At 41.6% G+C, this 119,916-nt stretch overlaps 5 protein-coding genes across 6 annotated transcripts; 2 read left to right on the top strand and 3 right to left on the bottom strand.

The window, feature by feature from the left end:
* Positions 1–12,642: 12,642 nt before the first annotated feature.
* B3GALT5 (beta-1,3-galactosyltransferase 5) lies at positions 12,643–15,644 on the bottom strand. The gene is made up of 2 exons (XM_008497206.2): positions 15,507–15,644; positions 12,643–15,069 (listed from the first exon to the last, which is right to left on the bottom strand). Exons 1-2 carry the CDS (start codon positions 15,597–15,599, stop codon positions 14,113–14,115), a joined length of 1,050 nt encoding a protein of 349 aa, XP_008495428.2. The 5' UTR covers positions 15,600–15,644; the 3' UTR covers positions 12,643–14,112.
* A 33,931-nt stretch (positions 15,645–49,575) lies between these two features.
* On the bottom strand, positions 49,576–78,783 carry LOC103531561 (SH3 domain-binding glutamic acid-rich-like protein). Its single transcript, XM_030469549.1, has 6 exons — positions 78,619–78,783; positions 71,663–71,848; positions 64,082–64,162; positions 56,461–56,574; positions 51,947–51,976; positions 49,576–49,689 (listed from the first exon to the last, which is right to left on the bottom strand). Exons 1-6 carry the CDS (start codon positions 78,661–78,663, stop codon positions 49,618–49,620), a joined length of 528 nt encoding a protein of 175 aa, XP_030325409.1. The 5' UTR covers positions 78,664–78,783; the 3' UTR covers positions 49,576–49,617.
* Positions 78,784–81,463: 2,680 nt separating this feature from the next.
* LCA5L (lebercilin LCA5 like) lies at positions 81,464–98,529 on the top strand. The gene is given in 8 exon segments (XM_030455706.1): positions 81,464–81,614; positions 84,138–84,247; positions 87,248–87,757; positions 89,257–89,394; positions 92,078–92,171; positions 95,666–95,775; positions 96,055–96,187; positions 97,859–98,529. Coding segments are annotated over 8 exon segments (1,917 nt in total).
* A 1,500-nt stretch (positions 98,530–100,029) lies between these two features.
* GET1 (guided entry of tail-anchored proteins factor 1) lies at positions 100,030–108,022 on the bottom strand. Of its 2 annotated transcripts, none has more exons than XM_030469545.1 (5): positions 107,799–108,022; positions 105,582–105,747; positions 104,110–104,177; positions 103,135–103,249; positions 100,030–101,686 (listed from the first exon to the last, which is right to left on the bottom strand). In XM_030469545.1, exons 1-5 carry the CDS (start codon positions 107,886–107,888, stop codon positions 101,613–101,615), a joined length of 513 nt encoding a protein of 170 aa, XP_030325405.1. In that variant the 5' UTR covers positions 107,889–108,022; the 3' UTR covers positions 100,030–101,612. The 2 variants fall into 2 exon arrangements, with proteins under 2 accessions (XP_030325405.1, XP_030325406.1); XM_030469546.1 differs by lacking the exon at positions 107,799–108,022 and adding an exon at positions 107,565–107,667 and having other exon boundaries at positions 101,590–101,686.
* A 421-nt stretch (positions 108,023–108,443) lies between these two features.
* HMGN1 (high mobility group nucleosome binding domain 1) lies at positions 108,444–115,822 on the top strand. Its single transcript, XM_030469548.1, has 6 exons — positions 108,444–108,623; positions 109,055–109,087; positions 109,196–109,225; positions 109,306–109,356; positions 112,321–112,452; positions 114,944–115,822. Exons 1-6 carry the CDS (start codon positions 108,609–108,611, stop codon positions 114,989–114,991), a joined length of 309 nt encoding a protein of 102 aa, XP_030325408.1. The 5' UTR covers positions 108,444–108,608; the 3' UTR covers positions 114,992–115,822.
* The last annotated feature ends 4,094 nt before the right edge of the window (positions 115,823–119,916 follow it).

Genomic DNA, 119,916 nt, shown 5'->3' with positions numbered 1-119,916 from the left:
CCTGCGCCATGGGCAGGGTGGGGGAGCCCAGGGGGGATGCCAAGGGAGGGTAAGGCCTCTCTAAGGGCCCTAGCAAAAAGGGTCCTTACTGTGAAGTCCAAATTTGTAAGGTTTCACTGAATTGGTTTTGACATCTCTCCATGAAAATTACAGGCTCTACGTGATGGTTGTTTTTTTGTTTTTTGTTTTTGTTTTTTTTTTTAATTTTTATATTCCTTTCATCCTTTCAGTTTTTGTGATGCATCAAGAAAGCTTTTAGTGAAACATTTAGATCTGAAATATTTTGTGATGGTTTGCTCAATTAACACCGTTTTCATCATACCTTTTTCTGCCACACTGATAGCTGTGTGTGTTCACCAAAGCTTCCATGCTGCCTTATGAGAGATCCTCATTCAGTGGCTACAGCCGTCATCTTCCCCTTAGAGCTGAACTGCGTCCTTCACATTGTGCCATTATTGATAAGTGAGTTGAACTGACAGGTCACATCAGGAGGTTTTTATGATGAGCCTATCTGCCAGGAAGCTTAAGTCATAAGGAAGGGACATATGACTTTCCTGAGCTATGTTCCCTACTGAGCACAGTAACACTCTTAGCAAGAAGAAATTAATGGCACACTGTCTCCAAGTGAAAAGGTTCAAGTCAACAACAGGAAAAGAAAGAGCCTGTGTGGAGAATTTTGATCAATTTCCATAACTGAATTTCAAAAATTGTGCTTTATCAGAAAAATATCACCCTGACTCATTAAAGAAAAAAACCTAAAAGATATGAAACCTGCAGGAAGTTTTTTGAACAGTTATAATTTTTTTCCTTTTGCTTCCTTGCTTTTCCAAACATATCTATTTTTTTTTTAAGTCTAAGATCTCGCACTCTTGTTCAACCAACAGCCTTACTTTCATAACACTATTCTTGAAATAAATTTTATGTAGTCTGATTTCCATCCAAAAAAAAACTAGAGGAAGAAAAGTGGAAACATCTACTAAGCAGATTCCGTCTCTGGTTGTCTAAGCAGGAAAGGTACAGAAAGTTAAAACCAATTTCCAACTTGATTTAATAACAATAACTCTGCATAGAAATGCTCTGCGAAGAATAACAGCTGCTTTTAAAACTCCTATATAACTGTGATTTGGCACTACCAAGAAGAGATTGGGTCTGCCACCTTTGTAACTCCTCTTCAGGTAAATTTAAGCTGTTATTAGATCACTCCATACGCTCCTCTCTTCCCAACTGAAGCAGCAGTCCTGCTACTGGACTATCTCTAACTTCGCTATGTCTTACTTGAACTGATTTCCAGGTGTGACCTGAATTTGTCTGAATTTGCTGGCAACAATTCACTGAAAGTAACCTAATATATGGTTTGCCCTGTTTGCCGCGAGAGAACATTTTTGGTTTGTTTTTAGCCTGGTGTCCATTTCACCCAAGCCTCTCCCTCAAGTGGCAGTACCACTGCAGCCTATACCTCCAGGCTGTTGAAACCTGATGTGCAGAGCTTTGTGCTTCTTCACACTGGATTTTATTATGTTTCTGCTGTCCCAGTCCTCAGGCTTAGCAAGGTCTCTTTGGATGTCATCTTGCTGCACTTGTGCTACAGCTGTCGCTATAACACCAGCTAATCAAATGCTCACCAGCTATCTCTTTGCCACATTGAAGTCTGTCACGTTCTGAAGATTAGCTGTGTCCTTAAAGATCCACGCACCACTGCTGGCCCCCATTGCAGGCATGTCATTCCCATCCCCTAGATGTAGAGAGGACTGGTGTAAGGAGGTGTACCTGCCCATGGCTGGGGGATTGTAGCTAGATGATCTTAAAGGTCCCTTCCAACCCTGAAAATTTCCTAATTCTATAAGCCTACAGCTGGAACTGGGTGTGCTGTGTGTTCAGCTCTGGATTTGACCCCAGTGGAAGTCAATCAGGAAAGCACCTGTCACTTCTACCCACACACTTGCTGGCATGTTTTCATCAGCTGAAAACCTCCTGGGTGAATCTGGTCTACAGTGACTGGAGTCAAATATCCTTTGTTTTCCCTGGGGCTGCTTAGGCAACCAATAGGTGTATTAATATTTTATTAATTATTTCTCACTGCCCTTGTAAGTTCCTTCTGTACTTTGACTTTGCTAATGAACTGTGATATCATGATGAATATAGCCATTGGCTCTGGTTAGGATGGTGCGTGGGACAGGACATTACACATCATGCTAAAGTGTCCTAATCACCAACCATTAAGAACATTGTGCACATACAAGATTATCCATGCTCTTGAGTGTTCAAAAGATCAGGTCCTAAGTCTGCCAGTCTGATGCAAATGGAAAATCATTTTGTGAATCATCAGCCTGCGTACCAGGCAGATTCCTACCTCCCACTCCACTCCAGTTTCTCTAGACACTTCTTTCCAATTCTTCCTTTTTTCTTCAGCCTCTGAGTAGGAGGATTTTCTTTTTTTCCCGTTTCCATATAATTTCTTCTGTATGGTGCATAGATTCTCTAAAGTGCTGGAGAAATTCAACATTTTTTGTTCTGGCATGTTTTCATCTGAAACATATGTCTACAGAGCTTGCTGTACAAAACCATGCAAGAAGCTTCCAGTGAAATGGGCTTCCTAAGAGTCATTTAGTGAAGACTTCTGTAATCTTCATGGTGGCCATAAGTGTAGTTTTGGTTTTTTTTTTCCTCACAGGAGAATTGGACAAATTGTTATGATGGAAGCGTTTAGACATCTTCATTTGCAAATTACTTCTAGTGAGAAAAAAGTGCTGCAGGGGCGGTCACCAGTCCCTACACTTCCATGCTGTATGCTAGCTTATTTAGTTGACTCAAAGAAAGTATAATCAGAGGATGTGGGCATTAAGATATCAGAGAAGAGGCACTTAAAAATACAGCATTAAAGGGACCAGATGGGATCCACCCAAGGGTAATGAAGGAGCTGGCAGAAGAGCTTGCCAAGCCTCTCTCTATCATCTACCAACAGTCCTGGCTCACTGGGGACATCCCAGATGATTGGAAGTTGGCGAATGTCACGCCAATCCACAAAAAGGGACGGAAAGAAGACCCAGGAAACTACAGGCCCGTCAGCCTGACCTCAGTGCCTGGCAGGGTTATGGAACAGATCATCCTCAGTGCAATCACACAGTACCCGCAGGATGGGCAAGGGATCAGACCCAGCCAGCACGGGTTTAGGAAGGGCAGGTCCTGCCTGACCAACCTGATCTCCTTTTATGATCAGGTGACCTGACTGGTGGACGAGGGGAAGGCTGTGGATGTGGTCTACCTGGACTTCAGTAAGGCCTTTGACACTGTCTCCCACAGCATCCTCCTGAAAAAACTATCAGCCCGTGGCTTGGACAGGAGCACCCTGTGCTGGGTTAAGAACTGGCTGGAGGGCCAGGCCCAGAGAGTGGTGCTGAATGGGGCTGCATCCAGTTGGCAGCCAGTCACTAGTGGTGTCCCCCAGGGATCAGTGTTGGGCCCAGTTCTGTTTAATATCTGTATTGATGATTTAGATGAGGGGATTGAGTCCATCATCAGCAAATTCGCAGATGACACTAAGCTGGGGGAGTGTGGATCAGCTGGAAGGCAGGAGGGCTCTGCAGAGGGACCTGGACAGACTGGAGAGTTGGGCTGATTCCAATGGGATGAGGTTTAACACGGCCAAGTGCCGGGTCCTGCACTTTGGCCACAACAACCCCATGCAGCGCTACAGGCTGGGGACAGAGTGGCTGGAGAGCAGCCAGGCAGAAAGGGACCTGGGAGTCTGGATTGACAGGAAGCTGAACATGAGCCAGCAGTGTGTCCAGGTGGCCAAGAAGGCCAATGGCATCCTGGCATGTATCCGGAACAGCATCGCCAGCAGGTCCAAGGAAGTGATTCTGCCCCTATACTCAGCCCTGGTGAGGCCACACCTCGAGTACTGTGTCCAGTTCTGGGCCCCCCAGTTCAGGAAGGATATCGAGGTCCTGGAGTGGGTCCAAAGGAGGGCAACCAGGCTGGTGAAGGGACTTGAGCACAGACCCTATGAGGAGAGGCTGAGAGAGCTGGGGGTGTTCAGCCTGGAGAAGAGGAGGCTCAGGGGAGACCTCATCGCTGTCTACAACTACCTGAAAGGAGGTTGTAACCGGGTGGACGTTGGTCTCTTTTGCCAGACGACTTTCAACAAGACAAGAGGGCATGGACTTAAGTTGTGCCAGGGGAAGTTTAGGTTGGATATTAGAAAGAATTTCTTTACGGAGAGAGTGATCAAGCATTGGAATGGGCTGCCCAGGGAAGTAGTGGATTCTCCATCCCTGGAGATATTTAAAAAGAGACTGGATGTGGCACTCAGTGCCATGGTCTAGCAACCGCAACGGTGGTTCAAGGGTTGGACTTGAAGATCTCTGAGGTCCCTTCCAACCCAGCCAATTCTATGATTCTATGATTCTATGAAAGCTGATTCGAAGTTAGAGCTAGAAATAGGAATAGAATTCTTCATTTCCCCATAAAAACTGGCTTAGAGAAGGGTTTGAATATTACAGACTTTGAGAAATAGCTCCCTATTAAAAATAAATATAATTTTCTCTCATGAAGAACAAGAGAAGTGAAACACCTAGAGAAGGCTAACGCATGAGACAAGCTGACCTAGAGATGGAATTAGCTGCCTCAATCTTGACACCTACAGGATGCTTCTCTCTAGGAGTCAGACAGGCCAAAGAGATGCTAAACTTTCCCAGCTCCACCTCTATTAGTTTTTCTCTTTCTTTTCCCTTACACCTTTCAGCTACTGTTTGTCAGAATATTTGGTGCTCTAAAAAGTATGTCTCTCATTCAAAACTTTTAATTAGTGCTAACTATAGAACTCATGTGAGATACACGGATTCCTTTCCTCACAAGCTTTAGCTTTTAAAATCTTTTCATTAACCTGTTAATACTACTGAAGATGCATCACAGTTTTAAGCTTTGATTCACATTTCCCCTTTATCAGGACCCAAATGCACCAGAGGAAAAGCTCTATAAATAAGAAGGCTATGCCATTTCCTCTGATACCTATGGGATGCATTTTTCCCCATCTTTCTTCCACTTTGCAAGGTATGAGAACTTGGGAGGAAGCTGGGGTCCTTGCTGTCTACTGCATATATATTAATGTGAAAAAATCAAGATAGTCCAAATGTCCCTCTTGCACAAACAATAGTGTATGTTGGTCACTATAATTTAAAAGAAACTTCAGTTTGTAAAAAAAAGGTTTCCTGAGTGAACAAAAATAATTACTGGACATATATATTAATTATCTGAAAGATCCCAATGATACAAACTGGGTCTGTGGGGGCACTTCCAGAGGAGCTGCAGTCCTTATGAATGCCAGTAACAATACACAGGATGCAGGACCACTTTCTCAGCCTGCTCGTAGCCAGGTAAGACACAGGAATCTATACTAAACTAAGAAAATCAAGGAATTTCTCTGTAGTCAGTAAAGATATAAAAGTACAAGTAGATGATGCTTCACCTGTCCTGATAGGAGGGTCTAAGGCAGGCAAGTTATGTCACCCTTTGGTTAGCTTGCCTCATTATTTTGATTACAGAGTAGCTGTAACCCAGAAAGGCTGGGTTAGATTGAACTCTTTTAGGTTGAAAAAGTTAACTGAGACCAGTTCCACCGACAAAATCAAATTGATCTGAGGAATCCTGTGTTATCTCCTTCCTAAGGAAGGCAGGTCGTCTTTGTCTTGACCTAAAGATTCATGAAGTGGTGCTACCATGAACTGAGGCCTGGGTAAATCTTCAAAAATCTCATAACAACAATATTGCTCATGTCATTTTTTTTTGTTCAGAGTTTTTTCTGCAGTGTTCTCTTACTGGTTATGATAAAGCCCTAACTCTGTGAAGAGCTGCTGCGGGCCCTCAATGAGGAAAGCTTTGGATATAATCTTCTTCCAGACTTTCACACACAGGAGGCCTCAGGATTAAACACTTCATTTGCACGAGTGTCCTTGCATTTTTTATTTGGTGTTAATAAATCTGCACAATTGGAATGTAGTTCACCAGTACTTACCTGACATCACCATTCTGAAGAGCATGCCATGTCTGCCCTTGGGCAGGTGCATTCTCCCTCTCCAGCACTGAAATCTGTGATGAGTTGTAGCTGGTAAAATGAAAATGTCATAATTCAAGCAACAGAGATGAAAACGTTCATCATGGAGTCCAGACAACAAAGTAAGAAAATTTGTCACAGAATGAAAGAAGATGGAGCTTTGATGCTGCTAGGAGGAACATACATCTAATATGGAAATTTTTAGTGCTCTCTAGTACATCAGTTACCCTGGCAACATTTTCTGTAGCTTTAGAAATGTTTTGTCTTTAGTCCAGTTAGCTTTATTCCTCTGATTACCATTCAGTTTATTCTAAGGAACTTTTCAGTGTATAATAACATTCCAAGAAAATGTAAACATCATTCTCTACACTCATTATAATCACATTTTTCATTATTGCTTAGGGTTGTGATTTTAGCCTCCCTTGTGAGCTTTACATGTGCAGCCAGATTCTTTAAGGAGTTCAGGAAAAGTGCAAATCTATCCAGGGGTCCTTTGAAGCTGGTGTGTTCAACACCTATCAGCCAGGACATGGTAAACCCAGCCCTAGGCAGAGGAGGAAGAGTGCACAAGCAGCGACAAGCCCATGGAAGCACTATGCCCAGGGCTCCAAGGAAGTCCCCCAGAACTTCCCTTTTAATGCCAGAAAACCTCCATGGGAGTATGAAATTATCCCCCTTCTCTTTCTTTTCTGGTGATTTTCCAAGATTGCCCGCTATGAGAAATGTTAATACTTACACCTCTGAAAATAGAACATTAATGAAGTGACCTGCAGGTGTAATATAAACTGACCCTGCAATGATAAGAGAGCAGATTATCACCAGAAAAGTAAGCATTATACGGGAAGAGCTGTCTTTTTTGCATTATGATGAAATACATCCTTATGACTGACATCCTACTGCTCCCTTTGGGCATGCAGTTAAGATCACCAAGTAGAAGTGGAAGGGGTTTTTTTCTTAGAAATAAATGTCATTTATGCAGTGTATCTGTGGTACTGAATCTGTGACTGAAAGCTGCCCTTTTGCAGTAAGAGAACAAAAGTCTCTGGCAGGGATTGTTTCGTATACCCAATTTCTCTTTATGTGGAAGAGTAATGGAAGTGTTCCTGATCACTGCTGTGTTTTAGCTTTTTCTTATAGAGAAGCAGTAAATTTCACCTTTATATTCAGCCATTTCCTTTGTGCTACTTGTATGCAAAACAAGATTCCCTGAAAGTTTAAGGAGCTGGTGAGTACTGAAAGATCCCAGGAATATAGTGCAGTATGCTTATAAAGTTTACAGTCCTCTCTTCTCCCTATCCCATGCAGTACTTTCTTTACCAAAGCTGGAGAAGGCAACACTTCTCAGCTTCAATGGCCTCCAGCAGCAAATCTCCTGCCACTTTAGTTACACCTGCCAAGGCATGCAGGGTTTGGCCTCAGCATAGGATCCCCAAAATGGACCCTGGAGCATCAAGTGAGCACAGAGGTACATCACAGACCCTCACCCTGAACTCTCCCCACCAGCAAGAAGAGCTGCTACTCTGCCACCTCCTCACCCCTGGCAGTACTCACACACTCAGCAGTTCACTCCCACTCCTGCCTCAAGGCTCAGCTCACTCCTCTTTGTAATTCCCTCGTTGAACCTTTACTAGCAGAAGAACATGTAAAAGCTGCGGGTCCTTTTATGTACTGGAGTGAAACATTTACTTACAACTGCTGTTCCAGCAATAACAATTAAATTAAACATGAAGTGAATAGAGCTGCCTGGAAGATCTACAAGCTGGAGGTGTAAATCACACCACATAACTAATTTATGACATTCTACGCCTACATCTGTACACTGACAGCTTTTAAGTGTAAGGGTGGCTGTGATTTCAAAGTGCTTTCGGTGACGGAATAATTTAAAAGAAAACTACTTATGTGGGCCTCTATACTTGCATCCAAAGTCATAAACTAAATAAGATCCTGTTAGGTCAGTAGCTGAAGACAAGGGATGTTGTGTATGTGGTTCAGCTGGAAAGATGCTAAGAAGACGGTTAGAAATACTTTTTACCCAAAAAAAACCCAGTGCATTTTTGGACGCTGGAAATGTAAGGCAACAATGTTATTTCTCATCCACTGAAATTGTCCAATTACATCTTTCAGTGAACATATATTTGAGTGCACTTTTCAGAAGAGTAGGCTTAAAACCACTGTATTACTAGGCTTTGGAAAAAACCTTTATTTGCTCAGCCAGAACATGTGCAAATTTAAGTCTGTTTTTCCAGGCTGTACTTCCTACATACTGAATACATCTAAGTCCTGTGACCCAGATGTTTTTCTCTATCCAGTGTGATAATATTTGTAGATCCTTCTGGAAATCCATTGGTAGAATGAACTAATAAATATAACACCAGCTGCAAACAAGGAAAATAAGCCAGAAAGGTAAGAGAGGAAAAAAGATAAAACAAATGATAAAGGTACTAAGGGAGGCCTTTTCTAGTTACAGATTTTAGTTCTTAACTGCTTGTGTCTGGCAAAAAATCTGATGACCTTCAGTTATTTCACATTTCTCTTTCAAGTGATAGGAAAGAAGGGTTGTGCTTCCAAGTCCCAAGGAGAGTGCCAGTCAGCCACAGTCAAACAGTGATGACTATTATGACAGAGACAAAACCATTTCATATTGGATCTTGATCTTCCAAAAGGCATCAGCTGTGGTAAAAATTGCTTTTTATCAATTCCTTTGCTATGGTTTTAATAATCTTGCACTTGACAGTCTTGTTACTTGGAAAAAATGTTCTGAATTCAGACTGCAGCCTGGTGGGTTTTCTTAACATGCCTTTGAGTTGTACAATGTGTAGACCTTGAATGACAAGAGTGGCTAATGTGGCAGGATTGCATGCTTAAAAATTGGGAAAGTGCTTCCATTCATCATCTCTTTCTCTTATGAGAATTACATGTTTGCCTGAGGAAGAAGAGCCAACCAGCCATTTTAGGATGTACATACTAAGGGTGGAAAATTGATCAGCATGAGATTCTGCAAGGCTGTAAAATGCATCCTGTACAACAACCTGAGGCAGTGCTACAGGCTTGGGGAAGAGTGTCTGGAAAGCTGCTCAGAGGAAAAGGACCTGGGGGTGCTGGTCAACAGCCAGCTGAGTATGAACCAGGAGTGTGCCCAGGTGACCAAGAAGACTGATGGCATCCTGGAGTGTCTAGTGTGGCCAGCAGGACTGGGAAGTGATTGTCCCCTTTGTGTGTACTTTGCAATCATGAGGCTGCACTTTTAAGATTGCATTCAGTATCACCACAAAAAGGATGTTTAGGTGTGTACAGAAGGGCAACAAAGCTGGTGAAGGTTCTGGAGAACCAGTCCTGTGAGGGGCATCTGAGGGAACCAGGGGTGTTTAACCTGGAGAAAAGGAGGCTGAGGGGTGTAGTGAAATGAGGCAACCAGGTGCCACTAATTGCCAGGGAGTGAGCATGAGCTTGTGTTAAGCCCACCTGTGCCTGATTAAGATGGGCCCCCACTGCGCATGAGCAGGATTAGGGGGCCAATTAAAGGCCTTTTTTTGCATGAAACCTTTATTTGCTCAGCCTTTTTTTATTGGCCCCCCTTATTTCACTACAGAGGGGAGACCCTCTTGCTCTACAATTGCCTGAAGAAAAGTTGTAGCGAGGTGGAGGTTGGTGTTTTTTCCCTAGTAAGAAGCAATTGGACAAGAAGAAAAGGCCTCAAGCTATTCCAGGGAAGGTTTAGATTGGATATTAGGAAAAATTCTTTGACTGAAAGGGCTATCAAGTACAGGAACAGGCTGCCCAAGGAAGTCATTAAGTCACCATCCCTGGAGGCACATAAAAGACATGTAATTCTGGTGCTTTGGGACATGGTTTAGTGGTGGACTTGGCAGTGCTGGGTTTGAGGTTGGACCAAATAATCTTAAAAGTCTTTTCCAACCTAAGTGATTCTATGGTTCTATTAATTTTAACTGGAAAAAGAGCAAGGCTTCTCACTTGACTACATCCCAAAATGTTAATATATTCACAAAGAAAAAGATAAGAGAACACATAAAATTGTGGTAACAAAATAATTTACTAAAATACCATACATTGAATAGTTAGCTCAACATTCTCATGTTTTATGCAAATGATGTACACATTGCCACACATTTTATATTAACATTATACAGTCACCTGCAACAATCCAAGATGAGCAGCATTCCTGTCAGATTCATTACAGCTAGCCCTTGGGTTCTGTTCACCTTTTAAGTAAGGCAAATGTTACATTATAAAAATCTACTCTGCATTCTCAAAATTGCCTAAAAGGGTTTAACCTCTTTAGTAATACTGAATCAGATGAGATGCATGACCAAATCCTTCATGGACATTTTTGAAAATCCTCACTTCAACTAAGAATGTGTTAGTTGATGAGTTAGAAATGTTTTCATTTTTCTGTATTCAAAAACTAATCTTGTGTTGGAAGAAATAGAGTATGCTGAAATGCACAATTCTAAGCAACTCTAAGACACTGCCAGCTCTGCTGGTTTTTACACTTTTTCTTACTAAATGAGAAGCAATGTAGTAACTTTTCAGAGCTACTCATTAAAGGTTTTTAAGTGATAAGCTGCCCAAGAAAGCATATTAGGATAGTGCACTATTTTTTCCAGATAAACTACCCAAAATTGTCTAAATTATTTTATTAGCTGACACAAAATTTAAAGAATAAGTATATGTATACTGCAGTATTATGTTTACAGTTCCACCTATATTTCTGATATTTTTTGTGATGGTCTTTCATAGGATACTGCATATAATTTGGCAAAAGGCCACTAATTCTGTCTTGATTATGTTAAAAGTCATGATCTGAGGCCTAAGTTGAAAAAGCTAATTTCATTTAGCTGATACATATAAAATGACTAGCACAGAGTATTTTTTTAAATAAATGAATTGACCTTACATGCAGTCATCTACTTAAGTCCCCTTTTTACAGCAGGATAACCTTTTATTTTATTTACTTATTGTATTATTGTTCAAAGCAGCCTCCTAAGTGGAGAGAATTATGAAATTAATTCCTAATTTATGTGGGTGCAAAGAAAATGTGTCGAGGACACTAATGTGTAGCAACCTAGAGCATTCATCTGGGACTCTAATTTGGAAAAAGGAGAGAATGGGCTATCTGAGTCTGTAACACTTCAACGTGTACTCATGTGCTTCTCCTCAGGGATTTAGAAGTCATAGGACAAATGCTTAGGATTGGCAGGCTCTTTGATGCTTAATGACATTGGAATGGACTGCCCAGGGAAGTGATGGAGTCACAGTTTTTGGAGGTGTTTAAGGAAAGGCTGGATGTGGCTCTTAGTGCCCTGGTCTAGCCAGTGTGGTGTGGTTAGGTCATAGGCTGGACTTGATGATCTCAGAGGTATTTTTCAGCCTCAATAATTCTGTGATTCTGTGACATATGTTCAGAGGGGACAAAATATTTCCAACACAGTAATAAAGAGAGATAACTTGCATGGGTCACTTGAAATTACAAATAGACTCCCAGGGAAAGGTATCCAGAACAAAATTGCTTCTTAACACACAAACTTAGCCTAACAGGAGACCAGCAGCTACACCATCACAGGAGGCAGACACCACCATACTTCTTGGATCTCAACATCTAGTGGAGGTAAACAAATCAACATATTCATAAAGAGACTGGTATTCTGCTGAGACACAGGCTCCCTGGCACTGCATGGTTGGACTGGTTCTGCCAGATGGGATAAGGTTGGTAACAGGCACAGAGGTGGAAGTGAGACCCACAGGGGACTGCAGAATTATTTCTATGAGAACAAGGAGAGGTCAGAATGAACATTAGGCTGCACTGTGCTGTCCCAGCTCACAGACCCTCTATGCCACAAAAAGAGGGAACTAAGAGAAGCCAGGAAGCATTCCTTTATGCTCAACATTTTTTCAATAAATTAAAGCAATTTACCCAAACTTGTTCCTTGGGTAAAGTGACAGTAAATGGCAAAAGACATTTCTGCAGGTTACATGAAAAGAATAGTGATTAAAATACTGTTGCTAGACTTTATCATCTCACCAACCACACCTACTGAAGGCAACAGAAAAAGCAGATGTGCTACAGCAGTGCTTTGAGTCGAAGGGCAGAGATACAGCTGCAAAACGGGGATGTGAGGTGAAGAGATTCTCTTCAAAGTGGAGCTGGGGTTCCCACTCCCCAGCACAGGTACATTAGAGGGAAAGGTTCATCTGGTCCCGGACCATCTGGATATGGATAGCCATATCCCTGCAAACGCCATATACACATCTGTTTTCTGAATAGAAAACTTAAAATAAAGATTATTCTTCTACCAAACCAATAAATATTCTTTCATCATCAGTTGTCAAAAATAAGTACATGAGCTCAGGTTACTCAACAACAGAGGAAAATAAATAATATACTATTACCCTTATTAAATGCTTTTCAGGACGAGGGATATTCCTTCTGAAAATATTTACCCTGATTTTTTGACACAGTCAAGTAAGAAGAGACATTTTGATAGTCCTCAGAAACTTCAATAAAAATAAAATAAAAAGAAAAATAAATAACCCCAAAGTGATTAAATATATTTCCTTACCTTTCTTCCACCTTTTTTATCACATTCAGTATACAGCCCCATCCCCAAGGACCTGCCTTGCTATTCCCACATAGTATCTGGCCATGGTTCCCCTCAATTGGCCTTATCCTGAACCCACCTGTCATCACCAGGGCCTGGCTATCACTGGCTTGACCTCACACCTGCCTATCAACATAATAATGCCTTATCACTCTTGGCTGGACCTGGACACTATCTGTGGGTCTGTCCTCCTTCCTCACGTGGGTATGTGAGGCTGAGCCCCGCTGGATGTTGGATCCCCTCAGCTCGTGGCTCAGCTTTCCCTAGGGAGCAGCTACACCTTTTCTTCTCTCTGGAAAAAAACCTTTTGTACATAGTACAGGCATTCAATACTTCTTTGCTTGTAAAACTGACCTTTTATCTGACTAGAATAAATCAAGTAGGAGTATTGAATAAGGCGTGATTTTATGAACCTTCTCCCTTCCCATATCCCAAGTGTATTTTTCACAGCATCTACTGTAAAGACTCAATTCCATATCTCTGACACTTACAAATAATCTCAGGGATTTCATGAGTCTTTGATTGGCAATGAAATAAGAAATGAGGCTCCTAGCCTGAGTTTTCCCACTGGGTCTTGTTAAAAAAAAAAGCCACTGACTTCTCCCTTGCACAGGTAATAGCTCCTTGCAGGGAAAAATGTCTAAATCAGATGTACCGTTTATCTGGGTAAGTTTAGCTTAGGCTTTGCAAACCATTTACAGTGGCTTTCTAGCAACCAGAGTGAGACATAAATGTAAAAGATGTCTCTGGAGTCTATTTTAATAAAAAAACCAGGACACTCTCCACTGAGCATGGATCTGGCCCTAGCACAAAATATTTTCAGCAGGAGGCACAAATAGCGAGACAGATGCTGTAACATTACACATCCACCAGATGACCTGCGGTACCTAAGGGTGTTCCAAGAGTGCTGTATGGGCAGATTCCTCCGTATCTACAAAAAAATTGGTCTAGACTGAAGGAGGGATCTGTGCCAGTACGCAGTTCTTCCCACATGGAGGTGGCTGCTAGGGCAGGGCTGTGCTTCCCTATGCCAGGAGAGGAAGGTCCTGACAGCTACAAACACCTTTTCTGAAATGCCTGCACAGATGGATGCAAATGCAGTGATCTATCAAGGAGGACCAGAAAGAGGGTGCAAATTTTCTTTCCTGAACAGAAGTACTTTGACTTTTAGTTTGGCACTGCAGTCCTGTAGCAGTTTGGAGAGCAAGTCCTACATCTTTCAGAAAAGAATACTCGTAACTTTTGTAGAGAAGGGAGGCAAACAGGTGGGAGGGAGCTGGAGAGAAAGAGATTTGCATGGTTTTGGGCAGAAATGAAGATTAAAATAAGCATTAAAAACTATTTAACATGATGGATTTAGAGTTAATTGGGAATTTTGCTAGAGTTAAGAGCAACCCTGTAAATGTGGAGCATTTCAGTTTGTTAATTTGAGCAGGGAAGGTGCTAGAGCACTTCTCCCTGATTTTCTGTCACTAAGTGATTCCAGTAGTTCAGCTGCTCAGATGGTTCTACTTCATGGCACATCACGATTTTCTTAATGCGAGCAAGAGGGAACCTAATTCTTTCTGGAAAAAAGGTCTGCTCTGAATGAAGCTCCTCCAGCTGAATTTTTAATTTGGCAAGGCACAGTCCTATGAATACATCCTCCAGTTTAATGAATGGAACACTCTCTGAAACATTATAAATCTGACTAGCAACATCAGTGGATAAAACATAGCCAGTCCCAGAACAAAAAGGAGGGTAGGTCTTTCCTGGATACTCTTCTCTACTCACGTACCACTTACTCTCTCTTTTCCGTATGGGGTTCTCCCGTAGTTTTAAAAAGCCTGTGAATAACCTAGTGGTCCTCTTTTTCCTCAGAAGCAGCTCAGTGAGGTAAAAAACATTAACAAACACATCCGTGTCAGTTTTCATTATAAAACTGGACTGGTAACAAAATCTGTGAATCCATTCAATTCCCATCATGGTCTTCAAAGTCAAATTGTAGTATGTGTCTGTAAAATTCTTTTGAATAATGTCTTTGTACTTTTGGCTTTCAGCAGCAATCTCAGCCTGCTGGCTGATGTCCTCAGTGCTTCCCAGGAGGAAATATGTCACCAGGCGCTTGCCGGCAACTGTCCTCTCCTTCCCCCAGGTTTGCCTGATGGCCATCCTGGCATCAACGTGGTGGTGTGAGGATGCCACAAGCACAACAAGGAAAGGAGGGTTGATGTGGCAGTCTATATCCGGGAGCTGCGAGAAGTTTCCTCCAATTCTCCTAAAAGTCTCATTGGAGAATATGTAATCTTGGCTGTTTCCACAGAATATACAAGATTCGGTCAAATTGTGGTAAAAAACACAGAAGCTAGCAAAGGTGAGCCCTAGAAGGCAAAGAAAGAGCTTGAATTTTCTGAAATCCATCTGAAAGAAAAAAAGAAGGAACAGCACATTAATATATACACACACATATATATATATATGGTTCCTTTCAGCGCTGCATGCCAAAATCCCTGCATAGGGATTTTAAGCCAGGTCATCTCTAATTGAAAGCTACTTATTTTGGACAAATCACCCACAAAGATTTTTGTTAGTATTATTCCTGTTGGATGTTCTGCTGTCAGGCAAGTTCACACTTGTGCTTACTTGAATCTGCCCCCCGAGCCAGTATATCCTCAGAAATTCACACAAGCCTGTCCACTGATACCAGGTTACCCTTGGCTGATGCTTCAGCCTTCCTCCCCATTTTCAGCATCTTAAAAACTATGATTTAGACCCACCAGGGTTCTCAAAAGCCAGAGAGTGGAAAAGCAGCAGATTTGTGCCCATGCCAGAAAAACAGCAATAGGTTTTTTAAATACCAGGTTTCTCCATTTGCTTGAACAGTGCTTGTGTCCCAAAGCCAGCAAGTGCTGTACAACTGGTAGACTCAGCCAGGTTCCTCCCATCTTCATCTTTTTTGTGTCCTGTAGTAAGCCTTGCACTGACTGCTCTTGATATTTTTGCTGCCCTGAGTCACATATTTGATGTTGGGTCAGCTGCTCAGAAAAAAAGATAAAAGAAAAAAGAAAAAACAGTGGGTCAGATTATTTGGAGGTTTCACATTCTGCAGAGTGTAGGTAACTCACTGGGGTACCCCCCTCTCCTTTTTAGGTGAAAGAAATCCAAGCAATAAGAACCATGTTAATTTGTTCAGTTTTGTAGCAGATTGATGTGCTGACCATCTGGTTACAAATCTAGAATAAATTTTAAGAGAGAGAGAAAAAAACTATCAAACCAAACCCAAAAAGGTCACAGTGCCAAAAGAAGTCACATATCTGCATATATTAACCTGAAGAGAAGAGTATAATGCTTCAGTTACTCATTCCATTAACCCGTAAGCCCCTCAGCTACTATTTTAGAGCACTAGGACATGGATATTTTCACAAGGGGGAAGGACGTTATTTCTGCTTCCCTCATTCTTAACAAAGGATTGAATCTGGCTTCCCATCTAAAAATACAGCAAACCAAGTCTGCAATCCCAAGAGCTGTAGATTTCATGGCAATTCTCTCTCTGCCTTCCTCCCAACAATGTTCTGCCTTGACTCCCCTAAACCACAGTAGTGCTCTCCTTTTGCTCAAATTTCCCTTTCTGAGCAATGAAAAGGTTCTGCATTGAAGGATTAAGTTCTTTTTAAAGGTCAAACGTGTTCCTGGGACCAAATCCACCTCATTTTACCTACAAGGATAGTAGCATTAACCTCAGTTGGTGTTCTCAAATCATGAAACAAGTAGAACTGAAGTCCTGGCTTACTGAAATTCCTGCCACAGTGAAATACATTTTTGCAAAGATTCCCTGAAGTATTGCTTGAAAATATTTCAGAGTTCATATTCCCTCTGCCACTTATATTTAAATTAACTTTATCTTTAAATAGAGTATTTCTCAGGTCTGCTTTTTTTGGATGTATAGCTCATGGTAGTCTTGAGATACTCTTTAAAATTGCTTTAATTGAATACATACATAAAATTGTGTGAGAATACATATATGCATACATATATATACATACAATTTCCATAAAAATCTACTCTGCAACTTTTCTCGTGTTCTTCAGTGGCCTGGGAGAAAGCACACAAATAATCTGAAAATAGAGTTTTCAGGAAAGGATGATGACCTGAGATTAACAACAGAGCTGCAGAAGAGGTTTCTCCTGTCAACAGCTCTCCCAAGATCACCCAGTTCCAACCCCCCTGCATGGGCAGGGACACCTCCCACCAGACCAAGTTGTTCACGGTTCCATCCAACCTGGCCTTGAACACTGCCAGGGAGGGGGCAGCCACGGCTTCCCCAGGCAACCTGTGCCAATGTCTCACCACCTCCATACTAAAAAAATACTTCCCAATATCCAAACTGAATTACCTCTTATCCTATCACTTCATGCCCTCATAAAAAGTCCCTCCTGTAGGGACTTCCCTGTAGGCCCTGTTCAGGTACTGAAGTCTGCTTATAAGGTCTCCCTGGAGCCTTCTCTTCTCCAGGCTGAAAAACCCCAAATCTCTCAGCCACAGGAGAGCTGCTCCAGCCCTCTGATCATCTTCATGTCCCTCCTCTGGACTTGCTCCAACAGCCCCATATCCTTCTTGTCTTGGGGACTCCAGAACTCAACATAGTACTCCAAGTGGGGTCTCATGAGCACAAAGTGGAAGGGGAGATTCACCTCTTTGGCCACTTCTTTTGTGCAGCCCAGGATGCAGTTTGTTGCATGCACACATTGCCAGCTCATGTTGAGGTTTTCATCAACCAACAACACTGAGCCTTATTTTCTTAGGGCTTTTCTCAATCCATTCTCTACCCAACCTCTAATTGTGCTTGGGATTGCCCTGACCCATGGCCTTGCACTTGGCTTTGTTGAACTTCATGAGGTTGGCATGGGCCCACCTCTCAAGTCTGTCAAGGTCCCTCTGGATGACATCCCTTCCCTCCAGCGTGTCAGCCACACCACACACCTTGGGGTCATCTGCAAACTTGATGAGAGTACACTCAATTCCTCTGTCCTCGTCAACAACAGAAATGCTAATCACATTTTTTAACTTATTTAGTTCTTATTTGTTTCTGGGTTTGGACTCTGGTAACAGATCTAAAAAGAATCAGAAAAGTCCCTGTTCTGGAGTGCTGGGAGAGCAGCCTCCTGACATGTTCTGGGATGTATTTACTATAACTGCTCATCCAGAGCCAAACTGTCTTTCTTTTTCAGTCCACGTATGAAGCATCATACCTTAAACAGATATATAAAAACATACACACACGCCTGGGCAATGCAAATGTTTGTAAATTTATGTAAAATGTAAAATGAGTTTTATAAATTTTGCAAATTGCAGATGTATCATTTCACAGCAGATCCCTGCCTATCACCAGTGGGTAGCCAGTGGCCTTGATAAGAGCTGCCTACTTCCCAGAGCAGTCTCATTTGCTTCTGATTGTGTCTGAGCTGGAAAATACTAGCTTTTGCCATTGCTTTAATCCCCAAAAGCAAATCTGGGTTTATCTGGAACTGGTAGGAATAGTGTTCTCTTTTTCTCACTGTGATCCCCAGCCCTTCAGAACTATGGAAGCCCTCGGACCATGTGCAGTGGTCTCTCAGCCTCCTTGGCCACTTGGGACCTTGATCCGTCTTCTGTTTCAAACCCACTCTCTCCCTCTTTCACTGTCCATTACTCTTTCCCCTGTACAGCACCAGTTGCCCAAACTCCCCTCTCCAGGTAAACTCAGCAAACACTTGGGAGTTCACACTGGTGTCTCATCTGACAGCCCTACCTTTCATTTTTCCCCCTTGGCACTCAAGAAAGAAATAGTTGCCCTGGATGCCTTGAGGCCATAAGGAGCCTCAATCTGCAGCAGGGAGCCACAGGTGGCTCTTGGAAAAGATACATTTGCACAGGTACAGGCTTGGTGTCCCAAGCTTGGCAACACCTTACAAAGCTGGCATTTACTAAAGGAGCACCAAGGGAAAGGCTGACAGAGAGATGACCAGCTTCCTCTCACTGAGACCAGTTTTATTTTAAAGCCATCTATTTCATTCTTATTTTCAGGTGAATAGGGAAAATTTTGAAAGTTAAAACCATTTTATATTAACACAGACAGGTTGGTTCCTTGGAATTAAATCACCCTGATATCGTCTCCTTGTGCCCGGGATGCTGAACTGCCATCCCCCTCACCCCACAAAACCAAATTTAGATTCCTGGCTGAAGCAAATGCTCTGTCTCCCCTGAGAGGACTGCCATACGTGAAGAACACATGGAGAAAAAAAGGCTTCTGTTAGGTTTCAACAGGAGAGCATTGCTGTGACTGCGTTTAGCAAAGCAGTCACCATGACACCTGAAGTAACTTGCTCTACAGCAGAGAAAGGAACACGGGCTATGTGTGATGAGGCCTGTGGTTTCTAAATTAGCTGTCACTTTATTTTTCCTCCTTTGCCTGCATCTGACAAAAAAAATACAGCCTGTGTTTCAACACTCCAGTCTTCATGTATCTCCACGGAACAGTACTGGAGATGTTAATGTGAAGGGAATAATAAGTCTGCAGAAGGTGGTCCAGAAAGAAATAGAGACTCACTAGCAATCAATCTCTTATCTATAAATAATTTTGAAGAGCATCCAATATTTTTTCATCAAAACAAATCTTTCCAGTTTTATAGAAAATCCTTTTACGTGATGTTATGCTTGATTTTCCTCTCCGATCTGAGTCAGAAATTGCAGTTTGTAATTACTTCAAAGCTTTTTCCACCTCCAGTTGTTTCAAATGCAAAATGCTTTATGTAGGGTATTGACAATAAAATTACCTGCTTCGTGTCCTAGAGAGGGGTTGTTTTAAACTGCCTGGTATGGTGTCTCATGGCTCTGCCCAGATCCAAACAAGGTTTGCACAGAAGTCTGGGCCCTAAGCAAGGTGGGCTACAGGAGCCTGCAGCCTGGTGCTCCTCTCACACACACCTGAAACGAACACGGCAAGACAACGGGAAGGCAATCAGGGTCAGTGATCCAAATCCGTGCAAAAGCAGCCCTTTCCTTGGAAAGTACCTGGGGTAAGCAGATTAGCTCTAGGGTCTCTCTATTCACACCATTGACCCTTGTGCAACTCCCCAGTGTTGCACAGTGACAGGACCATGGTAACTCCTGTGATGAAGCTTAGTTATCCCATCAAAATTAATCTGACACCTCTTTTAGGTCTCTTAATGAGTATAATTATCTAAATGGCACCAAGAGATCAAGACTATATGACATGTAGATCAAGAAAAGCAATCTGGCCCAAGGCAGGGAGAGGTAAGTAGGCCTAGAGTCCCCCTGAGAAATAGATTCAAAATATCACTTTAAAGAAATAAAGTTTTCTTAATTTTTCTGGGGCAAAGTCACAGTCATGCCACTGAGTCCAGTGGAGGATCAGTGCTGGCTTTGCATGGAGATCGCCCACAGGAGCCAGGGAATGACCCCAACTTCAAATGACTGAAGTGCTTTTGATTATCTGCAGGAGTCCTGGCTTTGTAAACAGAGACACCAGGGCTGTGCCAAGGCAGACCCAAAAGCAGAGACATGATTTAAGTGCAGAAACAGGAATTAGAACCTTCAGAAATGGCACAATAAGTCAGCAGTGATATTCCTATTTTCCTTTCCTAATGATGGAAAGTAACGTGCTCTGGTGTAAGTACCATCAGTATCTGCTAACTTTTGATTTTCCACAGAATAAAGTAATCTCTAAATTGTTTTCTCAGAAACTCAGCAGGACACGAAGGGGAACTAAACATGCATACATAATAAGAAAATGTCAAGTGCAGCTAAAAACATTTACTTTTTCCTAAAAGCAAGTGTTTCAGGACTGCCAGACCTTGCCAAGAACAGCAGCACCCACTCAGGTCCCACACAGGACTACCAGAAAGGGTGGTGGTGAACCTGTGCTTGACATAAAGGGTTGCAGAGGGACAGACTACCCTGCCCTGTCCCCTGGGAGCACTGGCTGCCTCCTCACACCCCGTGCCCTGGGTGGCAGCATCCCACGGAGCATCTCGAGCTGGAGGTGAAGTTTCCAACCCAAAGCACTGCACATGAGCAGCCACCAAGGCTGAATGTCCCTTTCCTGGCACTTTAAAATGCCACTTTTCAGAGGTAAGCTTTTACTGCGACATCTATTAAAGCTGTTCTTACCCAAACCAAATGTCAAGACTGGCAGACAAGCAGGTCTTGAAGAATGTACAGGGCAAGGAAAAAGCTTTTTCTGCCAGTCCTGCTGAAAGACTGACAGAAAACCGAAAACCTTTTCCTTCTGCTACCTCTCATCCTCTTCTATCAGGATTGTCTCTCCTTGTCAGTCTGTCAGTGAAACAAAGCAAGAAATTGTTCCTCTGCTTCATGTATGCCAGTTTCTATCATTTAAGCACCGAGTTGCTAGGCACTTTATTTACAGCAAACTCCTCTTCCTTCTTTTTTTTTCCTTTTTTTTTTTTTTTTTTTTCTTTTTTTGTTTTTTCTTTCTTTTATTGCAATGCTGCTTGGGAGAGGGGGAGGGTTAGCTTTTCCAGCTCCTCCTCAGGTACCTCCACACTAACCCTGGGCTGATATAATGGGGTGTGCATAGGCAGAGGGGATCTGAGGGATGGGTGCTTTTGATGCTTAAAATACATCTCTGGCTCTCCAGAAAGGCCACAGTGCTTTATGGCCAAGGAACTGGCTCTGAAGAGCAGGTGAGCCATTTGTCCATGATCACAGACCCAAGGCAGAAGTCCTCATCTCCAAACCCTAAATGAAAATTAGACAACAGGTATGAAAGGAGCATTGTTTGATCTTGAAAATCCTACCATGCTGCCTGGCTTATGCTCTGTCATTATATTAGTAATACCCATTTAGCTGATTGAGTATGTAACTTTGACAGCAGACTGAATCTTCTTTGTAGAAGGTTGGACTGGATCTATATCCAGATATCTATATCACTTTGGAATTCAATATGGAAAGAAAAAAATTTGAAAAAAAAAAAAAAGACGAAGAGTAGAACTGAGTAAAGTCTTGAATTTGATAGTTCTAGGGGAAAAATTATATTAGAGTGATGTGTTAAACTCTAGATTAATATTAATCCTAATAAAATTACATACATATATACATTGTGCAGATGCATACAAATATATGCATATAACTGTATTGTTTTTAGCAGCATGACCAACACAGCCTAAACAATGGTACAGTTATAATAAACAAAGAAACTTTTTTCCCAGCAATCAAAGAAAAAACATGACGGAAAAAAAAATTAAAATACACAAATATTGGTTAAAATACTGGTTAAAACTCAGTAACTAAGTAAGAGTCCCTGAAAGTTTCACCTCCATGCCTCTGATCTCCTCTCATTGTACTATGGGAGGTACAGTTCCAAGGATGCCATATGTAACTCTTTAACCTTATTTCTTCAGAGGAAAATTTCCACCATTTCCTTCTCCAAATCATGCTTCTGTATGCACTTTCTCTACCACAGTGCAAGCATAAGCGTATATACATAAACTTAACACATTTCAGAGGATAGGAGGAGTTTTCCATGCAACATTCACCCATTAAAAAGTGTATCTTTACTATTACAAGAGAAAGAAAAAACAGCCACGGATATCATCCACTTGAAAAGATCATCTTTCCAGTTCAGATACAAAAAGTCAGCTCAGGTGTAGAGATTTCCATTAATAAAATAGTTGCCTCTGAGCACTAAAATGTTCTGCCTCTCAGAATTCCCAGACAACTAATGCCTAAAGGAGAACAAAGACCACAGCAAGAATATTCTCGGAGTTGGAAGGTATTTGTGGCACAGGAATCCTCTGAATTAGAGGCTGCATCTTCCTCTTTATTTAAAAAATCATCAAGAGCCATTAGCTCTCGATGCAGGTTGATCCCATCCATCCATCCATGACAACTCATTCATTCGGAAAAGCCCAAGAACATTCTCAGAACAAAATGCAGTTTTTCTCTCAAAACCAGCAAGAAATTTGGCAGGAAATGGAATTGCACCCATAATGTCACGAGAAAGAAGTGCTGCATCTGAAGAGTCTGAAAGAAATGTACTTCCAGGGACTTTAGCCAAGTTAGGAAAGCTTACTTCTATTTTAAAATATGATTTTTATTTTCTAAGCTGCCTGCAAAATTCTCTTGTTGAATGCTGGCCCTAAAAATCCCACCAAAATGTCAATTGGAATATTTAGTAAGGCCAGGTTCCTCTTCCAGGAAGGAAAAAGTTGTTGCAGTGGAAATTGCAATATGGGCCAGAGGTCCGTATTAGGCAGAGGTCAGATAATCAATACAGAGAAACTGTGTAGGACAGCTATTGCAGTCCAGCCCCCATTGCAGGTGTTTTTTCACCTTTTTTAGGAGCAACTTCAGAAAGTTTTGACTTAACCCACTTTCACAGGTGATCCAAACACAGCTGGCAGGCAACCAGCAAAGAGGCCTCCTCTTTCTGACAGGCAGAGAAAACAGAAGTGCCCCTAGGGCACTCCCTCCTTGTTCTCCCAGCAGGACCTTCTTGGTAGTCATTTCTTCCACATATTCAGCTTAAAAGTTCTCTCTTTCTGTCTCTGTCTTTCCTCCACTCCCTGTATACCAAACAGCCCTTTCTGGGTTTCACTTCAGTGCTATTAGATTCACTTCTTATAGCGTTCCTTCTATTCCTACAATATCCCCATCTGCCATTTATAACTGATGCTCACAAGCACATTTAACTTTTTTTTAAGGATTGCCCCATGAATCAGCAATTTCACCATATTTACTGTTTTACCTGCTACATTTACTGTTTTACCTGCTGTATTCCAAACTCCAGATCTCACCAAGTACAAGCAGCTGTCCACAATGAGCTGAATTAGAGCGACCTTACCTCATACAAACCTATGTCACTCATTGTGCTGAACAGCAACAAAATCCAGCTCACAGACAACCTCTTCATAAACAAACAAAGCTATGAGGAAAAATTCTTCTTTAAAATCAAAAAAGTCAATGATAGGACTCTAAAAGCCTGGTTCTCTGAGCTATAGAAGCAAAAAGTTCTTCAAAAACAGTATGTATCTGTCTGTGTTTCTTGTACACTTATTTACAACTAGTGCTGCATGGGTTTTTTTTCATCTTAATGAAAAAGAAAAATAAACCTGAAAATGGTATTTGAGACATGATGGGGTCTTGCTCTTCTGCCTCAGAAGCAGTATCAAGACACATAAAGTAAGAAGTAAAAGAGCACTGCAGAGAAGAGATAGTTATGCAGATTGTTAAGAAAAGTTCAAAACATGGAAGATGGCCAATAAAGACATTCAATGTCACTCAAATCTTTCATAATAGAGTGCTGCAAAGCCATACCAATATCACCACAGGTTGGGGACTTGTCAAAATACTACCTTTTAGACATGGGTTTGTTTATTTTTTTTTTCCTGATTTTAAGCTGAGGCAGCACTTGCACGGACTGGGTGAGCCTGGTGCTTGTGCTGCTCTGTGCCCTTTTGTTTCATGGTGGCTCTTGGCACAGTCATTTTTTAGTGTTCAGAGCTTTATGCTTGACCTATCAACACAACAGCACTACTAAGTCTTTCAATTCACATTTCTATTAAAGAAGTAATCTGGTACTTCTGGAAGATAGCATTCCTGGGCACCATGCAGCTTCCACCCAGGGCAGAGACAGCCCAGGGAAAGGCACCCAGGCTCCCCACACCGCCCCAGCCCTGTGCCAAATGCTCACCATGAGGGATGGTGTCCAGCTCCTCTTTCGATTACCAAGGCAGAGGCAGAAAGCAGAGTAACAGAGACCCGACTGTGAGGCCCTCATGCTGGCAAATCCTTTGTAAAGAACTACTTGGCTTTAAGAGTGCTGATTATACTCAGTAATGATTGCCGGATCAGGCCCAAAGGCGTTTTTTTTTTTTTTTTTTTTTTTTTTTTTTTTTTTTTTTTCTGATATTTTTTTTTATTTATTTACTTACCTGCGTACCTCATCCATCCTCTTTTTAAGCGTTTCATTCAAGGTGTCAGCAAACACGCAGGGCAGCACGGAACACATTGCTCTCTGGTTTTGTCCTGTGTGGTTCACAGTCTGTCAAATGGTTCCCCCTCGTTAAAGCACACACTAAATCCCCTCTATTACCTACTACTATTTCCTTGCCACCAAACCAGTGTGCCCCTCATTCCAATTAGCCTGATGCACCTCATCACCTGCCTTACCAGAGGGGGAGATTTACCCTCCAGAGCCCCCAGCAGAACCCCAGGCTGCCATGGGGCCACTCGGCACAAGCCCGCGACCTCCCCAGACCGGGAGCTCCAGACTTTGATTCCCATCTTGGAAAAAAAGGGGTTGGACCTGCCATCCCTCCTTGTCTGCCTCTCCTAACCCGGCCACCACGGCTGGCACCAGTTTTCAGAAAGTCGGTGACATCGGCTCCAAAGGTGCTTTCCGTGGGCGAACGGGCCGCCCCTCCCAGGGTGATACCTGCAAGTTGGAGCTGGGGGAAGGAACGGGAACCTCCTCAGCTCTCACCTCAGGCTCCTGTAACCCATCCTCCGGCGGCTCTGGCCGTGCTGAGCGGGAGATGCGGCGAGGGGGCGGGATGCCCTTCCCTTACCGGGAGGCTCCGGCTACACTTTGGGAAGTCTCCCCTGCTCCTCCCCACGCAGCCCAGCGGTGCATGATCGCCGGTGTCTCCGCGGCGAGAAGCGGGAGAAGGCAGAGATGCGGCTGCGGTAACCTGAGCTCCCCGACTGTCTTTTCCCCTCTCTCTCTCTCTCTCTCCTCCCTTTCTCTCCCTCCCTTTCCCTGCCTCCCTCCCTCCCTCTCTCTCTCCCGTAGATAGCAGAACAGCAGCACCGCTGCAGCTCCATCGGCGGGGAGGGGAAAGTTAGAACTCTATGCGAATGTTTTTATTTTGCATATTTGGGATGCGAAGGGTGGGGGGGCGAAAGTCGATGGCTCTTCCCAGGGGTGGGAGTGGTGCTCACGGAGCTGGAAATTGTGTCAGAGAAGAGCCAGCCCCTTTCCCAGCGCTGGGAAAGTTCGGCTCCGCGCTCCCAATTAGAGCTGCACTGCCTTGATTTGCACAGCGAGAGAGAAAGACTGCATTGAGTCCTGGGATTTTCCCTGATGAGGAATGACAACCTGGTGAAAAGGGCAAAGGGAAGCAAACAGTATCCCGTGCACCCTCGGGCAGCAGCATCGGCGGGGTGGAAGCACCCCATTTCCAATCCTCACTCTCTGCTCTGTTATTCCATCACCCCTCTTCTAGGATCCCCACGTTGGTTTGACCCTCCACAACTTTAATGTTCAGAAGAGTGCTCCGGCCCCTTTGCTCTAGCGCTGGGCTTCATCTGGGCAGGTTATTCTGTCTCTTTCCAGGGACACTTAAAACACTTCTTGGTGTAAGTGGAGAAGAGCAACATGTTTAAATTTTGTGTATATGCAAACTGTCCCCTAGTCACTGCAGTCAACGATAGAAAGTTTCACATGGCAATTACTGAAGTAAATGGCCTCAGGGAAACACAGTTCTCTCCTAAGGGCTGCAAGCTCAAACAGAAAACAATACTTCCGAACAAATTTTATGGATAAAGCAGTCCATTTAGTAGGCACACATGCGCTAACAATTCAGGGAGTCTGAATTTCTAGCAAGAAATATTTCGTTTGATTTGTCATTGTAATTTTTGAAACAGGTTGTTCTAGCACAGCATAGAAAACAAGAGACAAATCAATCACTGTGGGCTGCTGGCAGCTCTTTTTCTCCTCCCTCTCCCCTCTCCAAGGCTAGAGATGGATAGATGCAGTGAAGGAAACATAAAAAATGTTGTTTGCTTGTTCCACTTTGCAGGAGAAATACAAGTAAGAGAGGTTCAAATACAATTCCAGATTTGCTGCCGAGTGCTCCAAAAACCATGGGGGTGTGTGTATTTTTTTTTGTTCGGTTTTTTGTTGTTCTTATGTTTTTTGTGGGTTTTCTTGAGGCATAAGAAAAAAAAAAAGCCAAACCCCAGTAGAGTTTAAGGAGAAAACATTATCTAAGACATTTAGAATGCCTGTTGGTCCCCCTGCATGCATGACTATGTTTTTTGTGTTCCAAATTCTTCAAAAAAAAAAAGCTTTCCTTTAGATTTGGGAAACTGCTAAGGCTTTCTCTGTCACAGGCTGACCTACAAAGTCCACAAGATAGCAGAAACAACAACAACAACAAAAAAAAACTGCTGCAAGCAAATTTCCTGTCCTCCTCCTGGACATGGGACATTTTCCAATGAAATGGAAAATGCCAACCTGGTCTAGTGGAAAGCACCCCTGTCCATGTCAGGAGGGTTGAAAGTTGATGATTTTTACTGTCCCTTTCAACCCAAACCACTCTATGAGTCTAAGAAAATGGGAAACCAACAGAGAGCTGGGGCTCACACCTGCACCCGCTCAGCTGCTGAGCATCACAGCATCCACCACTCCAGGGCAGTCCTAGCTAAGGACCACACTGAAATGAGGATGGATTGCTGTTTCATATCAAACCTGCTTCCACCCCCTTCAGCTATGCCAGGAAAAGGTGACTGCTCCCAGCTTGCTCGGCGAGTGTCAGCAGTTTGCTTTTCCACAGTTCTTAGCCTGCCCAGCTGCCACTAAAGCAAGAGAGACTGGAGGGCATTCAGTCTCTGGGAGAACTCCACACTGAAAAGGACACATTGCTCATGGAGATTACTCAGGATAAGTTCTGGGAGGGGCAGAAGAGAAAGGAAAACAAACTCTGAAATAGCTAGCATTTCTGCTGGGGTAAAAAAAAAAAATTAAAAATCTACTTCTCAGTACCTCTGATTCAGGATTGGGGTTGATGTGTAAGTCCACCTCTATTCCAGCAAAACATTTAAGCAGAGTAATGTAAACATATGCCTACGTTACATTAGCAGTGAATTTCAGTCAACATATGTCTACATGAAGTCAGGCCACAAAGAGTGAGTCAGGGCCTAAATCGGTGTTGCAGTGAAACTAAAATAATCTAAGCCTTATCTAAATGCACACAGCTTTAACCTGTCACATTAAATGAATATAATATTCTTAAACTATAATCTTTCTGTTCCCTAAGTTAACAAAGGCTAGATCAAATTAAAAAAAAAGAGAGAACATAGATTCTGCTTATCTTGCTGAGAATGAGGTGGGGCTCACAAAGGGGAATATTTGCCTTCAACCAAGGGTAATTTCTGCCTTCCAAACGAGTCACCCCCAAACCCAGCTCCCTCACCTCCCCCATCCATATTGTTCCTTCCTCCTTCTAGCAGAAAACTGACAGCTTGAAGCCCTGATTGCGTTGGTGGCTCTATATTGTCATTTCCCCTGACATGCATTTCCCCTCCTCATGGTGCTTGGACGTGGCCTTGCCAAGTGACAGTTCATATTTCCACAGAAAAGCTTGTTCAGGCATAAGGCAGGCAGAGATAAGGTCAGATTGCCAACACCCATCAAAAGATGTCATTGTTTGGCTTGGGTTTAAGTTTGCTGCATTTTGTTTGCAAGCACTATAAAAAACGTGAATAAGAACTTTGTCCTTGGATTTTTTCTGAATGCGTGTGCTGATAAGACAGGTGTGAGGGAAAGTGGGGGAGCTCTTGCAGCTGAAGAGTGTGATTTACAACCTGCATACTTGGTGCAGGTACAGAATGTTTTAAGGACTTTATTACCTGATAATAGTGGAAGTTCCAAGGCTGTTCACTCTAATGCAAAATTAAATCAAATTTGCATATAGAAATTTTCAAGATATTTCTATACTGATTTTCAGATTTATTTCAATCAAGAGGAGGACTTCTGTTGAAATAATAGCATCTTCCCATCAACAGGCACAGTTCAGGCTGTAAAGGCATTAGTAGCAGTGAAGATTATTATGAGCAAAACAGTAACCATCAAAACCTACCTCTAGTGTAGCAAAATGGTTTCTACCCTCAGATTTACAGCATTATAATTCTACTGATGCAAAACCATATCTTTGGCAGGCAGTGCCATTGGTAAACTAGACACCCCAGATACCTCAGGACGTGTGAAGCTTTATCTGTATGACAGACCCCTGCTAAGGGAAAGGTGGCAATAGTGTGCAATTGTAAAAAAACATGTAAAGTTCTACAATTACCTGTGCAAGCAAGGCTTAAATACCTCTCAGCATCAGCAGCTGATGAATAATAACAAGTGATGGCCAGTGTTGTGTACTGGTACAGACAGCCCCTGTACCAGTCAATGCTCCTGGGGATGTTTTGCACCCTTCTTTAATGCCCTGGAGCACAGAAGGGTTTTTCCTGCTGACCTGCACCCACCCTGTGTCCTATATTTCCTGCCTTACCCTGCCCAAACTTACCCCACCCCACCCCACCCCACCCCACCCCATCCCACCCTACCCTACTCTACCCTACCCTACCCTACCCTACCCTACCCTACCCTACCCTACCCTACCCTACCCTACCCTACCCTACCCTACCCTACCCACTTGTCTGTTGTGCTTAACTAAATCAGCAATTGACTGAAGTCATGTGTAGATGAACTTTGTGGCATTTTTTCAATCTAGACACTCTGGTCTAACCACTTCCTAAAGAGCAAAAGAAGCTGAATTTACTTCTCTTTATATCTCATTTCCAGTTGCTTCTGCAGAGGCTCTGGTGGGTACAGCTGCTCCTGGGTGCAGTCTTGCGTGGTGGCACATGGAGAAGGTTGGGACAGTGACAGGGATGGGGTCAGGGTGGCAGGAGACTTTTTTCACCCTCGGCAGGGTTGGGTTCAGCTCTACAGAAGCAACAGCACTACAGGTCTGATGCACACCACTGGAAATCAAAAGTATTAGCTTCATTTCAGTGGAAGTTCACAGAAAACAAGACTCCCACGCACACTTAATGTGATGATGAGTGTTATTCAGTTGCTTCATCTTCTTTTGTACAGCAGCTTGAACCTAATTGGTGAACCTGAGTTGTAGCACACCAAGTCCTAACATGAAGCCAGTTATGAAAATATTGGAGACCAAACACACACAAACCTAACAAATGATTTCCCATTTGGAAGGAAAAATCTTAAGCTGCTCATAGTTATTCACACCCTAACTTTGCATTTATGAATAAAGCTAATCAGGAAAAGGACATTAAAAAGTCAGTTAATGGAACTGCTTGAATACACTGATTGGGCTTTAAAAGCTTCTTTAATTGATCTTCACAAAGGATATGGTGTTCTTAATATTAGTTTTGTTTATGCATGCCTAATAGCAGCTTCTACACAGCATTCTTGTATTAGGTAAATAAAATTTCATTCAGAGGTACAAAGTGTTCTGATTTTCTTTCATGTACTTCACTGCTGATTTTTTGCTAGCTAAGCCAAACTCTTACAGCCTAATTATTTCTGCTTAGGACTACAAATAGGCTTTGCAAAGTGAGAAGAACAACTTCAGTGAGTCCAGGAATGCCTCCACTCCCTACTGAAGCTGTGAATTTATTCCCTAACTAATCACAGCACCTCTAACTCAATTCAAAACCTGAGATGTACAGACAGCAAGTTTTCATTTCAGCCTATATTAAATCTACCATCTACCCTCAAGCTGTTTTTTTTTTTTATCATTCTGGTCACTATTATTCCCCATGCTAATTACTAGCAGAGCCTGAAGCAATCCGTCTGCTGAGGAAAGCTGGCTCAGCACCTTATGGTGCTGTGTCCTAGGGCTGGGAGCAGAAATGTGCCCAGAGCAACCTGTTCCAGCTTTGCTTCTTCCTCAGACAGCTGACCCTGTGGGCAGGATGGATGGTGTTTGTGCCTGGCTGGGGGCACAACTGGGACCAACCCACAGCCCCGTTTGTATCTGGCACCCAGAAACACATCTGTGCCTGGGTTACAGACACCCCTCTGCAGCCTGTGTTTCCTTGGGGGAACACAGATCTGCAGCAGGTATCACCCTCTCACCTGCACGCGGTGAGGTTTGGCTAAATGCGAGCTTATATTTCAGAGAGGAATCCCACCTTGACTTTGGGACTGTGATGGACACAAAACCTCTTTGCTTCTACTGATATGATTCCCAAATAGCTAACCATTCACACTGTAGGGTGTTTTGCCTTATTTCTTCCTATGTTTTTTTGCTGTCCTGCCAAGGGAATTGTCTCGTCCCTCTGCCAGCAGATGCAGACTTCCATCGAGATGCCTTTTTAGTTTCTTCTGAATAAGGTGCCCCAAAATTTCCCTGTAGCCATCTTAAATTGTTAGCAGATGAAGACAAGAGCCTTGCATCTTCTGCACTGACACAGCAGAGGGGGAGGTCTTGTTCAATGATCCAGATGATAGGATTGAGTACTTTGGCAGTGAGCGGGTGGGAGTGTTGGTCTGCTCAGGGGTAGGAAGGCTCTGAGAGGGGCCTGAACAGGCTGGATCAGGGGGCAAAGGCCAATAATATGAGTCTTATCAAGGCCAAGTGCCAGGTTCTGAACTTTGATCACAACAACAACATGCAATGCTGCAGGCCTGGGGAGGAGTGGCTGCAAAGCTGCCAAGCAGCTAAGGACCTGGGGGTGCTGGTTGATAACCAGTTGAATATGAGCCAGCAGTGTGCCCAGGTGGCCAAGAAAGTCAACAGCATCCTGGCTTGCATCATGAATAGTGTGGCCAGCAGAAGGAAAGTGATCCTGCCCCTGTATTCAGCACTGGTGAGGCTGCACCTCAAGTACTGTGTTCAGTTCTGGGCCCCTCACTACAAAAATGACATTGAGTTGCTGGAGCAAGTTCAGAGAAGGGCACCCAGGCTGGTGAAGACTCTGGAGAACAAGTCCTTTGAGGAGAGGCTGAGGAATTGTGAATCTTAAGTTTGGAGAAGGGGAGGTTGAGAGGAGACCTCATTGCTCTCTACAACTACCTGAAAAGAGGTTGTTGGGAGGTGGTTGTTGGCCTCTTCTCTCAAGTAAATAATGATAGGACTAAAAGAAATGGCCTGAAGTTGCACCAGGGAAGGTTTAGACTAGATATTAGGAAGAATTTCTTTACTGAGGGAGTAGTTAGGTGTTGTAATGGGATGCACAGGGAGTCACCATCCCTAGAGATATTTAAAATCATGTAGATGAGGCACTTCAGGACATGCTCTAGTGGTCATGGTGATACAGATACTGATAAATATATTATTTATTTGATTGGGGTGGGGAGATTTATGGTTGAACATTGTGATTTTAGAGGTTTTTACCAACCATGACAAACCTGAGATCCTGGATGCTCACCATGATGCAGAGACTTGGAGCACTGGAGTTTTCCTTGCTGCTGCTGTGAGGACTCTAGCTGTAACCTCCATCAACACAGTGCTGCATTTGTCTGCTAGGCTCTTTCCAACTTGTCCAGGTTTCTTCCTGAAGATGGTGAAGCTGTTTTACTATCACAAGCATGAGGTGAGCCCTGACTCCACGTTGCTCTCAGCCCTCCCTGCCCTTCAAGGATGAATCCATCACTGACAGCTGATGTGCTATGGGTTTTGGCTACCAGAATTCTACATCCTTGCTGGCCTCACAGCTGGCTGGGGCTCAAAGGTTTGGCCTACAAAGATGACCTACATAGAGCAGCCAGCTCCCTCCTCTGTCCCCCCCTTACAAGGCTGAGATCTGAGCTGATTACATCCCCCATTTGCCAGGCTTTTTTCCACCCTGTGGGCTCCATTAACTCTTCCCATCACTTCCACTTTCCTTGCTGAGCATGAAACTATATTCTGACAGAGTGTTAATGACAGAAGCTTACCACTGGTGCTCTCAAGTGCCACCAGACCTTCCCACATCTCTCCATCTTGAGGTCGGGCTTCAAGAGGCTTTAGCTTAGCTTGTTTGAATAAATAGTGCAGGTTATAAAATACTGAAGCCCTCAGAAAGGTCCAGCACAGCCTCTCCCTCACTGCCTGTGGCAAAACAGATCCCCTCTGGAAGGAGCCTTTGCCATATCTCTGTGGGGAGAAGCTCAAGGGGCAGGAGCTGGAAACAATGTAGGGTCACCATGTCATTCCTGGGAACCAGCAAGCCCCAGAGCACCCCAGAAATGTCCTCTGTCTCAGCAGGCACCTGGCACTGCCTTAAGACAATGATGATAATTAAATCACATGCTCCAGGGTTTCTGCCTGCAAGAATAAGGAAAGTACATTTTCCAGCCCCTGCCCATTGCACAATTAACTGGAAGTATCAGAGGCTTTTCATTTGTTTGTGTTTTTTTGTCTTGTCCCCCATTTTGAAGAAGAAAGGGAAAAGGAGAAGGCGTAGGAGAAGGAGAAGGAGAAGGAAAAGGAAAAGGAAAAGGAAAAGGAAAAGGAAAAGGAAAAGAGGAATTGTTCATGTTTTCATGCTTTCATGTCCCTTCAGAAAGTGTTTTTTCCCACCTAACCTGGTGGCCTAACCTGGGGGCAGATCTTGCATCTCTTTGCCTCCTGAAGGAACAGCCCCACCCAGACAAGGATGTGATCCCCAGGAAATAATGACTGAAAACCAGTTTAATGTAACTCCCACTCCTTCCCATCCATCCTCATCTGCCTGTGAATGTTTTCTCAGTGCTGATTGATCTGGGAGCTGTTACCTGTTATATAGCTTGAGATGAAGGTTTAGATGGAGTTTGATTGCACTGCCAGGAAATCATTCGTATAGTTACGATCTGACAAATGGATTCCTCTGAGCTGCTGAGTTTAATGTGGGGTTTTTTTAAATTTTATTAGCATTTTCCTGTTCTGGGCTGGTGACAGATCAAAAGCAAAGGGGAAGGTATCCAAAAAACATACTTTTGATCAAAAAAAGGGTTGTCAACCCAGAAGTTTCAGGTCATTTGGTTTTAAACAAAGTCCACGAAATGTAAAAAACAAAGCATTGTATTCTACAGTTTTTGTCTCTTCTCTGCATTTTAAAGAAACACCAGTATGTCTCAGAGGGAAAACAGTTTCCAAGACACTTCCATCATGTCTAGAAATCTTGCAGAATGCTTCTCCCCAGAGCATCAGCAAAGGAGAGATCTGGAGCAGCCAAGTTTGCCACGGAGTGCTCAACCCAGGTGCCACCTGTGCGTGGCCAATGAGGACCAGGGCAAGGGATGGCAATGCGCCACCCATCACATGCCCACAGCAGGGCTGCACCCACCTCAGTGGTACCAGGGCTGGTAGATGCACTACTGGGAGCAGTGGGTGGTCAGTCTTGCAAGAGCAGTCCTCAGCACCAGCCTGGAAGGACAGACGAGCATATCTCATGGGCAATTGCCCACTCTGCCCTGCAAATGTCCTTCTGGGTCCTGCATAGAGCTAGCAAAGGTATAGAATGTTGTTAGACAGTTTGAAGCTCACTGGAACACCAGGTGTGATGTTAAACACTCACACAGATGAAGAATGGGCACCTCAGCACATGGCTTTGACTCCCTCCTGGGGCTGCTTATTGCTGCTGTGATGGAGAGCCTGATTCCACCAGGATACATCAGGCTGCACCTGCCAGCAGAACTTCATCAATGCAAGAGAAACTAAATCCAAGCCAGATTTAATTTTTCAGACTTTTTTTCTGTTTTCCAGCTGCTGCTGCTGAAGGCTGCATCATTACACATGTGTCATGATTGATACAGGCTGTGGCTCTAACGTGGTCCTATGGTTTCCAAAGAAACATCTGGGCCACTATGGCACCAGTAGGAATAGCTTCTATGCTGGTTTTTTCTGGGGCAGAAGGCTCTGAAACCAGCTGAATACAACATGCTAATCTGCTGTCAGGCATGGCATTGGTATAAAATGAGAGGGAAGGAAAACCTGTTGCCATATTACCTTCAAAGAAACTGGAAATTCAAAAAAGTTCCCCTCAAAGCTCAGCAGAATTTAAATTCATTTTAACATCATTCCTCTTTGAAATGTTTCTGTTTGGTTTCAAGATGATTTCCAAGAAGTGAAAAATGCTTTCACAGAAGAAGAAAAGGCCATTCAGTGAACATTTGTTTCTTTAAAAACCCGGAACTGATGTATAATGCATTGTCATGTCAGCTTCTGAAATAAAATTATAATTATTTTACTTTTTTTTTTTTTTTTTAAGGGAAGCCCTGTTTATCAAGTATGGTTCTCCATCCACTATCCTACAGCCATGCTCTATTACACTACATTCTGTTACCTGAGAGTATTATTTGCAGGAATTTAGTAAACTGAGAAAACCCGCTGGCTCCACAAGTATTTACCAATGCCTTTTAAATATTTATACTTTATAAAATGTGGAGCTTTTGTTTAACGTTAGGTTTTTGGGTGGGCTGTTTTGAGGTGGTTTTTTTCAGATGAATGACAGTGAATTTTGGTAGTAGCCAGATGTTCATCTTCCCCATGATTTCCAGGATGAATTAGATAATTCACACTTTGTGTCTTCCATCTGGACAGCTTCCAGCTGGACTTCTTTGTTGCTCAAGAGCTTGTCTGGCACATAAGGAGGAGAACTGATGGATGAGGACCCAACCTGAAGAGCAGGGGGTGCGACTCTCCTTGTCAGTGGGAGGCAGCTCCCCTGGGACCACCAAGAGCTGCAGAGCTGGATCCCTACATGCCACTCTATACCCTCTGTCTGTCCTTTATTTGCCACTGAAACCCTCCTTTCTCTGAAGGATGAGAATTTTCCATATTTTTGTATGCTAGAGTGTCACTTACACCACTTGCCTTTGATAAGGGGCCCCTGGAGTGTGTTTGAGAGTCACTCAATAAAATAAGTAACCAGTGGGACAGCTGAACTCCAGCTGAGTTGGGCTGAAAAGCCCAAATCCTTGCCCTCTGCCCCTTCACCATCCCTGGTTTGGCTCAGCCCCATCGCAGCCACGGAGCTGGGGTCTCTCTACAGTTAAGATGGTCACAACTCATGTGTTTGGCTTTAGCGTTTCCCCACTCTGCTCCATGAAGGATAAGCTTCAAGACACAGGCATCGTGGTAGTGTACACAGTGTCAAGCTCTTTTATATATTTATTTCTCATTGCCCCCTTACCAGGTGTCTTTTTATGAATGGCATTTTTAAATGATGGAAAAGATATCTGAAAAAAGGCAGATATTTTCAGTTTGCAGAGGCTGCAGTATCTCTTGCTTAGCTAGAGTAAGGTTTCCATTTAAAGTATCAACTGAGATGCCTGCATTTTCATCCTCCCCCAAATTTCTGAGCACAAGAAGTCACAATTCTTATGCTGCTGGAGGTAACCCTGAAGCCATGGTACTCATTAAAATAGGAAAAGGCTCATGGGATAAAGAAAAAACAAAGCTGATGCACTTTCTCAGATTTCTAGAAGTTTTTTAATGACAACATTTCAAAAATAGATAGCTCAGAAACATTAAATAGGTAGATATTGCACATTGTTGAAATGCTGTATCTTGAGGGTTCACCCATACCCTCTGCAACTTACTAAGCGCACAGCACAATATGAAGTGACACATTAGGACCACCGATCACTTTCCACTGCACTCTACAAATCAGCTCTTTCACAGCTCATGCCTACCCTGTACAAAGCAGCAATCATCTGTCTGCTTTCTTATTTCCCTTGGCCTCCCTGAAATGTCACAGATAGGCAGCAAGCTCTCATAAGTGTTTTGCCCCAAATCAAGACAAACAGGAAAAGGGCTCAGGGCAGCTCCATCAGTTTCTGGGATCAAGGTACAGCAAGAGGCAGCAGACCAGCAGCTTCAGAGTTAATTTATCTCTAAATAATGGTACTTTGGAAAATACAGATCAGTAGCACTATCATCCAGGCTGAAACAACAGAAAACCCATAGATTCAGCAATGCTGGGATAAACTTTATGCCCAGAAGAACTAAGATGTATGTGTGGGTGGTGGGCAGGCAGTGGGCAAGGCAGCTTCTCTGAAGGGATGGCTCAGAGCAGCTGACAGGCTCAGGGAATCCCAAATTGCCCATGGGATGATGTTCTTGCACTGCTGAGCTGCAGTAGCACCATGGGGACAAGTTTGGCAGCTCTCACAACCCAACTCTGCTTCCCCCACTGTCCCAGCTGCACAGGGGGCTTAAAATACCTCACAAGACAAAACTCACCCCACACCTTTTTTGGGGTTTGAAGTGCCCTGTGGCAGCATCCTGCCCCAGAAGGTGTCTCAGAGCCTCTGCACACAAAGAAAGAGAGATAAAAGTTTCTTCTAAAAAAATTTCAGTCAAAATTTTAGTAGTTCATCAAGCTTTGTTTTTGTAAAACATTTTTTTAAATTTAACTTCTTTAGAGAAAAGGATTCATACAAAAAATTCATCCAACTCATGGAAAAGAATAGCTGAAGTCCTTATTTTTTGCTCAAAAGGCAGTCTGTGCTTTTTTCCTGTGAGCAAGCCACATCACCAAGAGAAAAAAGCCTTTCACTGCTCCCTTGGGTACATCATTTGCAGGCAATTTCTTCTTCCAGGCTCTTAGCCTTTGATACCCCATCATCCTTCATTGTAATCTGACCTGCATGCCAGCAGGGTGGGGTGTTTTAGTGTCAACAAGTGCAGAGTCTTATTGAACTTTTATCTTTCCTGTCTCACTCAAGCTAGGGAGAGATTACAGGGTGACCTTCACCAGTGATTTTCCATTAGCAACCAAACACCCTCAGTGGTGCCATTTGACAAGGGCTTGGTGACTGTAAGGCTCTTCAAGTCAAGTGCCAGCAAACAAAATCAAGCAGTCATGATCCCCCAGCCCCATCTTGTGAAAGCTCTTGCTTGGCAAAGGCTTAAACAAAGATAAGGGACAAGTCAAACATGAAGCCATCTGTCTGGTGGGTCATCAAGTGACACATCCTGTACCAGGCAACCCCCAGTACTGATACAGGCTGGGCCATGGAGGGATTGGGAGCAGCCCTGGGGAAAAGGACTTGGGGGTGTTGGTTGGTGAGAAGTTCAACATGAGACACTGAAATATATACCAAGATATACCTGCTCAGCTTTCCAAAACACACCAGCCTGCACAAGGTACAGCAAACCATCACAGCTACTATGGCAGTGCCTCTGGCCAGTGGGAGTGAGAAACAATTATTTGGAAGATGTTTGATTCCTACTCTCAGGGAAAGAGGGCTCTAGTGCTAAAAAGGAATAGAGGAAGCAGCAAACAGCAGAAAAAGCAGAGGGAAGTGGAGTCTCAAAGGTTCATACAGTAAGGATGCTCCTTTAGAGCCCCATCAAGCTCTCACCCATGAAATAAGAGCAAACAAGCTGTTATTTCAAGGGAAAAAAAAAAAAGAAAAGAAATAAGATCGACTCATTGTTGACAATGCCAATAATTGAAGCTTACAAAGAGTATTTGAAATCAGAACACAACAAGACCCAGCAAGTCTGAAACAGCTCCCTGCATTTTGTGAGTGAACTATACTGCTACTCAAGGCCAAATCATAAAGCCAACACAAACCCCTCAAGAACAAAGAAAGCAAGGAGATTGCAAAGTTACTAAACTACAAGCATTCACTAACAAAATTCTGAATCAGCATTCTGCAAGCAAGTCTCCACATTTTTACTCACACTGTGAAAAGAACTGGTGTTCAGGTTATCTCCTGAAACAGTACACTGAAAAAGATTACCACACAAACAGAGTAGGAATGCCACACTATAGCTCTCACAGCCCAGAAAAACAACCTTCAACCTTATCCTGGGATGCATCCAAAGGAGCACTGCAGACTGGGAGAGGGGATTGTGTCCCTCTACTGTGCTGTCATGAGAGCCCACCTGGAGCCCTCAGTACAGGGAAGACATGGACCTGTTGGAGAGAGGCCAGAGGAGAGCCACAGAAATGATCAGAGGGCTGGAGAACCTGTCGTATGAAAACAGGCTGATTGTTTAGCCTGGAGAAGGGAAGGGTCGAGGGAGACCTTAAAGCAGACTTCCAGTACCTGAGGGGGACCTGTAAGAGAGATGGGGAGAGACTCTTTAGCAGGGCCTATAATGATAGGACAAAGTGTTTAACCAAAAAATGGTAGATTTGGACTACATAAAAGGAAGAACTTTTTTACAGTGAGGATAGTGAAACACTGGCACAGGTTGCCCAGAGAGTTGGGCAACTCCAGAGGAAATGGAGTTGGTCCATTTATCCAAAATGGACCTGGAAATGTTCATGGTCAGGTTGGGCCGGGCTCTGAGCAGTCTGATCAAGTTGACTGTGTCCCTGTTAGTTGCAGGGGGGCTTGGACTAGGTGACCTATAAAGGTTTCTTCCAACCCAAACCTTTCTGTGGTTCTCTGATCTCTTAATGGCATATTGCACCAATATTTGCAAGGGTGTTTCTTTCCACCTAAACATCTGTAACAGCACCTAATTTCAACAGGTAATGGAAAAGCTGGCTTCATTAAACTCCATGGCCCTTCAGTAGGTAAAATATAGAAAAATAAACATAAAACTTTGGTTTATAGAAGGTGCCATTGACTTCTTGCCAGTGAGCAGAAGATGTCTTTAAGCTCAAAGAGGTACTTGCTGTTTTGGCACAGGAGGCTGAGAAAGGGACATGGCAGCTATTGCCCCTGGGACTGCTTCTGCCCTTCTGGGGCAGGATCTGCCCCACTGACTGATGGCACCAAGAGAGGTAGAACTGAGTTTCTGCAATTGTTTTTGCATCTAATTGGGAAACAAAAACCACATCCTGACAAGCCACCCTTTAGAAGCCACTGACCTTCACCTTTGGCATGTTGATAAGCCCTGCTGCCAGCTTTTGGGACTCAGCTGCCCCTCATGAGCGATGGTCAGATGGGCCTTTCTGTAACTCATAGAGGCTTTGTCACCTCCCACGGGATCATCTCAGCACACATTTCTGAGTCCTGCCTGCTGATGCCAACAGGGATCAAGTGTCTGCCAGGCTCTCATGGTTTTTGGATAGTGGCAGACAAGACTGTGACATGCACCCTTAAGAGAGCACGCACCAAAATATCTGTGTTTTTAGCATGCGTCACTTGAGAGAAGATGCTGATGCTGACATTAGGAATAGTAACAGTCAGGCAAAGATCACTACAGGTTAAAAATGTACTGCTAAAGTGTGCAGAATACTGCTAAAGGAGTGCAGAATACTTTGCAAAGGATACATAGCACAGGCTGAATTCACTCTCTTCAGCTACCTCTGATATACAACAGATATCGCTAGGTACAAGATACCCACCAGAGACACCCTGGTTTCTAACAGCAGACACTTACTCCAGGAAAGTTCCCAGCTTCCTTCTGCAAACTTCTGCAAAGTCTCAGACTTGTCCCCACAGGGAAAAGCCACACAGCAGTGTCAAGGGGAGCTGTCATTCCCTGCCACACCAGCTGCTTCCTCCCTTCACATGAAAGCTGTTTCCATATCCTGGAAATATTCCTGCTGTGATCCCATTTTTCACCGTGCCTGGTGGCCTGGCCTGTGCACTCAGTATGCACTGTCATACAGTCAACAATATTGTCTCCTTGCTGTATTTTTTCATGCAGCATCTCATGATATGTAATGTATGATGTGCAGCATGCATCTGCTGAAGAGACCTTATTCCTTCTGTCTCTGGAGTAAGCTCCTTCTCCAGTCTTATGTTTTCCCCATTTCCAAATACAAAACAACTACCACTAGCCACCATTTGGGGGAATTCCAAACACAGACATCTGGAAATTCTGGACTACACCAACCAAGGCCCTGTTGCCAACTCTTGTGACTTAGACAGTACAAGCCCCTGTTACCTGGAGTTCCTTTTCCTCAATCTCTTGGTGTGAACCAGGGGTACTGTCTGTACCTGCCCCAAATGAGGTGCCATTGCAGTGCTTTGCAACATTATTTGGTATTCCCTTCACTTCTGAAAATAACTCCTTAGCACATCTTCTCATCACATTTCTCCTTACCACCACTGCATCACATTACAGCCCGTGTTTCACAGACAAACCCAGCACACAAGCTGCTCCTATGTTGTTCCCAGGAAGACAGGCTCCCAGTTGGTAGCAGAAATTCTGATTTGCCCCCAAAGCATGTGATGCTGGCACTCCATACCACCAAACTTTTTCTCATTTCTGTGCTTCAAGGCCCTTCACTTCTTTCTGGGACCCATCCTATTCTCTTTCACACTGGGAATACTCTCCAACTCCTAACAGGTGCTGAACTTGATCAGCACATCCATCCTGTGCTGAGGCCACTGCTTGCTTGAACACAGTCCCCAGCACCTCATCCTTAAAGGTTTTCACCACCTTCAGCAGGTCCCTGCCAGCTCCCAGGCAGCTGCTTTATCCCCCTGTCCCCATCACTTTCTCCTCAGGTGTCAGGGAGAGGTGTCCTTACCATCTCCAGCAAAAGCTGCCATGGTTGCCATGGCTGGTGACTCCCTGTCCAGATTTCAGCCACTCAAGCCCCCAAGGTCCTGCCAGAGCTGCTTCCCCCACCTCCTGAATTTGCCCACAATGGACCCCACTGGTGCCTGTCCTGAAACCAGCCCAAGGCAGGCCAGAAGCAGAATATAATTTTCCCTTATTGGCTCCAGCTTTGATCAAAATCTGATTAGGAGTGCATGGACGCCAGTCCCAGACCCATTTACATTGGCTGTAGCCAACATTAATGCTGCACACTGCATCATTAAAATCCAGCAATGCTATAATCCTTATGGAAAAGTACTAGAGCACATAAAAAGCCAAAGCTCCTCTAAAACACCATGTTCCATTTTTGGCTGCTGGGAATCACTCACATATAATGACAAGAAGATAACTTCCTTAACCTAAGAGAAATTTTCAGCCCTGTTTTGTTTCTTCACACTTTTCTTACTTTTTTCCTTCCTTCCAGTCCAATCCAGGTAAGAAACATCACTGAGTTCATGCCAAGCTTTAACACCCAAGACACTGCTGCTAAGTTAGTTGTAATGGCTAGAACAGCACCCTTTTTTTGGGAGCCCAGGAGGAGCACCCACCAGCAGCCTGGCCCTTGCCAGCTGCCACCCCACAGCCCCAGGCACATTTGCTGTGCCCAGCACATCATCTGGGGCTGCTGCTGCTGTGGGGATTACCATCTCCCCAGCTAGAGGGATGCAGGAAAATGATTTGTCTGCTCTATTTATTTCTCTGGAGCCTATTGTGGAGTAGATTCACTTCTATTAAAATAGTTTGGAAAATAAATTTGGAAAAAATAGTTTGGAAATAAGAAAGAAAGATAAATCCCTGGGAGGGGGGAGGGCGAAGAGGGGAGGGAAATACAGTCTGGGCAGGGAGAAAGAATGCAGCTCATGTGCTTTGTGCTGCCTGGCAAGCCCTGGGACTGCTAACTTTATCAGGGTAATGTGATTTCTGAAGGCTAAGGCCAGCTCGGTATGCTGCTCTAGCTTTGCCCTACCAGGGGCTGGTGGGTGCTGGGGGTACAAATTTTGTCACACACTTGTACATGAATACTCCTCTGTCACAGTAAGACACTATTTAAGAAAAAATATATAAACTCTCTTCTAGATGTACTGGCTTGAAAACAATAATACTTGAAGATCAAAAATAAAGAAAAGAATTTCTCCAGAAAGCTGGAGATTTGAACTCTCAGAAAAATGGGATCCATCCAGGATGCTGGTGTTAATGTCACCAGAGCGGAACCTGCCATGCTTTGCTGCCACCTCCACAGCCCCCACTCAGGGTGGGCAGTCACCTGGGAGTCAGAATGTCTGGATCTGACAGCTACTCTCACCCCCTCAGCCCTTCCTTTGAGCACTCCTGGATCTGCTGTGTCCTGGTTTCTATTTTGAAGTCATCTCCTGTGCTCAGGAGGACTCCTCTGTCTCAACGACCCCTTGGATTCTTCTTTAACAGAATGGGCAGCACTAGATTGCAGCAAGGGAGATAAAGTCCTCCTGGTCTGAAGAGGAGGATGGGCCTCAAGAGCCCAACTTGAGCCACTGTCAAGTCAGTCTTGCTCTCCAGAGCTGTTAAGAGCAGTGACAGGATTGTTTCTATTCAGCATCCTTCACCAGCTGCCAGTATGCCAGTGTCTGTGATGGGAGGAAGGCTTCCTCAGGCTCCTCCCCAGCCATGGTTACTCTCCAGCCATCTGACAGGTCTGAGGTGGTTGACCTTCCCTGGGAGTCCCCTTCTACTGCACCAAGAGAGATGCAGAATGAACAGGGGTTGCACGGGGACTTGCTCTGTCTAGTCAGATGGGTGCTCAGCTATTGACTTAGGAAAGAGAAAGCACCCACGGTATCACTCGGATACAGGGCTTCTGCACAGGCTGTACAACAGCATGATCATAGTGGCTTGCTGATGGACCCAACCTCCCAGGCAAGGTTTGTCTTCAATTTTTGATCTGCCAAGACCCATTTGAGTTGCTATGTAGTTAAGGGGAAAAAAAAAATGAAAAAAGGAAGCCGAGAAGAGATAGAGAGGAGAAAGCTAGAGAAGATAGGAGAAGCTAGAGAGGGTCTTTTTACAAGGGGGAAATGGTTTCAAACTGGAAGAAGATAGATCTAATTTAGATATTAGAAGGAAATTCTTTACTGTGAAGATGATGAGTAACTGAAATAGGTTGCCCAGAAAAGTTGTGGCTGCCCTCTCTCTGGAAGTGTTCAAGGCCAGGTTGGATGGGGCTTTGAGCATCCTGGTCCAGTGGAAGGTGTTTCTCCCTATGCAGAGGGGTTGGAATTAGGTGGTGTTTAAGGTCCATTCCAATGCAGACCATTCTGTGATTCCATAAGATGCAGCTGTACTTTCATTTTTTAATCAGTGCAGTGATACTTTGATTTTATTTCCATAAATTTTCTACAAGTATTTTTTCACTTTTACAGACAAAGTAAGGTGAGGAAAAGTTAACTGAATGCTCTGTTGTCATAAACGTCTTTGGACAAGCTGGTATCAAAAATCAATTTCTCTTAAACATGGTGACAGCTTCATTCCTCAAAAACCAAACATCCCAAAAAAGAAAGGTACTGTTTCTCAAAGAAAGTTTTAGTGACAGAACACCTGCAGTGCCAGGTGTTCTTAGAGCTCAATTGTCCTGGTTTGGGCCAGGATAAAGGTGATTTTCTGTTTCTGTACTTTTGCTTTTAGCTAAGTCCCTTGTAAGTAGTTGCATTTGCTGAAATTAACAGCAAGTTTCTCAGACAGTGTATGTGCTTCTAGGACTGATAACACTTGATGTTTATAGTTACTGCTAGAGACTGGTATGCAGAGCCAAGGACTCTTATCAGCTCTAAGGAAAACATTTTACCCTCCAGAAGGAGTAAAGAGGTCCCACCTGAACCCTCCTTTAGGGAGGAACGGACAAGATAAATGCCAGAATTGACCAAACAGAGTATTCCATCCCATATACGTCACACTCAGTATAAATTTGAGGCATCACGTGGGCCGAGCCAGATCTTTTCCTGCTTCCCTTCCTTCACCCAGCATCCTGGAAGGATCCTGTCCATTCGTCTGCCTGTGCTCCTGATCCGTGCCAGCCCATATCTGTGTGTTCCTGCCTCCGGTTCCCAACTGCTGCCGACTCCAGGAGTCCAGCCTGGACTTTCCCAGGGCTGCCCTACAGCCTCGGTGGTGACGTGAGAGTTTATTGGGGGAAAGGGGGGAGGAATGTGGTTTCCATTTTCCTGTATATTTGTATATATTTAGTAATTTTTTCCCTATTTACCATTACTGTTTCATTAAAGTTGTGTAGTTTAGTTTCCAACCCATAAGTCTCTCTCCCTTATTCTCTCTCCTTTCTTCATTGAGGGGAGAGAGAGATTAAAGAGAGCGTCTGTTATTCGGTTTAATTGCCGGGTCAGTGTTAAACCGTGACATCAATGATCCTAAGAACCTTTTCCAAACTAAATTATTCAAAATACTTTGTGACTGAAAGCCATCACTACTCACAAAACTCATGGCTGGAATGTTCTGAAGCAGGGGAATGCACAGCAAGTATTCTGTATCTAACTTGGTCCTCAATGTCCTTTTTCTGTGGTATTAAACATGTCATCCCACCTCTGCACCTTACATCCCCATGAGCAAAATGGAGACAGTAGCTCACGAAGAATGATTCTCAGCTGAGAACTGCTGTTTCCTTTGTTTTTTGTGTGCATGGCAATGACTTGGCAACTAGAGGAACAGCAAGAATTCTTCAAGATATTCAGCATTAAACCACAAATTTCCAATCTTCCTTCTGCCTATCTTGAATATTCAGCTTCTCAGATTGTTTTTCAAGTGGATTTCCAGCACTCTTAAGTTGTCAAAGGATGCAGGTAAATAGTTTTATCTCCTTTAACACTGATATTCTCACAATAAACAGAAGACTATTAGCAAGACTATTGGGAAGGCAGGTGACCAAATGTGCTGGCTGGAAGGGTGACCAGAAATACTGGCAGGAGCTAGTGCTGTACTGACAAAATTACTGAATAGTTTCATTTCTCTTCAAATAATTTCCCTTAGAGTTTTCTTAGGAGAAAACCTCTTAAAATTTGTTGGCTCAGAATTGCTCTTATACAAGAGAAAGCAATGGCCTAGGTTGCCTTCTGGACCTGTTAGTCAAAACTCCTTACTGTACACAGCAAAATGAAACTCCCACTATTTATCTCCTAGATAAACTTCTAGAAAACAAATCACTGGCTAGTCCTATCTACTTAGATGCTTTGTGATGACACTTGTGGTCACTTCTTTTACACTTCTTCAGAGTGAACTTTACTATCACTTGTTTTAAAAAGCAAACGCTGACCCTCCAATGACATATATGAATCTGTAGGCTTGAAGCCTTTCTAATTTTAGCTTGTTTCAGTATATTAGAAGCTTCCAGCATCAATCATCCAAGGAAAATACTTTACATACCAAATTGTCACAAAAAGCAGTGAGCTGTTTTGAGGTAAAGTGGTACACGGGGATGATTTTCAGTTCACAGTTTCCTGAAGCATGTGAAACACTGTGTACCAGGCATGTCCTGTTAACCAACTACAGATGTTTTCTCAGAGTAAAATCTAAGAGATACAAAAAATGCAGACAGTATGTTTTCAAATGCCTGTAAGTCAATAGTTCACATATTGTGATGCAGTTAGAAGGGACTTAGTTGTTTTTCCAGTCTCACTAAATTACTGCAGAAAGTATTAAGCTTATGTAAGCAGAATTAATGTTCTGGCTAAAGTCACCCAGATGCAGTCAGCTTTCAGTTTATCCTTTACATACTCACAACCTCCTCTCCGTCCGGCAGACAAGATGATGAGCACAGGCTGAAGAGCTCTATCCCAAGGAACACACCAAAGGGCTGTGTTGTGAGTACAACCATCTGGTCCCCCCTCTGCTTTTCCACTACACACTGAGCTTAACCTCAGTCACCAGCTGAAGACCAGGGGAGTGCAGTCGGTTCTGTAGGGGAGGCTTAGCATTCCTCACATTCCCTGAGGGGATTTCCAGATTACGCCCTCTCAAGAAGACAGTTGCTGTATTGCTTGCCTTTGCAAGTAATAACCCCACAGGAGAGGTGGGGTGCTTTTGTTTCAAGCCCAAAAGCAGTGCCCCTGCCCGATGGACCCCTGGCTTTTTCCTCTGCACAGCAAGCACGGAGGGAAAGCAGAGCCCCTTGGCTCATCAGGCATCAGAAGATCAGGCAGGGTGGGGATGCACCAAGGCAACCACAAACACCCAGGGTGCTGCTCAACACTCACTCACTGCATTGGATTTACCTCGTTTCTGAAGTGACTAACAGTTCTGTTCTCATTTTGGCAACCATACTCCCAGAAGTCCAGCCTTTTGCTCAGCTCTACTGAACCAGCACCCCAATTCAGCTGCTAAGGAGATGGGGAACATTTTCCCCAGGAGGAGTAATCACCTGCAGTAATATAAGAAATCATGATATCAGTGGCTCACCCAACCTGGCATTCTGGCTTTGAAAGTGGAAATGGGCAATGCTATTTAGGGACAGCAAATCTGGTGTATTTAGGTTCTGCTGGCCCCCAGATGCAAGCATCCATGATTCATTGGGTCAGGTATATTGGTGGCACCCTAGGCTGTTGTACCCACTTATGAGCCTCCTGTTCTGGCATTGTCCAAGACCTTCTTGGGCCTGTTGACACTGTCATATTCCTTAGCATCCTGTGACAACAAATTCCATAAATGCTGACCTACCATATAAACAGAAACCTGCTCTTTTATTTCGTTTAAGTTAATCTACTGATTTAGTTGTATATACTAACTATGTACACTAATTTTTGTTGTAGTGTTGGAGGATTTTTTGACTAGCAGTTCTGCATTCATGTTCTTCACTGCCTTTATGATTTTTGTAAACACTTTGGCTTCATCTCTAAACTGAAGAGTCTTTCCTGTTTCCTTATGGAGCAGCTGTTTCATCTCCTCTAAGAGCTGTTTTCTTTGTATCTCTTCTTACTCCATGATGTCTTCCCCACATGCAGAGACCAAGCTGCAGTAAGTGCTCAAGCTGTCAACACATCAAAGCTTCAAATGGCAGAGAAGTCATGCTGCCTTCCTGATGATGTCCAGCATTTTCCTGGGTCTTGGATGCTGCTGCATACTGAGCTGGTGATTTTGGTGAGATGTAACTGTACAAAGTCTTTTCCTCAGCTGGACCTGCTACCCCTGAGCTCAGCATCACTCACGAGCATTAGAACAATGCAGAGACCACAGTTTCCCCATCCATCCCCTCCCAAGAACTGCAACTTCAGATGTATCCTGACCATAAAAAATGTACCCACTAAGGATGTTCAGAAAACCTTCACAATTCTTTAATCAATTTTATTTGTTCAGTCACTGTTCAAGCACTCTTGGTGTAGGAGATCTCAGCCTGAAAAAACAGCTTTTATTAGTGAGAGCTAAACATAAACTTGTGGTTCTTTTGAGTTTTTTTTTTTTGTCTCTGAATACTTTGGCTACTTTGGCAATAAGCATTTCTCACCCTCTCCCTTCCTCTATAGGAAGTTTCTATAAACCTCATGAAAAGTAATTGGACAAAGGACTGAAATTCAAGATTCTTCCTCCTCAGAGAACTTCTAACCAACAGTTAAAATGTGAATTTGGATTAATTTTCTCTGTCTCCCTGGCCCAGTGAATACAAATGTACCCATAAAGACTGGCAGAGCTTCAGTGGAATGAACTGGGAGTTCCATTGATTTTCTTCAATGCAGATGGTGTGTCCTCATGGCTGGGCTCTTATACACAACACCAGAAATGTCAGTAGAAACACAAAGCAAGATGAAGGACTTTGCACAGCCTCCAGCCGTAAAGATAGAGGAAATTCAACTTTCCAGATCTTAACCCAGCTTGTTAGGGTTAAATTTATGTTTTTGAAGACAAAGAAGAGACATGACAGAAAACATATTTATTTAAACTGCTGTAAAACGGAAATCTCAATCATTTTCAAAAGCCAGCTGAGGGAAAAGTGACTCACATAGCTTGGATACAGGAAGACTCCCTGCAGTTTTCAGTGCTGATTTTTTGTCTTTGAATACATCACTGGTGTGAGTGCAGTTATCTTCTCAGTGGCAGTAATGTGTTTGGCAGCATATAAACATGGAGAAAGACATGGTTCCTGCCCTGAGGAGCTTACAATCTAAAATGTGACACGGACAATACTATTCCAACGTACAACAATTCACTGAAATATCATCAGTCAGATACAAGAAGATCCATTTAAACAAATAATTGGAATACCAAGTACATATATAAAGGCTCTAGGTAGGACAGAGTTGTGTATTTGTTCTGTTATGTGTTTATTTATTGATATGTCTACAGGCATAAAAGGTAGTGATGGTTTTCTTAAGAGAGTGCTTTTATTTTCTTTGATGGGGTTGCTACAGCTCGTGCTTCCTGAAAAAAAAAAAAAAAAAAAGGAAAATTAGATTAGCACTCCTGTGACTGTACATGCCTGAACACAGGACAACATTGGGGTGAATTAGTTCCCATGCAAAAAAGGAACAAAAATTTGGGAGAGGTAGCATGGAAGAAGCAACAGATTTTCTGTCGTGTTGAGGTTTCTGTCCTGTTGAGGTACTGGATCTTCCCATCAGCATACATTTGGTGGAACCCATGGCATCTACCTCAGAGACAGAGTTAGATGGGAATCCCACTGTTTCAAGCTTATCACACTCTGGGTCTGCAATTTGGAGAGAGTTCTGCCAGCCAAAGGAAAATCTGCTGGAGTTTCCAACTTTCTTGTATGTAAACACCTTTTGCCCAGTAAGTGATTGATCTTAATTTCCATGTATAGGAGAAAAGATGTTAGGAAGAAGAAAACCTGAAAATTAAATTTAAAACCACATGCTGGCAAAAATTGAGCACTGCTGGATGCTCATACATCTTATGCTCATACCGGCACCAGTTCTGTCTCCCAAATGCTTCCTGCTTTGAGGTTTTAAAGTCATATTTGGCCTAGTTTCTAAGGCAATCAGAGTCATTTTATAGTGTTTTGTATTTCTGGTGAAGCTCCTCTCCCTTCTCAAGTAATTTTTTTTTTTTAACATTTCTACCATACTTGATAGAGGGCTGCAGATGAGATTTGAAGCTGCTTTTCAACGAAATCTGATTCAGTGAAGCTGATTCAGTGAAATAAACAGCTGAGTAAGAGAGGAGAAGAACAAATTCTTACCACAGATAAAGAGAAGCTGCAATAAATCTAACATTAAATGTATTTTGGCCTGTCCATTGGTGCTTTATGCACACATACTGACCACTCATGAATGTCATGAAGACATCTATCTATCTGCTCTTTGCATTGCTCAGGCTTAGGGGACACAGCAGAGAGGTAGAGGGTACCACAGGAAAATACTAAGGAATATGTCCAAAGCAGGAATTGGAAGCCTGGCAGGGAGGAAGAGTGGTGGGGAACAAATGGAAGGGCCCATGGTATATGGTGAATATTAGGGATCAGGGAAGCAGCTGTGAAGGAAAGTCAGATTCATTGGTGTCACAGAAATAGGGAAAACTACAGACTCAGTGAGGACAATAGTTCTGGCTGTTATGTGTCGAACGCATAACAAGTTTTTGGGGCTTGGTACTTTCTTTTCATTCTTGTTGCATGTAACAACAATACATACCAGAATTTCAAATTTATGTTACTTTAAGAATATTTAGAAAGTGTGCTGGGTATCTTCATATTTACCTGAAAACCTGTTCAAGAAAGAATGTGTAGAAGAGAAGTGTACTAAGACTCTTCTTGCTCCTTCACTGCTTCCTCTCCCTCTCCTTCTTCCTGCTGCTCTTCTCCCTTTTCCTGCTGTTCTCCTCCCTCTTCCTGCTGCTCTTCTCCCTTTTCCTGCTGTTCTCCTCCCTCTTCCTGCTGCTCTTCTCCCTTTTCCTGCTGTTCTCCTCCCTCTTCCTGCTGCTCTTCTCCCTTTTCCTGCTGTTCTCCTCCCTCTTCCTGCTGCTCTTCTCCTTTTTCCTGCTGTTCTTCTCCTTCTTCCTGCTGTTCTTCTCCTTCTTCCTGCTGTTCTTCTCCTTCTTCCTGCTGTTCTCCCTTTTCCTGCTGTTCTTCTCCCTCTTTCTGCTGTTCTTCTTCCTAATTAGAAGAAAATAGTTGTTGTTATCATCTAGGAATGGAAGGAAAAATTAAGTCTTGAAATGCAGATATTTGCTTTTGCAACTGTTCTGTTTCTAGTAAACACAATAATATTTGAGTTTAAAAATAGAACAAAAAAGTACTGGGTAGAGCTTTTAATCTTTACATGCCAGGGCTCTACTTTCATGGAGTTAATAGGTAAGTGCTGGAATATAAGAACCGTACTCTCAGAGACGTTAAAACAGTACACGGTTAAGATGTAAATAGGCTACAAGATTAAAATAAGAATATAAATATAAATATGACAAAAAGTTTAGTATTTTTAATTATTTGCTTTCTCAGGGCAGCAGAAAAAGTCAGGATTCATGGCACAGGAAGTAGGCTCCTGAATATAAAATCATTCAGAGTCAGATAATGCAGGCTTGTTTCTCTCTGACAAGTTCTTATTGCTCTCTTTTCTATAGGAGAAACAGCAATAATAGCTCTTTACCTCAATCAGTCAGCTGAACAGTTATCTGAAAGCTAACATTTATGTCACATAGGCAACAATCTGTGTTTATTGTCTTTTAAGAGTAGAGTAAATGAAGTTTTAAAGTACAGTCCCACTCTGAAAGACAACTGAAAATTGCATTGCAAGCTTCTCTGCTCCTTTTCTTCCATCAAAATCTTGTTCAAAGGCTCTCTCCCTTTCTGTGTGTATAAACAAGCTTTGTCTCAAAATGTCAGACTTTCACATACCTAGTCTATAAAAATGATGGTAATTTCTTCCTGGTGTAACCAACCAACAAAAGAATACATAATTAGCATTCCATCAGGGCTATGGTTAGTATATGATCAGTACAGACATTAGGTTTTCCTCTCAGAAAGGAACTGTCTGCACAAGAGGGACATCTGGGTCACTGAAGGAAAATCCTGTTTAAAGACGTGCTTGGGAATGGCTCTTTTGTAAGTAGATTCATGGCTTGAATTGTTGTTTTTCAGGGAAAACCACTGTACTAAGGGATCATCCCTGCAAGAAAGTAAATGTAATACGAATGTCTGCACAGGTCATCTGGATTAGAAGTTCTCATGCCAAAGGAATATTGCCTCTTTCAGCATCTTTTCCCAGGAAAGGTGCCTTTCATTACCACTTTTTGAAATAGGGCCAAGCAAGCCCAGAGACAAACAATGTCTTTCAGATATTAAAAACTTCAACTCAAAATTCAAATCAATTACCTTGTACAGAAAAAAAAAAAAAAAAAGTATGTTTCTTGCTTGAAGCATTACTTAGTGGTGCCAGGATGCACTAACCAGCCCTTGCCACCCTCATCAGGAGCCTCCACACTTGATCTATGGGCCCAGGAGCTGCCAGGTCCACAATGCTTAAGTCTGATGCATCAGTGGTCCTGTGCATGTATGCACATGCACTTATGCATGTGTTGCAGTCTGGGAGTGGGCAGATGGGAATGCATGCTCTTTTTAATGGAAAATAGCCTAAATTAATCATTACTTTTACCAGTAACACTGAATAAATATTCAAGGCATCAACTTGCAATACAGGGCAAAGCAGAAAAGTCTATAAGGATCTGCACCTGGATCTTACAAATCCAGGCCAGGAAAATATTTCCTTTAGAGGCAGAACTGCCTGAATTGCCAGAATGACTCTTGCACATTCACAACACTGAAAATGCAATCATCATGGTGTCAGTGATTTTCAAAAATATATCTGTCTTGGGTGTCCTTGGCAAATTTTATTGAAGAATCTGTGAAAGACAATTTCTCTTCCATTTACAGTTTTTAACCATTAATGACATATCTTTGTTCCCCAGACAATGAGACTATGATATGGTCAATAATTATCCCTAGCAGAATATGGTACTATATATTTAGTTTCATGAATAAGAATTTAATATCTTTCAAGTGAAACAATGAGACTGAAAAGGAGATGAATGCACACAAACAAAAGATGTACACAAAATATCCAAATATACTATACCCCTGATGCTGCATGTTCTTCTTTGCTTTCCTGTATAAGAGATACAAAAGAAAATTTTTAAAAGATAGGTCAAAGAAAGGATATCAGAGGTCATACAGGCAAAAACCAGCAGGAATTAAACACTGAAATTAGAAAAATTATGTTCAATTCAGTGGATTTATTTTGAGATGTCCTCCAGATTAACTCACAAAGCACACTTAGGCTAATTTTTTATTTTTAATAAAGGCTAGAAAGTCATTAAATACAGCTCCCTTTTGCTCAGTTACTCCCAATCAAATCTGCCTCATTGACAAGCAAAGCATTAGAGGTGGGTTATATTCAGTTTTTCAGTTGGCTTTTTTGTGTAATAAGCTGGTCTTCAAAATGAAAATTAAATCAGAATTATACAGAGCCTTATCTATATTATATATCATCACTCAGATCTGACTGGGAGTTCTGTTCACTGTTGTGGGCTGAAACAGATGTCTTGGCTCCATAGTATTGGGGAATAAGAAATAAAACAAGCTGGGTTTAGACTGCAGATTGAGCAAAATTGATGAAGAGGAAAAAAAAGGAAAAACATATAAATGTATGGTGAATAGAATGTAATGTTACATACCCAGCTGGTTAGTGGAGAGATGAGCTGATCCTACACAGGATCCCAAAGAGAAAGGATATATGGAGAAGTACCATGCAGAAAGCATGAGTGCTTGATAATAGTTTGCATAGAATAAGCTGAGATAAGGAGGTGAGCAGCAGTGCCAGGGTTTATTTATTGGCCTGGGGAATTGCTGAGACAGGCTTTCATTATAATATAATTTTTGACCATGTTTCTAAAATAATTCTGCCCTGAAGCGAGCCTAATCTGCACTGCAAACTGTTGTAACTGGGACACCACTTAAAAAATACTCTAAACCCAAGCTACAACTTAAAGGTAAAAACAGCAGTCGCTGCTGACATGGTCCTTGCTGTGCCACATGCATAGGAGGTCACAGACTTTTCCTCAAAAAACTTAAAGCCACAGACAAAGCAAGAAAAAAGGATATTCTACCCAAACAGTATGGTTCCTCAACCTTCTCTATCAGAGTATGGGGATTATTACTAAAATAATAATTTATTTTTTTTAAGTTTAGGAAGAAGTCAATAATAAGTTTCATGAATTGCTTAGGGATGGAAAGTATGCAATAGGTGTCAGGTGAAAAAAAAATACAAAACAAAAAAACCCCCATAATCTAAAGGAATCCCAGTGCAGCTGACCCAGGCTGAAAGATGTTCCTGCTACTTACTAGTGGATCTGCAAGGGATTTTCTACTTCAACATCTGCTCTGATCTTTCCTGGATGCTTCTGTGCACAAGGGGCTAGAGCTGCTGGAGCTGGGCAGTGATGTGAGGTGTGTGCAGAACAACCCCTTGCACCACAGATTTATTCCTGACACTTTCAGGGGGCAGCTGCTGACTTAAGAGTTTTGTTCTTCAAGGGGCTGGGGTGTCTTACTGGCTTCCTCAGAGTCCTACCAGGCTGAGACAAAATGCTGGAGCTTCTGGACTCCCACATTTCCCAACAAGGGTGGCAGAAGCAGAAGGGGAGAGCTACAGCCTCCACATCCACACATCCCCACACTCACCATCAGCTGCCATTCCTCCTACCAAGGCATTTGAGGAGCCTTCTGAAATCTGGAACCCTCCATGCAGTTCCACAATTGAGAGAGTCATAGTTTATTTTGTTACCTGGCTTATGCTCTTTGGCAAAGACTGAGATAAATTTACCTCATCAAAACCCTCCTAAATTTTTCCCATAGCACAGGCATTTCTCCTACAAAGTCACTGGTTAAAAACTGGCTAGATTACAGCCTGCATTGAGAGTGTTGTTTTTAAGCAGGTTTGAAACTGAGTGCTAAAAAAGGCCAAAATGCCAGTACTATATTCTCACAGGTATATAAATTCAGAAGTGGAACATAAAATCGTGATTTTTAAATTCTGGCATTTTGATTTGAGGGTTTGTAAGAAGCTGCACTCCAAAAGGGACCTGATTACTGTTTGAAAGTTGCAGCTCTTGGGTTACAAAGAGAACCACTGATAAAAAAGGTCACCCTTTCAGGACTCAGTATATGGAGACCAGCTCTTCATAAAATGGAAATAAAAAAAAATGTGGGCATGGAGAGCATACAGAAAATATCTGTTCAGTGTGGTCAAGGAGTCAAACAAAATGTGTTGGGATGCAGAATGAGAGGAAGAGAGGGAAACACTGAAAATACTGTGTTGGTGCTACATGTGTCCTTTAGGACCTAATATCCAATGGAAATATTCCAGTGGCAATCTGGCAGTCTTTAAATGCATTTAACTTCATACAACGCTGGTCAGGTAAGTAAATGTTATTCTAGCTTTCTTTTATGAGGGTAAAGTGAGATAGAGACTAAAGGAGGAATTCATTACACTGAAGCTGCCTCAAAGTTCCTCTTCTCATCTAAACCCATTCTCTGTGTGCTGTCTGTAGTGAATGAGAACACCAGAATGTCTACAGGCTGAATGATGCCATCCCAACAGAGGGATAACTGGGATAAAGTGTGGCAAGGAGGACAGATGCTACATCACTGAAGTGGTTTGTGTTAGGTGACATGGAAGTTGTTGGTGGAACAGAATGAAAATTTTGTTTTGCACATCCCTGGTAGGAGTCTCTGGTACCTTGCTGCCTGAAGTGGTGAGTAACCTCTCTAAAAATGAGTGAGAAAGGAACAGAAACATTTTTTTTCTTCCCCTAAGAACTAATATAAACCTAGCACGATGAAGGCTGGCATCGGAGCTGGACAATATCAGGAAGAATTTTCCTCTGCCTTAGGTAAAACCAAGAAGATGTCAACACTGCCAAGACTGCATAGGTGAAAGTGGGGGATTTGTAGGGCTTATTGTATTTTATGCCCTCATAACCACAGAAAGATCTGTAAAACTAAAGAATGTGTTTTCCACTTACAGATCCAACCCGTTCTGTGAGAAATGGAGCAAGGTGTTTGTTGTATAGGAGTGGTACTGCATTATGTCATTACAAAACCTTTCATACACAGCTGCTTGACACATTTGCAGACATGTTCCAGCATTCTGTTCTCATTTGAAAAACATTAGAGTAGATTGCCAGCCAGAATGGCAAGTAACCTAATCCAGCCAGGGGATGCTCTGTGGTTTTATGCTGGGTTTCTCTTAACAGCCAAGGAAAAGGGATTTGCTGGCACTCGTGCTGGCTGAAATCCATAGGGACATGGAAAGTGCTTGGGTACAATCTAAGGAGAAGTTTCAGTTCTCACTGAGGACTCTGTCTCCTCCTTGCCAGTCTGAATTTTTAAATGGGACTTCCCAGAGCCTGAGATTTGCATGATGCTGTGTTAAAAGGTACTTTTCCAGCCTAACAATGACTGGTTCAGTTGCTGTTAAAATGATAATGGAGAAAGGGCAGCAGAGAGGTGATTTCTCTGGAAAACCATAACAGCTAGATGGAGAAAAAAAACAACCAACACTTGTTTTACTGAAAGAGATTATGCATTTGTGGTAGATATTCCATCAGAACCATCTCATCTTCCAACCACAAAAAAAAAAACAAAACAAACAAACAAACAAACAAAAAAAAACCCCACCGGACAAATACAAGTGCTTGACCCAGCAGTATGCCTGCCTCTTTGGGAAGAGAGTCACCTGACATTGCAACATCAAAATAAACCCATCCTTAAATGCCAAACATTCAGGGCAGCAGGAGGAAAAGGCAGCTGGATCCCCATCTCCAGACACAGGACCCATTTCTGCTTAGTCTCTACTGGGTCTAGAACCTGGCCAGTAACATAAACACCCCACTGAGGAAAACACCAGCACAGAATGGACCCTTTTTGCAGGATCCATCTGCTTTCAACCACCAGTACTTCACTGATGTTAGCAAGCTGCAGGGTGTTATGCTAAGGAATTGGAGGAACTCAGATGGCTCCTTCCATAAATCTTTAGCACTGCACTTTGGTATCTGTCCATGTGACTGTAACATCAGACCATGATGCAGGCAGAAAGGATAATGGTGGTCCCCATCTTTGCACTGACAAGAGAAGACATTGTCAGATCTGGCTTGCTGCAGCAGCAGTCAGTGCTGGTACATAACAACAAATATTAACAGCTAGATTTATGAGTACTGCAGATGCTGGCCACCGATAGCAGCAATTTTTTCCACCAGATAGGACCCAGTTGTCTAGTCTTAAATTATTCTCCAAAAAAAAAAAAAAAATAGACAGAGTTTACAGTAGAAAGTAGCGAAAGGACAAAAGGAAACTGTTAAAGACAATTGCTATTCCTCAAGATTTCGAGAAAGCTCCCAGGAGTTTTATCTAGGTTTCCTGTCACTGTGATGTCAAAGACAATGCACCCAAAAGTGAAGCCGGACCCCATTGCTTGACACCTCTCTGGTGTCATCCCACCCTGGGGCACACTGGGAGGGACTCTGGGTTTATGTTTTGTGCTCTTAACGCTGGTAAAGCCTTCATATCACAAAGTGCAAAAGGAAAAATTACCTGTTGATCTTCTGATGGTGACTGAGCAGACTGAGCCTCTTCATGAGCCCCTTCATCTGCCTTGTCTTCTGTGTGTGATTCAGCTTCATCTGTAACCTCAGATTTTTCAGTCTCCTGCCAGCAAAGGAGAGAAGTCATTGTTTGCTTCAGTGCACATAACCAACAATTAATTTCCATAAAACTCTTGGCATGTCTTTTTCTAATTTTGCTTCAGCACCCAAATGAAAATATCCTCTTTGGATATTTTCCTGTGAAAGGAAGACTTGACATGGTGATCAGTTAGTAAAGGCATGGGGCTTGTGTAGGAAAATTAGGAATTCAAGCACTTCTTCCTCTGCAGGAAGAATTAGAGAATTAGATTCTGTAATTTTTCTGTGGAAAGTTTAAATGAAACATATGCTCACCCTGATGGCACATTCTCACTTCAGATAAAAAAAAAAAAAAAAAAAAAAAAAAAGCCTTTTTTACCAGCATGCATCCCAATTAGACTTCATCAAGAAGCTACAGAAAAACAGAATTAAGGTTTTCATATGTAGTCTCCTAAACCTTTTGCTAAAAATCACCAGTAAGATGTTCCTCAATTTCCACACCAAACTAGCAAATCTATTTATTGCAGCACAATGAACGAGCACTTCCTTAATGGCTCTTTATTTTAAGTCTTGTACCTTCAGCTAAGTACCTGTGAAAGGCCACACTGTGACAGATAAAAGGAGACCAGGATGGCCTTGAGTGGCATAGCAGAAATAGGATGAAATGCAATAGCATGATGTGCAAAGGCACATTATTTGGGACAGGTAGTTCTGGGACAGAGATTAGAAACAGACGTTTCTAGTGTACTTTGGGAGCTTGTTAATAGATGATTATCAAAGAAAAAAAATATGGATATATTTTAAATAATAACAAAATAATCAGGTCCTGAATGTGATGCGATAGTGAAAGAGGTAATAAATGTGATCCTCAGCTGTATGAAGTGAGGTGGAGCTGGTGGAGCTTAGAGCAAATCTCAATGTCATCGTATATGGCCAAGGCAAAAGCTCCTCTGGATCACTCTGTACTTTCCCAGTCACTCAGGCTCAAGAAAGAGAAATTCAGGCTGGAACAGGTGCAGAGGGGGCTACAGATATTTGAGGGAGAGGAGAGGCTGTCTTATGAAAGGGTGACAAAAAAAGCTTCATTACTTTAATCTATTGAAAGTAATGCTATGAGGGGATAAGATGGCTCTCTAAAAATAAATCAGAGTAAACACCAGGGAAGGATAGGATAAGGAAGAGCACTGAGGTACATACAGAATGAGATCAAACTGGCTGTAAATAAAAATTCTAATCAGCAGCAGTGTGAAGTTTTGGAAGAGCTTTCTAGTAGACAAGTGGAAGCAAGGACCTAATCCATTAAAATGGAATTTTACCATTTCTGAGTTTTGTTATCTGGTGTTCTTGCCTCTAGAAGCAGAGACTTGGTCTCAGGGGAGGTCCTGTCCTGTGTCCTCCTAACTCCTACATGGCTTGGTCAGAGCAGTATGTTGCTGTGTTCTGGTTTTGGCTGGGCTGGTGCTGATTTTCTTGTTAGTAGCTAGAATAGTGCTTTATTTTGGATTTAGCATCGGATTTGGTATGAGAAGAATGTTGGCAATATACTAATGCTTTAGTTGTTGCTAAGAAATCAAGGACTTTCACACATTTTGCTAATGTGTGGGTACACCAGAAGATGGGAGGACAGTTGATCCCGAGTGACCAAAGGGATATTCCATACCACATGACACCAAGCTCAGCATATAAAGCTGGGGGAAGAAGAAGGATGGGGGTGATGTTTGGAGTGATGGGGTTTGTCTTCCCAAGTAACCATTAGATGTGATGGAGCCTGGCTGCCCTGGAGATGGCTGAACACCTGCCTGCCCATGGGAATGAGTGAATGAATTCCTTGGTTTCCTTTGCTTGCATGCCTGGCTTTTCCTTTACCTATTAAGCTGTATTTATCTCAACCCACACGTTTTCTCACTTTTACTCTTCTGATTCCCTCTCCCATCCCACCCACAGGGAGTGAGGGAGCAGCTGTGTGGTGCTTACTTGCTGGCTGACATTAGACCATGACACCCTGTAAGAAGATGAGCTCTTTCCTCATCCCTGTGACCAAGCCCTTACAACTCATCCACCTAATTTGGGTTTTTTTTCCTGCTTTTCCATAATTTCCTTTGTTTCTACATACAAACAAAAGCCCCAAGTCATGATTCCCTGTCTTTTAAGATTCACATCTTCCTCCAGTGTCCTCAGCATATGTAATTTCTTCAGCCAGTGTACCTAGCCTGCAGAAGTGTGACAGTAGCATAGCCATCCAGCTTTTAGCCCCAGAGCATCTTTGTATGAGTGCTTTGTTCTGGGATGTGGTGTTCAACATAAGATATGCCCTCCTGCTGAAGGGGGACAAAAATGAAAGCAAAGAGTATGAGAATGTTTGGAAGAGGGTATCATGACTGAGTGAAGATGGATAAAGTACTTCTACAGTTTTTTTTTCTTTTTCCCCAAACTTCACTGTCTGTAAGATCAGGTGCCTTTTTAGCAATTTGCTCCTGAATCATGGAAAATACATTTTATGTGTGAGGATCTTGTGATACAAAGAGAGAAAGCACATCGTCTTGTAAATTCCCTGTCCTCTCCCCACAGAATAGCAACAGAAAAAATAATTTCAGCAACAAGCATCACCCTTCCAGAAGTCCTTCCAAGCACTGCACTGCTCTGGCCCTCCTGGAAGCAAAAGCTTCTGCCAGGCTGGGTGGTGAACAGGAACAGGAGGTTGATCAGGACTAGAGATTTAACAAGCAAAACATTTTTCTATCTCGCATAATTTTCACACTCTCTTACACAGCTGCATGAGTATTTTTGCCAGGATGTGGGGGATGCTTGGGGAGAGGACTGAGAAGCTGGGAGTAAGCAGAAGGAGACAGAGAAAGGAGGAAGGAGAAAAAAAGAAAACACTCCTGGCATTGCTGTCTCGTTTCATGTACACATAAAACTGTGGGGTCACTGCACCTGATGCTAGTAGTTATTGTTATTAAAAGCAGAAATACAGAGACTTTTGTTTGGCTTAATTTATATCTGGCTTTTCTCACACAAGCTAACAGAATATTTGAAGATTAAAATATGTAGTAACACAAACATACACTAAAATTTTCTTGTGTGACACTGTTTTCTACATTGTTTTCTTAGGCAAATTATATCCTTTCAGATACTTTCCTTGTGGTGATTCCTAAAATGAAGATGATAGTGTTCATGAACACTAAATTGGTTAGATATCTATTTTCAGCATGCACCATAAAATTTCATTTTAAAATCCACATACTCAATATTTTTGGCAGATGCCTTGAATACATAAAGAGTAAAGATGGCACTCTAATTAAAGTACACCTGTGGTGTAAAACTATCTCAGGCAAATCTCAGAGCATAAGCAAATAAAAGTTGAAGCAGAAAGAACTCAACTCTAGGAGCAGCATCTTATCAGCCAGGACACACAAGCACACACACACACACACATACATGCAGACTTTTTGTTCATTGTTTGGAGAACTGTGATGTTTGGAACAGCATCACTACACTGTCAGAATAGCATCATTACACTAGCTCTACACAGCAACACAAAATTTTATTTTTAACTAATTTAAACAAATCCCACTCATAAAGATTGCCTGACCAGGCATTTTCCCATTCAATAATTACACATATTTTAAGTTTGCAATTCAAATCAGCTTTAGTAGAAGTATTCTTCAACTAAAAGACTAAAGCTAAATATCTACAGATTTTGGGATGTCAAGATCATGGACATTTAGCTGAAGAATACTAAGATTAAGGATTTAAGAAGATACAAGATTTGAAAACAGATCCTCAGCTCAAGTAAATCAGCTTCACTGAGTTCACAGAACAAATGCAAACCTAAATGGTCTTGCTACAAGATGCAGGCTCTCTGAACTACTGGGAAACAGAGACATCTCACTGTGATTAATAAAGTTGTCAAAAAACTTGTCTGCCCTTGAAAATAAAGAGAAATTAATTACCTGCATTCAAACCTTGCTGATATTGAGAAAGTGGAATGATTTGGCATAGTGTTTAACAGTTTAGTAACAGGCATCTCATTGGCAGAACAATTACTTGTTCCATTGGAGAAAACACACAGTGCAGTCATAGTTATTAATGGGCTGTTCATACATTAATAGTATTTCAGAACACTTTCAAGAATACCTAGAACAGCCTCAGACTAAGCATAAAAGCAACAGGGATTTTAAAAGGGAATGTACCCACCCATCTCTGGAGGAAGGTGAAACTTAAACACCTGACCCTAAACGTGCAGACTACACTGATTATATCTTGAATTTACACATGCATACTACTGGCACATTGCTGTTCATGTCACCAATCAAAGATTAAATGGGATTGTTCCAAGATTTATCACTAACTTGAGTAATCTTTGGGTCAGGAACAAAGCATAGATGTCATTTAAATCTCAGCCTGCCATGAAACACAAACACTATGCCCACCTCTTCTCTTAGGCATAGAAAACTGTGCAACTAATCCCTGTGAAATGATGCTTTAGAAAAGATGATAATCAGTACACTGGGGAGGAAGATAATGTGAGCTAATTGATCCTTTCTGAAGGAACAAAAATTAGGATTGATTTCCTGTAGTGTTACTCAGTTTTATGGCCACCTAGCACCCTTTAGTGATAAAAATGTACTCATTACATGGGAAAAAAAGTCAGAAGGTCTTTGCCTCTCTCTGACAGTGATCTAAGTATTTAGTGCTTTAGCCTTTCCTCCAAGATCTGCAGAAGTTTCCATATGGGACCCAGGCATCTAAATAATTAATTGTATTCCATCCAGGAACTTGATGATGGATCCCTCAGTTGGCCATCAGTACCTGATCAGAACCCCTAGCAGAGGTCTGAACACAGCTGGCTGCAGGGAGAAGCAGATGCCTGCTTAGGGAGCTGCCTCTCAGCTTGTTTTCCAGACAGCCTGGTTAAATTTTTACATCAATTTGTGATTTCCTACTGAAACAATTACATCTTTTTTATAAGTAAGGGGATACCTAAGTAAGACTACTTTGCAGATCTGAGAAGGATCTCCTTTACATCTGTGTGTATTCAGAGCATCTTTACACACACCTTATATTCACCTGCACCTTGACGTGTCCAGGGCATATCAGACTGTAATATAAACACTGGTGAACTAGGTCTGGTCTGGTGTTTGTAGCCGCCTAGCCCAGACACAGGTCAGGGCTTCAAAAATGTGAATTTGAAAAACTGAAACATGGATTTCACTCACCCAGCAGGCAGATGTGGAAATGAATTTAACTACAAGTATTTTGTTGGGAAGTTATAATTTGTTGAGGGAGTAGCAAAAAGCTCCTCTGGTTGCTCTAGAATACAGGCTGAAATCAGTCCTGAATCAGGACCCTAGCAGGCTGTTCTGTGAAACAGCAAGATGGTCACTGGAAACATTCTCTCCTGCTGATGAGACAAAAATGGTATGGAAAAGGAAAGAGAATAATCTGAGGCAAGAGTATAAAACATGTATCAGCCCATATTAATCTTTATGACTCCTCAATGAGGTAAAAACCCCTAGAAAGCAAACACTTACTGACTGTTTTGTGGTGTCTCCTTGCTTTGTAGCTTGTCTCTTTTATAAATTATCACCATTTTCCAGAAAAAAAATGCAATTATTTAAGACTATATTGATAGGAAACCCTGTCGTATGTGTCCTTGTCACCCTCTCTTGCACACCTGACTTATAATTCCCGATTCCTGTCATTGGAAATCAGTGTCATGAGCTTTCCATTGTATTCCATGCTAAGGTTGAACTGACAGACTAATGAAAGGAAAGCAGAAGCAGTGGAGAAAGGTTATTTGTATGACAAAGTACAGTCAGACTGCCAGGCAGGGAATAGACTGAGAAACACCTCTGCAATAAAAGGTTTGTGTATGTCTCTCTCAAATTCAGGAAAAAAATCCATAAGGGAGATGATGTAATAAACTTCCATTCTGTACATGGCTTTTTTAAAAAAAATACTCTCACTTATTTCCACTTTCAGAGATGAAAAAATCACCACCAGCAGCAGTTAATCAGCATAAACCATAGTTCCTCACTACCAATAACTCTAACAGTTACCAGCCCAGCAGAGTGTACTGAATATATTATTTTCAACATTTACAACGTTGTCAGAAAGTAACTGTAATAGCCTCTGCTGACAGCTGGGAATGAATTCTAAAAAAATTGCTACTTTGCCTCATAGACCCACTGTCTAACAGCACCTTGCATGAAGGAGCAGATAATACATGAAGTGGGAAGATGGAAAAATGCAATTTTCTTTATCTCATTGATTCTCCATGTATCCTTTATGATGATTATGATATGTAATACCTGAAGTACTTCAAGTCTTTCATGGCTTTGTGGATGTTAATTAAATAAATTCTCACAAGGCCCTTGTGTGGTAGGCAAGAAATTTTTATTTCCCTTGGTGGGAGATGGCACACCTAAAGCAGAAAGTTTAAATCTCCTGCTCCTTATCACACAGGGACTCAGTATCAGTGACATTTATAGCAACTGTGCCTCTCCCCTGAGTATCTCCCTATCTGTAGCTCTCAAAGCACTGAGCAAAGGCTCCCTTTTCTCTCTGCTTTTACAGAAGAGGAAAACCAGAGACTTTGAGTGTTTCACTCAAAGTTGCTTCTGAGTTGGCAGCAGAGTGGGACCAGAAATCAGATGTTGAGCTCCAGGGCATCTCTTCAGTCAGGTCACCACAATGCCACAGAGTTCTGTTCTATCCCTGTGGTTACTGAGCCCCTTTGTTCCTTTCTTTTGTTGAATCCCCCACATTAAAGATGGCAACATTTGATTATCACCTAACACAATCCATGGATAACAGCTAGAATGCTCTCAGTTATAGAAATGAATACTTTCTTAAAGATAATACACATTGCTTTCTGTGAAAGGAAAAACAAAACAAAACAAAACAAAACAACAACCCCACAAAACAAAGCAAATAAACATCTTTTTATTTTTCAAAAAATATATCAGAACATTGTGAAGATACAATGGATGGAGAACAGTGGGTAATGTTGCAAAAGGGACCTTGGGAAAGACTTTTTAAGTTATCTCCTCAAGGCAGAGAGAGCAAACCCTATGGTGCCAATCTGTGTGCACCCACAGAGGCTGGAAGGGGCCCAGACACCAACCCCTCTGTGGGTGGCCACTGTTTGCCCAGCCTTCAGGGGAGCCAGGGGGAAATGAAGGTTCCTGAGTTGCTTGTAATTAACAAAACCTATACATTGCATTAGAAAATTCTGCATAATTTAAAAAGCTGACTATGATAAAAAAAAACCAGCAGCTGGAGGCATGGTAGCAAGCCTGCAGTGAGAAAAGGGAAGAGAGGTATTTTCTAGTATTTACTGAACCAGCCATTGTTTTGCTTTGTTTTGCTTTGCTTTGTTTTGTATTTTCCCTTAAGAACACTTAACAGCACCAGCATCTAACATAATGCTTTTCACTGCCACTTATTTGACATGCTGAGTCACTGCCTATCATCATCTTTTATTAAAATCAAATAAATGTCCTTCATGGAAGGACACCAGTGCGTACCTTTGTGCCTGGAGGAGGAGCAAGACCCAAGAATGAATAAATAATATTTTCTTCTTTAGCAGAGAAAAAAGATTCAAAATCCTGAAAAGGAACAAACAAACAACAGAGAATTGTTAACAAAAGAGGAAAAAAAAAAAAAAAAGAAAAAAAAGTCAAACACAAAGCACAAGAGGAAGAGACTAGCACAGCCACATCTTTCTCATATTGATGTGCATGACTATGCATTTGTACAAGCACCTGCACTATCTAGGGACAGGAAGAAAACTCAGATAAAGGGAGTTTCATACTGTCTGGCAAAATGAACAAATAGGAAAATTTCTCCAGAGACTCACACTTCACCTATATCACATCTATGACAGAATCAGATAAAATTAAGCATCTCATTTTAGTGCGCCTTGTACATGTAAAATCAAGGCTACTACCATTTAAATATTAAAATAAAACTTGCTGTGAGTAACAATGCAAAATAGGCCCTCAAAACCCTGGACAGCTTCACGACACTAATAATGAAAGTAATAATAGTAAAATAATAATATTAAAAATAGTAAAAATAATAATTAAAATAATTATAAAAGGCAACAGTCAATGTAATAGGACAAGTGAAATTACAATGAGGAAACTGTTTGTTTTAAAGGCACGCCTGTTAGAAAATGCAGTTACTTTTCAGGCAAACTTAGCAAAGGGCTGTGTTGTCCCCTCTGACATATACATACCAGCCAAAATATCTTGACCACATGTGAACCAAAGTACTAAACCATGTTAAATGCTCATTTCCTCCCGAGTGCTAATAGAACTAAAAAGGCATGAGGGATCCTACAATCTAGAGCTTTTATGGTTTTTACTGCATTAATCTGTGCAATCTTCCTGTCAGTTAAGGAAATTCTGCTTTCAGTAGTTTGTTACTGGAATAATCATAGAATCATAGAATTGGCTGGGTTGGAAGGGACCTCAGAGATCATCAAGTCCAACCCTTGATCCACTACCGCTGCAGTTACCAGACCATGGCACTGAGTGCCACATCCAGTCTCTTTTTAAATATCTCCAGGGACGGAGAATCCACTACTTCCCTGGGCAGCCCATTCCAATGCCTGATCACCCTCTCTGTAAAGAAATTCTTTCTAATGTCCAACCTAAACCTCCCCCAGCACAACTTAAGTCCATGCCTTCCTGTCTTGCTGAGAGTTGCCTGGCAAAAGCGACCAACCCCCCCCTGGCTACACCCTCCTTTCAGGGAGTTGTAGAGAGTGATGAGGTCTCCCCTGTGCCTCCTCTTCTCCAGGCTGAACAGCCCCAGCTCCCTCAGCCTCTCTTCATAAGATATGGGCTTTCCATAACATCTTAAACAGGTAAAAATGAGCATGTTTTTGAGATGTCAACAGAAACTCACTTCACAGCAGCTCTGTTCAGGACAGAGGACTAAACGCATGTCTGCTGAGTCCTGGACCGACCTCATCTTGACCAAGTAATCATCCTCCCTCTCATCCTCAATAACTCCAAAAATAGAGCCTGTAAATAATAAGGTGCTGACTCATCCTTGAAGCTTCTTGGTAAATCTGGGTTAGGAACCCAGAGCTGTTAGGAGCTGTTTTATTGTGTTCTTTTAGTAGTTCCAGAGAATCAATTGTTGTAATCCTAAGAAAAGGCTGGGATGGATGGTTTGGAAGTCACCTTAATATCAACAAGAACAGACTCAGTGACAATTCAGTCCTGTTTGGAAGTAGCAACATAGCTTAAAAGACAGGATAAATGACATCCCATTTTACTGATTTATCTAAGGGACAAATGGCCTTTCACACAGCCTTCCCTGAAGGCAGGGGAACTAAGTTTAGGTGAAACCTCAGAGTGCATTTTGCCCTAACCAGGCAGAGTCCTGCTGCTGTTCCAGGACACCCATTTCTCAAATCACCTCTTTGCTGTTTTCATGTTGCTGTGGGGTTCTTCTTCTTATCTAACCTGTCTGCCCTAAGTATTTAATAGAGCCAGTGTCTGAAACCTAACCCATAAATTTTGGGGAGATACAGCATGTAAAACATGAGGATTTTCTGCAATTCAAAAGGCTGGGATTGGGCGTTGGCCTTTGGCAGGCCACACAAACACAGGAAAGGTGCGTGTTTTTTCAAAACACATACTCAGAAAACAGCTTAAGCAAACTATGACACAACATGTCAACAGCTGTGAAACAAAGAAAAGACTGTAATAAGGAAGAGTCATGAAGAGGACTTGAGATTTTATGGTTTGTTAGTTCCTTCCTTCCCAGAAGAAAAGCATCAGACAGCAAGTGTACTAAGAATCTCCAGGGACACATAGCTTTGTAGATAAGCAGACCTGAGGGCACAAGGAAGGTGTGCAAATGACCAAATGAACTCCTTATCAGCAGAGGATACAATCTGCTGTTGTATCAGGTACACTCTGGCAACTGATAGTGTACAATGAGATCCCACAGTAAATGGAAGGCCACTTAACCTTGTTTACACTGATCAGGAAGCTATTATGCACTTGGTGTGGGGTAAAAGCATGATTACAGGGATCATCAGATAGTTTTGGCATTGCACATTTGCACTCTTACTTTTTTAATGGTGACTTGTTCACATTTCCATTTGCCAAGTGATCTAAGATAAATGTTCCCAAGGCAGAAAGAAAGAAAAATGAGCAGTAGAAATTTATTTCACGTAAGCAATAATGCCATATCTCTATGAGAAGACACAAATGATCCAGGAGGATGATAGTGCTTTCATTTAATTCACTGATTTCAAATATAATTGGAAAATGTATTAAAAAAAATACTCCATGAGATTTTCTTTCTGATACAAGTACAGATGCACATACATGCTCTATGCTATCATCCTTTGTACGGCCACTGTGGAAATGCCAGACAGCAAAACAGAAATCTCCAATTGGACATCAGCAGAAAGTTCTTCCCCAATGGATGGCACCGGCTCAGAGTGCACAGAGAGAGGAAGGAAATGCCATCCTTGGAGACTTTGGAAACTCAGATGGTCAAAGTCACAAGCAATATAAGCTAATTATTAAGTTATCCCTGCTCTGAGCAGCATGCTGGGCTATAGACCTCCAGACGTCCCTATTATTTCTGTATATCTGATTTTAGTAGTTATGTGAAGCATCAAATAAAAGCCTTATCTAATAATTCAGAGATTCTTAAAAAAAATCTGTACATAGGTATTTTGTCCTATGCATTTCAGTTTACAGAGAAAACTAGTTTTCAGCTTACAGAGAAAACCACAATTTTATATTTTAGTTCTTTCCTAGTTTTCTAAGGGTTTTTGTTAAGCAAAAGCAATGACAAGAGCAAAAGAGCACTCAATATATTTAGAAAGTGACACAGATGCAGACATCTGTCTAGACATGAGCAAAGAAGCATCTTAAAAATATCAAATAAGAACATAATTGCCAACATTGATGGATTAGAACGGATACTTGAAATTGGTGCTTTAGCCAAGCATATGAATGCATTTCTAATCTGTTTCTTCAAGTCAATATCAAAGATCTGAAAGAAAAATAAGATTCAAGCTATTTATCAAACAGCCCTAAGCTTCTCTGACCCCAAAGAAAAGCTGCTCAGCATTGGCTTATTTTCATGAATGCATCTGTAAGGAATCTCTATTTTACAGTATTAAGTTAGGAAGTGAAGCAGCTCATCAGGGTCAGCCAGGAGATGTGGATACTTTTATGTACCAGGAGAAAAGGAGATTGGCAACATGATCATATTTACTTGCTCATGAAAACAAACAAAAAAAAAAGCCTCCTATCTCTTCCATTATCCTCTCTTTTCCTATTCCCACCTCTAAGAAACCTGCTGAACTGCAGAAGAGAGGACTGGGGAAGATCTCAAAGGACTAAGGCAGGAACCACTACACTATTCCCAATAGATGTTTCTCAAATCCGCTGGCAAGGGTTAATTAATTAATTAATGAGATAATGAAACAACCTCCCAAACAACCTCCCACTGATGTTTTTTTCTTGGTTTTTGGTTTGGTTTTGGGGTTGTTTTTTTCTTTTTGAATGTCTGATTAAATTTCCTTTGATTAATTTTCTGCTCATTATGTCTCATCCCACCCCCAGTGAGCATGGACCAGAAGATATTTTACAAAATCCTAGAGCCACAGGATAATTCAGCTGGGAAGAGAGACCTCAGAAGCCATCTCCTGCTAAAAGCAGGGTAAATACTGAATTCAGATTGATAATGAATTTCTCTTTGCTGCAGCTTTTAAAATATTTCAAGGCTGTAATGACTGAAATATATTTGCCAATGAAAATGCAGCTTACACAAATTCTCTGTTCTATGATTCTAAGTGTCTCTCCAAATCCTTCTTTCTTGGGGTGAGGAAGGAAACCTTTTACCTTGAATTTTCATGTCCTCAAGGCCAAGGCTGCCAGGCCAGCATGCATTTAACACATCCACACATGCACATGTGTGAATGGGAACCAAACATAAAGGACAATCAACAGGAAGGGAAATGAGAGAAGAAGAGTGATCTGAGCAAGGAGAATGAGAAGAAATTAAACATGGTAAGTCTGGTCTAAAAACAAAGGACTACCTGGGACTGAGGAAAGAATAAAATAAGAAGGAAGGATTAAATTACTTAAAATAAATAGATAAATAAATAGTTGTAAAGAGTTGGCTTGTTTAGTATATCAAAATGAAGAGTAAAAGAGGACATGATTTGATTCTCATTTACAAATACAGTGGGCTAGAGCTCTTTAAGCTAAAGGGGGATTCTGGCCCAACAGGTATGGGTATAAATTGGCTGCCTATACCAGTCTATAAATTTGAGGGTTTCTAGACACCATGAGTCCCTTGAAGACTGTACTAACAAAAAGCAATGTATTTTAAAGGCACTTTCATGAATCTAGGATACTGGACTGGAATCCATAATTCAAACAGAGCTTTGCAATTCTTAGTCCTATTTTTCATGAAGTGGCTGAAGACAAAAGATGTGGGACACAGGAGGAAAAGTTAAGATATATAAAGTAAACCTTAAACAGCATAAAACAGTTGTCAATTTCAGAACAAGGGGTTTGTTGGACCTGTACTGGGTATGGAGGGAAGTAGAATGCAAATCCCCAGCTTTATATTATAGACATGTTGCAGAACAAGTTCCTTGGGGGAATTTGGCACCAGTCTGCCAGCCCAGACCATGTTCTCAGTCCCATTTTCACACTCAGTGTGCAGCCCCCTTAAGGGAGGAGAAGGGTAAGGCTCATGTATCAATACAGATCTCCTTACCTCATTTATCTGGAAATAATGAAATAATATTAATGAGTCTTTGTATGCACCCACTGGGATGATTAGCTCTCAGCTTTGAGAGCTGGGTGCATTAGAATTCTGGAGACTTTTAGATTAATTGTAAACTTGATTTAGTTTTTAAATCAGTAGCTACAATTCCTTACTGGACCACTTTCCATGTGGAGGTGTCTTTGGAAAGGACTCTTTCTTAACCTGAACTTATTTCAAAAGGCAAATTTTTTTGCTTCCTGAAATAGCTTCAGACATGGAGTAAAATGTGTATATTTATCATTTACTGGCAAGGCTGACAAGCTGCAATGCTTTGTAAGGCAATTACTCTTTAATTCACTACATAAACTCTTCAGGGAACCTCAGAACTCTTTATTGCAATATAAGCTGCTGCAATGAACTCTAACCTACCAAGTTCTCTTCTGAGAGTTCTATGACAAAATAAGGAAACAACTGCTCTCTGTTATTTGTGCTATCAACTTTTGCTCTGAGAGCACTGAAGCTAATTCTAGAAATTTAGTAGCATGTAGATCCCTTCTCTCCCAGCCTTTGCAGTCGTTCACACCAGATTTCTGGAGTAACTTAAGACTGGGCTCACTATGTGATCTGCGTTTCAGAGTACTTTGCAAGTTCATTGCAGAGGTTCTTCCAGGGTAGTTTCCAGTTTGTATTTCCATCCAGACTATAAGCAAAAAACAGTCTCAGATATTTCTTTTGATTCATGAGCCTAATATTCATATTGGTACAGTATTACCTATCACTGATTTAACAAACTCTTTCAAAAGATATAACCTGTAACAAGGTTATATATAACAATATAAAACATCTGATGAGTGCCACAGTCTCTGTCATGAAGAGCTGGATATTTGCTGAACAAACAACATAATTTCAATAATTCAAACCACATGCTAGAACTATGGTAATAGCCAATTGTAATTCCTATTGAATTTTTTTTATCATGTAATGGAAAAGAAGGATTCCTGTAAACAGCCCCTGGTGCTTCCAGACATCTCCTTGACTTCCTCTGTTTGACACTTCACTTCAGAGAAGTCTGTGTCAAACAAACAGAATATCAACACTCACCACACAAAGTTAACTGAAAGTTAAGCCAAGTGAAACACAGCTAGAGATATTAGATCAGCCACACCAGGAACTCCACTAGGCTTGAGAAGCTCAGTATTGTCCAAGTGCAGCTGAGCTGTCTTCATCACCTGTAGTGAAATGAGGCAACCAGGTGCCACTAATTGCCAGGTAATGGGCTTGAGCTTGTGTCAAGCCCACCTGTGCCTGATTAGGGAGGGCCCCCACTGTGCATGAGCAGGACCAGGGGGCCAATAAAAGGTGAGGCCTGAGACACAAGCTCAGCTCAGTCCTGAAACTCACAGTCTCGGCATGCTTGGCTTTAAGTGCTGCTTTCAGCACTGCAGGCAATTAGTGGCACCTGGTTGCCTCATTTCACTATAATCACCCACACTCAGCAATCCTGAGATACTGTGTGAAGAAGCCATGGTTTCACCAAGGCAGTACTGCTCCCTGCCTTTGGTCTTCAGGAGGGAAGTGAGAGTGTAGGCAGAATGACAACAGCAAGACAACTTGTGAGTGAGCTACACAGCAGGAGGTAAGTGAATAGGGCAGAAAAACACAGAGCTCCTTACAGGCAGTAAACTCCACACCTTGCAGTGAGATCAGGGTCCTGCATAGGCTCTGGGTCTGCAGTTGATAATCCACAGTCTGCTCTGAGCAGCTTCTCTACTCAGTTTTCCCTCTATGTGTACTTTTCTTTAATATTTTGTTTCATTGATTTTCTGTGCCTAAAAAATGTTTTGTAAGAATTGTTCTTTTAAAGTAAATCTCAAATTGTCTTGAGGAGCTTGTCTGAAGTCACTTCCTCCTAGAAGGCTCCAAGGAGACCTTATTGTAGCCTTCCAATATCAGAAGGGAGCCTACATGAAAGATGACAATGGGCTTTTTAGGATGTCAAGTAGTGACAGGACTAGGTTAATGGGTTCAAACTAGAGGAGGGTAGGTTTAGATTGGATGTTATGAAGAAGTTCTTCACCATGAGGGTGGTGAGACACTGGCACAGGTTGCCCAGAGAGGTGGTGGAAGCCCTATCTCTGGAAGTTTTTAAGGCCAGGCTGGACAGGGCTCTGAGCAACCTGATCTAGGGGGAGGTGTCCCTGCCCATGGCAGGGGGACTGGAAGTGGATAATCTTAAAGGTCCCTTCCAACCCTGAAAATTCTATGATTCTGTGATAAAGGAAAAGAGTCATTTTCTGTGAAAGATGACTCTCTAAAGCTATTTAAATTTCTAAACAGTTTCTTACCCCACAGTATCGCTCCTCGTTGAAAATCTGTGGTGGGAGGGGAATACCATTCTGAGGCTTTTTTTCACCCGGGACATTCTCTCTCATCCATTTCCTGTTGTCTTCATCACCTGCTATGTCCATCTGCTGGAAGTCAATCTTGTTGGCCTCTAAAAAACCCACTACTTCTTGCTGTTTCTTTTTGATCTGGTTAGGAAAGAGGAAAAACAAAATTTCTTCTTTAGAAAGACATTTGTTTCTAATAGCTATTGACATTACAAGCAGAGCTGATGTAAGTATGTCAAGCCGGACCTATTGTTCAAGTAGCCCCCAAACTTTTTGAAGTTGACATTAAACACTGCTTCTCAGCACCCAGACCACTGCCATTACTTCCTTATTTCCCCATCTTTTTTTTTTCCTCCCTAGAAGCAGTGACACCTCCATCTAAGAAACCAGACTCAGCAGGAAGCCTCCTACTCTGTTCCCAAATCTGTGAGTGTGGTGTACAGATACCTAAGATAATCCCGCTTAATGTCAGAACAGATCTGAGAATGCACATATTCTCCCCAAAATGTAACAGTCCCCTTTTTCCTACTCACTTCATGTGACATTTAGCTCTTTGTCAGCCACATGTTTCTCTCTATCCCTGTTCTTTAATGAAAATGAAAGCTTGATTAAGATCCAGTGCAGCTTAACTGCTGTGCCTGAGTATTTCCCACATTACAGAATGACGTTCCAGTTGGACCCAGAAGAATACATTACACACAAACAAAGCGTGTTACACAGACCTTGTGTGCCAGCTACAGTTGAGTCATGGCCCTTATTCCCTTTGGTGTTAGTATTGTATACACCTAGGATGCAGGCATTAACCTTGCAATTTTTCCCTTTGCTTTGAAGAAATAATACTTACTATAATTCTCTACTAAAGGAATGCTACATTTAAAGAAAATCACCGTTTTTCATATGGATAACTTGCCTAAGAGCTGCAAGGACAAACTTTAGCCCTGTAAGTATTGCAGCATCTGAAAATAAGGACCATTTGGACTGATCTGTACAAATTCTCTCATGCTTCTCTTTGGTCACAGACAACTAAATTACTCCCCAGCGCAATCACATCCCGGACGTGACTCTCGTCTCCTCCCAGTTATGTTACTCTACACAGCAAATTAGTGTCCTATATAGATGTTAGCTAGAATGATGCATCAAGGTAATTTTTACAAGCAAGACAGCATACGATTTGAAATCATGTCTTCTAGAGATCAGATATCTGAAAAATTAGTTGGAAGTGACAGCAAGCTAGTGGAAATGAGCCTGAGACAAACAATAAGACAAGAAGTAATTAATGGATTATGTATTTCTGTAACCTAATAACCTCAAAAAGCTGAATTAGTGTGATATCCTATTGTACTGGAAGAATGAATTTTCATAATTAAGGATAAAATTTCTTTTTCTCATTTGTGTAAGACAGTATCTGTAAAACTATGCTTGCTTATAAAAAACAACAAGCATGAAATCCTGTATAATTTTATGACAACATCAGAGGTTTATGGTTGCCTTAAAAAAAGCCCGAATCACTTTCAATGGAAACACTAATCTGAAGTGTTTAAAAGCCATGCAGCTTATTTACAGTCTTATTCTCACTTTTTAAACAAAGCTCATTTTCTTAATGTTTCTTTTGCATCACACTTCTTTTCAGAATACATTCAGGTAGGTGTCAGAAGGAATTGTTTGAGGGACACTTCATCGGAGGAAGTGGCAGGATCTATAAATGGTTAATAAAATCTGCTTGAGCCAGTACTAAACGTTTCACCACGTGCTCTGAAAGCCAGTGCTCTCAAGTGCTGTCAGCTGCAATTTCAACATCAGCTTGTCCCTTTGGACACAGGCACTGAAGTAGATATGGCTCCTGGAACAGATAGTGCCCCAGAGAGATAGTGCCTCTGAGGAGATAATAGAAGCAGCTACAGATTCTGTGCTCCACTGCTTATGGCTGTAGCCATGACTTTTAGAATTAAACCTGGACAAAATTTTTTTCTTCACCTTGAGGTTCATAGTAACAGAGGATGCTCAGGCAACACTAGGAATGAAAGAGGAGGATTGCATCAAAAATGAATGCTGAGGAAAAATAAAAAGTTACAGGTAGTTATGCCTGCATAAGGAAAAGGCAAGGTGCCTCTCATGATGATAACACCAATAAACCATGCAGAAGATGTAGGTGGTCTTAGGGCTGACAATTACTAGGTTTAGACAGAACAAAAGACTTGGAACACAAGGTAAGTATGAAAATGTAAAGCAAGCCTCTGTAGTGGCTGACACTATGTAGCTGGGCAACCAGAAGAAATTTTACAGCAAACAGCATTCAGAGAGGGAAATATTCCAGGATGTAATGAACAGAGGAGATGCAAAGACTTTCCCAGAATGGATGAGACTGCAGGAGCTTGTTTGTGCCTTCACTTGTGTTTGATGGGATGGTAAGAATTCAGAATACTTGGGCATAGATTCCCTGGAAAGTGGTGGTGAGCAGGATATTATTTTATTAATGCTATTTTCTCTTTCATAAAGCTTAAGTTTCACCATCCTTACCTGCTTGTCCCTTAAAATAAGAATAAAATTACTTTAAATAAATATTACCTAGATAGTGTTCAGGAACTACAGATAATATTATTTTAACCTGATACATTTTAATTTTACAGTTAAAATTTCACCATGTTAAATTATTAATTTAATATTGGTTTATTTATTTTATTGTTATTAAATTAATATTGTTAATTTTACAGTTGATTAATATATTTTACAGTTAAATGTTATCATCTATATCCTCACAGTCCAGAGCATTCACTTTGAGCAACTGCTGCCTGTGGCAGAAGCAAAGAGCACAAAGTCACTCACAAGAAGAGAAACACTAAATGTTAGTAGGCAGAGGTGCTGCAGCTCTTGGTTCTAACACTGCATGGACAACCTATTGCTAACAATTATTCTTGTTCATCACACTTCTGGTTTGGCTTGAAATTTGAGTTCAGGTTTATCAGTGGTCAGATTCAGACGACAACCCCCCTACCCTGTATTTTAGAGGACATAATGCATATTGTCTATGCTTTCGTCAGTCTTTTTGAGACTTACAGGTTTGAAAGTGGGCAAGTTCATAAAATGCCACCAAAACCACCAGGAATTAAAGGATTTTAGAGGTGCTCTGAGCATGCAGAGCAGTAAGCAAGACTTTAGAAGATTTCCTCTGTGTTAGACATGAACCCTCTTTCTCCTGTGATCCATGTTAGCTTAGAGCCTTGCAGAATATTACAATTTTCTAGATACCTCTGTGGTTAGTAACAAAATTATTTTATTTTTTTATCACTTCCTTCAAACCAACCATTTAGTAGTTTTTAGTGCTAGAAATAAGTGACTTCACTTCGTTTGCCTGGATGAATAGTTCAATTGCTAAACTTGGAGCAAAAAGAGTATAAAGCTGAACCCACTTAAAATAAATTTCTGAATCTCTGAGGGGAAAAATACAGACTGCAGATTTGCTCTAGAGCCATGGTGAATTATACTTTTCAAATGTCTGATCCAGAGCAACAGAATATTACTGGGTTTACTGTATTCACTTTCAAGAAGTATTTATTAATATAATAACCACTTGCAATTAGTAGTGTGACGGTAGTACATAAAACATAAATGTTTTCCATTCTTTACCAATGATCCTTTGTTGATTTACACCAGGTGAGGCTGAGCCCATCTTATATTGAAATTCAAAATGACCGACATGCAGTTGGTGGAGACCAGGCACACTGCAGAGAGCACCAGTGCTATGAGGGCAATTTAGACTTTCAATTTAAGCTCTTCAAGGATTAAATTCCTTCTTCTCAGGAAAAGCTGTACAAGGCTGATAGAAAATTTGTTTTTAATAGGATTTTAGTGATACATCAGGGTATTTGCTTGTGCCTTGCATGAGTGAGTTTTATTTTATACATACCGAAACTCATTAAAGTGTCATTGGAAGGATACCTTCCATCCATGTTAATCAGTAAATGTGTCAAACTACTCCAGCTGAACATTGTGTTTACTTGGCATTGCAATTACATGCCAATAATCCAAACAACATGATGCCTCTGAAATTGCTACAGCTACGCATGGGCCCGACACACCAGAAAGAAGGAAATAGAGAGGGATATTTCCATGTAAAGATGCCATAACCTTCTTTCCACTGTACGCCTGGGATCTCCCTGACAGCTTTTGTGGGCTGAGAACATACAGTTGAGACTGGCATTAAAAAGCTGGTGGTGAGTTGGTGACTGATCACCAGTGGTGTTCCCCAGGAGTCAGTATTAGGGTCATTCCCTTTAATATCTTTATCAAGTCACCTGGATGAGGGGATCAAGCACACCCTTAGCGAGTTTGCAGATGTTTGTGCCAAGCCGGGAGTGGGTGTTCATTTGCCAGAGGGTAGGAAGGTTCTACAGATAGATCTGGGCAGGCTGGATCAATGGGCTAAGGCCAGTTGTATGAGGCTAAGCAAGGCCAAGTGCCAGATCCTGCACAACAACCTCAGACACTACAGGCTTGGGGAGGAGCAGCTGGAAAGCTGCCGTGAGGAAAATGACCGGGGGGTGCTGGTCGACATCGGCTGAATATGAGGCAGCAGTGTGCCCAGGTGGCCAAGATGGCCAAGAGCATCCTGGCTTGTATCAGAAGTAGTGTGGCCAGCAGGACTAGGAAAGTGACTGTCCCCCTGTTCTCAGCACAGGTGAGGCTGCACCTCTAATGCTGTGTTCAGTTTTGGAACCAAATTTTGGACTAAGTTTTGGACTTCAAAATGTTGGAGCGAATCCAGAGGAGGGCATTAAAGCTGGTGAAAGGTTTAGAGCAAAAAGCCTTAAGAGGAGTGTCTGTGAGAACTAGAGTGCTTTAACCTGCAGGAAAGGAGGCTGAGGGGAGACACTGTCCCTCTCCACAGCTACCTGAAAGGAGAGTGTAGGGAGGGAGAGGTAGGTCTCTTCTTCCTAGTAACGAGCAAAACAACAAGGGAGTTGGTCCCAAGTTGCACCAGGGGTGGTTTAGATTAGCTATTAGGAAAAAAATTCTTCACTGTCTGCCCAAGGAAGTCATTGACTTACCATGCTTGGAGGTATTTAAAAGCTGTATAGATGTGGTGCTTGGGGACATGGTTTAGTGTTGGACTTGGCAGTGTGCTAAGCTAATGGTTGGACATGATCTTAAAAGGTATTTTCCAGCCAAAACAATTCTATGATTCTATGATTCCAAGCTTAAAACCTGCTGCAGCTCACTGGCATTTGTTATCTAGTAGCAATGCTTTACAGCTCAAAATGGCCGAATAAAGCTTACATGTTGCTCAGTGTTTGGTGTAGCATACACATCCCTTGACTGCCATCCAAAGAGGAAAGGATTGAAGTTATAGCTGCTGGCTGGAAGGAGATACAAGCAATGTGTGCAGCAGAGGAAAGATCTGTGTTCAGCTAGTGCTAAATAGGCCTTAATTGCAGAAGAGATCTCTGAATGTCAGCACTTAATCAAAGGACTTGTACAAAACTGCCTTGCTGAACTGCAGCCCCCATCCTATACCAGAAGTGGCAACAATTCTTGCCTGAGGCACACAAGGCCAGGATGGGCCCAACACACACACACAGAATGCCTGCAGTGGGATTTCAGTCCTTGTCACAGCTTTCCCCAGAAAATGCAAGACTGGCAAAGGAGGTAGGGGCAAAACTGCCTTGGTCACCCAAAAGAGGCCAAAAGGGGAGACCAAACAGGAGAGAAAAGGCTGCCAAGGAACAGCAGGTGGAGGTTTTAAAAGCTGCTTGAGAAATAATTGCCAGAGTACAAAACAACAAACCTGCAGCTTCCAATCCTCTCTTCTTTTGCTGCCTGGCATCTGAGGATTCTTATTTAAAAAGGACTGGTAAAATGTCAATAGCAAATTTAGAAAATCAGGCTCAGTGACAGGCTGGCGAGACAAGCTGATGCGAGGACTGCAAAATCCCTCAGCCGTATTCCATTTCGGATTTAAGTGAATGTCCTCCGGTTTGTTTTCTGGAGACGGCCTTTGAACAGGGGGTTGTTTTTGGGAACCTTGCAAATCTGGAAGCTTCTTAAAGTAACGGAGCTAGTGTCAGAGAGATGGAGATGTCATTACAACTATGTGCAAGCACCAGAGAGTTTGTTTCGCCATGTCACTGGGACCCAGTGACTGCCAAAGGAAAGCTGCAACATGAGCTCATCTGGGAACTGGATATAAAAGGAAACAGTCCTTTCCCAGTTCCCACCTCCCACAGACTTCCAACCTCCCTACTATTCTCATGCCCTTCCCTTCAACTGATACACTGTGCTGACAGCTACTGCAGTAGATCTCAATACTAAAAAATCATTAGTACAGCATTTCAAGAGCCACAAATACAACAACAACAAAATAAAGACCCCAAGGAAAAACAACAACAGAACCCAAAAATCTAAGGAAAGGGAAGAGTGTGGGGAAGAATTCTTTTCTCCATAGCTTTATTCAGCTTGCTTCAGCCCTCAGCTTTTTCTTAGACAGAGTTCCCATTTTACAGAGCAGAGTCCTAAAGCCTCTTTCAAAGACAAACACATTAGCTTCTTCTGTATACAATCTACCTTAGCTTTTGTGCAAATACAGTATCAACTTTTTCCTTCTTCAGTGAATATAAATTGCATATACTTTTTCAAACAGTAGGAAATCTAATAGTAGAAATAGTAGAAAATCTGATAGCTGTTAGATAATTTATTTGTAAATACTATACCTGTAGTAAAACCTGGCAGGCAAGCAAGCCTGCATTAACAGGAATTCTCTACATCAGTTCCTGCCAACAACAAGGTGTGCAATACAGACAAGAAGAAATCCAGTGGGTTTTTTCCTGCTATGCAGCTCAGGCTGTCCTAGGATCTTCTAGGCTAATTTACCAACCTGATCCCAGCAGAAAGAAGAGTATGTTAAATGAAACACTTACCGCTGTAGACCCCGAGGATGTGGCTACAAAGACTTTGATCACCATGTTGACACTGAAGAAGAAGAATCAGCAGAGCACGCCTGCTGTCCTCAAGCCACCACAGTCCCAAGAGGAATCCAAGTGTTTGTCAGCTCCTGGGCTTACCGGGATCCTAAATGGATAACCACCCTCCCTGCCCCCTCCCCAGCAATCCAGCAGCTTTGGCCTCTCCCCTGGGTCCCAGGTTTTCCCATTCCATTGGCTCTTTGGTATTTTGGGACGAGGGGCCAGTAGAGGGATTGGTTAGTAAGAAAAGCCATAGCAAGGGGTTTGCACCTGCCCCTGGCCTTATTGCATTAGATTGACAGGGTGGCAGTCCAAAAAAGGCAAAGGAGAGTAATGCACCAATGAGACAGGGCTGGAGAAATATTTGGGAGAGGGGGAAGGGACAAGTGAGAAGTAAGAAGGGACAGGGAGCAGGCAAGTTAGTGCTGGGGACAATCACAAAGCCGCCAGGTAGCGTTTAATGTCGCACGGGCACAGCCGCATCCTGCAGAAAAATCTTGCATGGGCGCTGCAGCTACCTCCTCTCCCAGGCCACAGCAAGGAGGCTTCAGGGCTGTAGCTGCAAATTTTACATTATCAGAGTGGGGGGAAGGAAGGGGAGGGCAAGGGGAGTATGGATGCAGAAGTAATTATAGCAGAGATCATAATGAAATAAGCCTCAGTTATGAACTGTCTCAACTTTAAAGAATTCAGGTCACCCTCCACACGGCAGGGCTCAGGCACTTCTCTGAAATAAATATGTCAGTGCACGTCCTGACACTGAGGAGGGTGGTTTGGCTGACTCCAGAACCTGTTGTATTTTCTCCTTGCTTTTCCATCGCTGGTGAAAATTGCCACAAGCCGTAAGGTTAAGTCCAGATACTTGGTAAAAAATATCCTATTCTTCTGTGTTATCCAGGCAGCTCTTTCCATCTCATTGTCACCTTCTTCCCTGGAGATGGTTACAATTCAGTGGCTGCCTGGATGTATTTGGTTACAGAGGTCTTCAAGCATGAAAGGTATTTTAAGAATGTTAAACGGTAACAGATTACTTTCAAATTTTAAGGACTAAGTTTGCTTCTATTGGAAGTGATCAACATGCCATTGAGCTCAGAGAAGCTGACCCTGTGTCAGAGGTGAAACTGTCCTAGGTTTTAGAAAGTGTTCATACATATTTCAAATGTTAGGATTCCATGTTGCTGTGTGTAATCCTGAAAATACTTACAATGGAATATAGCACTTTCTTTCAAGGATTAGGTGGGACTGTATGCACAGTAGTAAAAACACACTTGAAACTAAGTTTTTTTTTATCTATGCAAACCAATACATGAAGCTGGAAATGTAGTATTCCATGTATGGAGCAGATATCCTCAAAAAAACAAACAAAAAACCAAAACAATTAAAAATAATGTGTGGTGTTTGCAGTGTTTACTGTGGCCCACTGACTGTCATTTTTCATTCTTTTGAGAGGCAACAGGAGGTCCAGCAAAAGAAAAGCCTGTTAGAACTGGGTATTTTCAGAGTATTTTCCTTGAAACCAACCAACCAAACAAACAAAAAAACTCCGAAGGAGCAAACAAACAAAAGCCAAAACGAACTAAACAACCAACCTACCTTAATGCTGAAACATGAATTATAGCCAGAAGTTATTACTCTTGCTTCTTTCTCAGGGGATTTTATTTCTAAGTGTAACCTAGTAAATTCAACAGAAATGACTGGCTGTTTGGAACATACCATTTCTGAGCACGAGTGCTCTGAACCAGTACAAACAAAGCAGGCAGCAGTCATGGGATTCAAAGCATCCTGGTCAGCATTGCAGGTACAGTTGTACCAACAATTAATACTCAAAGCAGAAATATTTGCACCATCAGACACCCATGGTTAGGACTGTGACAGAGAATCATAGAATCATAGAATTGGCTGGGTTGGAAGGGACCTCAGAGATCATCAAGTACAACCCTTGATCCACTACCGCTGCAGTTTCCAGACCATGGCACTGAGTGCCACATCCAGTCTCTTTTTAAATATCTCCAGGGATGGAGAATCCACTACTTCCCTGGGCAGCCCATTCCAATGCTTGATCACTCTCTCCATAAAGAAATTCTTTCTAATATCTAACCTAAACCTCCCCTGGCACAACTTAAGACCATGCCCTCTTGTCTTTTTGAAAGTCGTTTGGCAAAAGAGCCCAACCACCCCCTGGCTCCAACCTCCTTTCAGGTAGTTGTAGACAGCAATGAGGTCTCCCCTGAGCCTCCTCTTCTCCAGGCTGAACAGCCCCAGCTCCCTCAGCCTCTCCTCATAGGGTCTGTGCTCGAGTCCTTTCACCAGCCTCGTTGCCCTCCTTTGGACCCACTCCAGGACCTCAATATCCTTCCTAAACTGAGGGGCCCAGAAAAAAAAGAGCTGCCAACGGATGCTCTCCTGCTCTCCTGCACACCCGACATCCCTATTGAAGGACACGGGGAGGAAACAGATCATGTCCCAAAGCATCTGCCCACCTCGGGTTTGGCTTGGCAGCTCATGACTTCAAGGCAAGGTTCTCACTGCTTTGTAGCCTTGATGAAAAATGTTGCACCAACTGTTCCCACTCCTGTGGGATTTTCCCCCCTTTTTCAGCACAATTATGTGTGTGTATGTGTGTGTGTGAACCCAGACTGTTTGTTCGGTGCCTATTGGGTTGGGTCTGAGCGTCAACACCCCTCAACCCCACACAACTCAACAGGAGCCGAGGTGCCTCCGCAGCCACCATGAGGCTCTGCGACCTCATGAGAGCAGACAGCCCCGCACCCTCAAATTCAGCCCGAGGCCGCGGGCGGCAATGGATGCGCAAACGCTTCCCCTGCGAGACACGGGGCAAGGAAAGGGGGAGAGGCCTCCGACTCCCGGCTGGGACTACAACTCCCAGGGTGCCCCGCGGCCCGCGCCCGTCTCCATGGCGACGGGGACGCGCCAGTCGGCCGAGGAGGGCGGTAATGGCGGTGGGGGGGCGGTGGGGAGAGGTTCGGGAAGGCGGGAGGGCGACGGGGCACGCTACGGTGGGAAGTGAGGGTGGGCCAGGGCGGCAGTGGGGAGGGGTGGAGATTTTTTTTGAGAGGAGAGAGGGGAAAGCGTGATCCCCTGCCCGAGGGTGTTCGGTGGCGAGGGAGGGGCTGCGCTCCCGCGCTGGGTAAGGAGAACAGAGCCAGGACTGTGGCAGGTTGGGTGACAGGGACTGGAGAGGGGTGACAGGGACTCGAGGGGGGTGACAGGCTCCGGGGTTGGGGTGAGGTGCTGAGCTGGCTGTAGGGGCGGGAGGGGGCTGCCTGGGCATCGGGACGGGAGGGGGGTTTGGAGGCCCCTGAGGTGGTTGTGAGCAGCAGGGTGGCAGATGGACCTTTACCAACACCCTGGGGAAGTGATGAAGGCGATGGGAGAGCTCTGGTTTGTGTGGACCACCACCAGGGAGCTGTTTGGGGCCCTTGGAGGATCCCACAGGCAGGGTCCGAGAGCCTTGTTTATGGCCTCGGCCTTTCTGCCGCCCCCTGCCTGGCACCCCTGGAGCTCCGGGCTTCTTTGTGAGTCCCAGGGGTCGTGTCCTGGCCTGGAAGTCAGGCAGCGTTTACCCATCAGGACTCCACTTTACTCTGTTTTTACACACGGACTACAATTAATTCTTCCCCGTGACAGTTTCTGGATGCTTGAAGTGGGATTTTCATCTCTGACGCTACTTATTTTTTGTTCCTACATTATCTTCTTTCAACATACATTCTTGTATTTGGCCATTCCAGTGTCAATTCTGCTACTCCTTTTTTAATTCACATCAGTAGTACTAGTTCTAATGTAATTTCTCTGCTTCTTGTCCTTTGCCTTTTATTTTGCTGTCTTTTCATCTCCTTATCCATTTTATTTACTTCTCAACACCTGCTCTTGAGGGTGGATGGTAAGGTTCAGCCCACACTTCTTGTCAAAACAGATTAAAGCAGTAGTTTTAAGTTTAATTTAAGCTAGTTTAATTCAAAGACAGTTTGGCCAATTTTGTTTGACAATTTGTGTTGACAGCACCAAACCAAATCTAAGCAAAAATGCAAATCTATGTACCAAGTCACTGCTTACCTAATCCTCATTTTAAAATATAAGTTATCTCTCAGGGTTTCATACACTGGGTCATAATTAGTTGGACCTTGGGCATTCATTGGTTTTCTATGAGGGAGAAGTGTTCATGTAAGAGAATGAAGGGTAGTGAAACTATTTTGGTTCAACCTAGGATATCTTGTGCAATCCTAAATTAAACTTTTTAATTTTCTTTGGGATTATGTGATTTTCTTCTCCCCTTTAAGAAATTTGATTTAAAATAAAATGCCACCACAAAGCAAAAATACCAACAAAGGAGTTAGAATGTTCTAAATATCTTTATTGTTATTATTATTATTATTGAAGGCTATTTGATAAAAGTGATCTAAAATACTTTAACCCCCCTAAAATTGCTTTTATGTAATTGCTATGCCCTTTTACACCCCTCCAAATATACAACTTATTCTACTACTGGGTAGAATTCTGCACCTGTAAGACCATGTTCTGAATAGTCTTCATGAGATATTGAGAAACTTCAATGGATTGAACCAAAAAGCAAGGTGTAAGAAAGCCACTAAGTTTAAATAATGCTGCCAGGAGTACAAAATGATCTGTTCTACTCTCCAGTAGCCTCAGTGAGGAAAAAAAATGAGGTGCAAGAGATACTCGCAATGATAAAAAATTAGTCAGCATTCTGTATTTTACAAAAGATAAATGGTGGGGTTTTTTAAGCAAAACACTTATGAATATTTGTTCTGTTTGAAAAAAGGACTACTGAAAAAAGACAATTCCAGAGGAAACAGCAATGTTACTTAGAACCTGTTCACACAAAATTAAGTCATCATCAAAGAAGCATATCTCTCACAAGAGGTGATATTTTCCAAGCTATATGGGTTTGTAGACATGGAGATAAGTGTCTTGCAGCATTTCTAAAAGCAAACAAAAATATTAGGTACAGTTAGGCCATGAACAAATTTTTTTAATTAAAAAACCAACAACACTGTTTTCCCTAATGTTTCTTCTGAAATTGTGCTGACAGCTTTATTAGATTGTGAGATTTTATTCAACAAACTTTTTTTATTTATACAAATATTTTTCTTTGAAAACAAATAAAAATTTTAAATCCCCAAATCTTAAGAAAACCTTTATTTCAGTCTGTAAGTCAAGTACTCTGTAATGCAGATTTAGGTGCTGCTGTATGTTCTACCTAGAATCTTAATACAACAGCTGAGATTTTTTTCCTATTTTAATGTATAACGTAATTTTGCGATTGATTATTTTTATCTGCTTATTGAAAAATAGGTGTACATTATATTTTAATGACATCAATGGACAGATAGAAATACTGTGGGAGCATAGAAATATCCAGTTTCTAGATGCTTGAACATTTTTTTTTTAACATTGTAAAGCACTTTGTAGGTGTTGAGCATAAATACAGTTAGAATTATCAGGACCTGAAGAGAAGAAAACAGAAAAAGGAAAGAATGAAAAAAGAAAAAAAATGTAAAAGAAGAAAATAGGGCATTGTATCTTCTCCCAAGATGTCAAAAAGGTACTTTGTTTTCGGGTTGTAGTAAAATGAAGTTCCCTTTAGCAGCAGAGCTGTTCCCTTTCTTTGGCATTTTTCAGTAATTAGGAAAAAGGGAGAAACAGATTTTCAGTGGAGAAAAATAATAAATCACGTTTCAAACACTAGGAAGGGGAGGGAAGAGAGATGGAGATTCCCTGCTGTGTTCTCCCACAATACTCAGGGATCCAAGAGGCAGAATAATCACCTGAGATGTGGGAGCTCAGTTTTAATGTGAGGACTTGAAAATGCCTCTCCCACATGTACTGCAATTTCTGGTTTTGACCATGTATCACATGACGAGTCTGAAAAATCCTTTCCTGAGGAATGAATCTCAAAAACTATGTCTGTACAAAAACGTTAGTTTTGACATGGTATTTCATGTAAAATTAAGTCTGTTCTTCATTTGAATGATCATACAGCACAAGTCTATTCCCTTTACATAAATGACAGTGAAGAGTCTCTTTAGATGTACATGTTTTCATACCTAGACCCATGCTTTCATACTTAAATAGTGGGATTTCCTAACTCCCACTATGCCACATAAAAAAACCATCAGTGTAAAACCAGTGAAGCTTTTTCTGTTGAACTTCAAAATTTTACCTAGATCTACCTAATCAACAACAAAGAAAAACACCCAGACAGAAACCACTGATTATCTCCTCTATTATGTAAGCTGTATGCTGCTGACAAGAAGTCATACTGGGATGAAACTAGCAGACATGAAAGAATAACCACATTTTTAGAATCTGCTTAGCAGAAGAATCATTATTGACTATGAGAAGTGTTGGGTATTTGAAGTGGCTACTTTTGCTTGTTCATGGCTCCTTGAAATGGTCACTTTCCCAGAAACACAATTATAATATACATTTTCAGCCTGTATAGATGTGTATAGATTTTACAGTATTTTTGTCAGCTTTTTCAGGTAGGTATTTTGACATTTCTTTTACATCCTCGTGTTCCACTGTACCAAAATAAAACAGTAATTTTACGGTTGTTCTCATTTTGCAAATATTTGTGTGACAACATTTGTGGCCCTATTGTAATCTTCCTGCAGCGCAGTCGTGTCACAGAGAACATGATGCTCACAAACCTTCCCTTTGCTTTTGTATTTACCTCTGGTGAGTGTTTTTTTCACAGCACCTGTTAATTTTGCTCATTGCAGAAGCTCTTTAATGTGTCTGACCTCAACTGACTGCTATTATTTCTTCTCTGTTTACTTGAACCTCCATGATAGTCCATCTTAATCCATTGAAAACAGATGAAACAAATGACTGCCCTGCCCAAATCACAAGTGTTCCTCCTTCTGAGTTCTCATCTCAGATTCTTTCTATCCTTTCCTTTTTGCTATCACACTGAATTTGGTAGCCCCTTCTCCTCATCTGGCTCTGCATGGGTGAGGTCCCACCAGCCTGACTCCTCTTTCCTCTCTCAGCAGGGCCACCAGGACAGAGGTGGAGCTGTGGGTCAGGTGTTCCAGGAGTGAGAGCAATGGACGGGCAAGGCTGCACGACAGGCACCCTTCATACCTCCCTCTAGTTTGCTACTTCACACACCAGGTAGGGTGGGTGTCAGGCCAGGGCCCAGCCCCACGTTCTGCCATGGAAGGGCAGGGGTAGAGCTGGGCTGGTGCTGTGGAGAACCAGAAGGTTGATGTGGGGTGCTGTTAGCAGGGAAGGAGAAGGAGAATCAGGTGCTGATGCTGCTGCAGCTGAAGCCACTGTCCCACACAGCTCTGCCTTCCTCGCTCATACTCCTTTGGTAGCTTTCCACAACTCTGGATTGGGTCATGGAAGCAGAGAGGCCATGGTGTGGTGGTGCCTTAGGCAGTGACCTGCTCTCTGATGCTGATGTGATGTTCTTCCTCCTCTGCAAGAAGGTGTCCTGGTTGGGGCCTGCTCTTGTTAAGAGCAGAACTCTACCATGGGATTCAACAAAAATGTTTGAAAGAACACTTGCCTATTATAGCTATAAAATGTTACATAATTTATAAATTAATATAGTTAAACTTATAGCAAAATACTGCCTGAAATGATGTGAGAGCCACAGTGAGATTGAGTATATGCCTGAAAAGGGGAACTCACTCAGATTTAAAGCCTTGACTATTTTCAAATTCTGATTATGTTTCAGGAACGGAAAATGAGAGTAATTCACTCAGAATTCTAGCCATAATGAAAGGCAAATAGCAGTAATGCACTTAGAATGCTACCCCATAAGTATTTTTCTTTCAATTGCTGTATAGAAACAGTGCACACAAGTGCATAACTGTTCTATATTAATAAGCATGTAAGGTTTAAAAATGTTGTTCCCTTCTAAGATGACTCGAAAACTCCAGAAAGCTTGTTAGAAATCCACATTGCAGATAAATCTGAAATTTAACTTTCTGCTGTTGCGATCTCCTTGTTCCTTGAGTTCTTGCAGATGTGTAGATTTTTCTGTTGAGTTTTTTCTATCATGCCCCTATTTAAGGTGCAGGTCCCTCCCCCTTGGGAATCTTTCCCCATAGCATGCCTACATTAGTGAACTGAGAATAATTTACAGAGAGAAAATTTATTTCTGTTGATACTGGAGTAATGTGTTAACATGGGCATGTTTTCCTAAGTTATTCACAGAGCATTGTTACTCTTTGCCTCAGAAGACACCACCTGTGTAGATACCTTTTTAATGGAAAGTGAGCATGGTGGTTGTTTTGTACGACATCAGCTTCAGAGAATGAAAGGAGGAAAACTTGACCTCCTATAGAACTTAGCTATGTCCCAGTGCAGCCACATAAAAGCATAGAGATATAAAATCTTTAATGGATTTATCCGTGGAATACTTGAACACTGGAGTCTTAGGACAGATTTTTGTCAAATATACCATAGTTAAGTAGCTTGGATGGTCATTATAAGAGCTTATGTGAGCAGTAAAGACATAGAGTGGCTTTTGCTGTCTCAAATGATTGCTATGTATCAATGCTAGTGTACTTTGGTCTTAATGCAGGAGGAAAAAAAGTTGCCAGCTGAGAAGGTACATCAGAGTTCTTCATTTTTAAGCCTGCAGAATAGTATGATTTCCCAGAAAAAAAATAGAGTAGCTCAGCGAATATCATCAGCAAGACTTCACAAAATTAAAGAGCTGAAGAATGAAATATTTGATTTACAGCACAAATTAGAAGCATCAAGCTTAGAAAACCACCTTTTGAAACAGCTTGAACGTCGACACTTGAAAGCAATAGATAGTTATGAAAATTCAGAAAGTAGCTTGCCAGATCTTCTAGCAAATCACTATAATGAGGTGAGAGATTTAAGGGAGCTCCTGAGGATGTCTCACAAGAAAGAGAGAAATACATCCAGGAAGCTCAGAAAAGTTGAAGCAGAGCTGCAGAAAGCCAAAGATGCTTGCCAGACCTTGCATATGCTTTCAGAAGACAAAGCTCTTGCAGAGAGAGAAGAACTTGATTACAGATTATCAGTCTTTAGAGAAAAAATGGAAGAGAATGATAAGAGAATACAGGTAATATGTCTGTATCATTGTATTTGTGAAACAATAATAGCAGAGATCTCTGTGCAAGAATATGGAAAATTTTTAGCTGTTTCTTGTCACATTAGTAATTCCGATACAATTCCCTAAAATTGAACATTTTTTTAAAATTCCAGTGCTGTCCTAAGTGTAAAGCACTAAAAGTGGCAGTAGTACCCCCTTCCACTGGGGGTCTTTTAAAACCCTCTGGTGTTTTAAAATCTGGCAGAAACATATGAGTAGATGAAGACTGCAATAATGATCTTTTAGAAACTGAATTGTATGCCTTTATCCCATTAGGCCAGAACCATTGCCTGTATCTGGAGAGCCATCTTCAGCAGAGTCTCCCCTGTACTCCCTGACAGCAGCATGGGGCACCCAGGCTTGCTTGGGCCATCTTGCCACGATAACTCAGACTCTAATTTATTTTGGCAAAGCACAGTATTAGTCAAGTGTAAAGATCACCAGGCTGCTGCAGATATAATTCCTTGAACATCCAAAACTGGCTAATCTGGAACCAGCACTGTTATTTTTACGTGGTGCTGGTGGGCAGTATGGACATAAGTACAGCTCCTGTTCATTTATCACTGCCAGTCACTGCAGTCAGCTGTAGAGCCCTAGATTTTAGGGTTGGTTCTGCTATTGGTCCATTATGCAATTATAAAAGCCTGATGGGAGTTTAAGAGGAGATAATTCAGTTCTTTATAACATCTCACGCTTCTTTACTCTTACTGAACCTTTTACAAAGAGACAGGAATACAGTTTTTAATACAAAACTGGAAGAGTAAAACTTCCATTATCCTCCAGGAATTAATTTCTATTTTATATGGGGTATATTATATATAGGCAATCTTAGAGGCATTTCACCATCTGATCAGCTGGGTTTGAATTGTGTTTATTACATGAAAGAAGATTAAAATGTAAACTGCTGAATTCAGACTCCCTTGAAAACTTTCTATTTACAGAAGTCCTATTGAGAAGCTTTAAAAAGCATGCAGGGTTGGGTGCCCACCTTACAGCTTTAGCAACATGTAGTGCAGTTTAGAACAATTTTAGTGCATGGCACTGGGTTCTGATGATAAAGTACTTTAGATAGAAAACTCAGTCAACTACCTACTATTCTCATCTACACTAAACCTCTGTATGCTGCCACAGATAATAGATCTTGATGTGAAAAGAAATGTTGCCTTAACATTTCTCAAAGATGATTGTATTCATTAATCCATCAGAAAGGTATTGTACAGCTTATATTTTATGTTTTAATGCCAAATATTTTTATTTGTTTAGTAAAATTAGGTTTAAACCAGTTTTTGCTCATTTCTAAAGAAATGTTGAAGATACATCATAATTTCATGCACTGATCACAATAGAATATAATTAGTAGAAGCTTACTGTTCAACATGCTTATTTTTTAAATCTGAGAAGAAAGAATTGAAAATTTTCAACAGTTATACTGAGTACGTCCTTGGGATAAAATATGTAATTTTTTTAAGAGCCTAGAAAAGCAGCTGGAATTGAACAATAACACCTTTATTCGTCAGCTGGCAAACGTGAACAAAAAAGCTCTGGAAGCTGCGATAATTACAAAGAACTTGCAAATGGAAATTAACTCTCTTCACCATAAAATTAAGGTATTCAAAATTTTAAACAGACTTCTGTTCCTACAAGAAAACTCTAGTTTTTAATGTTTTTTTGCTTTTTTTTTTTTTTTGTATTATGTAGCAGTGAAATATTTGTTTCCTAGTTGAGTCTACAGTCTACCAAAAAAAGTCAAAATATCAAATGATGAAATTATTGTAGAGTTTATTTGTCAAAAGTTCGAAGCAGTCCAATAACTGCACCAGGGGAGGTTTAGATTGGATATTAGAAGAATCTTCTTCACTGAAAGGGTAATTAAACGATGGAACAGGCTGCCCTGGGAAGTGGTTGAATCACCATCCCTGGTGGTGTTTCAGAGATGTGTAGAGGTGGTGCTTAGGGACAGGGTTTAACAATGGACTTGGTAGAGTTAGGTTAATGGTTGGACTTGATGATCTTAAAGATCTTTTCCAACCTGAACAATTCTGTTCTGAATTCTAAATCTGTAATCTAAACAGATTCATGCCTCACAATTTGAATAAATAATCCTTACCACCTGGTTACCATTTTGATAGACCTAGGTCAGGAAATTCATTCCTAACTTTAAATGATCTTCCTTATAGAAACACTTTCAAGTCAAATTTAGTGAGATTGAATCATAGGATGGTTTGGGTTGGAAGGAACCTTAAAGATCACCCAGTTCCAAGCCCCCTGCATGGTCAGGGACACCTCCCACCAGATCAGGTTGCTCACAGCCCCATCCAACCTGGCCTTGAACGCTGCCAGGGAGGGAGCAGCCACAGCTTCCCTAGGCAACCCCTGCCAGTGTCTCACCACCCTCACAGTGAAGAATTTCATCCTGATGTCTAACCTAAATCTTCCCTCTTCAAGTTTTAAACCATTTCCCCTTGTCCTCTCACCATACAGCTGTGAAAAAAAGCCCCAACCCAGCTTTCCTGTAGGCCCCCTTCAGGCATTGGAAAGCCACTATAAGGTCACCTCAGAGCCTCCTCTTCTATAGGCTGAACAACCCCACCTTCCTCAGCCTGTCTTTATAGGGAAGGTGCTCCAGCCCTCTGATCATTTTTGTGGCTCTCCTCTGGACACGTTCCAGGAGCTCTATGTCCTCCTTATGTGGGGGACTCCAGAACTGGACACAGTATTCCAGGTGGGGTCTCACAAGATATTACAATCTGCAAAACCAGAGTTGAACAAAAAGACGTGTAAATTTTTCAAGAATTTGTTTGAATTCTAGGTCATTTTTTAGACCAATATTTTTGGGACAAAAATATTTCACTTCAACACATACTATAATGCTTGTAAGCCAAACATACAGGAAAACCTAAAAGTGACACTAAATAGAAAAAAATAACAACCTTCCACGAACTCTGTGAGTTGTAAACAAGAAAAACAGTACATGTGCCATAAAATACGAAAATCCTTTAGCTTTTAATAATTTAAACAATTCTTGTTACACAGTTGAAATACACTTGTTAAAAAAATTTCTCTGTAAAGTGACCAATCCATCTGCTGATCCTGCTAGGGAGCTTTCTCTTAATTAAATGGATCAAATGTCTGTGAAAGGAATTGTTATAGGAAGTTTTCCCAGACATTGTGAAGGGCAGACCAGGCAAGTCCTGAGGATTCATGGAGATTTGTATTTCTGTATTAGGACCATTATTTGTCATTCTTACCTATGTATCAGATACAGAAACTTTCCTCCTGATATTTAGCAGCAACCAGGCTGCACAGCTGAAAAAGCCCAATGTGCTGTTGGGAAAGGGAAAAAACAGAGTGCTCTTCCCCAGGCCCCTTACCCAAGTCCCCTGAACAGCACTTGCATTGATATTTCCCCTGCCAGAGTCTGATCTCATCCTATATGTGCGAATCTGGGAGATGGGAATATTTATAGTCCCAGGAACACTACTGTAAAACTCTTCCAAATGCAAATTATTCTAAACTATAGTTCTTATTTCCCTAAAATATTTCTATTTCATGTGTTTACCACACAGTGTTCTATGCATGGCAATTCTCTAAATGTTATAGATTGTTTTATCACAAACAAGACCCAACATGCTTATTAACCTTATTTCTGTTTCAGATTATCCTTACACATTCAGTTTTGGCCACTTAAGATTATTCAGACCATTCAAGGTATTTGACACACTTTTAGGACAACCTGGATGTCCAAAGTAAATGCAGCTCCTATTTTTCATGGCAAAACCTGATATAGTGAGAGTGCTATTGAAATCTGTCTTCTGTGCTTTAGTTTTCAGTAAGGAAAGAGGAATCCTTCTAAACAAGTTCTGAAGTTGTGCCTCAGAAGTTTATGTCATGTCCCAAGCAGTAGGTTGTAAAACATAACTGAGCACACTGTAACCAAGGGCACTGAGTAAATTAATTTTAAAAGAAAAGTAAGGCCAAAAATTACTCTGAAAAAGGCCCTTGGCACAACAAATGAAAAACTTTATTAGAGAAGACTTAATCTTCTGAACACTGCGTTATGATAAAGATCATGTAGGTGTACAGGTGTGTTCTTAGCATTAAAAAGAGACAAGCTTGACTTGGATCATGAAAGAAAATGACAGATTCCTATTTATATAAATGCCAGTGTCACCACATAGCCTGGCACAAAGCAAAATCACTGACATATTTCTCCCAATGGGAGAAAATTAAGTTGGTAAAAAGTCTTTCTTAATGCATAATAGAAGTTTAATAGTGTTTGTTTCTTCTTAGGAAAAGAATCGGCAACTTTCTGTAAAAAATATCTATGCAAATCGGATGCCTAAAATCCCAAAAGATGGAAGTTATTCAGTACCATACAAAAAAAGTACATGTATGTTCATCTTCTTTTTTTTGTTCAGTTATGTGAAGCATTGTTTTACAACTGCAAGGTATATTTCAGAATAAAGCCAATGTAGTCCTTTCAGGTGGGTTAAAAATATTGGTTCACATGTAATTTAAAGAGTAGTGCTTTTTTTGGGGGGTACTTTATTTTAAGAATACAAATACGTGACCAGTTTTTAATATTTAACCATTTTTTCATAATGAGTAGCATTTAGCATACACAGTTTTAGTATACTAACAGTGACACTGAAGTAATGTGGCTACTTTAAGCTTCTATTTGCATCAGAAGCTCTTTGCCTATTTGGTTTTTAGCAAGGTTAATCTATCAGCCCACAAAACTTTTGTTCATCAGGTTTCCTTTGATTTGGCCTGGAGAAATGGCTGCTCTTGCCTAGAATTGCCCCAGTGTGGCACCTCACAAAGAACTCTTCTGTAGTAAGTTCCTTCCTGGTTTTAGTACAGACTTTTGAAGTGCATTTATACGAGCAAATATAATTAATTCAATTGGGCCTTTAAAAATTGTTTTCTCATCTTTAAAATCCCTAGACCCTATAACACAGAACTAGCAGGGATGCTTTGATGTCCATTATTGAAGATCCCACAACTTGCATTTTGTTGGGGTGAAAGGAGAGGAGGAGTTTTCAGATACAAGTGTAGGAAGTTTAGAGGCCAGTCTGATGAGAGAAGATAATGTTTATCCTTTGTAGTTCTTTGTTTTTTAGTGTAAGTAAATATAAATGGGCAACCATAGATTGCAATAACCCAGATTTCAATTAATGATATCCAGAGAATTGATGTTATTTAGAATAATACAGCAGAATGATAGAAAAACAAACAAGAGGAAGTCAGCTCTCTCAAGGGAGAAAGAGCTCTTTACTAAAAGGAGTTATTTCTTTCACATGGATGCTCAGACAGGTATTGGAGAGAGAAATACCTAGTATATGCCCTCTTTTCCATCAAACATTTCAAGAGTAACTACCTTGTAGGGGATTCAGCTGCCTCAATCCAGTGCCACCTGAGGTGTCTTGGCACATCATGCCTGGCCATGTAAGTTGTTTTTCCAGAGGGATATGGATGCCTCTTCAGTTCTGTGTGACATCAGTCAGCCTTGTGTTATCCACACGTGTTATCCTTGAATACCTGGGGGCATCCCAAATAGCATGAAGCACTTGTGTCCAGGCAAGTGAACTTGAACTCTTGAACTAAGCAAGCAACAGCTAAAAACGACTATGAATCTTACAAGCCAAGAAATGTTATGTTGCCAATGTGTTCACTATGTTGATCAGGGACAAAAATGTTGGAGATTTTTCTTGAAGCTCTTACAAATTTCTAACTGTCATATGCTTTAGATGTGGTATCTCAAACTTACCAAGAAATATGTTTTATACAGAAATTAATTTAAAGTACTTTCCCACGTTGAAAATAATATTTTGCCTCCTACTCAGTATTATAAACATTCTGTCAAAATCATAACAGAGATCTTTCTGCACCACAGATTTTCAGCCTTAATTTTGGATAACAATCTGAACATTGACTTTCCTAGGTCAATTACCTCTTTAAAATACTGCTCAGATATTCCTGCTCCTAAACTGAAGGAAAAATTGAAACTTTCTTCATATAGGTACAGAAAAGCACTTAAAATGTCTACGGCAGCAAACATATCTGCTGGAATTATCACACATGCCCACAGAATTCTTCAAACTACAGTATCAGTACAAAGTATTATCATACTCAACTGCTTACTTCTTTCCCTTTGTTGCCTTTGCAAATCTATTACTTTGTCTTAACTTCAGGTGAGCTACAGGGAAAAGGATAGTAATCCAAGCTGTAAAAAAAAAAGAAACACAAATTCCTATTTCTCATTTCAAGTCAGAAACCTTTTTTATGAAGTTCTGAATTACAGTTTTACTTAAATCATGTAACAAGCTGTGATTTTAAAATTTTACTCCCATATGGACTTGTTCAATATTGTCACTTAAATTATGGTACTTTAATCACTGTATACTATTTAAGTTCTTCTTTTCATTAAGCTTAGTTGGAGAGAGACCTGATGTTTTATAATGAAAAGGTTCCAAGCAAAATTGTCTGATCTTTTGGTATTTTTGGCCAATAAAGGTTTCAGTTTCTGCCAGCTAATGGAACAGATGATTTAGAAATCTAGAATTGGAATTACTGAAAACTGTTTTTCCTTTTCACTACTGACTTGAATTTTCCTACAACAGACTTAGAAAGAGCTACTTCAAGTTCTTATTTTCTATTCTGTGTTCTCAAAAATTTTTACCCAGCAGGAAAAAAAAACAATGTGGGGCTGCATTTTTTAACACTCCTGATAATTAGCTGTAGGTAGACTTGCTTAAGTTATCAGAAATCTCTATGTACATAAATAAAATTGTTTTATTGAGTGAAGCCATCAACCTAAGAAGCTCTTTATGAGCAGAAAGTTTGCTCAGTGGGGGAAGACTGCGCCAGCTCATCTGGAGGTGCAGCTCCCCCTAGTCCTGAATCTGAGGAACACTCTGCTGGTCGCTGTTAAAAAAGCTGCTAAATCACTTGCTGGTTGCCTTCCAAAAGGGAAAACTAATTCCCTCCATATCATCAGAGCCATTTCTTCAGTAGTAATCCTCAAATTGGTTGTCAATATCCATTTCATCAGCAAACCGCAAACATTTGAAAATCACAACTTTTATGGAGTCTTCCTCTGGTTTCAGAGGTCAAAAACGGGAATAATATTGAGTGGTGACATAGGTAAGGTCACATTTTTACTGCTGTGCTAGCAACTTTCTCAGCTACAGTAGTTATGTCAGCAACTTTCTCGGCTGCTGTAGTTATGACAGAATTACTCTAACAATAGAATAAAATCACAATATACTCACCTTCCTCATCCCATCTCCTTGCAGCAATGTCTTTGAAAGTGTCATTCAATCACTCCCTTGGAATCTCTTTCAAAGATCATTGCAAAGTGTTAAGCATTTTCTCTGACAACTTTGGTTCCATAAAGCCTTAGATAAATGGCTAACTTTGCAAAAGGTGAGTAACCAAGTCAGAAGGCATAAAAGCAAGAATTTTTATTAGACACTGGATGATCCAAATTTAGGAACCTGAAGGCTGTGACCTGATACTAAACCTCTTAAATTTACATTAGGATGTTACCACACAAATTAAGCCCACGGGGACTTTGGGATACAGACACATTTGGCTGACTTTACATGTTGTATCTGAATAGGACTTTATAGATCTTAAGTATATCTTTGATTTACTGAGGTACAGATGTTTGTGCTCCAGTTTCAACATTTATAGATTAGACAGAAGAGAAATTTTCTCTATTAAAGGGCATTAAGACATGTGACAAAAAAAAAAAAAAAGTTTAAATTCTAGGCTACAAACCAGTATTGTCAGTCACCAAAGATATCTTTTGTTTATACCAACAACGTAATTCCAGAAACTACTATATTACTAACAACTGTTCTTTTTCAATAGGTCTTAGTATAAACAAATCAATACAAGTAGATAAACTGAGTTTTAGATCATTGCTGCTGTCCCAGTACCAAACTCAGGAAACAGCAAAAAGTCCAATTCATCTAACAAAGGTATGGAAGAGCTGGATCCAATCTCTCAACTATATTGTCTGTTACTCCCTAAGTTTCAGTAATAAAACCTGAATGATCCACCATCTTAACTCTCTAGGATGTGGATGTTGTATGAATGTAATTACATTACAAAAAATACACAGGACAAACATTTTGATATAAAATAAGACTATAATAGTAATAAGTAATGCTTTTAGAAGTATTGTACTGACAGTGTGCTTTTAAAAGTCACTAAACATGTATTCCTTCATTATTTTTACCTTTAATTGCTAATTATAGGGGGAAAAGTCTTCTGAAGAGAAGAATCAAAAAGATAATGCAAATGAAGCATACACAGATGCCCAGTGTGGAACAGAAAATCCATCAACCAAGAAAATACTTAAGCTGGAAACTTTTGATATAACACATGGAGGTATATTTTAACATTTTTTTTTTCAGAAACTAATTGATCTTTTCCAAAGTTGAATGAACTGATGGTAATTTACGTAGGTCTGACAGCTACTAGCTAGCACCTGACTGATGGGAACTTGTTCAACAAAATAATGTACAGAGCACCACTGAAACTCAGCTGCTCAGTGCTGCACTAACCTCAGGGCAGCTCCACAGTATAAGTCATCTTCATAGTGCTGTACTTCTAAAAGGAGTTCCTGGTCATGTTGGTAAAAAGTCAGAGCTGTATCTGTAAAAGTGCACTTCAGTTAATAGTTGTTAATTCCACACTAATGTAATACTGATCTCAAATTGTTGCTTGTGAATCTTCATCATAGCTCATGTCAACATATGCTCCTAGCTCAGGATCTGTTGCTGAGAAAAGGTCTTCCTCAAGAGCTGGGAGTATCTCCTCACTACAGTGATCACTGTAAATATATTTTATGTAAATCTTAAGCCATTAATTGTGTTCTCATATAATGGCTATATGCAAGAGAATAACCTATAAACACCTCTATTTTGAAGCAGTTCTATACAACAGAAGAAACCAATGCATCTATTTCCTCTGCTGAGCTTCTCTTTCTAAAAATACTCATGTTATTTCATTATAGAAAGCCTTGTAGAAAGAACCAAGATCTGAATGCCATCATGCTGAATACTTCAAAAATGGCAGGAGACATTATGTGACCTAAAGTCATGCATTTACAGAGGTGAAACAGGGTGTTGGGGTCACTTACTAGATCAGTAACAAGAGCTAGTAATCTGGAATGCATTAACTCCTGTGTTTTGTACTCCACCTTCCCAGCCAGTACCCTTTCCAGACCTCATCAGAGAACTGAAGTCACCATTTGTCTTTGAAATCTCCTTTTAAAATTTAAAAATCAGAAAATGCAGGTCTTTTGATTCTGCCTGTGACCCTCTCTTCTGTTTGCCAGACTCTCTTCTGGCTTCCTTCCACTGCTATATTAGCTTTAATTGAAGTCTTATGTAGCTATTTTAATTATTGCAACTTCCTACTTCTCTTTTAAGCTTGGACTTTATCCTTTAAGCTTGGACTTTATCTCATTTTGAAGGGATTCTGAGCCTCTCCAAAGCACAGAACCTATCATAATTTGTCCACTGCAGCAGACATGTGTCTACTGTAGGCATTTGGTATACACATAAACTTTTTCTATTAAAGAGTGGAGATACAGGCTAGAGAGTTGCAGTGTATTCTGCTCTATGCAACAAGTAATGGTTCTGATAATTGAAAGAAAATCATACATGTTTTTAAGTTCCATTTAAAAGCAAGAAAATTGCAAGTAGAGTTTACATCTCATGTTGTTTCTCTCTTGTGTTGTATGTGACTTTTCTGGCCCTATGTTTAGCCATTACTGATTATATTTACATGCCAATTGATTTTAATAAAATTAAATATAATGAAAAAGGTAAAAATATTTACCTGGATTCAATGGTACAATTTAAATCTTGCCCCATCCTCTTGTGTTTATTAGAAAATAGCATTGCCATAACCCTGAAGACAGAAACACCATCAACAGTAACAACTGAAGCAATTAAATAAGGAAGTAAACTTTGCTGTCATTAATGCTTCATGAGCCTTCATGTTCCTAAGCAATTTAGGAACATTCCTAAAATCCACAATATTTCATTTTAGACTATTTAAGGGAGGGCAAACTACAGATGGAAGATAACACTTCCTTGGAATTTACGAAAGAAGAAAAAGAGAGAGATTTGCTTGAACAGGAGCTGGAAAAAATTATGAACACTGAACAAGCTCTTCCAAGTGACACTGTGAAAGAGAGCAATCAAGAGGAAGATGCAGTGGAAGAATCTGAAAAAGAAGAAAAAAAGCCAGACAAACTGCTAAATAACAGTGAGAAGGCAGGGAGTAAATATGTAACTCCAGGTCCAAAAACCAAAACACCCACAAGGCCAAGAAAAAAATACATATTCTCTGAAGCCACTGAGAATTTGCATCATGGGCTTCCTGCATCAGGTAAAAAATCCAGTCTTTGCAACAAAAGACACACAGGTCATAACTGCAGTGAAACAGCTGAATCGAAAGTGAAAAATTCCTTTGGGTTATACGAACCATCTTGTGGTAAAATTACCAAAACAAGGCGTAAGTGCAGTTCCACTGAAGCAGAAGGCTGCGCTCATATGTCATTTGCTGACAGGAAAAACAGCCTTATGAAAGAACTCTTTGGACCAGGCTGTGTTTGAAGAGACAACCATTCAAGTTATAACATGAGAGGAATGGAGAAGAGAAAGGATGCAGGAGTACACAAAACAAATTTCAAACCACCACTACTAACTAGTTCATAACATAAAGCATCTAACACTAATGATGTAGTCATAAAAATACACAAATTAAATGCTCTATTTAACGTCAAGTACAACTTATCTTTATTCGAGAAATACAATTGAAAACATCTAAAACCCAAAGCCTTCATTTTTTACCTTCATTAAATGCACATTAAATCTTACAAGTCCTGAGAATTTCCTTCTGATTTTTCAAGAATTAGTGTCAGATCAGTTGTCCCAGAAAGACATTCTGTTCTTGCTCAGTGCACACACACGTGCGTCTTAGGAAGGCTGCCTTAACAATTACATTTTTAGTTGTTAAAATGTGTCCAAGTTTGCCAAATTACAAAACAAATTGGTCTTTGTTTTGTAATTTCCAGGGTTTTTTTGTGGTCTCTGCATTCTGAATTTTGAAGCTGATTATTTGTTAGCTAGCTGAAGTGAGCAATCTGCATTCATGAGTTTCATCGTTAGTTCGTACCAAGAATGTGGTAAAAGAAATTTTTTTATTTTCTTCACTCCTGAAATAGTCTCCAGAATTCACAGATAAAAATATTTTTTCTATTACATTGTTTTCACTAGCATTATAAATCTCTAAAGCTTCATTCTTTTCCACTGTTAGAACTTACCAAAGCAGTTTGCCTGGTAACTTCCACAGCTGACATCCAAAGATGAATGTGCAAGAGTAAACTATTGTTTTGGAGAAGTCAGGCATATCCAGTTCTCAAAAAGCCTTTAAAAATTCCGTGTTTAAGGTTATGTAAGCGAGGGTAGGAGGATTATGTTTTGTTCCTCATAGTAATTCATGAAACGTTTGCAAATAAGGGAACTTAGGGAAAACTATGTCCATTCTACTAAAGAGAGCAGCACCTAAAAAAAGATGCAACAAACTAGATCTGAACCTTCTTGCAACATGTGTTTGTTCCAGGTCTTTTCAGATCTTTGAAGTAGTGCTTAAGCTGTGCAGTGGACAAGTTTCATAGCATGACTTGGTGCAGTCAGAAGTGTTTCTCCTCTGTGAACTGTTAGTGCTTCTGCAATGCCTTCACTGCTGTCCCAAAGCTAAAGGCAAACAAGCAGACAGAACCCAACACTCCTGTTTGCACGGATGAGGTGACAAAAAGCCTTTCACACAAATGTTTGGAGCAGAGCAGCTAACAAACTGCATGTTTGATGACCTTACACCGTGTGGATAAACAGCAAAAGCCACTGTGAAGATTTTATATTATGCTGCTTAACTTCTTAAGCTCTGTAGCAAGCTAAGTAGTGAGGTAATTGGGTGCATCTTTGGATTCAGAAATGTCCATGTCATAGTTAAATCACCTGACCCAAATTCTTAAAAAAAATACTAAATTAGACTTGTTGCTTACAATAATATCTCCTTATGAAATAACATGGTGGGGGGTGGAGCGGAATGGAGTGGATGTTGGCTTGGGGGGTTTATTTTGTGGGGCTTGTTGGGGCTTTTTTTTAGGAAAACTATGACTAACACAGAAAATGCACTAGGAAACTTGAAATTATTTGAAAAGCTTTATTTAATAAAAGACAATTATACATAACATTTAATCACAACATTTTTTCTTGGTATTTACTGCATCTATTTTCACAGTGGCTAAACTTAATCCCTAACATAAAACTACTTTTTTTTTTTAAATTAACGTTCAAAAATGCCCAAGCATTTCATGCACATATACACACAATGTCTCATGACCTTCTGAGCTGATTTCTAAATGTTCTGCTAATTATCAAGGGTCCCTAGCCCTTTCCTTCCTACAGGAAGGCAAAGGACCTCAATTACACAACAGATGCATTCAACTGTACAGCATGGGAAGCTGAACAAGAATCATCAAAGCCCAGCAGAGAAGGAAAAGGTGTTCCCTGGAGCTTTGTTCAGGCTCATATCAAAAAAAAAGGAGGTGTGGAACAAGAAGTTTATGACCCAGCCATTTGTCTTGTGGGACAGCAATGACAGGGTAGCAGACGCCACTGTGGCTTGGAAGATAACAGAGATTAGCAGCTGTATTACAGACACAGTACTATAAAGAATTCTGCCTGCCTTTAAATTCAAAATATTGCAGTTACTTCTTGCATCTAAACACAGCAAGAAGGATTTACTCAAAAGAAGAATATTGTTTTCCCTTCTCCTCCTGCTTGTTACCACTCTGTTACTACTTTAGACATTTAAATTACTACTTTGCCTTTTCACATTTACCCAGTGGTTTTGCACTGTCCTGGCCTGCCATTAATCTATGCTAAAGCCCTTAGAAATGTGGTGCTCTGGAGGAACAGCACTGTCTTCTAATTTCTCTTTCTTCACATGGATCTTGAGAAGGCTGACCAGAACTTCTCCCAAACACAGAAGGAAATTGTTTCAGTAATCCTCACTCAGTTTGAGAAGCAGAAAAATATGTCATGGAAGGAGAAGTCACTGATCAATAAAGTGGGGAAAAAATCAAGTGTCCAATAAGTTTTAAAGGTAGCCAGCTGTCCTGTATTTGGCAACTGAGTGAGTCTCTTAAGGCTTGATTATGCAAATATATGAATAACATTTTCTAAAATAGCACAAGAATACACCAATTTTAGTATAAAAAAAAACCAAGGAGGTAACTAGTTCTGCTTTATGCTAAGCCAACCAAACCACCCACCTCTGTCCTCTAGCACTACTTGTCACCAAATATAATCCCACCTTTGGGTGAAAATGCCATGTTATACAGCAAAGAAACAATAAATCTCCCAAATTATTTCCTAATGCCAGTGCATTTCCATCTTCAAAATATGAAATCCAACACTTAGATTTCGGTGAACATGTACCATGACAAAGTCTTATGGTTCTGTCATGAATCACTGTTTATACTGGTTGAAATAGACATAAAATCAGGTTCTTTAAGTACCAATGCTATTCTTTGAAAACTGACCACCAAACTGAAAACCAAAGAAATGATAAAATAAATCACAAGGAATACAGACTGATTCCAAACAAAGTGGCCAAGGTTATCTCAGACCTAGTCTCATGAAGGACATCTGTTCTCTTTTTTTTTTTTAAATAATTTAAAACAGTAATAATGAAAATGTAGTTAAGGACTCCATGGATTACTGAGATCGCTTCAGCTGAAAGGGTGTAGCATGATAGCTACAACTTTATTACAAACCACAAGCCAGCATGTAATTCCAACACCACCTGGAAGAGATACAAAACACAATTTAGCACATTGCATCAGTAATCTGGAAGCACACGAGCTTCTACAAACAACTTTGGAAGTGTAATAAAGGAGTTATGAGGTGAACAAGAACATCTTTCTTTTTATAAAGAAATATCTCATCCAAGGGATGGCAGCAAACTCCAGCCTTGTTCTGAGAAACACTGAAGACTGTCTGGAGAAGAGTGCCAGATAACTCAAATATGAGCCAAAGTGCAGTATATACAACCCACAGCTAAAAACATCTGCAACATACCTAACAGAGGATGTCTAAGGTGCTGAATTTAAAGGCATGGCAAGTAACATAACACTTTGCTAGAACCTAAATTCAAATGTTGAGAAGCAAAAAGTAAATTTACTCTGAAATTTAAATGTCTTTTAAAAAGTATTCAATGCAAACTTCTTTCCCCTTGTTTCCCAAACATTTAAAGAGAAATATGTAAAACTGAGACCTTCACTACTGACCCAGATGTCTTGCACTGCGATTTTACAGGGTCCTGTCATTCCAACTAGCAGCACAGAAAGGGAACAGACAGTGTGCCATGACTGTAATACACAGCCAGTCCATATTTCAGACTACACAGAATCATGCTACACACTATCACAGAATACATAAGTGACTCATAGCACACACATGAAGAAGCCACCATCTGGTGATTTTTATACATTTTTGTGCATATCATCTAGAATTCAAAACTCATCTCTTAACTGTGATTATCAGCCAAGAAAAAAAAAAAATTAAAAAATTAAAACATTTGAAGGCAGGCGTGGATGTGAACCTTTTTAATCCCTTCAACAATTACATAAATAAATGTCTTCCACAGACTTCTTCCACCCTGCACAGAAGCAGATTCTTCTCTTGCCCAGTAACCATGCTGGATACAAGGAATTCTCTAGACAGCTATTAAAGATACAACAACATGCAATTCCAACAACATATTTTGGAATTCCTTGTAAGGCAGTTAGGACTTACAAATCTAGTGTGAACATTCACCAGCAGCATTCTAGATTGAAGGGGGATTTCCACACTTCATTGCCATGTCATTCTGCCTGTCCACTTATCCTGTAAGTGCAGAGCTAACCACACTTCTCACTCAGAAATGGGTATCTGCAACCTGTGATACCGTTCTGATCGTTAATTTGTTAAATTGCCCTAAAGAAAAGGATTTAAGTAGGCAAAAATGCAACAGAAGTATGATGGGGGAAAGGGTGGGAACAGACAAGACAAAATGCCAAGAGAGAGCATTCCTAAACTTAGATGCTATGAAACCCTAGCCGTTTGTAGGAAACACATGCAAGCGATACAGAGTGATGAAGCATTTGCCCATTTTTAAACCAAATTCTACTGGACTTTTCAACACAAAAATATTTCAAATTTGAAATCTTCTGCAGCTTGAGGAACACATTTTCTCCCATGTGCACTCCTTACCTGCCACACCAGTAGGAAAAGCTACCAAGCGCTCCAGTGGAGTGAGCCATTTGCTGGGAAGCACTGTCACTGGCTCAGAGTAGTACTTCCAGATCAGAGAGATCATCAAGGCAGCCTGGAATTGAAATTATTATCAGCTTGGATAATAATGCATATCAAAATACATTTCCACCATTATTTTGAAGCTCTAAATAACAAATTCTTATTAAATGGAATAGTTTCTTTGTTATGCTACCTTGTTCTTAACCAAGTTCAAAATATTCTGGAACTCAGCATAACCTTAAATTTATACACAATATTAAGAAGTAGCAGTGAGATGTTAGAGAATATTATTTCTTTTGAGACTCTGGTCCCAAACATAGTCATAGTAATTGTTAAATTCTAATGACTGTTTGTAGTCATAATCCTTGCCTTCTAGGCAACTTACTTTAACAGTACCATAAGGACAATTTCAGGTTGACCACTGTCATCCTTATTAGCAGACAATTCTTTGGCATCAAGTCTGAACTACAAGCAATCTGATGGGGCACCAGGGTGAAATTTGTGGCAGCTCTAAGTGGAGATTTACATTGTTATCATGAGCACATTTTTTTTTCAAAACCATAAGTAATATATATTTACAGGTATCAGAACTTTCCTGGATCCAGTGCCACAGATAAATGTAAAAAAACAAAAAACAAACAAAAAAAAGAACAGTGAAGAAAGAGCTAAGACTAACCTCTATCTTGTCATCTCAAAACCAGAAACACTGAGCTAAAATGAAAGTCAAAAATCCTTTCACCCACAATTACCAGACCTTATCAGCAACATCTTTCCCTTGTATTTTAAGAAACTCTTCCAGTTTGGCATGCACTGAGTCACTGGAATGTCAAACACCTTTGTAACTCATCATCAACCAATACATGCAGGAGAGAATTCTAAGACTACTGAGAATTTGGTTTAGTACTTTGTATTCATAATAAAATATTTACTTACTTGTAAGATGTAGAACACAATATTTATAACCCACTTTATCTTGGCTAATTGGGCAGTTCGTGCTTTCACTGTTAAAAAAAAAAACCTCTGCATTATTTTTAATAGTAAATCATACTTACACAAAATTATAACTTATTAATATTTCAACTCTTCAACTCAAGACATTACACTGTTTAAAATTTCAATTGACTCATAGCTACATTAAAAATCTCCTTCTGCAAGAAAGTCCTAGGTTCATATTACACAAGTTTCTTATTAACACTGTTATGAAAAGCTGTAAAACACTGATGGTACAGAGGAGAAATGCCACACGTAATCAAGAGCACAATTCCCAAATGAAAATAGTCACTGAGGCTACTAGTTTAAGAATGTGCTTCAGATGAAGCATGAAGTATATTTTTCCCTTTCCTAAAAGGGGAGAATGATGAGTTTAATAGATGGATTTCATTTCATTCAAGAACATAGTTAACTCTATTCCTTCTCTGCATGAATCTTGGTCAGGCAAAGTAGGAAAATTTTTCTTCTCTTATGGTGCCTCAGACCAATAGAAAGAATCCCAGTGAAGACAGCATAACTTCAAACATAATGGTGGCATAAATTTTCTAAACCAACATTTTCAGTTGCTAAGTAAACTACCCAAATCTAGTTTAATTGAAATTATTGGGTTAAGAATCATACTACTGAAATTAATTCAAGACTGCCAGTTGCCCCAAAACATTCATACCTTCTGCACAGGGATTGCAGACAAAGCAAGTAGTCTCCTATGCTGTTAGGATCAGCTATTGAATTTGGGCAAAGACAAGAGCAAAAGCTCTGGTGCCAAAGGTCTACATGTACTTTCTACCAAGGGATGACGGACTATACTACTACAGAATCCTAACTGAGGCAAAGCACTATAGCTTGATCACAAAATCTGCTGCATAAGATCAAGCAGGATTGCAAAAATAACAGGGAAAGAACTTCTCTGGTTACTTTATAGATTAAGGCTTTATCATCTTGTAGCACACCAACCAAATAATAGAATCATGAAATGGTTTGGGTTGGAAGGCACCTTTAAAGGGTGCCCTGAGACAGGCAAGGACACCTATCACAGACCAGGCTGCTCAAACCTGGCCTTGAGCACCCCCAAGCAGGGGGCATCCACAACCCCCCTGGGCAACCTGTTAAATAGCCCTGACCAACCAATGCATCCTTTTGCAGTGAAAATACACAACAGCAGATGTCCTCAACATTTGGTAAAGCCCAGGAAATTCCTCATAAGAAATTTTTTCTCTCTGAATCACTACCTTATAAGTGCATGCAGAACCATGCACAACTGAAAGACAAGCAAGATCTCCAAGACAGAAAGACAGTAACACCAGAAACTGGTAAGAGGAGAAGGAGAAAAGTTGAAGAAACACAGCTAAAATTGAAAACACCCTTGACAAAATGCTTTTCAGGAACTAGAAAAGGGAGTAAACATTGCACTTTACCATGAGTTTTAAGCTTGTCAGTCATTTTGTTAATCTTCCTTTCCAGACGGGCATATCTAGCAAACTCATCCATCATACTAATTGTTGAGAGTTCTTGCTTCATGCCCTGAATCTCAGCTCTCATTTGGGATTCCTGCTCTGCATCTTTTTGTAGCAATCTGGATATCTAAGAAGTAAAGAGACCGTATCAGTTAGTATTAGTTATCTAGAACTCCATAGATTTTCTTTAACATGTTAATTATAATCTATTTATGTACTCAAAAACCTCCTGTTAAAAAAAGGCTTTTATCAAGACACAGCAAAACCTTGGCTTAACATCTGCAATATATTCTAAAAACCAAAGGATTTTCACTCTCTTGTTCTGGCTAAAGCAAACCTGAAAGGGTTTTATCGCTGTTGGGCAGTGATTTTCAACTTTTCTAACTATGGCTGATGCCTTTTCCTTCTCTATTTCTTCTTTCACCTCCTCATCCCCCGACTCCTGATGCTGCCGCTTCCCAAGATCTTTCCAACCTCCCAGGCTCTGCCTGTGGCTGCATCCTGAGCTGAATTCTGTCCTCCCACCTTGCAGTTCTCAAGCTCTTGGTTGATGAGTATCTGATGTAAGTGCAGGGAAGGAATGGTGAAACACTCCTCATCACTACTGCTCTCTCTAGCTCCAGCAATGCCCTTTACTCATTTTTTGTTGCCATTTCCAGCTCTAAGAGCCCAATTTTAGACCTCAGCAATTATGCATAGCTCACCAACTGGGAATCACTCCTCCAGATTACAGATTATCTAGCCTGGGCTGTCAGAAACACAGTAACAGCCACACTGGCTGAGAGGTGTGATCCATCTCGTGCACTATCTTACCACTGCTTCGAAACCAGAAACACAAATTTCCATTAATAGTTATTATTAGCTTCTGACATTATCCATGCATTTAAATGCAGTTTTCTTATAACATCTCATTGGTTTTTGGCTAAAATTATTTGCTACTGGCAGAAACGTAAAAAAAAGTGATTATGTGCTAGCAAGTACTTTCTCCCCTTCTTTCCCTCCTTTTCATGAGGCATCACCTGCTTATTACTTCATGAACTCCTTTTACCTTAAAAATCAGGATACAAAGAACATAAAACCTTTTTCTTGATGCAAATCTTTGTAGCTTTCTCAAGACAGGTAATTTTTTCCCCACAACGTGTTCAGAACTCCAGTGAGAACATTACACTACTTTGTCACAAACCACAGCATAATGTTAAGCAGATTTTCATTGTCATATGTAGTGACCCCGAGTGCAGCCTTCCAAATTGGTATTTTAACTTTTAAAGGATTTTTATCGATTACCAAGCAGTGTACACTGATCCGTGTGACAGTGAAGTTACATGAAAGAGCAGAATGATAGTTTTTTTACTGTTGTTTCTGATATGTAAATTTATTTCTCAGTTTATTGGTCCGTTGTTCTGTTATCCAGGCTTCCACAGAAACGCTTAAGATCACCCCAGGGGGCATCCTGATTAGTGACAGCAATTTAAGGCTTTTTTTTTTTTTTCCTATGACGCCTAACTCCTTAATCCCTGATCTCCCTTCTCTATAGAGGATATGTCCATCTGTCGAAAACATGGAAGACTGAGCAACATTGTTCTTTATATTCCCTGCAGTGTTCTAAAGGCTGGAGCCTCAAGAGCATCATTTACAGACGATGCTGTCTGTAACTCATTCCGCACAACTTCGCTTCCAAGTTCTGCTTAACCGAGGCTGTCACGGCATTAGGTTTCGCCATCTCCAGTTTTGCCCACTATCAATCCTTAAGCTTCCCAAGGCCAGAAGCACCAGAGGCACCGCCACCCACAGCAGAGGATGCCCGCCGGGCATTGCCAGGCACCCAAACCCCACCCGGAGCCCCCCATCGCTTCCCTTTACCCCTTCACTCAGCTGCCGGGGGTGTGTGTGTGTGTCACCACCTCCGGAAGGCCCTGCCCGCAGCCTCACCCCCACCTCACCCACCGCAGGGCCTGACGCCTCTGCTACCAGCCCCGCTCTGCTGCGGCGGAGCAAAGCTTGGGCGGGAGAGGGCAGCGCGCAGCCCTGCCACCCGGGATGGGGGGCGGAGGGATGCGGCTGGGGGGGGGAAGGATAGATGCGACAGGGGGAGGGATGCGGCGGAGGGCAGAGGGCCGCGGGTCCCCCAGCGTAGGGGCGGCATGCAGCGGGCGGGGCGGGAGCGGTGACGCCACTCACGATGGAGGAGCAGGAGGGCAGGAGGATCTTGAGAGCGTTGCAGAGGAAGACGGAGCTCAGCACCAGCAGCCACGCGCCGCTCTCCGCCATGCCGCACACAAACTCCCCCCCACACCTTCACCACCACCTCCTCCCTTCCCCCGGCGCTAACAGAGCCCCAGGGCGGGCGGCATTGGGGCGGAGAGAGGCGGAGCGGGCCCCGCCCGCCCCCCCCTCCGCCGCCTAGTGTCCCCCGCCCGCCCCCCCCCTTTTCCCGCGCACGTGGGACGGCGGGTGCCTGCCCGTGCGTGAGGGGAAATGGGGACAGGTGGCGGCCACGTGACTCGGTCCGGCCAATCAGCAGGGCGGGAGGCAGGCGGAGGGGGGAGTAGGTGAGGCGAGATATCCCGCCTCGCGCCAGGCGGCGTTAGGGCGCGCGAGAGCAGTGGCCCCGCCCCCTCTCCAAAGCGCCCCCGCGGTGGAGGGGAGGGAAGGGAAGGAGGGGGAATGAGAATGGGGATGAGGGAGGGCGGTGCCAGCGGCCGCTGGAGAGCGGGAGCGTCCCCCACCCTCCCTCCCTGCCGGCGCCCCCTCCTACCCGCCCGCCCTCCCCCCTCCCTCTCTCCGTCTCCAATCCGGCTGGATCCTGTTGCGATGCCGCTGGCGCTGCTGGGATGGGGAGGGGGAGGGGGCGGTTTCCCTGCGCAGCGAGGCTGGCTCGCAGGCAACCGCAGCCGCTCGCCGTGAGGCACCGAGGGCGTGCAGCAGCCGGGAGGGAGCCACCGCAGCTCCGGGGGTCGCGGCCGGGAGCCGCCGACACACAGCCTCGCCATGCCGAAGAGAAAGGTGAAGCGGGTGGCAGCGAGCGCAAACGACGACGGGGAACCGGCGCTGCCCGGGCCAACCACCGCTGCGGGGAGGGGAGGGCAGGGCAGGGCGGTCTGTCCGAGCGGGGATGGGGCTTGGAGGGAAGCGGCCGCTCCGTCCGCACCGGTGCGGCGGCCGTTAAGGCTCGTTGGCTGGGGACAGCCGCTTCCCATGCTCCGTACCCCATGACGGGGGCCCCGCTAGGGGCAGTGACGGCGCCTGGAAGGTTCGGCGGGATCCCGCCGGGCGCCTCGCCTCTCCGGGAATGGCAATCCGAAAGCAGCGGCGGCGGGAAGGGGCGGGAGGCCGGGCGGGCGGGCGAGCGGCGTTGTCAAACGCCCGCCCTCCCGCCCCGCCGACGATGGCTTCGGGCGCCTGCGCAGGCTGAGGCGGGTTGTTTGTGTTGGCAGGTGACGGTGGCGGACGGGGAGGCCCCCGAGGAGGTAAGTGCCCGGGGCAGGGTGGAGGAGGAGGAGGAGGAGGTGGCGGTCAGGCGGGGCTCACCCCCGGCCCGCCCGCTCACGCTGTGTCTCTGTTTTCCCCGTCTGTAGCCGAAGAGGCGATCGGCGCGGCTGTCGGCTGTAAGTAGGGGAACGAGAGGGAGGGGGCTGTAGCAGGAAGGGGATTACCGAGGGCTGAATCTCTTGTTCTTTCCTCTCAGAAACCTGCTCCTGCCAAAGCGGAGCCGAAACCAAAAAAGTTAGCGGCAAAGGTGAGTGTCACTGGGAAGAGGGGAGAGAGCGGAGGTGGTCGAGTTTGTTGTGCAGGTGTCTGGGAGCTCCCTAGTTCCTGTCGTCGATTCAGGGCGGTGTCTGAACCTTTTCACTCATCTTTGCAAGTTCCTTGTGGTGGGCATGTGTATGTAGTTGAAGTATCGTTTTCAGATGCTTCTGCCGGTATCTACAGCTACCTTCTGCCACTGTTGGAGTAGATCCCTATAAGCGCTCGAAGTATTAAGTAGAACTATAGGCACTTATTTGTGTGTGTTAGATGGTTGGTACTGGGTAGAACTCTTGAATGTCAAAGCAATTGTATGTAAGCTTATATTTTAATAGTGTAACAAAAGGGGAGAAAATACACTCGCAGTTTAATGCAGCGTGTTAGGACAGGAGAAATAGTTGTGCTGCCACTGGAAAAGTTCTGAGCTTCCATTCATGCAGCCTAGCTTTTGTGTGTGTGTGTGTGTGTGTGTAAGCATGGTTTAGGGTGATGTCAGTTTGTCAGTATAGCCTTCATGGTGCCAGTAAATGAGGTGTAGAAGCCTTTGTTTCCTGGGAGAAAAAAAAAGGTTATCTATCTGTTGACTTGTTGGTCTATGTGTGTTTAAATGTTCCTTTTTGATTATAAACTTCTCTATATAATAGTTTATGGCTTAAGAGCTTTTTAGATATACAGACCTCTGCTTTGCAAACTTCTCCACGTTTTTATTTTACTAATCCTATTGAACAGTCACTTCACCAGTAACACACGTTCATTCCAACAATTTGAATATCGGAGCATTCCCGTTCTCAAAGTTGTTAGCCTAAAGTATTTAAGATTCACAGTTTTAGAAGTTCTTATTCTCATGTTCTAGCATCTTTCACGTGGTCTAATTCTTAAGTTTCATCTAATTCATCTAATTAAAATTTATCTTAATTCTTAAAGCTGCTAGTTAATGCCGAGTGATGTGCATAATACTGACCTGCTGCCTGTAGCTACTTTACTTTTAGAAAGAAATATTTCCACAGTTCATAGATGGGAACATATTAATCTAAAACCAAGGACATCACAAATGACTGTAATCTTAAAATATTGAATAGCACACCTTGCACAAGGGCCCCATGGAATACTGCTGTAGTGTGAATATGTGAAAAGACTTTATTTTTAAAATTTATATTCCATTGGTAATTCAAATAAATGTATGACTTGGTTTACATTTGATTGTATTTGTTCTAAAAGTCATGTTGTCACTGAAGGTTTTTGTCATTTGGATAACATGCTCTTTTGTTCTGATTGTGTTTTACTTCTCTAGCTTCAGTACTCTCTCATTTTAGGTATTTCTGAACCTAATCTAAATGTATTTAAATGTATTGCATAAATACTCAGATACCAGTCAAATTAATTTTTTTTTTCAATTGGTATCTTTTCACTGTATTTGAGTCATCAAAAGATGATGCTTTGCATCAGCTACTTAAATTTTTAAAAGCTTTCTTTACAGTGTTTTTTCTGGCTGGGAAAAGTTTGTGCATTATGGAGTTACTTAGTGGTTTTGTTACTTTTTAATTTTTACAATTGAAACACAAAGGTTACATGTTATGAAATTGTCTGTTATCTTAATTTGTAATAGTTTAGTCTTTATAGCATCAAAGGTTTTTTTGCATCCACATGTTTCATAATTTTTTATCTGTGTACTTGAACATATAAAAAATGGTCTTTTCTAAAAATTTCTTAGGTTATATGGATATCAGTGATTAGGTACTTGGCACATGAGGCTTCAGTATCACTTTTTCTTTTTTCCTTGTGTGTCATGTATATGTAGACTTATTGCATGTTTGTTTCTAGTGGTGTGAAAACAACTTTGCTGAACACTTGCAATTATTTGACACAATCTTAGTTTCATGAAGACAGTATAATACATGAGCTTAAAATAGGAAATTATTCAGATAGCTATTAAAAAGGTGTAAGAGTATATTAAGGAAGTTGCATGGTCTTTGTAAGGAAGAATGCTTGGAGTGGATATAGTATGGAGTATTTCTGACCAAATGGTTTTTAATAATAATTTAAAATAAGCATTTCTACAGTACCTCAAATATGCAAAAATTATGTAACTTCATTTATGGGAAGTGAATTTTAGGTCAGAGAAAACAAATTTGGACATAATGTGAAGAACACATATGAAAGGCACAAAATACTTCCAAAGAGATATGATGCGTTTTAAGGTAGCGGTCTTCTGCTCAGAGGTGTAAGTGTGTAGCATTCTCCTGCCATTTACTTATGTTGCACTTGCCCAGAAAAAGTCAGTTTGTCATTTATTGAAAGTTATTGGTATTATAAAATAATATTGGGCAGAAGGTGTCATTCTCATTAATCTATTAAACATTAATAGAAACATTAATCTAACATAGAATTGGCAGGAAAAAATTAAGTAGAGGAATCAGCTGGAGAGTAGGCAAGCTTCCTAGGACTTGGTGGCTGTAAGGAATGCTTTGGAGAATGTGTTACATACTTATATGAAAATGGCTCCTGAACAGATAGATCTTCACTACCCATTCAGCAGCAGTCATGTAGGTACAGAGGATGTGGCAGAGGTACCAGCAGAGCAGCACTTAAATCAATACTTCAGGGTGATGCATTTGTTTAGGTGGGTTACTGAAATTCCTTCCTACTGATAAAAGAGTGAAGTGCTTTGTATTTATTATGTGGAAGGACTGCATTGCTCTTTATATCTCATGAGGTTAAATAATACAGTACTGAGTTCATCCCAGTTTGAGTCTGTGATCTTACTGACTACGTGAAACTGTGATTCATTTGTCTATATATAGTTTGGAAACCTTTTTGGCAGTAGAATTATGTAGTAGTAGTCATTGGTAGTAGCTCTCTGTTTTGCAAGTTGACCTTGAGTTTGTGTGGGTTTTATTGTCAAAGTTTGCCTAGTAGGTCATAGGAATTTACTTACCAGAAAATTATTTAATTGTAGGATAAATCTGAGGAAAAGAAAGCTCAATCAAAGGGGAAGAAGGGGCCTAAAGGAAAACAGGCAGAAGAGACAAACCAAGAACAGACAAAGGACAACTTGCCTGCAGAAAATGGGGAAGCTAAAAGTGAGGAGGTAAAGTTTTCCATATTCTTTGGGGCAAAGCAGCTGGATAACTTACTGCAGTGGGTTTTCTACCAGGATACAAATCTACCAGGATACTGCAGTTTTTATAATACTATCAATTTCTGCCAAAACAAAGATGTAGGCTATTGAGACATTAGTAAATACACTGGAAAATTCTAGTTGCTCCAAAAAGAGTTGTAGTGATGTGATAACAGCCCCCAAAATTAAGGAAAAAGGTGAGGTTTTGACCAAAGTTCCTGTACAGGCTAATGTCCTTCAGAGAGGTGCTATTTGCCCTGCAGGTAGGTGTTGGCAAAATAATACCTATTGTATGTACAGAGGGGGATACTGCTTTGTGTGTGGGTAGGTGTCTGTCTTTGGAGGGTTTGGTTTGGGTTTTAGTCCACCTTTGCTGTTACTGGAAGAGAAGAACTTTCTTGCTGCACAGTTTCTTGACTAGTGAAATTTTCATTTTCTTGGAACTGGAAACAGTTTACTCTGAAAGTGAACCGATTTAACCAAAGCTGAGGTACTCATAGGATTCATAGACACACTGTTGGCAGAAGGGTCAAGTTGGTGCAGGGATGGAAGAGAAAGTCCAAGAACTACTAATAGTGTTGCTGAAGAAATGAACATGCCAAATCAGTCTTGGCTCTAATACTGTACTAAAATGGCTGTGTTGCTGGAGTTTCTAGAGTCACTGATAATCTAACTTAAAATATCCTCCACACTGTATTATTTTTCTGAAACATGGACATAATTTGGTTTAAAATTTAGGACAGTCTGTAGGGAGAAGTGGTGCCTCTTGGTAGGGCAGCTGTTAACAACTGGATGAAACAGTTTTCATGTGTTAGCAGGCCTAGAATTAGTCTCCTGTTTCAGCAATACTGAATGCCTCACTCATTTTAATTAGTTCAGCTGAGTTTGCTGATAAGATGATTTTTTATTTAAATGAGTGATTCATGCTTCTTGTCTGGTTATTGCACATAATTTTTTCAAGACAGGAAAGAACCCTGTCTGAATTCTATCACACTGATCTATCAGTGTGAACATAGATCTTCAAGTAGAGGAGAAGAGTATTCAGTTTTGAGGTAGATAATGCGTTTTGGTGGGTGAAGAAGGTGCAGGATGGTACATGAGTATACAAGACAACTTACTTTGGGGTAACAGTTTTTCACTTCCAAAGCTTATAATACGGTCTTTGTGAAAAAGTTGTGTTATAAGTGGGAATACTTTAGCTGGCATAACTTCTGTGTAGTTCTGTATTACTGTCATATAAGGTGGCCTCTTAATTTGTGCGTGTCGGATTTCAGCAATACCAGCAAAAGTTAAATTTGGCAGTTTTTCTCAGCTGGGGTCTACTTAATACACCCGTGCAGAGATGATGTCAATTTATAAGGAACGGTTGGTAACTTCTGGGGCACATCTCTGTGCTGATCTCACTTTAGTCTCACCAGCAAAAATTGCAGCTTTAATGTAATACTTTAATCTAGATAAGGCAGGGTTGTTGGACATTCCAGTTTTCGATCAGGACAATAGTGTCAGTGATGCCATTGTTAATGGGCAATCTGGTGAAAGGCCAGCGAGGACTTCTGGTGACAAGGTGACAATGCCTACAAATGGAAATGGCTTCTGTGCTACATCCTTCAGATTCTGTGCTTCATCCTTAAAAAGCTTCCCCCAGGTGGCAGCAAAGACTGAACGGGTGTTGGGGTTCCTCTTTGGGTACTGCTGGGACTAAAAAATCAGTTCTGTGGGTGGTGCTACAAAGCTTTGGAATAAGTATAACTGATCTGTTCAGACTTTTTTTTCTTTTTCTACATTGCAAATGCTCTGAGTTTTCTGATCTAGATAAATTTGTAACTTCAGTCAGTTAAGTTTGTATGAACTTTATGAAGTTGAGATGTACCATATAAACTTATACAGTATAGCTTCGCTGCTACAGTTCAGTTTCACTGAATATATTTTTGCAAAATTATGTTTACTGCAGTACGGTGTTTCTAAGTCTTAGTTACTTTAAAGCATGGTAAGATTTGAGAGTACGTTACTGCTGCGCTGAAAATTAAATTAATGAAGGGTATCTATAATATCTTTTTTTAAACACCCTGTCTGTAGGGATTTTAGCTTAGTAGGTTTGGAAGCTCCTTTTCCTGTCACAGAGGCAGTAATTGAAATGGGCTTTGCTCTCTGAAAAAAATAAAAATCCTTTGCACTATGTATTGAGTAGTAACAATAGCAACATTTGAAATTAATATGGATACATCTGAAGAGACAGAAGCCTTTTCAAGACAGCTTGATTTTTAGCAGGTCATTTCCCAAGAGAAATAAGCAGCTCATGACACCAGTTTATTAAAGCTGTAAAGCACAGTACGTAGAAACAAGCTACAGTTGTTCTGTATGTCAAGACATCTAATGTGCACATTAAAACCACTGCAAACCAAGAGACTGAGTCCCAAAGAAACTTTCTGCATTGAAATGTTCTGTTTTTCTGTCTTTTCAGACCCCAGCAGCTGATGCAGCAGTAGAGAAAGAAGCTAAGTCTGAGTAACATTGGGTACCAAGTCTTTAACTGGTGGTCCTTATACCTTTCTTCTTGTACAATTCAGAGGAATATTTTTATCAACTATTTTGTAAATGCGAGTTTTTTAGTAGTTCTAGAAAACACATTTTTAAAAAGGAGAGAATCCCAACTCAACCCATTTTTTTACATATTTAGATAAGTGTAAATGCTTTTTTTAAGTGGTAAAATCATGTACTGGTTGTCTGTTTTCTATGAAACCAGAAATTAATGGCATATTACATTAAGGAGAGGGCTTGGGAGCCTTTAGGCTTCACGTTCAATAGACTGAGGGACAGTTTTTCTATCCTATTAATGAAGCATAACACAGATCAGACTTTGGAATTCATAATATGTTGAGAATGTCTTAACATTTTAGTTATTTATCTGTGGTTGTACCATCAGTAGAATTGCTTATCTAATAAAACTGCTCCCTAGTGTTGGATTTCTTGCTGAGTGATGTTATATCTGTGACAAAGTTATTTCTTGTAGTTGCAGCTTATTTTTCCCAGCAACTTTGTAGCTGTGATGTGAAAGATTGGAAACCTTTTATTATATCTTTAAATACTGGCTAAGTAGAAGTTTTTTCTTGGCAGATGTAACTTGTTAGGTCCGTGTTTGAGGTACTGGAACTTCACATTCAGTTTTAAAGGACAGCTTGTCTACAAATATCGAACAAAAAGTATTTGAAATAGTCTTAGGAAAGAGAACCACAATAGTTTTTAGATTTAAAAAACTATGTGAATAAAAAAAAAATGTAAGATTGTTCATAGTGTCTGTGATCACCAAACAGAAGCCAAATAAATCTTGATTATGAAAGGATGTTTCTGTAGCTCCTGCATTGACCCTGACAATTCTCAATATAAATGGTGCAATTATTTGTTCTTAACCACGGTCTTAATATTAAAATTGTGCTTTTCAAGAGATGGATAGTAATGCAGGGAATAAGTAACAAGACAAGAGGACATGGTCTTAAGTTGTGCCAGGGGAAGTTTAGGTTAGATATTAGAAAGAATTTCTTTACGGAGAGGGTGATCAGACATTGGAATGGGCTGCCCAGGGAAGTAGTGGATTCTCCGTCCCTGGAGATATTTAAAAAGAGACTGGATGTGGCACTCAGTGCCATGGTCTGGTAACTGCAGCGGTGGTTCAAGGGTTGGACTCGATGATCTCTGAGGTCCCTTCCAACCCAGCCAATTCTACGATTCAATGATTCTAAGTAGCAAGTAGAAAACCACAGTTGTGGAATTGATCTTTCCATTTTGAAAGCTGGTAACTTAGTACTGCTTCTGTAATCCTAAAAGAATGAAAGAAAATAAGTATAAGCATCAGACATTTTCACCTGTTCAGAACCTCAGATTTGCATATGCACGCCTGTGTACATAACTGCTTTAAGGACGAATCACAAAGCAGTCCCCTGGAACATGAATTGATCAGACACGTTGCTGTCGTGTTGGAAATGTATTGGTATTTTCCTAAATCCTGCCTTAAAATCCTTGGGAAAAATAAACCTTGGCTGTGAAATTCCCCAGGTATAGGTCAGCATATGTAATGGAACCCATCAGGGATGTGCCATGAAACAGCCTGCACAGGAGCCGGGAGGGAAGTACAAGGAAACTTCCCTTTTGGTACTGCTGAGCTTTTTAGGGGAGCTTACTGTGCTGTGAGCAGGTGAAGCCACTCTGTGAGATTGCAGGGTGGCAGAGCATCATTTCAGATAAAATACACTTGTGCTGAGGAGCTAATTCCTGCAGTACAAAACTGCCTTTCTTGATGTATTTCAGAAAATGGAATCAATCTTGTTGAAGATTTAACAACCCTTCATCAGAAAGGGACATACTAAGTATATATTACTTCACCTTAAGATTTAAAAAACAAACAAACACCGTACAGCAGTACTTCAGTTCTCTCAGAGAGTGCACAGTTGTTTTGGTGTTTTGGGTTTTTTTTTTTCCCTCTGTTTCACATTATTATGCCTAATGGCAGCATGTAGCAGCAGCATGGTTTTATCTTACCAGTCTATTTGATACCAGTCAGGCATGTGTCAGAGTTATGATTGAAAAGTAATGTTTATTCTCTGGGGTTTTTTGTTTTGTTTTTCCTCCACTTGACCAAGAACTTGTTTATGCTCTTAAGTGACACCTGCAAGCACAGTATCTGCTTCCTGTACATTTTTGTGTCTTTTTCAAATGCTTATACAGTTATTTAAAACAAACAAACAAACACACCACTTGTTCACCTCTAACTTGATTTTCTTAAACAGTGCTTTAAGTAGAGAAAGTATTTCACCATTTTTACATCTTCACTATTTCAGCTGCTTTTTCTTTAGCATATATATAGGATGTCTTCCAACACTGGAGTTACAATATGCTTCTGGTCTGCTTCTACCACAGCTATGTTCCCAGAAAAGTCCACCTGGCAGTGGCTATGGGTTCAAGTTCTTGGATATTCCAAAACTGTAAATTTATGCCACTTTTTTTAGTTCTGCCTTCTTCACTGATCCTCTCTCCAGTTAACCTGCTTTGTTGGTTTAGCTCAGTAGCAACATGACAAAGGTACATGATATTCTTTATGTTTTTACCAAGTGAAAAGTGACTAGTTTAAGTGGCTAGTAAACTTCCAGGTAAATACCCCTAAATAACCTCTCTGACCTCCTTTTACAGACTGTCTACTTCGCACGTGTTTTGAGTCTCTGATGTTGAGATCCTGTTGGCTTTCAACATCTCCCTAACATCTCTCATCCACTGTTTAATACATTTTAACTGCTCCCTAATATTTACTCTTGGGAACAAAAAGTTACTTTTTTTATGATGGAAATGAAAGGTCTCTGCAAGGGTAAATCAGTGACAGTATTTCTTCTGCAGGAAAGAGGAATTTTCATGCTGGCAAAAGGAAAGGACAGAGGTAGTTCTATCAGGAGCAGCACAGCCCACAGGAGCCAGTGAATTATGCAATAGTTTTTCATAGTTACATAAAGCATGCCTAGTAAACATGTAGGTGGATCAACTGAATTTTGATTGATTCTGCAGCAGACAGGTGTACTATTGCCCTTCTCCATACAGCATGAAATGCCAACTTGTAACTAAAAAAACCCCACCAGTTCAGTTACTGGGAACATGAGGAATTGTATGTATTGGCTGGCACTAGATGTCTGTTCTGCCTGTGGAGAATTGAAGCCATTTAAATTTATTCTACAAGAATTTCCATGGGCATACTTCAGAAAAAGCATTCTTTACTGTGTGATGGCAGATCCGTAGGCTCTGCAGCTTGGGAATGGAATGACAGCTAACACAGATTTCCACACAGCGCTGCAGAACGCATAGGTAACGGAGAACCTTCCATTTCGAAATACAAGATGAAGAGAACAAAATGTTTCTTTTGAAGTTACTCAATTGTATTCCTGTGCTGCTACTGGTTGTGCTGGTTGGGATGGTGCTGTGTCATACAGCACTGTTGTGGAGCTCATTTTCTAGTGTGAACTGTATCTCAGCTCCTTTAAGAAACCAGCACAGCCAGGATGCTGAAATGCATCCAAATGTACCTAGTGAATTCTGACTCTGAAATCCAAAGGAACACAGGTGGCGTTTAAGAACAATGCAGCTGAACCTTGCCGCATACAGGGAGCAGAAAAATCGTGGATGTGTTTTAAAGTTTGTTTTTTTTTCCCCAACCTGAACTGTGATGCAGTACTAAGTAGGTGGTGAAGATCAGGAAGCACAGGCAGCTGTCTGGGGAAAGTGCTTGCTGCTGGGCTGTCACATCAGGTGCACGAAAAGCTCTTTATTAAAAGCTTAAAAAACGTGAACTCTCAACAAAATACATGCCTATTTTTACAATAATAGGTAAAAATATTGTACTTCAAAAGTTCTTAAAATGCGTTATCAAGCCAACACGGGGAATCAAAGCAAGGAATAGTCTAGATTTACAGCACGAGTATAGCCATTGCTACACATTTGCATTCATGCAAGGCAGAAGTGGAATACGATTCTACAAAGGAAAGAAAAAAAAATTTCCTCCAGGAAGAGGCTCCCGCAGCCAGGGTGGGGTGTAGATAGCGCTGGGCACTGGGAAAAAAAACAAAACAAAACAAACTGGTTTGGAAAGGTTGATTCCAGCAAAGGAACACCTTGAGAAGTGGGGTAATACCACTCCCAAACCTGGTGTTCAGGATTGCCGAGGTGCTCCCTAGCATCACAGCCAGGGAGCCCCCCCTCAGTCTGAGGAGTTGGGCGATCCGCCTCAAGAGGCAAACAGCCGAAACAACGACTGTAAAAAACGTGGTATTTGGTGATGCGGTGGTTGTATGGTTGTAACCACACTCGTGCTGCTGCCCGAGCCATTCCCGAGCTCCACCGACCCAGGAGGAAGCACCGCTACACCCCACTCCAGCAGCCGCTGCCAAACAACGTTCAAGGCAACGCGCTTTAACGCGAAGGTCCGGGCCCCGCGTGGCCCTAGGAAGGGGCTCGCTTCGCCGCCAGCTCTCAGCTCCTTCCTGCCGGCTGCAGCTGGACCACGGACGGACCGGACCGGGCTGGGCCGGGCCGGTCCCTTGCCCGGGGCGGAGCAGAGGCCGCGCCGCCTTCCCCTATGGCGACGGACGGCAGCAGCGTGCCTCGCGCCAGCTCCCCGGCGGGCCCGCGCGCTCCCGGCTCCCCAGCTCAAGCCAACGGCCGCGCCGCGTGACACCACCCCGCCCCCAGTGTGCATCACAGCCGCTTCCCTCACCCAATCCTTCCGCGCCCGCGCCTCTGATTCACCCACAGGGAACTTTCTCCCCCGCTCCCCCCGTCCGCTCCCCGCCGCCCTCTTCGCCCCATTGCCCGTTGCCACATAGGGAACCCTCTCCTCGCGCCGTCCATTCCCCCCCTCCCCTTTCCCCCCTCTCCCAACTCAGGCCGGGGACTATTTTTTTT

The sequence above is a fragment of the Calypte anna genome, chromosome 1 (assembly GCF_003957555.1).
Source record: "Calypte anna isolate BGI_N300 chromosome 1, bCalAnn1_v1.p, whole genome shotgun sequence".
In the NCBI taxonomy this organism is placed as follows: domain Eukaryota; kingdom Metazoa; phylum Chordata; class Aves; order Apodiformes; family Trochilidae; genus Calypte; species Calypte anna.
This window is presented reverse-complemented; position numbering and strand designations above follow the sequence as displayed.

Bases quoted from the DNA above. Each gene is read 5' to 3' on its own strand.
- GET1 (XM_030469545.1), bottom strand. From the start codon at position 107,888: ATGGCGGAGAGCGGCGCGTGGCTGCTGGTGCTGAGCTCCGTCTTCCTC. The intron at 104,178-105,581 runs GTAAAGTGCAAT...TTTTTTTAACAG, and splicing joins TGACAAGCTTAAAACTCATG to TGAAAGCACGAACTGCCCAA. The intron at 101,687-103,134 runs GTAAGGAGTGCA...TATCTCTTCCAG, and splicing joins TTTTCCTACTGGTGTGGCAG to GTGGTGTTGGAATTACATGC.
- LOC103531561 (XM_030469549.1), bottom strand. From the start codon at position 78,663: ATGGTGATCAAAGTCTTTGTAGCCACATCCTCGGGGTCTACAGCG. The intron at 64,163-71,662 runs GTAAGAAACTGT...GTTCCTTTTCAG, and splicing joins ACGAGGAGCGATACTGTGGG to GATTTTGAATCTTTTTTCTC. The intron at 49,690-51,946 runs GTATAGTATATT...GGAGGAGAACAG, and splicing joins AAGAACATGCAGCATCAGGG to CAGGAAAAGGGAGAAGAGCA.
- HMGN1 (XM_030469548.1), top strand. The intron at 109,088-109,195 runs GTAAGTGCCCGG...CCCCGTCTGTAG, and splicing joins ACGGGGAGGCCCCCGAGGAG to CCGAAGAGGCGATCGGCGCG. The intron at 112,453-114,943 runs GTAAAGTTTTCC...CTGTCTTTTCAG, and splicing joins GGGAAGCTAAAAGTGAGGAG to ACCCCAGCAGCTGATGCAGC.
- B3GALT5 (XM_008497206.2), bottom strand. From the start codon at position 15,599: ATGAAGATGGGAGGAACCTGGCTGAGTCTACCAGTTGTACAGCACTTG. The intron at 15,070-15,506 runs GTATTTAAAAAA...TTTTTCTTTCAG, and splicing joins CAAGCAAATGGAGAAACCTG to ATGGATTTCAGAAAATTCAA.